The following is a 144,179-nucleotide window of genomic DNA, read 5'->3' as shown; positions in this document are numbered from 1 at the left end:
GCTCTCCGTCTTCTTGGCAGCTTCAGCAACTTTCCTTCCCCATCTCCCTAGCGCTCCTTTCACAGACTCCATCGTATCTGCTCCAATATAAAAAAAAAAAAAGAGATCAAAGTTTAAATCTGACCGTTACGAAACCTAATGTACACTCTTAACCTTTTAACGAAGTCTCTGGGGGAGAACGAGCAATGTACGGATTAGATCCGGCCGGGTAAGACGAATGATCCGGTTCCTGAGACCCGGAAACCAATTCGGGGCTCCAATGGACGTTTTTCTTCGATCCAGTTCGAACCGGCGGTTGCGCCGCTGTTGGGTCGCTCCCTTTCATCTCGATGCTCGCATTGCCGCCTCCCTTCTTCTGTCCTTGATCCGCAGCTTTCGGATCGACGATCGGCTGCGCAATCTTCACTTCGATATCTGACTTAGGCGGCTCCATCGTTCGAAAATGGCTTCTTCAGGGACGGATCGTGGCGCGTCAGGTAATAATCGTTGAGACGGAGTTTGAATTTTTGTGCAAGGCATTGGTGAGAAAATGAATAAAATATTTATTTATTTAATTTGGAGAGCTTTGGAATAGAGAGGACGGGAGGTTACCGGGAAGACAGGTGACGAACCGTAACAAGTGATTGGCATTTTTAAGCGGCTATGAGAGATTATAAACCGGATTTAACCGATGGTGGATTGATTGTCACGTCTTTCTCTACGTTACATGAGACCATAATTATTGATGTGGTACATTGATCATTTTGTAACATAACTAAAATGTAATGCAATATTGTCAACCAGGGAAAAAAGAAGAAATTTAAAGGTTTGAAAGAGATTGTCTGGAGTTTGTTTAAATTTCTAAACAAAAAAAAAACTCCCTCAACCATTTTTTTTTTTTTATTAACCTGGAAGTATCTCGGGTCTATGGAAGAGCCCAGACTAATCCCCAAGTGGATGTGCAGCCCACAGATAGACCTTCTCTCTGGATATGCAAATGGACCCTAAAGCATAGGTTCATATCCGTGCGGGGTGTCCAGAAACATCATGAGGTAGTTCCCTCTAACAGGGTTCGAACTTGCAACCTAGGAGCAGGAAGGAGCCCGTCCTTACCATTCGTCACCCATTCAATCTTTGTTAGCTTTGTAAGCAGGACACTTTCTGAGAGATAATTATAAATATCTATAACTTTAATCTGACCCAAAAAAATTAAAAATATATATAACTTTAATCATGAGTCCATGGCTGGTAGTAAGGCGCGCCATGTTCATTTCTGCATAAGACTAGTATTAAGTTTAGTTCTAGGTTTGGAACAAATGTATATTGTTTTAAAAAAAGGATGGTGCTATGTCAAGTCAGGGTATTTAACAGTCCAAAATATTAATGTAGCAACCAAAATTTTAAGACAATAAACGGAACCTTAACACGTTTAAGAATTATACTTCATGTACTCTAGAGTTGTACCAGTGAGTGAGATTAGTGCATATAGACATCTTGAGGCAGATCGTTTTTGCCTCTAAATGTACCTTTTTAATTGCTTATCCGCATATAACAGGCGTTCTCAGCCAATACATCGGTTTCATACGTTGTTTATTCAACTGCATTTTTATTTTTTTTGTAGTCAATTTCCCTATAAAATCTTAAACAAGTTATGTGCAGGTTAAAGAGATTAAAAAAAAAACATTTTGGGCTTGACAAAAAAAAAAACAAAAATTGTTAGCTTAAGCCACCGTCCACCAAAAGCCAAGGGCTTGTAACTAGTTCTATGAATTAAATTAATTATATAATACTACTTTGGTTAATTAGAAAATATGACAAGGTCAAGGTTTCCAGGAAATAAAGATTCAAATTATACATTTCTCACGAAGATACAATTAATATAAGGTCAAACAATTTTGTAACTTAAGTGAAATACTTTGTTAGGTAGATTTCAAATTCTAATTAAGTACTACTCCATCCGTTTCATTTTAATTGTCGTTCTAGATTTATGCACACAGATTAATAAAACATATGATTTTGTATATTTCCAAAAGAAAAACACAATTATCTATACACCTAACCATATTTCAACCAATAGAAAATAAAATAGAGAATCTTAATAATAAATTTTGCATTGAAACAATAAAACGACACTTATTTTGAAACGAATTTTTTTCCTCAGAAAGACAATTAAATCGAAACGGAAGGAGTGGTAACTAAGGATTTCAAACTGTAATACTCTCTCCGTTTCAGTTTAGTTGTCATTGCACAGTAATTTTTTTTGTTTCAAAATAAATGTCAATGTATAATTTTAGTGTCAAATTTATTATTTTATATCTCAATCTATTTTTCTATTAGTTGAAATGTGGTTATGTTTATTATAATAATATTTTTATATAATAAATATACAAAACTAAATATTTTTCTAATTTGTGTGCATACATTTAAAGTGATAACTAAAATGAAACGGGGGATACCAATTAGAAGCACTAGAAAACGGGAATGTGTGTTAAGCGGTTTCCATATGTATAATTAGAAGCATTTTCTTAAAAGACGTGAAACACTAAATTTTTATCTTTATGAAACAAAGAAAGTATATCAGTATATATGGTATCTAAAATGATAACTTTTAAACAATAATAATTTAATAAAATCAATTAATTTTGTGGAAGTTTACATTTTTTTCATAAAAATACAAAAATAAAAATTTTCTTCTAAAACATCTATTTTTGTGAAACGAAGGGAATATATATTAACTCTCCTAAATATTAATTAAATTAACATTAAGTTCATTAACTAACATATGACAGCTTCGTCCACCCTCTGCCCGCGTGTATACAGTCGAGATGTACCACAACTTTTCAACATAAACAATTATAATACTTTTATAAGAAAAGGTTAAATCCATGAGACAAGACATACTAATTATGAATCTTGTGAATATAGCTCGGGCTTCGGCAATACTGATGGGCCGGAAGCAATGTTATTATGACTTGGACCAAGAACACGCAGGCCCACTCCAGCTAAAGCACCTGATCACATATAAATATATTGTTAGTATGGTCATCAGGTTAAGCCGTAGAAGCACAAGCAGATTGTTACAGAGCATACATCAACAAGTATTCATATCAAGGGGAAATGCAAGGGGAAGGAGACAACAATACAAGATCAATAGCTTAGGCTTAAGTCTAGTTGATCTAAGGGTTTTGTTGTATTCTCTTGTGAAGAGTATTTGATACTTGTGTAACAAACTATCTAGAACACTAATTTGGTGTCTCTAGAGTCTCTTTTGATCTAGTGGATTTTGGAAGTAGGAGTTCTCCCACGAGACATACTGCGCCGAGGGCCGGGAACTCGTTAAATTGACTGTGTCGTTACTTTCAGTTTAAACCTAGATCTAAGACAAACTTGAAACCTAAGTAACCTAAGCTAAATTCTTCTACTAGTGGTATCAGAGCTTCCGGATTATTAAGGCTACTTAGGAGAGAGAGAGACAAAGTCATATCCATTACCTATTCGATTAGGCATGGGCGTTCGGGTACCCGTTGGCGTTCGAGTCGGATTTTTCGGGTTTTAGGATTTTCGGGTTTACGCTCCTAGGTCCCATACTAAAATTTTATTAGTACGGGTCGGTTTCGGATAATAACACTTCGGGTTTGGTTCAAAATTGTATTGCGTCCTAAAACCCATAAAGTAATCATATATCGTACGGATTCAGGTTATATCGGTTCGGTTCGGATATAACCGAAGTAAAAACAAAACTTTTGAAACAAGACATAAAGAAAAACATCTAAATTAAATAAAAATTAATCTATGACACATAAAATTGATAAAATAACAATAAAATGTTAAATCAAACGTGAAAACAAACATCATTTGTAAACAATATGTATTGTTTTATAGAGAGTAGCCTTTTTATTTCAATGATCAAATGATAAAATACTTATTTATAACTAATTGTGTACTTAAAGCATTTATTAAGATTTTAATATTTATTATTATATATCATATTGCCACAAATATTTAATTTAATAATTGAAATACTTATATATATTTCAAAATATTTATATTGACTATTAATTTCGGATTTTTCGGGTTACCCGTTCGGGTTCGGTTAATAACACTTCGGGTTCGGATATTTTTTATACCACCCTACAAGACCCGTTCGGGTATTTTTACATTTCGGGTCGGATAACGGATCGGGTTTTTCGGTTCGGGTTCGGTTCAGATTTCGGGTTCCGGATTTTATGCCCAGGCCTATGTTCGATGGTGACTTCGAAGGAACGTGTGGATATTGATCGGTTCGAGGGTGATGGTAATTTCGCCCTATGGAAGGTGAGGATGCTTGCTCACTTTGGAGTGCTTGGACTTAAATCCATTATCACTGACGAGAAGCTTCTAAAGGAGGGACCATACGCAAAGGATGAACCCGAGTCTGCCATGAAGGACTCGGGAAAGGGACTTGCTGGAATTGTTGACCCTGCACCTGCGATAATCAGAGAAAGCCAAATACCTGATTGTGCTGAATGTTGGGAACAAGGTACTAAGAAAAATTCAACATTGTGAGACTGCTGCTGCAATGTGGAGTACACTGAACAATCTCTACACAGAGACTTCCCTACCCAACAAGATTTATCTACAGCTCAGGTTCTACACTTTCAAGATGGTTGACTCAAAATCTATTGATAAGAATGTTGATGACTTCTTAAAGCTTGTAGTAGACTTAAAAAATCTGCAAGTTGAAGTATCAGAGGAGGTTCAAGCTATTTTACTGTTGAGTTCTCTACCTGTTAAGTATGATCAACTCAAGGAGACTCTCAAGTATGGGAGAGACACATTGAGCCTAGCTGAGGTAACTGGTGCTGCAAAGTCTAAAGAAAGAGAGTTGATCGAGAGTGGTAAGTTCACTAGATCAGGTGGAGAAGGTCTGCTTGTAGACAGAGGCAGATCAGAACAAAGATCCGGAAAGGGCAATGGAAAATCATACAAAGGAAGATCTCAGAGCCGACATGGAAGATCTAAGTCACATTCCAGGAACAACAAAAACACTAAGGGGTGTTTCGTATGTGGAAAAGAGGGTCATTGGAAGCGTGATTGCCCTGAGAGAAGATCAACCAAGTCGCAAGACTCAGCAAATGTAGCAGAAGAGGCAAAGCAACCTCTAATACTCAGTCAGCACTCAATACACGAAGGACGAGTGGGTGATGGACTCAGGATGCTCGTTTCATATCACACCTGATAAGAGCTTCTAATTTGAATTGGAAGAATTCAAGGGAGGCAAAGTGTTGATGGCAAACAACACTCACAGCAACATTCAGGGAATTGGGAAAATTAAAATTCTAAATCCAGACGGTTCTATGGTTATCTTAACAGGAGTTAGATACATACCAGATATGAGCAGGAATTTAATTTCTTTTGGAAACCGCAGGTTGTCGATATGAAGGAAGAGATCTTACAGTTAATTTCTACAAGGATGATAAAAGGGTTCTTTCTGGAAGATATCATTTGGGACTGTATTATCTTCAAGGGACAGTCTTAAGAGGAGAGGCTAATCTATCTAGAGCAGAGAAGAATATGACTAATGTTTGGCATTCACGCCTCGGTCATATGAGTCTTAACAACATGACTGAACTTGTCAAAAGGGGATTTATCATTGACAAGGATGTTAAGACATTGGATTTCTGTGAACATTGTATTATTGGAAAGTCACACAAGCAAAGCTTTCCTAAAGCTAAACATGTGACTAATGGGATTCTGGAGTATGTTCATTCTGATTTATGGGGTTCTCCTTCTATACCAGACAGCCTTGCTGGGACTAAGTACTTTGTTACTTTTATTGATGACTTTTCAAAAAAGGTCTAGATTTGTTTTCTGAATACTAAAGATGAGGTATTTTCTAAGTTCAGAGAATGGAAGGTTGAAGTTGAAACTAAGACAAAGAAGAAAATCAAGTGTTTAAGAACATAAAATGGTTTGGAGTTCTGTAATAAATAGTTTGATGATTACTGCAAGAAGGCTGGGATTAAGAGGCCCAGAACCTACACTTATACCCCGCAGCAGAATGGAGTTTCAGAAAGAATGAACAAAACAATTATGGATAAGGTGAGATGCATGTTAGCCGAATCTGGCTTGGACCAAAGCTTCTGGGCAGAAGCTGCATCTACTGCGATCTATTTAATTAACAGGTCTCCTAACTCTACGCTGAAATTCAGAATGCCTGAAGAAGTGTGGTCAGGTTCTAAACCTGATTTGGGACATCTCAGAACGTTTGGATGCACTGCTTATGTGCACGTAACTGAGGAGAAAACGGGACCTAGAGCCATCAAGGGAGTGTTCGTGGGATACCCTATGGGCACTAAAGGTTACAGAGTTTGGATAGAAGATGAAGGCAGATGCAGAACAAGCAGAAACGTTGTCTTCAACGAGGAGGAGCTGTACAAGCACACTGTTGCTAAAGGAAAAGAAAGCACAAAGGTGACCAAGAAAGCGGAAAAATGAGCTAAGAAGAAGGTTTCATTCAGTGATGATTTGATCAGAGGACTTTCTCCTCCTGTCGAATCCGAAGGCACATCTAATCAAGATGGAGAAGAATCATCATCTTCTAGCTCTAACAGCTCAAGTGGCCAAGAACAAGATCACGAAGTTGACAGTGAAAGTGATCACGAGGTTGAGAGTGAGAGTGGTGACACTGAAACTCTAGACACCTATGTTGAGGATTTGGAAGTTCAGGAATCAAAATCCTATGCAGAAGCTATGAGAAGTCATGAAAAGAAGCTATGGAAGCATGCTGCAGAAGAAAAAATGGAGTCTCACAGAAAGAACAGAACCTGGGATCTCATTGATAGGCATGCGAAGGCAAAGCTTGTTGGATGCAGATGGCTATTTAAAATAAAGCCAGGAATCCCAGGTGTTGAGGATACACGATACAAGGGCAGATTAGTTGTAAAAGGATACTCTCATAGAGAAGGAGTTGACTATAATGAGATCTTCTCACCAGTTGTAAAACATGTCTCCATCAGGCTTATGCTAAGCATTGTGGTGAATCTAGACCTAGAACTAGACCAGATGGATGTGAAAACAGTTTTTCTACATGGAAGCTTGGAGGAAAGAATTTTAATGGAATAGCCTGAGGGTTTTGTAAAACCAGGAACATAGAACAAAGTGTGTCTGCTGAGAAAGTCTCTGTATGGTTTGAAACAGTCTCCAAGGAGATGGAACCACCGGTTCAACAACTTCATGAAGGATCAGTTATTTGAGCGGTGTAGCAAAGACTTATGTGTATACATGAGAGATGTTAAAACCGACAAAGCCGTCTATTTGCTCCTCTATATCGACGACATGCTGATTGCTTCAGGAAATAAGAAAGCGATCAAGGATCTTAAAGAGAAGCTGAGTGGAGAATTTGAGATGAAAGACATGGGAAAAGCATCCAGAATATTGGGAATGGACATCATCAGAGATAGAAAGAAAGGAACATTGATTCTGTCTCAAAGAAAGTACATTGAAAAAGTGCTAAAGACATTTGAAATGCAGGACGCCAAGGCTGTAGTCACTCCCACCTCGTCTCAGTTTAAGCTTCAGAGTCTAACAGAAAAAGAATGGAAATAAGAAGCAGCGCATATGGAAAGGATTCCTTATGCCAGTGCTGTAGGAAGCCTAATGAATGCAATGGTCGGGTCGAGGCCCGACCTAGGATTTGCAGTAGGCTATGTTTGTCGCTTCATGAGTAAACCAGGAAGGGACCACTGGTCAGCAGTTAAGTGGGTCCTAAGATACTTACATGGAGCGTTGAATTCAGATTTAACATTCAAAAAGCATTCTACACTACAAGTAGAAGGTTATTCAGACTCAGACTATGCAACAGACATTGACAGGAAACAGTCAGTAACAGGCTATGCATTCAAGTTTGCAGGCAATACAGTTTCATGGAAATCATGTCTACAATTAGTGGTTGCACTATCTACTACAGAAGCCGAATACATGGCTATGAATGAAGCAGCTAAAGAAGCAATGTGGCTAAAGGAAATATGCGATGAACTAGGTTTCAAGCAACAGGGGATCAAACTCTACTGCGATTCTCAAAGTGCCCTAGCTCTAGCAAGAAATCCAGTCAATCACGAGAAGACTAAGCACATAGCTACCAAGTTCAATTTCATTCGAGACCTAGTGGAAGCAGGAGACATTGTTCTAAACAAGATTCATACAAATGTTAATCCTGCAGATTTCCTAACTAAGACGGTACATGGTCAGAAGTTCCAGCTTTGCTGTGAACTTTTGAATGTCCACTGATGAGATAGGAAGACACTCCAGGTGACTCTGGTTGTCTAAACTCCACCCTCGCAGATCACAAGCAACAAACTCATGTTAGTGACTACGAATGAGGAGTCAATTGATGGCTAAAAGTATCGTGACAGAAGAGAGGAGATGTTACCTGGAGCAGAAGCAGAATCGAGAAGTGTTCTCGGTTCAGGTGGAGAAGTTCACCAAACATCACCAAACATCACCAAACAGTCACGGGTTTGGCATTATGGAAGTCGTCACCAACCATTTTTTCAGTACAATCAAGCCTGCAACAAGCTACCCAAAACATATGTCAGTGACTAACTCGAGTATGTTACAAGACAAAAGGATTTGTTGAGAAGTTCAGTTGAAGGGAAGCAAAGCGTGTTGAGAGCTCACTGAGCTAAGGCAGATTACTCAGATCAAGCTACAGGATCATCAGGATCGTACTGTGAGAGACAAGGTTTCACTTCTTAGATTTAGGTTAGGTCAAGAGAGATGAATGAGAATCGTGGGCTGAATCCCGTAAATAAACTTGAAGAATGAATATGATTTTATTGATGAGTTGAAAGATGATGAATACAAAGGAATGTATCTTGTGATGATCAAAAAATACGTAATGCTTTTAATCTAGTACAAAAGTTGATCCATGAAAAAAAAGAGCCCCTTGTCTTTTATCTTCTCCATCTTTATATAGTCTAGGTTTCGTTGGCAACCCTTCAACTGTTCTCCTAGATATTTGGCTTCAATTACGGAGCTCGCTTTAGGCTCCTCTTGACCGAGTCTCTTAAGGTGTTAGCTCACTTTCTGTCGTGACCTCTGCTATGATGTCTCCCAGGTCCAGTCGTCAGCTCGGCTTTCAGCTCCCTTTGTTATGATGGGCTTATCGCAACCCACATGCTAGCTCACGCTTATCGGTACCTCACCTGAGGGTCATATTCGGGTCCAACAGTTGCCCCCAGCTTCCGAATAAAATCCTTTGTCTCGGAAGCTAGAATCTAGCTATCGATCTTATCTTTTCGTTAAGATAATGATTAGTTCTTATCCTATTTAGATTCAGCTTACTCGATCTAACGGTCTTTATTACGTTTGGCAGAATCTATGGTTCAGATGGAGAGGGTTTGAAATGACTTTTCCGAATCTCGAGAGGTGATGGGATATAAAGCGGTGAACATTAACTGCTAGCCTTCCACTTTCTCCACGCCTCCGTTCGGTTTTCAAGGTAACTTCTCTCTCTTTATTTTACTGCGATTTTTTTTATCTTCCTCGTTACTTTTCTCTGCAAATTCTCTCCCAAACCTTGCAATCGATTTTCTCCTTAACCTTCCCATACTATGGATCATCCGAAAGAAGGTTCCGGGGAATCCGGGATGCCTCCCTCTGCTTCTGGAGCTAAACTACTGAAAGTTAAGCAAGAAATCGGAGCCAAGATGAGGAAGGGGAAAAAGACAGCCAGGGAGGCAATCGCGACCAGAGTTTCTAAACGGAAGAAGAAAGACGATTCTAGTGGGAGCAGTCCTCACTCGCCTTCGTTGCTGAAAAATCAAGACGTGGTTAACCTCATGGTTCAAGCTCTCGCCCAAAAGGAGCTTGGCCGTGCCTGTAATTCTGACGAAACCCCCGAGACCGCTCCGGAGGGTTGGTTCTGTTGCCATGAGAAGTACATCTCCAAGTCTCACTTGAGATTTCCTCTTCCGACCCTACTGCTTGATCTACTAGATCATTATCAGTTAGCCCTTTCCCAACTCTGTCCCTCGGTTATCCGGGTGATAAACGGCTTTATCACTAGGTCCAAAGAGGAGGGGGTTAGCGTCGGTCTTACCGAACTTATGAGCCTCTTTTCCCTGAAGGAAAGCGCCTCTAAGGAGGGTGGTACCGGGACCTACTACCTCCCTAGTCGTCCCAATCATGTTATCTTCAGATTCTCTAGTAGTGATGATGACTGGAGGAAGAAGTATTTTTACGTTAAAGTTGATCCTTCGACGGTTCCTGTGGGTCGGAACCTTAGGGTCACTTGGACTAATCCATCTGGTTAGGAATTCTAGGGATATGCTTTTTTCGTTTTATTCATTTATGGCCGAGTAACCTTTTGCTCTGATTTACTTGCAGAAATCGAAGATCCCCCGAAGCTCTCTACCAAGCTCACCAGGGCTCTATACCGCAAGTTGCAACAGAGTCCCTGTACCTGGGTGGCCTACACCACTTCTCGAATAAGTGCAGCCAGATTCCCAGATACCTACAACGCCTCTTTCCAAGATCCCATTCCTGCTGAGAACCTTGAGAGTGAGTTCTTGTCCGAACCTTTTCAATGATTTTATCGCTTTGAAGTTTTTAAACTTAAGGATTTCCATTGTTCCAGTTTCGGCAGGCGATTCGGTTGTATCGATCTCAACTGGTGCTAGTGCTTCGGGAACTGAAAAGTCTCAGCCAGGTGACATGACTCTGCGACCGTCATTCCGTTCTAGGGGTAACCCCTCTAAAGCTGCCAGTGCTTCTCGTGGAAGCGACAGGAACCAAGGAGGATCGTTCCTTATCTCAATGAAGGAAGTTTTGGACGACGGAGGATCCAAACCTGTTGTCGAGACTACTCCAACTGAGGTTGTAGCTCAGGATGCTGCTCCTCTCCCTGAGGTCCAGGTGCCGGAGGCTGACTACCAGGCTCCGAAGGGTACCTCTGAGATCGAGCCGTCGAGACACAAGAGGCCCAGGATCGATCAGGGCGGAGCTTCCATCCGTTCTTCTTCCTCGTCCTCTAGAGGAGGGACTGTTGGGTGGAGCTTTACCCATTCGAAGCCTGGGTCGATCCTGGATGACTCTTGGGGCCTAGCTGCGATAATGAGGCACCTGAAGAGCGTGGGATGTCCCCTTCCAGCGCTCAAGGACCTGACTAACCGAGATGAGTATCTCGATATTGCCCACTGTATGGGTCAGGTACGTGATCTCTATCTGTTATTTGTTTACATTCTTTGGAGACGATGATATATATATATATTTTCTTTGGATTTATTGCAGTTGGCTGGGGCTGTTAACAGGGCCCAGCTCAGGTTTGAGAATGCTCTGTGTGCTGCCCCCAATGCTGGTGAACTTGCTGAGGTTACCGAGATGGTTAAGGCAGCCAAAACCGATCTTGACCAAGCCCGGGTTCGAATTTCTGAACTCGAAGCCGAAGTGACGAGGCTAGGCTCGAAGGCCGATGCTCAGCAAGGAGAGATCGAGAGTCAAAAGCTCGATATCCAGGTGAAGAGCAGGAGGATCAATGATTTAGAGGCTGCTCGAAAGATAGCTGAGCATCAAGTACGTGAGCTCATTGCCTCATCCCGGGATAGCCAGAAGAACAAGGAAGCTGAAGTCAAGCTGGCTGTCAGGGAAGGGAAGAAAGAAGTCGCCGAAGCTTACGGCAAGATCCTGGTCTGTGTTAAGGAGAAGTTTGCTAGGAAGAAAGATGAGGTCGACGCTTTGGTGTACGCTCAGGAGCTCCAAGCTAATGCCGACCTCTTGAAGGATATGCTGAACAACAAGATCCAAAGCGTTGAAGAGGAGTACAACCAATTGGTGGCCTTATTACCAGAAGCGACAACTGCGTATGAGAAGGCTCAAGTCTCTGACTTCTCGGTCAGCAAGCTTCCTCTTCCCCAGATCTCGGAGAGTTCAGGTACTTTCGAGATTAACATGTTTAATCCATCCTTTTCTGGGGAGTATGGCTCTAATTTGGGTTTGATGGCTCCTGACTTAGCTCCAGTCGAGGCAGCAATAGGAGGTGACGGCAATGTGGTCGATGAGGGAGTTCCTGCCGGTGCTGGTGATCCGATTCAGGAAGAGAAGGAAGATTGAGAGCTACGGCTCTTTTAACTTTATGTTTTGTGTTTTTAAGACTTCGGCCTAAGGGCTTTGTTTCGTTATGTTTTGTGACTTAGTGCCTGAGGAGGCCTTTAAACCTTAACGCTTGCTGGATTTCAATAGCCTGGGGAGGTTTTTAAACCCTTTCTTATGTTTAAATCGTGGCTATTATTTCTGTTTTAAGTTTTTGAACTTAACCTCGTTTCATTTAATCATAGTGATTGCGAATCTCAGATGAGTTGTGTGCCGTCATCGTTGAGTCGGATTAGGACCTTTAGTCTTTATTTATGATAAGCATTTAGCTTAATGGATATTCGGTCGTGATAACCTTAAAGAGGAGTTCTTGATTTTAGCTCGGGGACCTGAGTCCGATTCGTAAGGTTCTGGGACCTGGTTGTTCAGGTTCGTAGGAACCTTTATTTAGATTCATAGGGACCTGAGTTAATTCGAAGGACTTCGAGGCCTTTGAAGTTTAACGGATGGAATTGAGGAATTTCGGGATTTTCCTGATTCTTTAGGATTTTAAGACTTTTCGATTTTGATAAGGGTTTCAAGACCTTCTGGTTTTGATTAGGATTTTAGGACCTGGTTGATTGTTAAGGATTTTAAGACCTTGCTGATTGTTAAGGATTTTAAGACCTTAGTTTATGTTAAGGATTTTAAGACCTTGCTGATTGTTAAGGATTTTAAGACCTTGCTGATTGTTAAGGATTTTAAGACCTTAGTTTATGTTAAGGATTTTAAGACCTCTGGGTGTATTAAGGATTTTAAGACCTTAGGTTCAGGTTTTCAGGGACCTGAATGTATTCGAGATTGTTGAGCTTAGGTCCCGATTTAGGGGGACCTAAATTTTCTTGGAGGGTTTTAAGACCTTTGATGTTTATGAAACTGAATCAATCGTTTTATTAATATCAGATATCAGAGAATACATGATTCAGATTATTTACACAGTAACTATTTTTAGGCTAAGTGTTCTTGGTAACACCTGCCCCTTTGGCTTAGGTGAGGAGGTTGGTGAGAAGAGGTTGGGGCTGCACTCATGACGGAGTTGCCTACGTACCCAGTCAAGGGATCAAGCCAAACGTAGTTCAGGGGTTTTAGGTACCTAATGATAGTATCTTTTGAGGTTCGTGGCATTCCACGATCGGATTTCAGGTACCCCGGTTCGTACCTTCTGGAGTTTGTAAACTCCGGGTCGTACTATGTGGATAATTCGGTAGGGTCCTTCCCAGTTGGTTCCTAACTTTCCAGCTCCCGGTTCCTTTGTTCCTTCGAACACTTTCCTAAGCACTAGGTCCCCTACGGCGAACTGTCGGGGCCTTACTTTGGAATTGTAGTGTCGTGCCATTGCTTGCTGATAATTTTGAATGCGAAGCAAGGCTTGGTCTCGTCTTTCCTCGATCAAGTCGAGGCTATCCATCAGGAGCTGGTTATTAGCTGCGGGATTTGAGGTGCAGAGCTCCCGTCTGAGGCTACCTGCGGTGGTTTCTGCTGGGACGACAGCCTCCATCCCATAAGCTAAGGAGAAGGGAGTTTCCTCTGTAGCTTTTCGTGGGGTGGTTCGGCAGGCCCATAGTACTTCGGGTAGTTTTTCCGACCAAAGCTCCTTTTGGGCTCCTAGGCGTTTCTTGAGGTTTGCTAAAACTGATTTGTTGGCAGCCTCCGCCTGTCCGTTCCCTTGAGGTCGCCGAGGTGATGAGAAGGTGAGGCGGATGTTCCATTTATCGCAGAAACTTTTGAAGTCGTGGGATATGAACTGTCCTCCATTGTCGGTTACGATTTCGTATGGGACGCCATGCCTGCATACGATGTTTTTCCAAACAAATCCTTCGACCTCGAATCTGTTTATTTGTTGGAAAGCTTCAGCTTCAATCCATTTCGTGAAGTAGTCGGTTAGGACCAGGAGGTTTAGTAACTTCTTTCCTTTCCCTGAAGGTACTAATGGACCTATAATGTCCATAGACCACCTCATGAATGGGTAGGGAGCTGATATGTTAGACAGCTTTTCCGCTGGTTGGTGTATGATCGGTGCATGCCTTTGGCATTTGTCGCACGATGAGGAGTAGACCTCACAATCTGCGATAATGGTAGGCCAGAAGTAGCCTTGCCTTTTTATTCGGATGGCTAAGGCTCTGCCTCCGGAATGGTTTCCACAGGAACCGTCGTGCATTTCCTTCATGAGTTTCATAGCTACTAGGCCGTGAACGCATTTTAGGTAAGGTCCGGAGACACTTCGTTTGTGGAGGGCTGACTCGATTATACAGTATCTTGCTGCTAAAGCTTTGAGTTTTCGAGCCTCCCACTTGTTGGGTGGAATTTTTCCCTCTAGGATGTAATCCATGATCGGTATTCTCCAGTCTTCTCTTCCTACAACTTTGTTGTGAAGAGAGGAGGGAGATTCCTGTTCGGGACCTGGTGCCGTGGTGCCCCCGGAGATATTTGTTGGAGTAGGTTCTGGGTTCTGAGGAATATCTCCAATTTCCTCGTTATCCCCTGTGGTTTGTGTAGCGTTCCTAGATGCGTTTTTAAGAGCGGTGCGGCTTCTTGTTTGGACTTTATAGACAAGTGGCTCCGAGGTCTGGATGGTGCCCCCGGAGGTACTCGTAGAGTTAGGCTCTAGGGAGTCTGAACTTCGGTGAGTACCTTCACTTTTGTCGTTGTTTTCCGGGTTCTGGGTTGCTTTCCTGGAGGTGTGCTTTCTGAAGCTGCGTGTTCTAGTTTTCGGGAACCAGAATGTCGTGAAAACTTGGGTAGCTACCGTCGGGAGGCTGTTATCCTCTATTTTTTCCTTTGGTTTGCTATCCATCTCAGCCTTGGTAGCTATGTCGATACTTGGCTTCTCGATTCCTTCCACGGGTATAATTCGTTTTACGAGAGGGTCGGATGTGGAAGCTAATGCGGCGAGCGCGTCTGCTGAGGAGTTCTCCCCTCGTGGGATCCTCGTTAGCTCGAACTTGTCAAACTGCTTTGTGAGGTTTAGGACGACCTCGAGGTATGCCCCCATTCTTTCGTCCCTTGTTTCGTATTCCCCGTGAAACTGGCTAGCTACCAGCTGCGAGTCGCTGTAGGCGTTTAGCTCCCGAATTCCGAGGCTCAGGGCGAGCTTTAATCCAGCGATTAGTGCTTCGTACTCGGCCTCGTTGTTGGAAGCGTTAAATCCAAGTCTATAGGATTGTTCGATGGTTTCTCCGGCTGAGGAGGTTAGTCTTAAACCGACACCGGAGCCTTGCCTTGACGAGGCTCCGTCCACGTATAGGCTCCATTTCGGAACCTCTGTTTCCTGGTCTAGATGTTCGGATGCTAGCTCAATAACGAAATCGGCGAGGACCTGAGCTTTTGCTGCTGCTCGGGGTCTGTACTCGATGTCGTACTCGCTGAGCTCTATAGCCCATTTTGCTAATCGTCCGGATTGGCTAGGGCTATGCAGAATCGTCCGTAATGGTTGTGAGGTCATTACGATGATCGAGTGCGATTGGAAATAAGGTCGCAGCTTCCTGGCAGCTGTCACGACTGCTAGGGCTAGTTTTTCCATGGTGGGATATCTCGTCTCGGCGTCTATTAAGCTTTTGCTAGTATAATAGACAGGTCTCTGTTCGTTTTGTTCCTCTCGTACTAGCACTCCGCTGACTGCAGCTGCCGACACGGCGAGGTACAGGTACAGTGGTTCTCCTACTACAGGTTTGGATAGTATCGGAGGTTCCGAGAGGTAAGCCTTCAGCTGTTTGAAGGCTTCTTCGCACTTTTCATCCCATAAGAACTTCTTATTATTTTTCAGAAGTTTATAGAATGGAAGGCATTTATCGGTGGACCTGGAGATGAATCGATTTAGTGCTGCGATCCGTCCGGTCAATCTTTGTACCTCTCTGGTCGTTTTAGGTGATGGCATTTCCAGGAATGTCGCTATTTGTTTCGGGTTGGCTTCGATGCCTCTTTCGGTTACGAGGTAACCTAGGAATTCGCCGGAAGGTACTCCGAAGGTACACTTAGCTGGGTTTAGCTTCATGTCGTATTTGTTGAGGATTTCGAAACATTCTCTTAGATGGGAGATGTGGTCCTCCCCCTTTGAGGATTTGACTAACATGTCGTCGATGTAGACTTCCATGGTTTTTCCGAGTTGTCCAGCGAACATTTTATTTACTAACCTTTGATAGGTAGCTCCCGCGTTTTTCAAACCAAACGGCATGACCTTGTAACAATAGGTTCCTCGTTCAGTTATGAATGCGGTTTTCTCTTGATCCTCAGGATCCATCATAATCTGGTTATATCCTGAAAAGGCATCCATAAAGGACAAGAGCTGGTGTCCAGCCGTTGCTTCGACCAAACGATCGATATGAGGTAACGGGAAGCTGTCCTTAGGACAGGCTTTGTTTAAATCGGTGAAGTCTACACAGATTCTCCATTTCCCATTCTTCTTTTTTACTACCACTGGGTTAGCTAGCCAATCGGGGTATTGTACCTCTCGGATGGACCCGGCCTTTGTTAGTCGATCGACCTCGTCGTTGACAGCTTGGGCTTTTTCTAGACCTAGCTTACGACGTTTCTGTTTGATCGGTTTAAAAGTAGGGTCTACATTGAGCTTATGAGTGGTGACATTTGCATCTATGCCTTTCATGTCGCTGGTGGTCCATGCAAAGTTTTGATATTCTGTTTTAGGAATTCGACGAGCTCCTTTTTGGTTTCGAGAGGTAGCTCGGATCCGATGCTCACCTGTTTCTCAGGGTTTGAGTCGTCGATGCTAACTTTTTCGGTGAGGTTCTTAGGGGGACCTCGGATATTTCGTTGCATTTCGCGACTCTCCTGGATCTGTAATTGCTATTGGGGGGATTCTTTTATGATTTCGAATCCTCCCAGGTAACAGATCCTTGAAATCTTTTGGCTACCGTGTATGGTAGCTATTCCGTTGGTTGTTGGAAATTTCACGCATTGGTGATAAGTTGAAGCTACTGCTTTCATCTTATGAATCCAAGGCCTTCCGAGGATTGCGTGGAAAGGGGATGGTTTGTCGACAATTATGAAGTTGGTCATTTTCATGACTCCGCCAGCTATAATTGGGAGCTTAATTGTTCCCAATGAGGTGGCTGTTTCACCTGAGAAACCTACGAGGTTGGATTTCTGGTCGACAATTTCGTAGTCGTCTATTTCCATTCCCTTTAGTGCGTTGTAGAAAATAAGATCGACGGAGCTTCCGGTGTCGATCATGAGCTTAGGTACCTCGTACCCTGCTATATTTAATGTTATGACAAGGGCATCGTCGTGAGGTCTATCGAGGTCTAATGTCTCGCTCTCCCAGAAAGAGATCTTAGTGTTAGACTCAGGCTTGGTCGGTTTGGACTGAGTGTTTGACACAGCTTTCCGTACGTGACTTTTAATAGAGTTAACGGAGTCTTGACACACACCGGACCCTCCAAGGATGTAATCGATCCTTGAGCCAGGGCTCGATTGGGGAGGTGGTTTACTCAAGAGGGCCTCGATTTGTAGGCTTTTTCCTTGTGGAAACTTTCCAAGGATCATCTCGACTCTCTTTTTGGGAGCTGGGGGTGGTGAGTCTGTTTCTTTTTCAGGTGACCTCTCGCGTTTCGGAGAGCTATCTCTGGGACCTCTCTTCTGATAAGGTTGTGGCTTTTTGAGGTCCACATCTTTTATTTCTCCGGCTGCGAATTTAGCAGCCAGTTGTCGTTGGAGGTCCCAACATTCTTCGGTTGAATGTCCCTTTCGATCGTGGTAAGAGCAATGTTTGCTCTCGTCATAACCTTTGGACCAGGGGGCTTTAGCTGTCGCGGCGACAGGTTTTTCTTCCTTGTCTTCCTCGACTACGTAAGAATGTTCTCCCTGGGTCTGATTATTTCGGGAGCTACCTCTTTTGTGAGGTCCCTTTCCATCGGAGGCTTCGCCTTTCGGGTGACTCTGGGGTTTTCTGTGGAGCTTATCTAATGCTGCCATTTCCTCCTCCAAGGTAATGTATCTAGAGGCCTTATGGAGGGCGTCATCGATGGTTGGAGGGGGATTTAGCGTTAGCTCCGAGAAGAAACCTGATTTATACCAGAGACCTCTCCTAAGAGCCTCAATGGCTACCTGATCGTTGGGATTCGAGAGTTTAGTTCTTACTGCTCTGAACTTTTCGATGTAGACTCGCAGTGAGTCTTCCAGTCCTTGTCTGATCTTCCAGAGGTCAGCCTCAGACGCTTGTTTCAGGATGTGAGTTGAATATTGCTTCATAAAGGCGTTAGCCAATTGATCGAAACTGTCTATAGAGTTCGGCTCGAGGCTGGAGAACCATTCGAGGGCTGTTCCGATCAGGTTTTCGGCAAATGTTCTGCAATATCCTGCATCACACTCTTCCTTTGTGAAGTGAGCTTTAACGATAGCTAATCGGAAGGCTCTTAAATAGGCCTTTGGGTCTGCGTTCCCATCGTATTCAGGAATTTTAATTTTTCGAGTATCTCTTATGTAAGAGTTGGCAATTCTATCGGTGAACGGAGTTCCACGAGTCTCCTCAATTAAGCTCTCGATTTCGGGAGCTGAGCTCGTTACCTTGTGAACTTGAGCTCCCAATTTCTGGAGAGCTGCGTGGGTTCGCTCCATGTACCTGCGAATTGCGTCAGGTCCCTCGAAGGGAAGGACATTTGGGTCATTATCAGATACTCGGCGAGCAGGTTCCTGGTGAGACCGAGCTCGGTCGTCTTCCCAGCTAGCTGGCGAAATAGGTCGCTCATTGGTCCTTAGGCTCCGAGCGAGGTTAGTGCGGAGAGCTGCAGGATCAGCATCCGTTCTTTGGTATTCGTCTGTGCTTGGGGTTGAAACCCTAGCTTGAAACACTGAAGCTGATGTTCTGGCCCCGGACGGTATGTTGGTTCCTGCTCCAGACCCGGAAGGAGGTGGCGGTGGAGGCAAACGGGTGCTCCCACCGGTGTTTCGATCAGGCATGGAGCTAGTTGTAGCTACATTGCTCCCCATGGTGCTGGTGATAGGAGGGGTAAACGCAGGAGCTGTCCTAGCGCGAGGCGTTCGGAAAGCAGGTTCCTGCCCTTCTGCACCTGGGCTATCAGGGGAGAAGTTCAGGCGCTCTCTAGGGAAGGAAGGGTCGGCTAACCGTTCATGGAAAGTGACTCCTCTTCCCTGGTGGACGGACGGTTGGGTCGTTGCGGATTGAGATCTGGTTATCTCTTCGAACTGTTGCTGCCGTTCGGCTAACTGTTGCACCGTTCGCTCGGTCTCTTGAGCTTTGTCCACTAACTGGAGCATCATCCGACGGATCTCAGAAAGCTGATCTTCCGTTTGGTTCGGAGCGGATTGATGCGATGGGTTATTGAGGGCTGAGGACCCAAAGTTGGTCCCTCCGGAGGCTCTCGGGTTATTTGCCCCCGGAGCAGTGCGGTTCGGTGAGCTATTGCTCTGGTTCGATTGATCGGGGTTAGATGGATTCGTTCCATCTAATGGATTCATCCTTTAAGCTTTAGAGAAAGGGATTCGATTATTTGTCCCCACAGACGGCGCCAATTGTGAGAGACAAGGTTTCACTTCTTAGATTTAGGTTAGGTCAAGAGAGATGAATGAGAATCGTGGGCTGAATCCCGTAAATAAACTTGAAGAATGAATATGATTTTATTGATGAGTTGAAAGATGATGAATACAAAGGAATGTATCTTGTGATGATCAAAGAATACATAATGCTTTTAATCTAGTACAAAAGTTCATCCATGAAAAAAAAAGAGCCCCTTTGTCTTTTATCTTCTCCATCTTTATATAGTCTAGGTTTCGTTGGCAACCCTTCAACTGTTCTCCTAGATATTTGGCTTCAATTACGGAGCTCGCTTTAGGCTCCTCTTGACCGAGTCTCTTAAGGTGTTAGCTCACTTTCTGTCGTGACCTCTGCTATGATGTCTCCCAGGTCCAGTCGTCAGCTCGGCTTTCAGCTCCCTTTGTTATGATGGGCTTATCGCAACTCACATGCTAGCTCACGCTTATCGGTACCTCACCTGAGGGTCATATTCGGGTCCAACACGTACTAGGGTTTCATATTTGAAATTGCCCTGAAACGTCAGAATGGTCAGATAAGAGTAGATCGGAAACACGCAAAGAGGGATGAGGATTTATCAGTTCATACCTCGGTTCACAGAAGAGGTGGAGCGTGATGGTGGAGCTCAAGTAAGAGCCGTAATCATGTCGGAGAAGACATGCAAGGAACAAGGAAGTGAAGGATCAGTTAAATACTCAAGAAAGCTCTCGACTTTCTTTACAGAAGACCCTAATCTCAGAACTAAAGAGGAGATTAGATGTACCTGGAGATAACGGAGAAGCAGAGGGACGTCGGTACGACGGATATGATCGAGATCTCTCAAGAAACGGAGCCGAGACCATTTCTTCAGTGGAGGTTTGCGAGAAGAGAGACGGTGAGGGAGAGGGAGTCGAGACTGATGTTTTTCTTTCGCAAAGACAAAGAGACAAAGACTTGAGGCTGTCGGCACATGGGTTTTGCCGAGATGGGCCAGGATCAGGCCTTAACCAAGCTGGTGGAGATTTGTGAATATAGCTTGGGCTTCGGCAATACTGATGGGCCAGAGGCAATGCTATTATGACTTGGGCCAAGAACACACAGGCCCACTCTAGCTAAAGCACCTGATCACATTTAAACATATTGTTAGTATGGTGATTAGGTTAAGCCGTAGAAACACAAGCAGATTGTTACAGAGCATACATCAACAAGTATTCAGATCAAGGTGAAGTGCAAGGGGAAGGAGACAACAATACAAGATCAATAGCTTAGGCTTAAGTCTAGTTGATCTAAGGGCTTTATTGTATTCTCTTGTGAAGAGTATTTGATACTTGTGTAACAAACTATCTAGAACACTAATTTGGTGTCTCTAGAGTCTCTTTTGATCTAGTGGATTTTGGGAGCAGGAGTTCTCCCACGAGACGTACCGCGCCGAGGGCCGGGAACTCGTTAAATTGAGGGCCGGGAACTCGTTAATTTGTCTGTGTCGTTACTTTCAGTTTAAACCTGGATCTAAGACAAACTTGAAACCTAAGTAACCTAAGCTAAATTCTTCTGCAAATCTGAATCAAAACAATTACCCCATGTGTTAAAATTAGCCTCAAATCTTCAAAATTGCGCTTAGTCGAATGATTTTAAGAATACATTTATTTATGTTTTCCACATACGTTCAAATCCAATGATCAACAAATAAAATAAACTTTCTCTCTTTATTTATATTTATTTAATTTATAAGAATTTTAATGATTTTTGTTATCTCAAACTTTGTTTCCACAAGAAAAAATTGTATTCCTTTTACGATAAAAATCTTTTGTATTTACACTTTTATTTGTCAACTGTACTTACACTTTATAATTAGTTTTTTTTTTCATGTTTAGTTTTGTGAATATTGATGGCTAACATACTAGATTTATATTTTGTTTATAATATACATATGGAAACCGCTGCTTGTTTTAGTTTCTGTTATATAATTGATTTATTTATTTTGATTCTAATAAAAATAATCAGAAAATGCCTTCATGAGTAGATAGATATTCCTTCCGTTTCCTAAAGTAAGATGTTTTAGATTTTTTACTTGTTCCACACATATAGATTTTCTATATGTTTAAGTTATTTTTTTATATATTTTTAATAAACATTAAATGAAAATATTTGAATTGATTAAATTTTATTGGCGAAAAGTTATTGGAAAGTGTATAATAAAGTAAAAGAAAAGTTAAATCATAAACATTTATTGAATTCTTAATAAGCGTGAACACTTTAGAAAATATTAACAGAGAGAGTATAACTTAGAAGCAAAAGAAAAAAAGAAAGAAAAACAAGAATTCATAAGACGTTATCGTGATTGTTTTATACTCCATCTGTTTCAATTTAAATGTCGTTCGGGAGGAAAATTTTTGTTTCAGAATAAATGTCGTTTTATGATTTCAATGCAATATTTATTAATAAGATTCTTTTGTTTATTTTTTCAGTGGTTGAAATATGGTTAGGTATATGGGTAATGATGATTTTATTTTGAGAATGTACAAAATTAAACGTTTTATTAATCCGTGTGCATAATTGTAAAACGACAAATAAAGTGAAACGGAAGGACTATGTTTTTTATTATTACTACTCGTTTTCATTATTTTATAGAGAAATTACCTATAATAACACACATTTCTTGTGTAATGAGTAGAATAACATACAAAAACCAAGAAAGAAAGAAAACATAATATAAAGTCCAAAATACCCCATCGAGGAATTAAATTTAAATTAAAAATACATTAGGAAACATAACTATTAAAAAATATTTTTACACAAAGATGAAAAAAAAATGCCCTTTTTGAAAGCTCCTTCCCCGACTCATGAACCCTAAATCCCTCAATTCCTCTATTCTCGGATCTCTTGCGTTTAGACTCAATTTCGCCGAGAATCGATTTTTTTCTCACCCTTCTCGACCACCAAAAGCTTTGACTGACAAATGAAGAGAATTTAAATCCCAGAAATCCGACGAAGCCTAAATCCCCTTTCTGAAATTATGGGTTCCTTTGAATCTGACAAATTTTATGGAGTGTGATCAGCTGTTAATGGAAAACTAAGTGTTGAAGAAGAGTGTCCTTCTTCCTCTGCCGTTAATGGGTTTGATGGCGGTGAGAAAGTGAAGCAGAGAGGTACGAAAGGGAGTCGATTGAGTAGAAGGGCATCTGCTGACCTCAAGTGTAAATTTGTTCACAAGCGGCATTCAAACGAGACAGTATAAGTGTCCAGAAGTAATCTTTGACCTCAAGTGCTTTTTGATCCTCACAGTGAAGGCAATTATGACAAAGATGAGGTAATGTGGTTTGGCTTCCTGATTCTATCATTTATGTAGCTATAGCCTGTTGTTACTGGTGACATTTATGTCCAAAATTTTGTTTGTATCTAACAGGACAATTTGGCTTTGATGATGGAGCTTCTTGGAATGATGCCACACAAGGTAATAGAATCATTAGCAGGCTGCTGGTACATGCTGGTGAACTACTTTACCATTCTAGGCCTTCTAATCTCCAACTCTTTCTCTGTTGGATGTATTGCAGATAACTTTAGGAGGCCGGTACTCCAGGGATTTATTCAACAGGCATGGTGATCTTCGACACATCAAAAAGAAGAAAGACCAAAAACCCGAAACGTAGCTCTAGAGAGAACGAAGAGTGAGAACGATGAGCAAGAAGCTGTGGTTGTTAAAATGAGAAACCAGAAGGTCCTCTCTCCGGTTTGATATCTGAGTTCTGTTCCGTGATTGAGCGACTGAAAATATGATATAGTCAGAGCTTTGAGCCAACAGAACCTCTCTTACGTCAAATGTGCAGAGTGATATATTGTTTGTGTACTTACAAGAAACATTAGCTCTTTATTATTACATACCAAGATTGAAAACATTGACAGAACACAAAGAACAAAAACAAAGTTCAAGGCATATAGTTATAAACAACAGAACTTTTCTTCTTGTTTTGTTTGATTACAGCTTCCCGTTGAACTCAGGAACCATCAGGAACTTTTCATGAAACTGAACCTTCTGACTTAACATATAAGCAAGTAGTTGTGGTCGGTTATACAATAATAACAACAATTTTTGTTTTTGATAAGTATGTGAACTTTATTCTCATGAATGAAAAATTCTTGATGCTTGCACCGAATGCAATAAAAAAATATTTAAATCTGTAACTAGACTCTACTACATAGCGAGTGAATGTCCCAAACTAAGGTATTTGAATAACCACTGGCCAAAAACAACTATAACTTGCTCCATCGGATTTTTTTGGGATTAACCTAAAATAGCCAGTTGACAAAAATATAAAATCGAGGTTTGGAGAAGAAGTTTCACGGCTAAACTAAGTTTTAGTAACTAGTTGTGGTTATTGTTCAAATTTTTGGTCCCTTTAGTAACCCGGGTTTTGTTAATTCTAATTAGTTAACCGATTTTAACGCGAATAAGTTTGCTACAACATATAACCCACGGAAAGTTTGCCATAACTTATATTAAAGTCTGCTATTGCATAAAAGTTAGTTTGGTAATTAATAAGTCTGCAATGAAACATACTTATTCAGAAAGTTTGTTGTTTATGAACAAAGAAAATATAAGTCTGCGATCTCATGAATAGGAAAATCTGCCAAATTATAAAAAGTCTACGAAATGTTATTATGAAATTCTACCACATATTATAAACCTGCCAGAAAAAAAACCTGCCATAAAAGTCTGTCAATTAAAAATAAACCTCCTAACGTAATTAAATCTACTATTACGTGTGGTAAAGTTATTGCTGAAAGTCTCTAACGATTTTAAGTTTGCCATAATAAGTATGCGTAAACAAATAAATCTGTTAGATACTAATAAATCTGTCGTCAAGTATCGCAGATTTTTAATAGCATACTTATTTATATATTTAGAAAATAACTTATTTTTTTTGTGATGTAAAAAAAATTAATGGCATTTGTGTAAATAGTTTTTTTTATTAACAAGGGAAATAAGGGCATTTTCGGCAACAACAATAATCTAGTAATTAAAAAAAATTATATGTTATTCTAGTAATAATAACATGATTTGATGTTATTTTAGTAATCTTCCCTATTTTATATCGTTTAAAAAAAATACAAAATCAGATTTTAATACATGTCTCAAGCCTCCTAGAAAGGCTGGCACGGCACTGTTCAAGTCCATAAACGCGTTTAAGCAAAAACAGCAAATTTAGACAGAGTCAAAGAGACCAAACAACCAATTTTAAACACATGGCAGAACTCAGTGCATCAGTTTGGTGCCTCTATGTAGATGATCCTTCAAGGAAACTTCAGAATCCCAAACACGCCAAGTCAAATGAAAAAAAACAACACAATCATAAATAAATAAAGAAGAAAAAAAAGAAAAAAACACATACAATTATTTTCAAACCGCCATTGTCAAGCTAATCCATGCTGTACTAACGTATGTGGTTTACATGATTAGTGTCACAAATCACAACGATAATTAATTAATTAATCCCAACCATCGAGTATATATAGAACCTCTCTTCTCTCATAATTCCACACGCCATCAAACAAAGAACAAGAGCTTAAAACATTAAACAGAGAGTTTCAAGTTTCAAATAAAATCAATCTAAAGATGAGTCCTAAGGCATTGCAAGTTGTGATCTTTCTCGGTTTCTTGGCCACTTCATGTTTCTCTCAAGCTCCAGCCCCGGCACCAACCACCACCGTTTCTCCACCGACGTCGCTTCCTCCCATGAAAGCAGAAACACCTTCTCCGGTTGCTTCACCACCGGTTCCAGTTAACGAGCCAACTCCAGCTCCAACCACCGCTCCAACTACTTCTCCAACAACAGCTCCGGTTGCTTCTCCTCCTCTAACAGATGCTCCAGCCTCTGGTCCTTCCGCTGGATTAACCCCTACTTTGGCTCCGGCTCCGGGACCAGACACCGGTGCTGAAGCTCCTGTAAGCGCCGCATGGGCTAATCAAGCTTTCCTTGTGGGAACATTTGTTGCCGGAGCTCTATACGCTGTCGCTTTGGTTTAGAGAGCTTTTGTGTTGAGCGGACCTTTGATCCTCTGCTTTTCGATTACTGTTTTATTAATTACTTATTTTCGTTCGCATGTGTAATTTATTATTACTATTTGTATAATTCTTGTTGTGATGAGGATGAACATAGAGACGATATGAATATCCATTTTATATAAATTAAAATTATTCTTTCAAGTTACTATCGATTTGTGTTTCTAATAAAAAAATATAAGAACAAATATTGATATTGTACACTTTCATAAATTAATACTTACTAAATCTGATAAATATAACAATTTAACAAGATAATAAAATATTTTATTTTCTTATTTATTATAATATGTAATTATATTAATATTAAAAATTAATAAATATTGTAAATAAATTTTAAATTATAAGAAATAAAATATGTATTATTTATATATATTTTATAGAAATTGTTTTAAAATACTTATGTTAATCTGTACAAATATATTTAGAACACATATACATTATAAAGTATCTATCTGGTATATTAAAGCATCGAATGATCGAAACAAAAATAAACATATAATATAATGTATACGATTATGAAAATAAATATTTTTCTTATTTTATATAAGTTTTAATTTTAAAATATACAATAGAAATAAAAAATTAATTAAATTAATAATTGATAAATTATATAATATTATAATTTTAATACTACTATGAATATTTTTTTAATAAAAATATAAAAATCGTTGATAAATGTTATATTCTTTTTTAGAAAACTGATCCTTGTGTATTCAGTTAAATATTGAAAATGGGCATCCGACTGATGTTTACTTCGGATATAGACCCATTGGTAATAGACTATTTGCCCATTATCTTCAAGTGGGTTTGAAAAGAATAGTCATACTCTCTCAGTCTCTCACTAAATTGGGTCTTTAAGTTATTTCAAAAACAGTTTGTGGTATATTTTTATAAGAAATTTGGGTCATAATTTAAAGGAAAACTAGACACATCTCATACCGATCTATCTTTAGATCAACGTAAACATCAACAAAGTTTATTATAGACTATAATGTTTGTTGATAAAAAAACTAATTAGTGTGGTTTAAGAAAATTATGTTAAAATCAAGTGCTATATATCTGCAATTTGTGTAGTTTGATGTCTTTTTCTAATTTAATCACCTGCTTTTACCTGCAAACTTGTTAGCTATTTAGCCATGACAAAAAGTCTCCTAACTTCAATCAATGATATCATAAATGATGTATCAATTTCTTAAAGATAATATTGCTTGATTTATGGCTTAAATCTTGATATGTTGTTAAGGGTATGTTTTCGTAACATAGTTGGATAGTCGTGGAAGGTAGGAATCATAATTATATTATAGATTTGTAATAACTTATTGACATATTAATAAAAATAATTATTAGACTAGTACTTGGTTAAATTCGGTTTTCTTTGAAGCTTTAAATTCTTTTTGTTCTTTCTCTCGCGATTATACAATACGATGGTGTTAGTCTTAGTTCAATGATAAAAGTTCCCACAAATATGATTCTTATAATTTATGTAAAAGGGGAATATTATTGTTATTGTAACAAAAGCTTTGATGATTAATGAGTAAAAAGGCGAGGAACAAGAACAGCTAAGTTTGTCCATAGAATTATCGATCGACAAAAAGGTTAAGAAAATGGGATGTCACTATATCTCTTTGGAATTATAGAGAAAAGAAAAAGAAACAACTAATAAAACCAAAATACGAATGTGTATCCAAAGTATCTCTAACGAATTACGATTCTTACTCTCTATAAAAAAATTGAATTAACTTTTAAAATTAATCTCTTTTAGGTTTTGTCTATGATATATACTAAATGTAGACTGAAAAAATTGTTATCATTATTATGATCATCAAGACAACATAAAAATAATTGATGTAGACCTAATGTGTCGGCAAGTGTTTGTGAAAATTGTGTTACAACTTAGAACTTACAAAAGCCCGTTAATGATAAACTTCCCATTTTCAAAGATTTATCAGTTACAATCATGAGTGAAGTTTGGGTGCAAAAGATTAGTATGTCGTTAGTTCTATAATTTTGAGTTTTTCTTCGAAGATTGATAAGTGGAAAACTAAGGTGTGCTTTATATGAGGTGATTTGATTCAATGAAGGTTTTAGCAAAGCGTTCAATCAGAGCTGATCATAGTGTATATTTTAAATGGATAAATACTTAACTAGTCGATAAGTTCTATATATTAAAAAGAAAAAAAGAAATGTCTTTGCGGTTTGAAAAACTGGCAAAAAGTGGAATAACCAGGCTAGACACCACCATAAATTAGTTTTCCCTTTTTGTTAGATTTTGGATCCAAATGCACTTTTCGGTTTTTAATTTTCATATGAAAAGCTCATTGCTTTTCTTTTTGTTAACTTACTATAAATTTATAAACCTAAAAAGAAACCAAGGGGGCCAAAGGAAAAATCTAGGGTCATAGCTCTTGCTTTGTTTTGTTTTTTTCTCTCTTCTTTTTGTTTTAGAATCAACAAACTTCATGATTGACGACCCTCGAGTAATTGAGCCAAGAGTTCTTAAATCAATGATAATGTAGAACAAACCTTTCTTCCCACATAGATTGTTGATATTGACCTTATCATTTGTTTCATTTTTCTTTGTTCGCTATTGTAATTTATGTAATTCAACAAAAGATAAGAGTGAATTCGAGACAAGAAAATCTTCATGACAATCGGAGAGCTTACCTTATTATTTGTTTCATCGACAGTGATGTTTGTATATAAATATGATATCTTATTTTCAAATGCATATATGTAGATATACTTACTATTGTTTCATACTAAACTGATATATGTGTGAAAAATTCTGAAAACATAATAGAAAAAATACAAAAGAGAACTGATGAAAAATACAATTTTTTTTAATAGAATTTTCTATGAAGCCAAACTTAAACTAATGATTTGTAGGATTAGTCGATAATTGATAATGATTGTTATTTTATTAATTAATTTATTATACAAGAGATGGTATCGATTCCTTTGAGTTAAGAATACAAGCTTTGAACATTAAAAAAAAAGATTCGTGAAAGAATGGATAATATTCCAAGATTAAAAACCTATATAAGAGATTTAACTAATACATAAACGTTTGGAGCCCAATGAAAGTGGTAGAAATCTAATAGTCTAATCACTATGCAAATATAAAATTCTTCCTGTCGTACGGATATATATATATATATATATATATATATATTTGTGTGTCTTTTTTTTATTATTGTATATGAAAAAATATTTTAACAAAAATTAGCAGATGAAAAAGCAAAAGGCGGAAATGTTTTTATTTTGATAAATTAAAAGGCAGACATATTGTATTATTATTCGAGAATAATTTCAGCCAATCTGTATTTTTTTGGACTACTCAATTTGTTCTCTTTTCCCTTTTTATTTTTGATATTTAAGTTGATCAAATGTATGCAAATATTAAACTTATTCAACACCATCCATAGTTGGATACATGTGGATGTGGTATGAAATGCAATCTATATTATTAAAACTCAAGTATAAAATTAGAGTTTTTGGAAATTTAAATAGGATTATTAAAAAAATTTGGAGAGTTTGGAAACATGGATTGTAGTCTTTTAAAAAAAATTAATTTTGTTTGGAAACAAGGATAGTAGTATTAAAAAAAAAGTAATGGACTTATGTTATTAAGAAAAATTGAAAGTCCATCATATTATAAAAAACTATCTATTTGGGCCAGTTTTAAAATATATGAAAATGGATCAATTTAATTGTCTAAAACTTTTTTTTTCTAAACTAACCATAAAACAAAATTTAAACTTTATATACATATTTCAAATCAAAATAATAATTCAAAGTTGATTTATATCAAAAATTGATTCAAAAATATACATATAGTCAAAAATGGATTTTTATTAAACTATTTTTCAATAACCATTATAAAAAAATGTTGTCAATATATATAAGAAAAATAAAATACAAAGCCCAATTTGAAATACCAACTCAAATTATGGTTTTTATATTTCATATTAAGTTTTAAAAATATAATATACTAGTATTATCTTCCGTGCTATGCACGGATATTATTATTTTATTAAATAACTATATTTTTAAGATATTGTTTAGTATGGAAATAATGTTATTTTGAGGGTTTTATATTTAATATTTCTTCCAAGACCAGGAAAAAACCATTACATATGAAAAATAAGATTGAAGGATAGCATATCTCTTGCATAAGTACACTTAAAATACTAATCTTAATTTTGTAGATACCTGACCTTAGCATATATTGTAGTATTTCCTTTCCTTTATGTTTTCTTTTATTTTTCGTTGTAATACTTACTTGGAGTTGTTTTGCTTCGATCTATAAATAAAAACAGAAACTAATTAGAAGTATAAATTAATATTTGGATCTGAAATTAAACAAAAATAATATCAAAACATTTCTATAAGATATAAACACACTAAAAGTTGATAAAAAAAATAAACATACAAAAAAGTAAGGAAATCTTAATCTTTTTGTTTTCTCTAGCCCCTGAATTTCTTACTTGATTGTTCAACTTATACTCCATTTGTGCCTTTTATCTCCATGTTTTCCCTTTTTTTTCTTTTCTTCTTGTGGTGGTTTGCATTCTAGAGGTTTTGTACGTGTGTTTTAAGTTCCCAGTAAATTAGCCCTTTTAACTGTCATTATTTTTTTATTTAATATGAATTAACTTTCATTATTTTTTTCTTTAATGAATTAACTTTTATTATTCAATTTTAACTACTGGAAATGTATAGATTTAGATTTATGACAATATTGATTAAAAAGGTCGGAGAATTTAAAACTTTTCTCAGATGAGATTTTTTTTGGGCTATTTCTATTAACTTAATTAATAAAATTATAAATATGTTGTTTAATAAACTTGCCAGAAATACTTTTTCCTTTTGTGCTAAATTTTGATAATTGCAAAAATTAATTTTATTTTGTAACTGCATATATATATTGAAAGTTTGTAACTGCATGTTGATTGGGTTCGTCTTATATGCGTCCAAACGGCCTCTTTTAAAAGATAAATATAAAAATATTAGCTTACATGTTCGGTCGTGTCGATCCCAGAGACTCCTCCAAGAAATGGAAAGCACACCACTGTGAGAAGCGAAGCACTCTTAACAGAGAGAAAAAATGCCACACAAAAAGGAACGTTTTCACTTATAGCGTTAGCATTTGCAGTCACTAAAAATTACTCAAAAAACTTACTTAGCCAGAAGAGAGCGATGGAAGACTTTGCTATTGGCGGTATTGTAGACTTTGCTATGGCGGTAAAGCTTTCTAAGCTGCTCACTTCTCTCAAGACCCAACTGGTCAGCTTTGACTTCCGATGCTTGAACCATCTTCCTCGTCTTATATATCTCCATTGTAGCATCCATCTCACCATTCTAACAGTCTTTTTCTTAACCCGCAACGTACAGATAAACTGACCATGGGCACATTAAAATAAATAAACTGATCATGGGCACATTACTTATAGCTTCCTCCAATCGTGTTCTCTCTTTTTTATCTAAAAGATTATGCAGTTTTTAGGATCGTGGGATCATGGCCACATTGTAAGGAATATTATGAATTTTTATTTTATATTGAAAAGTAGAAAACACAAAACAGTTTATTGCATTTGAATGTTTTTGCAATTTTATTTTTTATTTAATTTGTATAGCATATTTCATGTGTCAAAATATAATTGGTAAAGTGACTTGTGCTTTAGTATATAAGGGATGTAATTATTTATATGATGGTACGTATAAAATACTATTAATTATATGATTACTTATATGATGGTACATATAAAATACGATTAATTATATGATGACAATATACAATATATAATAATGACTAGGGATGGGCTTTCGGGTACCCATACATGTTTGGTTCTGATCGGTTTGCGTTTCGGGTTTTCGGGGTCAAAGATTTCAGCCCTATTAGGATGTTTCTAAATTTTGGTTTGAGTTCGATTCGGATCTTTGCGGGTTTGGTTCGGGTTTGGATAACACATTTAAATTATTTTTAAAGTTTTAAATCATTATATATTTTAAATTTTTCAAAATCTATAAATAAAATAATATATTACCTATAAATTTGAATAACATATGTCAGAATACGTAAGCTTAACATATCAATTGGCTTGATTTAAAATTTTGGCTAGGGAATCAATAATTATTTTAAGTATTTTGGTGATTTGAGTATACTTTAACTATTTCAGATATTTACTTTTGACTATCTATATATATTTTCAAGTATTTAAACTAATTTAAAAGTATCATTCTTGATGTTTTATATACGTTAAATTTAAAAATAATTAATATATATAAATATATAAATCTATTTTTAGATAAATTCGGGTATCCGAATACTTCGGTTCGGATCAGATTCGGTTCTCTAAATAACAAAATTTTGAATAATTCGAATATTTAATCAATTTATGTTCGGGTTTGGTACTATATTTTCGGATCGGTATCGGTTCTGTTCCTCGGATTCATTTTGCCAAACCCTAATAATTACATGAAAAATAAATATCAACATATTTTTCAAAATCTAGTAATTTATTATATTATACACTCTCATACGTGTGTTAGTGTGTGTGTACAAATTATTATCGTTATTTCTCTGAAAACTATATCAGAGAGATAAAGTTAGACTGATTATGCGTGTGCATCATGTTAACAACATTAGTTTATGAATCTTTTATTGTTTTTTAAACATCATGTATACCGTTATTGGTTATCCCCTTAAATTTTACGCGTGTGCGTCATGTTAACAACAATAATCATAAGCCCTTTTAGAAAAGCCAACAATACTCATATGTCTTTAGTTTTTTACATATGATTGTAGGGTGCAATAGTAAATATTACGAGATAATTTTAAAACTATACCATTATTTTAAGACTTATTTTTGGGTTCACCCCCTACGATGAACCTAGAGGTTCACCAACTAATAGAATCTTGTTATTATATATTCCATACCTTTTAAAAAAAGAACAAAATATTGTGAGTTATATTTTGTTTTTAAAATAAAATAAAAAAATAAATAAAAAATAGTAGTAGTTAAAAAAACATTATTTTAAAAAACTATTTTAAACGTCGTCAACAAAACCCTAAACCATAAACCCTAAATTCTAAACCCTAAACCCTTGGGTAAACCCTAAACCCTTGGATAAATCCTAAATTCTAAATCAAAAACATTAAACACTAAAAAATACAAGGGTTTAGTGTATTGTGTTTTAATATTTAGTGTTTTTTATTTAGAGTTTATGATTTATCCAAGGGTTTAGGATTTAGGGTTTAGTGTTTTGCTGGCGGACGTTAAAAAATATTTAATTTTTTTTTTAATAACTACTATTATTTTTATTTATTTATTTTACCTCTTTGTTTTAAAAACATAATATAACTTGATAATATTTTTTTTTTCCTAAAAAATATCAAATATAAAATAACGAAATCCTATTGGTTGGTGAACCTAGAGGTTAACCCTAGGGGGTGAACCGAAGAATAACTCTTATTTTAGTAACAAACTTATGGGGTGAACCTTTAAATTCACCTCTCATTCTAGGACCAATCAAAGTGTTACGTAGATAATTAATTAAAAAATATTAATTTTTTTTTTTTAAAAGAGTAACGCCAATTTTAACGACGATGACGCCGCTAGCTAAACCGTAAATTCACCTCTTATTTTAATAACAAACTTATGGGGTGAACCTTTAAATACACCTCTTATTCTAGAACCAATCAAAGTGTCACGTAGATAATTAATTAAAAAATATTAATTTTTTTTTTTAAAGAATAACCCCAATTTTAACGACGATGACGCCGCTAGCTAAACCGTAAACCCTAAATATTAAATTCTAAACCCTAAACCTTAAATCCTAAACCCAAACCCTTAACCCTATGCCCTAAACCCAGATCCTAGATCCTAGATCCTAAACCCAAACCGTAAACCCTAAACCCAAACTAAAAACCCCAAACCCAAACCATAAACCCTAAACACAAACCATATACCCTAAACCTAAATCCTAGACTCTAAACCCAAACCTTATAACGTCTAAGTTTAGGGTTTGGGTTTAGTGTTTACGGTTTGGATTTTAAGTCTAAGATTTGGTTTTAGGGTATACGGTTTGGGTTTAGGATCTAGGATTTGGTTTAGGGTATAGGGTTTGGATTTAAGGTTTACGGTCTAGGATTTGAGTTTAGAGTATACGGTTTGGGTTTAGAGTCTAGGATTGGGTTTAGGGTATATGGTTTGGGTTTAAAATTTACAGTTTAGGGTTAAGAATTTAAGATTTCGGGTTTACGGTTAGCGTTGTTAAAATTAGCATTATTTTTTTTTAGTTATTTTTAAATAAATTTAATATTTTTTGCTTAATTATCTACGTGGCACTTTGATTGGTCACAGAAGGAGAGATGAATTTAAATGTATTTTAACAGAAATTTGACTAGATTATATATAATGGAAAAGAAAAATATGGAAAAATAATCTACTGCGACTCTAAAAAATCACTAAACCGAAAAGAAACAGATTGAAAACTGAAGCAAATTGTACCTTTCCAACCATGGATTTCCTTACTTTATGATCGACTTCTAGTAAAAAAAAAATATCTTCTTTTGTGTTGGTTTTAGATTTACAAGTTTCATATCCACATTTTGTACGTATGTTAGAATAAGATCTTCATAAATTGAAATTGTAGGTTTTTAATCATGGACTGTTATTATTGTGATTGATTGCTAAAAAGTTTTTGTTTAGGGATTGGAATTATGTTCAATTACGATGGAAGGTCTAAAAAAGTAGCTGGATTTCCCTGTGTTTTTTGGTTCTTTTTTATTGTAGTTACAGTTTTGGAAAAAAACAATAGAATTCTGAAAAAGTCGATAAAGCTCTGGAGATGATGAAAATGCATAAAAGTTTATAATCTTATAAATGAATAAGTATCAAAATCAAAAATGAAATTTCTACTAATTATATATATATATATATATATATTTTATCATCAACTTAAACAGACTCATACTTTTATATATATAGTCTTATAAAATAATTTTTAAAAACATATAAACCAATTTTGAAGAGTTCTTTTAAGATAAATTAATCTTAAGGATGATTCATATATATATATATACTTTTTGTAATTTATTAAGATTTATAAATCATATAAATAGTACATAACACGTTTTATAAAAAAAAAATGCAATTATTTTTAAGAATCTATAACTTATTTATAGGAGTTTTGTAAATGTTTTACAATAATTTCGAAGCATTTATAAATCAATTTACAAACAATTGTTCCATTAGCTTCACCCACATAACAAGTCATAGAAGCGAATATCAAGCTACAACTCCGACTTGTTTCCTGGATATAAGCTTGAGAAATCCAGATCCGATGTCGACGTTTCTTGGATATATGCTCATGATATCTTCATCTAGTGTTGATGTTTCTTGGATTTATGCTCATGAAAAATTCAGATCCGGTGAACTTCTATAGCTTAGTCTATGAGAAAAAAAATGAAACTTACTCCCCTCTAGTGCGAAACTATTAGCTCCATTTGTGGCCACGCAAATGTGAATCCTTGCTTACGGTCCATTTGAATACCCGGAAAAGGATCTATCCGTGGATTGCACCTCCCACCCGGAAGTTAGGTCTGTGTTTTTAATATACCTGGGTTTAACCATTTTAAGTTAAAAAAAAAAAATGAAACTGAATTGTGGCGTTCGTAGAGTTAGGTTGACAATCTACATCCTGGCATGATATCGCTAAGAGTATAAATGTTATTTTCCTATTTAAAAGTGTATTTGTAGAAATTATTTATATAGTTATAGTTTTGCAAAGTAATAGCGAAAATTTGTATTTTTGAAAAATTCTCAAATATTATTTGTATGTACATCATCACTAACTAAATTATATTACCCGATATACGCATATATATATATATATATATATATATATTGTTTACAAACAACTGTTTGTAACTGCATATTCGTAAGGATATTATCATTTAGTTGTAGAGACCAGTTAACAAGATGAGTGGATGTTTATTTGAAGTTTGATTTTGATTGGTTGTGTCAGCTTCTGTTTACCATTGCGTTTGTGAACGATTGTGGTTACACACATCCAACATCAAGTTCGGTGTGTTCGTTTAAAGTGATTTGTACTAAAAACAAATTAACTGTTATTTAATAAAAAAATTAAGTTCCTTTTTACAAAATTAGTATTATTGAATTTGTTATTTGATAAACTGCTTTAAAATTTACTGCCATTAAAAATATTTAAATTATGAATTTTAAAATTATTTTAGAAAGTTTTAGCGGAGTTTTTAGTTAAAAATAAAAAATCTAAATCTCATAGTTTTAGATGAGATTCTATAATAGTTATAATTGTTTTATGACTTTATCATACTTAGATATTATGTTTGTTAAAAAAAATTTAATTATATGTTTATCAAATTTATTTACATTTATATTTTTGGTTTAACAATGTTATATATTTTATGTATTTATTTTATATATAATATTATATTAAAAATTACAACTATTAATTATGAAAAGCACGTATAATATATTTATTTTAATAAAATTTGTATTAGTTAGTAATAAAAGTTTAACTATATTAAAATAAAAAATAAGAATGTTATTTTATTGTTTGGTGAATTTAATAGCATTACATAAAATTTTAATTATTTACTATTAAATCTAACATTATAATAATATTATAATTTTTTATTACTGATTAAATATAATTTGAGTAAATATTATAATCGATATTTTAAAATAAAATATATTAAAAGATAAAGTAGATGATAATAATTATATAGTGATTTTTTATTTGAAAATAAAATAAAATATAAAAGTTCTATGATATTTTATTTTTTACAATATAAAAGAAACTGATAATAATCACTTTGTGATATCTTATTTGAAATAAAAGAAAAAATATTTTAATCATGTAAAATAATTTAAAAATACAAATAATACTATATATATATATATATATGTTTAGTTACAAATTTGAACTAATTAATAATAATAATTGAATTGTATCAATAAATGAAACATAATAAAATATGAATATTTAACATTTGGTGTAACACTATTCACTCTACTGTATCATTTTTGGTGTCCCATTGATTAATCATATCAAATTTGGTGTTTTGGTGTTCTATCGGAGTTGGCCTAAGCTAAACGTACTTAATCATGTCTCATCATTATTGTTGATGTGAGATTCATAAACTCGTGTTGCCACAAAATTGGAAATGCATTAATTAATATATAAATTAATCTTTTAAATACATTTTTTTAAAAAAAATCAATCTTTTATAAGGTTTTCTATAGATATATTAAATTGGTGAAGTTTTATCCTGGAACTCAATTGATAAAGATATGATTACCTCGTTAATACGTGTATACATGATATTTTGAAGAAAAATTCCTCCCAAAAAGTGAATATATAGGAATGATAATAAATCCTGCAAAAAGATGTCAAACAATTATAAAGGTCGACCTAATTATTTGACATCTTTTGTAACTTTATTTGCAATTATCAATATACATAATGGTACGTACTAGATAGTAGTTCCACCTATTCCGAAAGAATCTTTTGGGTGAATGACAAAAACCCAACACGAATAACACTTTACAAACCGAAGCTCAAAAATTGTCTCTCATAATCCAAACATTAGTATACTTTTCAAGAACATAAAACCAAAATAGAATTTTAAAATAATTAAAATATTACTATAATGGAATATCAAAAAGGTCTTCGTACATAAATCTCCCCCTCTGTCTCCCCTATTTAAAACCCAATTCTTCAACACCAAACCCTCAAGCTGCTTCTCATTCTTCAATATTTTTTCCATTTTTTGGATTTTTTTTTTTGCTTTCTCAAAGCATTAAAAATGTCAAAGACCAAATCCATAGCGTCAATGGAGTTTCAATCGCCGGTGGTAACCACGGTAGACTGCCAGAACCAAGTCCAATCATGGCGTCTCCTCCGTTCAATCATTAAGCTTCTCATCCCAACTTGCAACTCCACATTAGTCCAAGAACTAGAAAAAGAAAACCCTAACTTGAGAAGCAAGAATTTCTACAACGACATCAAATCACGCACTTCCTCTTTCCGTTCCTCTTCTTCCCTTTCTTCATCCACGGTCACAGGAACCATCTTCGGATACCGTAAGGGGAAAATCAATTTCTGTATCCAAACACCACGAAAATCGACAAACCCCGAGCTTCTTCTCGAGCTAGCCGTTCCAACAACGGTCTTAGCTCGAGAAATGAGAGGAGGAGAGTTACGTATAGTCTTGGAAAGGAACAACCAAGAAGAAGAGGGTGACTCTGTTTCGTCGAGGCCGTTTTGGAACATGTATTGTAATGGAAAGAGAGTTGGGTACGCAAGAAAACGCAGTCCGTCAAAGGATGACATGGCGGCGTTAACCGCTTTGAGTAAGGTTGTTGTCGGAGCTGGACTTGTGACTGGGAAAGAACTTGGCCGGTTCGATGATGAGTTGATGTATTTGAGAGCTAGTTTCAGAAGAGTTTGTGGTTCGAAGGAATCTGAATCTTTCCATCTGATTGATCCAGCTGGGAATATTGGACAAGAACTCAGTATCTTTTTCGTCCCATCATCGGTTTGATTCAGTTATGCCGGTGATGATGATCGTACAGTACATAACGGTTCTGTTTTTTCTTTAAAAGTCTCTTTCCTTTTTTTGTTCTCTGGTCGAGAGAAATGAACTTGTTTTTGAGTCGAGCTTAAAGTTTTTGTGCTTTAGTTCTGGCTTTGTATGTAATCAACATACCACAGTTCGAATTCTCATATTGTTTACCTTGTTGCAAGATTATTTCTTTATTACATAAATATTGGTCGTTACCTCAAAAATAAATAATTAAAGACAAATGAGAATACGTCGGCAAAAAGATTGATACATCATGACAGATTATTTTATTATAAACTAAATTTCTATAAGAACATATGGCATTTGTTAAAATTCTTAGGAACGATAAATACTTAAAACTATAAGAAATTCTCAACTATTTTTTTTTTGCAAAATCTTATTGAATTCTAGTTCTGACTTTATTGAACAAGTTTTATACCAACTCTTTTGTTGATATAAGATATTTCTGATAAAAACATATTATACTATTTAATATTATTTCATTTTGATGAAAGTTATGGAAGTCCAAAAGAAAAATCGGATCGCATAGTTTAGGGACCAAAAACGTAACTAAAGAACAAACTAATTGCTTAGAGTATGAGACACATGTTGACTCTCATCGGAATCAAATAACGTCTATACTTTTCCACGAGCGAAGCTGTTAGGAGATGCGACTAATGAATGGAACCTTACCAGAGATTGATTAAACCATAGCCATTAAGACCAACATAATTAGTTATTAGTAATCAATTTCATCGTTCTAACTCCAAGATCCCTTAGAATCTGCATCAAGCAACATTTCCAATCTCTGATTTTCAATCTCTGCAGATATAAGGAACTTAAGAACATATTAGTTAGTGCAACTGCACAAAAGATGCATGCTCAACAAGTTTGGTAGTAATATTTTTCTGTTAAGAGTCTTCAAGAATGGTCTAAATCCTACTTATTTTATATCACAACCCTTTTCATGTGTGATTGTTCATAGTGTAATCATCGTCTGAAGTTTGAAAAATTCGTTAGCAAAAGTTAACGGAAAAGCGAGGCAAATTCGATTCTTGAAAATAAAAATTTGTAGAAAATCATATTTTATTTAATCTCGGTTGAACAGAGAGTATCTTTTATTCCGCTTTGCCTTTGGATCTAATCGAGATGAAACATTTGGTTTGAACCAATTCAACTGAACCAAGATTTTTTGGAATCAAATAACATCCATACTTTTCCGTGAGCAAAGCAGTTAGGAGATGCGACTAATGAATGGGCCTTACCAGAGATTGATTAAACCATAGCCATTAAGACCAATGTAATTAGTTATTAGTAATCACCTTCATCGTTCTAACTCCAAGATCCTTTATAGAATCTGCATCAAGCAACATTTCCAATCTTTGATTTTCAATCTTTGCAGAAGAACATATTAGTTAGTGCAACTACACAAAAGATGCATGCTCAACAAGTTTGGCAGTAATATTTTTCTGTTAAGTCTAGAAGAATGGTCTAAATCTTTCTTATTTTATCACAACATTTTTCATGTGTGATTGTTCATAGTGTAGTCATCGTATGAAGTCAGAAAAATTCGTTAGCTTTTGCTCGATACTTGCTTCGACTTCGGAGACGATGGCTGAAGCAGGGAATCAAGAAGGCATGGACTTATCTAATCTACCGGTGGATATGGGTATTGACTCCATTCTTGGCGGCGACAGATCAAATCAAGAAACCACCAAACTCAACTCATTACCCGAAGATGTTATGCAACTATGTATTGCACCAGTCCCCAGATACTTTTACCCTTGGCTGATATCCAGAGAAGTCGGTAATGCTATCTCTTCCCCGGAGCTATTCCACAAGCGGTGTCGCGGAAAACTCACCGAGCAAGTGGTCTACGTGTTGATGGCGAACCCCGTCCACAAAAGTCCCAAGTTTTACATTCTAAACCCAACAAAGACTCCATCACTACACATCGTCTGAAGTCAGAAAAATTCGTTAGCAAAAGTTAACGGTCTAAATCCTTCTTATCTGGATGGCTTATCTGCACAAAAGATGCATGCTCAACAAGTTTGGTAGTATTATTTTTCTGTGAAGAGTTTAGAAGAATGGTCTAAATCCTTCTTATCTTATATATTAAAATAGAAGTCACAACCTTTTTCATGTGTGATTGTTTATAGCGTAGTCATCGACTGAAGTCAGAAAAATTCCTTAGCAAAAGTTAACGAAAAAGCGAGGCAAATTCGATTCTTGAAAATATAAATTTGTAGAAAATCATCTTTTATTTAATTTCGGTTGAACAGAGAGTATCCTTTATTCCTGTTTGCTTTTGGATCTAATCGAGATGAAACATTTAGTTTGAACCAATTCAACCGAACCAAGATTTTTTTGGTTTTTTGGTTCCAATTAGATTTTAAGCTAAAATGATCGGTAATATTTTAACTATTTTGGTAATATATTCCTCCCTCCTTCTCCTTCATCGACTTGAGTCAAATACATAGTCTTCGTCGTCAATCCGCCATCATTGTCGTCAGATCGCCGCTGCAACACATCTAAACTATTAAAACAAGAGTACAAATATTAATTAGCCCTGAATTTTCCTCAAAAGTTACATTCTAATGCCACTGGAATTACCCCCTTACTAAACGTCATTAAACCTACGACATTGCCCCACATAATAACGGCGGCGTTCGTCGCTCTCCTCAACTATAACACCAGTCTATGTAATCTCTCTCTCTCTCTCTCTCTCTCTCTCTCTCTCTCTCTTTGTTTTTGTCTCTGAAGTCGCAAAGTTGATTTATTTGATATGTCATTTGGGGTTTTGAAGATGATCCCTGGTGATCCAAAGCAGCTGGAGATCCTTACTGTACTTTGTTCGTGGGTCGAATCTCCTCTCATCTTACGTCGGAGGAGACTCTCCGTGAGGTAAGTGTATGTGTTTTATACATGGAATTACACTTTTGTTGTAGGAGTGATGATAAAGGTTCTTCTTTACAGGCTATGTGTAAATACGGTAAAGTTAAGAGCTTTCGGTTGGTTAGACACATTGGTAAAGGCTTTGCAATTGCTCTGCTTTATGATCTTACTTCTGTTGGTTTGTACACATATTGTCTTAGCATAACTGTGTTGATTATACATTATGTTGTTACATTTTGTTTAGTGAGGGTGCTTCACGAGGATATGCTTTTGTGGAGTATGAGCCTGAGAAGGATATGCGTCGTGCTTACGAGGTACTAGGTGATGCTAACTTTTTTTTTTGTTCTTTAAAGCTGTTTGAAATGTATATTTTCTGTATCAACAGTGAAGTTTTGTTGTCGGAAAGGAATGTTCTTTTGTGGTGGTTTCTTATAGGATGCTCATCATTCATTTATTGATGGTCGAGAGATTATTGTTGATTATAATAGGCAGCAATTGATGCCTTGATGGATGATTAGGTGAGTGCCATTCTCTTACTATCCCCTAAGAGTTAGGTCTTCATCATCCCTTAGATTAATCTTTCTTCTCCTTCTTCTCTGAAAAAAGGAGGTGGAATTGGTGGTAGGAAAGAATCTGGAAAACTTCGTTTTAGAGGATGAGAAAGACCTTTTTGTGCTCCCTTTGCTGTCCTTATTTTAGCATGTTCCATTCAACTATAACCAGCAAACTATAGTTGTTATGAAGCTTCAAAACCGTGTTTAACTGTGCATTCTGTTTGTTATAATACTAGGCGGCCGAATCTTCATGAAGATTTGAAAAAGCTTGAGATCCAGCTTCCACCAGAGGGAATATATACGTCACGTACTAGGTCTACTACCATTTCTTTGGGAAAACGGTCGTTTCATACCCAACATATACGATATGTTCAATTCATACCCGACTTATATAGCAGTGCCAAAATACACATGTACTTATATGGCCGTACCAAAACATACCCGACTTATAATGTTTTGGCGAAATCATACACCAGTCGCCACATCAGCTGCCACATCATCCACTTTTGTTCGCGTGGATGCAATGTCAGCTAATTTTGCTGACGAGGATGTCATGTGTACAAATTTTTTTTTGAAAAACTAAATAGTGTTTTTATAAAAGTAAATTTATAGAAAATGTAAAATTTTATTATTTAGTAAAATTAACAAAAATTAATTAATTAATTAAATTTTAACCTTAAATAAGAGATAGATCCTATCACAAACCATCTATAAGAGTTATATATGTGTTGTAATGATTCAAATTCAATGTTAGTGTTGCAGTCTTGTTACTCTTTATTAATCATGGGTATGTTATCATAATTTTTTTTAAATGCAAACACAACCATGATTAATCAAGAGTAACACGACTCCAACACTGGTATTTAATTTGAATAATTACAACAAATATATAACTCTTATAAGGACGGTTTGTGATATGATCAAAACATTTACGAATATCTCTCTTATATAAGATTAAAATTTAATTAATTAATTAATTTTTGTTAATTTTACTAAATAATAAAAATTTATAAAATTTTACATTTTCTATAATTTTTTTTATAAAAACACTATTTAGTTTTTTCAAAAAAAAGTTTGTACACATGGCATCCTCGTCAGCAAAATTAGCTGACGTAGCATCCACGCGAACAAAAGTGGATGTTGTGGCAGCTGATGTGGCGACTGGTGTATGATTTCGTCAAAAAATTATAAGTTGAGTATGTTTTGGCAAAACCATATAAGTTCAGGCATGTTTTTGCACGGTCATATAAGTAGGGTATGAATTGAACGTATGGCGATATGTTGGGTATGAAATTGCCGTTTTCCCCCATTTCTTTATCTTGGTTAATACTTTATCTCTGTTTTGTTCTGATACATATCTGGTATTTAGTTCATGTTTCGTGGGCTAGAAGTGACATGATTGACGTGTTGTTCAATGTGTGTAGATAAATAACTTATTGGTCAATCCTGAAAACTTATCTACGTTGTTTTAGTTTCCAATTGTAAATCGTCCTCTACCTTGGTAAGAAATTTTTGGGTGACGGGTTTGTTCTAAAGCTTGCTCCTTTATATGATCTTGACCAAGCTCTAAGCCTGGCTCAAGTAGCCGTATGTGATCTTCAAAGTTCTAGAGCAGACGGTAATTTTATTGCTTGTGGACTGTGGTACAAGTTAAAAAAAACACATGATGGACTGTGAGTCATTTTTTTTCCAAATATCCGCTGTGTTTTTGTTCTTTACAAAATTATACTGAAGTTCTTTTTCTCAAAAATGTGGTAAAATTGTTTTTTTTTCCGTTACTTGCTTTCATTATTTTTTATGTTTCTGTCTAGATAATGTATTTGTTTTTAAAAATCAATATAAAATTTGAACTTATATTTAACTATAAATCCCAATATTATTAGTATAATTTCATAAAACTATTAAAATAAGAAACTTTAATATCTTACAATTTAATTTTTATTTACCAAAATCGACACAATCTCATAGTTCGTAAATAGATGCAAAACACATTGAACAGAACACATCATTGACAAAACTTATGAATTTATAACAAGAAAATAAAAATAATTGTTTATGACATTGTTAAAAGTTAAAAACATAAATAAATCCGTGCGGACGCACGGATTAAAGCCTAGTATTTATTCTTTTAAACAACACAAAGCGTAATTGAAGTTGGGTTATTGGGTTTTGTTTTGTTTAAATGATACATTTATTATATTTTATGAATTGAGCTTTTTAATTTAGGTTGGTCCAACTTATCAAACTTGAACAATTTAATTTTAGTTGGCCCGACAAATAAAATTGATCCATTAAACCAAACTTAAAAACTAGAGCGTTGATTAGTTTTCAAAAAATAGGAAAACACAATTTTCAAAGTGTTTTGCCAGTCAACAAAATTTATGGAATAGAGGGAAAACGTAAAAAAGATTCGACTTTGTATACGACTTGTGCTCCAATACCGTATTCTCTTGAAGTGGCATGAATTGATAAAGATCCAATAAGTGGCATGAAGTGGAAATGAAACAGCCTCGGTTTGATCTGAAGTGATGTTGTATGTACGAGGCTTGTGGGTTAAGTTAATGTCTTTAGCCTCAGGACCACGTAAGTAGACAAACACACCTCTCCTAGTTTCTTCATGTTGTTGAAACTATGTTCAAGTTGTTCTCTTGAGCAAATAATCTAGCTATGGAAACCATGAAGGTGATAGGTTTATAACTTTGATCTCTCCTTATAAACCCAACCCACTTAAAGTGGGACACTTTTGATATGGACATAATATGATAAGAAAGATCCAACAAATAGAATAGTAATCTTCGATAACAATTACGTATCAACCAAAATTAGAAAAGAATGCTAAATAAGTAACGATCTCATAACGATTGCATTAGACGTTGGCGACAGAGCTAGATTTCAACAAATTTCAACATGAAGAGTGAAAATGGAGAGACGATCCTATTTAACGAAGACGACTCCGAACTACGAAGCCTCTAACGACGTTAGAATCTCTGACTTGCTTTGCCACCTCTGCTTAACAGGAGTGTTAACAATTATTTCTTCTATTAATTATTTCTTCTATATATATTACCTCTATTTTATAATAAACTAGTGGATTCTGGCGCTACGCGCCAGGTTCATGTGTTTTATTCCTTTGTTTAATCCATTTGATAATGGTTAGTGACTGTATTACTTTGTTTTGAAGTTGTTTAGGTAAAAAAAAAATAGCATAAATGGTTTCACAGATTGATTCAATAAAAATAGAATAAATATCTGATAGTTGCACCAAAGTAAATATAGTTGAATTTAAAACATAAAGTAAAATTGATGTTCAAAAAAAAAACATGTAAATGCATGTGTTTGTTTTGTGATTATCTTGTGTGGTTGTTTGATATTTGTGTTATTCATCTGTGTATTTCGTTTTGCTGATATTATGGTTTTTATGAAGTGTGTTTGTTGTTATTTTGTTCCGATTATACAAGTAAGGAATAGTAACTATTCTGGGGGATATGTGTTTTGGTTCATAGTTGAACTATTATGTTTATCAAAGTATTATATAAATGTGATGTTAATGGATTATATATGTTTGAGTCCGAGGAGATTTGCGTCTAGATTTCGTGAAGGAAAAGTTAAATTCCGCATGTAAGAGACTGGCTCTAATGTACTATACCAGTCTTGATCCGGACTTAACGGGCGTTTACCATTTGTGTAATTTCATTCTGAATACAGTCAAACCTTTATAAATTAATAATGTTGGGACTCTGAAATTTTATTAATTTATAGAGATATTAATTTACCAAAATTTTCTTTTCAGATTTTTTTCTATTTTTTCTATTTTTATTTATAAAATAAGAAAATATTTGATTTTACCATATATACATTATTAAATTTTAGAAATCTTACTTTCATATTGTTTTATTATCTTATTTATTGTATATTTTTATGTTTCATAAAATTGTTATGTTGCTTTCGATATAATTTTACTAAATATTATCAAATTATATTGAAATGTTAAGAAACATAGAGTATTTTCATTGTAAATATAAAACAACAATATAATGTTTAGTTTGTACTTATATAATATATAGATAGATTATTAATTTATGATTTTAACCGGACTATATATTTACATGGGAATTTTAAAAATATTATTATCTTATTATTTTATCAATTTGTGTCATATTTTATACCGGTCCAAGTTGAGATCGACAAAATTTATTAATTTATAAAAATTATTAATTTATCGAGTATTAATTTATAGAGGTTCTACTGTATTTGTTATTAAATATCATTGTTTGTATTGTAAATAAACTCGTGGAGATGTTAACTGTGTCAACCCCTTTGTTTTATCAAATGCTAGTTCTCGAGAGTGGAGTATTGTTTAATAATGTGTAGTTGTATTGTGAGTATTGGGAAATGTAATTTGGTTGAAAAAGTGGATTATTTGAAAAAAAATTGGAACTATAGGGACAAAAATGGACTTTACTTTTAATTAAGGTAAGAGTATTGGATAATATGAGTGTGGTTAATAGATCTTACATGTGAAGTCTCCGCCCACCAATGAATCATTAAAAACAAAATCAAAAGTTCAATGGTGTATGTTGCCATGTTGGAGACAGCCATCTAGACTGATGAGGTAGAACCACAGATTAGGAATGCATTTTTGGATGATTAAGATGGTGTGTAAAAGAAGGCCCTAAGAGTTGGTTCTTTCATAAAGCGTGTAAAACATATGCTTTAAGCCACATGTTAGTAACATACACATTTGGGTCACATACTATAATTTTTTGTCTACTAAATCTCCTTTATGTGGTAGTTCGATTATACATTTTTGTGTGAAAAGTTCGATTCTACGTTTCTCGAAACAATGCCATCAAATACTGTGTTTTCATATAGTTTTCTTCTCTTTCTTTTACAGTTCATATTCTATCTGTTGTTGTTCATTATACATATATTTATACTTCTATTTTTAACAGTGTTTATCAAAAGAAAATAACAATAAGTATATACTAAATGAAACAGTAGGTATTAGTTACATTTAATTAATTTTCATATCATTATCTTATGAAATTCAAGGCCACAATTTTTTTAAGTTAGCTTTAGGTCACTTAAATAGTCGGACCCGGCACTAAGTTACTGCGTAAGCGTGAACTTGTGTTTAGATGCCTGAAAAACTGAACACACCTTAAATCTGAAATAAAGTTGATGCAGCTTAAGATATCGTTGGCATAGTTTATGATCTTCTCGAGACAGCAGTGCAATTTTAATATCTTATTAGAAACTTAGCATACTTTGCTATATTTTTGTTTTGTTGTTGTTTGATACTTAAGTCAATTCTACAATCAACTTGCAAGAGATAAAATAATGAGATGGTCTGGTAAATAAGGTTGTGTTTCGTAATTAGTTCCATATTTTTTTTTTCAACAATTAGCTTTTATTATTTATCAAAGTAATCAAGGGTCATTACATTATGAGTTACACGGGGGTTATAACTATGAAAATAAAAAGAATCTTTATTTGGTATCGCTTGTTTGGCAAGTATATTTGTGCAAGAATATTATGCTAGACTTTTAACCTTTAAATAGAATTGTTGTTCTGGTGGTCAGACACCTCAGTATCAGGAAACTCTTATGCACAGTTTCTTAACAATTATGACCCAGTAAAATTATGAATACCAAATATGCATATACTGAAAGACTAAACACAGACATGACATGATGAGAAATTATTAATTTTGAAAGGGGTGATAAAGCATTATTTACGAAGCAAAATTTGTGATCAAATAAGGCATCTTCCTGGGATTAAACTATTCGTACTTTCTTAGGTGCATTCTCACTTTTTGGTGGCAGAGTGTTGGTGGGAGAGAAGCCACCTACATTTGGAACACTTTATATTGATCTGCACCACCGACATCGTGAAAAGTGGAGTCATTTAGGTTTAATCTCAAAGATCCACTCCCGTACAATACCAAAGCACACAACACATCAGAGCCAGAGACAACGACTGTGTTACAAAAAACATGTGAAAAAGTTAACGATAGCATCACATTTATAAAATATTGGGAATAATAAAGACAGACACCAAATCATTGTGTCAATTATCATCCCAAAACAGTGGCTATGAAAGGAAGAATAACACACCAATGGTTCTCATTTTACTTTACAAACAGAAAAAAAAATAACTTTTGGTTATAATGTTTAGTAGGAAATTACAGCCTCAATACATTATATAAAACATTAAACGCCCAAAATAATTTGTAATAACCATAGCGTAAAGTCAGTGAGCATTTAGTTTACTTGAATCGTACCGTAACGAGAACTTGACGTTCATAAAGTAACAATGAGCTAAATCTGTGTCGGATGCTCTTGACAGCATGATCAGTAAAGTATTGTACTGAATCATCTCGTGGAACTTCCCTCCTTCTAGATTTATGATCATCTGTCCACGAAACCAAATTTTCATGATCATAATGTTCCTTAAGATTAATCTATGTCTTGCACACATATATGTAACGTTTGTAGTCATACCTTATTTGCAGCCAAGATAGGACGGAATAATGGCAGGGGCATCATCACCAGCATAACTCCTTGAAGTTCAACCTTGGCTTAACCCACACTGTTGCTTCATAAATTTTCTTCTTTGTGGCCCCAGTGATCTCCATGGTCAGATGTTTCAACATTCCTGCTACAAATTTTTATTTCGCGTTCACCATCCACACAAACTCAACCACTGCATTCTATGATTTTCAAAAAAAAGCATCACTCAATAATCAAATCACTTCCAAAAGGTAACCAGAGAAATATATATAAAAGTACTCAACATCCCCCGTAAAACAATTCCTAACCACTTTCTTGTTATGATCAGATTAAATGTAGATGAAGTGAGAGAGAAAACTACGATGAATAAGCATATGGTCCAAACATCTACATTAACACCAAAATCTACAAAAGAGGTAACAACGATGACATTTATATAAGTCAGAGAAAAAAAATGAAGCATCCAATCACATAAGCACTTTCCCGTTACCTTTAAGATGGAAGCTTTTAGTGTCTTGGTTATTTCAGCAATAGTATCATGAATGTCACACTTGCCAACAACTGTGCAAGTTCTCCAAATAATAGTAAGAAGCGTAACGGTAGAGCCAGCTAGCAAACCCATTCCCACAGAGACTGAAACAAACACTAACAAACATATATGATTCAATACTCATCGAGAAAGAAAGAGAAAATATCAAAACTTTACATGAAATAGAAGTATATATTTCTTAATACTTATATTTTGTCTTCTTCTTTAACACCATAACAATCTTGGTTGTGTGCTTCGTCTTTCTGATTCGAGAAGTGTGAACAACATCATAAACGGATCCAACTTTGGATTGAAATACATAAGTAAGTTAAACAAAAATGCTATACCTCAGGATGATTTATAAAAGGCTCGAACTTGTTCGTTAGTATATAAATTATTATTCCTCTTCTCAAGTTCTGTTTGTGGGTTAAGCAGATCTGTATCCTTTTCGTGAGCCTGTTTCATAGAAAGAAACAAAGACATTACATTCAAGTAGAAAAAAAAACCTGGCTTATTATATCAATGAAAACACAAAATTAACACTATTTCGCTTAAGTGAATGTGATTTAAACCTTAGAATCAGGTGTTCGAATCAGCTTTAGGCTATGACATAAGAAATCAAATCAGAATATACAAAATGAAAAATCATAAAACTTTGTGAGACTCAAAATTGAGCAAAGAGATTCATATATCAATAGCCAAAAGAATCAGGAAATGGAAATGAAAGATCAGCAAGTGATAGAACTAACCATCTTTGGAGTAATCTCAAGAGACGACAATTATAGCAGCGGCAGCAACAATTGAGCGATCTTGCCGGTTGATTTCAACATTTTGTTTTCCATTGAATGATGTGATTATCTGGTTTCGGTGAAAAGATGAACTTGACGAATAGGAGAGTGGAGAGGATGGATGAATATAAAAGTTGTGAAGATTAGGGATTTGAAACCGATGTGTGCCTTTTGATTGCTAAAGTAATGATTTTGGGGTTTATGAGTGATTATTGTAGGCTTTGACTCCTTGAGAGAGAGAGTGAGTCGCGGTGGTTCCCTGCCGGCGAAAACTCCTGACAAGTAGGCTTTGACTCTGGTATACGGTAGTCCCCTTGATGCTGTGTAGCCGGCTTTGGATTCTGGTGGTTCGCGCTTTCTTTGGGGGAACCATTCGGCGTAGTAGTTTGATCTCGGTTGGTGTTGATGTTGTGATGAGAAGATTATGGGGTATGGTCTTTGGATTGGTGTGTTCTGTTTCTTAAGTTTGGTTAGCCGATGGCGCTAAGTGATTGATTACGGGTTTAGGTTTGAGTTTTTGGATGAGATCTCGATTCCAATCGATTGATGCTCTCTAAAACTCAAACTGTGTGGCTTGCTGCTGAATTTTCTAAACCTCCAATACAGTTGTTGGAGGTGGCTTTTCGGTGGTTGTGGGTGAAGTCCCGGTGGAGTCCGGTGTTTAATCGCTCTGTTTGGTTGGTGGTGTCTATTAAGTCGGAGAAGATGATGGAGGATGGTGTTCCTGGTGTGACGCCGGTGTGATTCGGTGGTTCCGGTGCATCGTCGTTCAGTCTCCGGCGTAGAATCTCGAGATGACGATAGCGGTGGAGGTGAAAGGACGTGTGGTCCCTCGTGGTGTGAGTTTCAGACACGTGTTCCGTTTCTTTTTGATCTCTTCACACGTGGTTGTGTTTGCCCTTTGTTTGGGCTTTTGTCTTTGTTTTATGTTTCCTCTGTATCTTCTTTCTTGTATGGGCTTTGTGTTGGGGGCTTCGGTTTCTGCGTATAAACTGGGGGATGCAATAAAAAAAAATATATATGATATGGCTGTTAAAACCCTAGCAAGGTTTTGATCTCACATCGGTTGTTCATCTCACTCCAGCCACTTCAAGTCTCTCTGATCCTGCCCACCATCCTGCGATTCCATTTGTAATTATGAAAGAACCATCACCTTCCAAGCATATTTCAGCGGAAAATCCATGGATGAGACTCAGAGATGTGAACATGGGTTAATTGTGTAAAGGTAAAGCTATGCATCAAAGCTCATGGTGTTTTCATAACACGGAAAGAGGTAGCATATCTGTGGAAGAGCGCTTGTTCGTCTCTCTCTTCATCTTTTAACAATATAGAGCATTAAAAAAAAAAAAGAACAGTTAGATTCCTTCATGGAAGCATCATAAAATAAGTAAATACCTGTGTTTCCACTTCTGCGATTCTCTGTAACGACGCTTGCTCTACGCACACACGGCGTTTGCGTTCTTCATCGACCAAACATGTCATCTTATACCTTAGTTCAGCCATTTCTTGCGTAAGGTCTTCCGCTTCTTCCTTCGCCTTCAGTTTCTCCTCTTTCAGTTCCTCCTGCACATACACCAAAAATATCACATCCGAAACTACTTAGATTAACCCTTTTAGCAAAAGATAGCAAATAGAAATCCTTAGTTTTTCAAATGTACCTTGAGCCGCTTCACAAGATCTTCCTGCAGCTGTATCTGTTTCCCCATACCCTCCATTTTATCAATCAAAGTTACATCCCGGGGAAGTTCTAGTCTCTTGATAATTGCATCAAAACATTCACTGTCAAGACACAAAACCAACCAACATTGTTAGTAACAGGGAGGACACAAAAGTTAGTTAGTCGTAATAAGCTGGAACTCACCGAACTTCACTGGACAATGGAAACACATGGCTCAATTCAGCGAAGAAACACTCTTCATTTAGAGGTGGCTGCTCTTCGTTTTCACTTTCCAACCGTTCTTTAGTACTTTGAAAAAACTCTTTGATACTCTTTTCAGAACCGGCGATTCTTTTCCTCAGCTCTTCGTTTAGCTTCTCAACGGACTTAGCCTTCTCCTGCGCCTCTCGAGACTGAAACTGAACCTCTTCGATTACTCCTCTCAACTGATCTTTCTCTTGGATGCTTTCCTCTTGGATTCTCATCGCATCAACGAGTGCTTGCTCCAAAGCTGATATATCAAGCTTCATGCTTTCTATCTCACACAAGGACTCCAACGTTAAGGACGAGATGGTCTCCTCCAGTTTCTCCACAGAAAGAGACGAACACTGTAGCTCTGTCTCTTTGCTCTCGAGTTCTTGCAACAACAACAAATGCTCGGATTTAGACATACACAACTCCTCTCTCAAGAATTTAACTTCTTCTTCAAAGTCCCCTGATTCAGCCAATTTGGATTCAAGAATTTAACTTCTTCTTCAAATGCTCGCGATTTCTTAATACTTATATTTTGTCTTCTTCTTTAACACCATAACAATCTTGGTTGTGTGCTTCGTCTTTCTGATCCGAGAAGTGTGAACAACATCATAAACGGATCCAACTTTGGATTGAAATACATAAGTAAGTTAAACAAAAATGCTATACCTCAGGATGATTTATAAAAGGCTCGAACTTGTTCGTTAGTATATAAATTATTATTCCTCTTCTCAAGTTCTGTTTGTGGGTTAAGCAGATCTGTATCCTTTTCGTGAGCCTGTTTCATAGAAAGAAACAAAGACATTACATTCAAACAGAAGTAAAAACTTGGCTTATTATATCAATGAAAACACAAAATTAACACTATTTCGCTTAAGTGAATGTGATTTAAACCTTAGAATCAGGTGTTCGAATCAGCTTTAGGCTATGACATAAGAAATCAAATCAGAATATACAAAATGAAAAATCATAAAACTTTGTGAGACTCAAAATTGAGCAAAGAGATTCATATATCAATAGCCAAAAGAATCAGGAAATGGAAATGAAAGATCAGCAAGTGATAGAACTAACCATCTTTGGAGTAATCTCAAGAGACGACAATTATAGCAGCGGCGGCAACAATTGAGCGATCTTGCCGGTTGATTTCAACATTTTGTTTTCCATTGATTGATGTGATTATCTGGTTTCGGTGAAAAGATGAACTTGACGAATAGGAGAGTGGAGAGGATGGATGAATATAAAAGTTGTGAAGATTAGGGATTTGAAACCGATGTGTGCCTTTTGATTGCTAAAGTAATGATTTTGGGGTTTATGAGTGATTATTGTAGGCTTTGACTCCTTGAGAGAGAGAGTGAGTCGCGGTGGTTCCCTGCCGGCGAAAACTCCTGACAAGTAGGCTTTGACTCTGGTATACGGTAGTCCCCTTGATGCTGTGTAGCCGGCTTTGGATTCTGGTGGTTCGCGCTTTCTTTGGGGGAACCATTCGGCGTAGTAGTTTGCTCTCGGTTGGTGTTGATGTTGTGATGAGAAGATCATGGGGTATGGTCTTTGGATTGGTGTGTTCTGTTTCTTAAGTTTGGTTAGCCGATGGCGCTAAGTGATTGATTACGGGTTTAGGTTTGAGTTTTTGGATGAGATCTCGATTCCAATCGATTGATGCTCTCTAAAACTCAGACTGTGTGGCTTGCTGCTGAATTTTCTAAACCTCCAATACAGTTGTTGGAGGTGGCTTTTCGGTGGTTGTGGGTGAAGTCCCGGTGGAGTCCGGTGTTTAATCGCTCTGTTTGGTTGGTGGTGTCTATTAAGTCGGAGAAGATGATGGAGGATATTGTTCCTGGTGTGACGCCGGTGTGATTCGGTGGTTCCGGTGCATCGTCGTTCAGTCTCCGGCGTAGAATCTCGGGATGACGATAGCGGTGGAGGTGAAAGGACGTGTGGTCCCTCGTGGTGTGAGTTTCAGACACGTGTTCCGTGTCTTTTTGATCTCTTCACACGTGGTTGTGTTTGCCCTTTGTTTGGGGTTTTGTCTTTGTTTTATGTTTCTTCTGTATCTTCTTTCTTGTATGGGCTTTGTGTTGGGGCTTCGGCTTCTCAATAAAATCAGATGGCAAAAAAAAAATATATATATATTGTGCGACCTTTTTTCATAAATAGTGCCGCTTCATATTTTAAAATTAGTTTCTCAATGCAACTTTTTAATTATACTTTTCAACTCATTAATTGGATGATGGATATAATAAAATATGATCTATGTTTGAAATATGTTGAATAGTTATGTAGCTCATAGTTATTTTGTCACATTTTTTGTTTGAGAGATGTTGAATAATGCGGTAAGTTCAAATAACTGATAGAGGAAATGTAACTTAAAAATAAATAAATTAGAAATGAACAAATAAATAATATAATTAAAAAAATTAAATTTTATATTAATTATTCCAAATTTCAAAAACAATCCAAAAAAATTAAATTAAAAATTTAAATTTAATTTTTTTACATATCACCTCGTCGGTGACTGTTTCTGACATATGATCATTGACAATAATATTGTCTGACATGTTATTATTGGTGGTGAAAGTTTATCATCAACAATGGTGGTAGAAAACCGACATTAACAATAAAATTTTTAAATTTGTTTTTTTTTTAATTTTTAAATATTTAAATTTTATATAGTAAAATAGATTCGATTTCATGTTGTATATATGAAAAAATAAAATGTTTAAATTTAAAATCAATAACCCACAAATTTTTAGCCCTTTTGGCCCTTGACAGTTGCCACGAATCTTCTTCTGACTGTCATGACAAAAAGAATGCTGTCTTTTGATCAAAATGAAAAAAAGAAAAAAAAAAGGAAAAAGAAAGATAGCTGACTTTTGGCCGTTTACCTTGTTTTCTGCCATGGAAAGACAGAAGTCGAAGCTTGCAAAGAATAATAACATGTCCGATGATGTAAGAACAAGCGGAGTAGGTTCGATTCCGCTTGATCTCATCCCAGAGATACTCAAAGATCTGCCTGTTAAAACCCTAGCAAGGTTTCTTTGCGTATCAAAGCCCTGGGGGATGCATCATTCGCAACCGCGATTTCGTGAAATGGCTGTTAAAACCCTAGCAAGGTTTTGACTCTCACATCGGTTGTTCATCTCACTCCAGCCACTTCAAGTCTCTCTGATCCTGCCCACCATCCTGCGATTCCATTTGTAATTATGAAAGAACCATCACCTTCCAAGTATATTTCAGCGGAAAATCCATGGATGAGACTCAGAGATGTGAACATGGGTTAATTGTGTAAAGGTAAAGCTATGCATCAAAGCTCATGGTGTTTTCATAACACGGAAAGAGGTAGCATATCTGTGGAAGAGCGCTTGTTCGTCTCTCTCTTCATCTTTTAACAATATAGAGCATTAAAAAAAAAGAAAAGAACAGTTAGATTCCTTCATGGAAGCATCATAAAATAAGTAAATACCTGTGTTTCCACTTCTGCGATTCTCTGTAACGACGTTTGCTCTACGCACACACGGCGTTTGCGTTCTTCATCGACCAAACATGTCATCTTATACCTTAGTTAAGCCATTTCTTGCGTAAGGTCTTCCGCTTCTTCCTTCGCCTTCAGTTTCTCCTCTTTCAGTTCCTCCTGCACATACACCAAAAATATCACATCCGAAACTACTTAGATTAACCCTTTTGGCAAAAGATAGCAAATAGAAATCCTTAGTTTTTCAAATGTACCTTGAGCCGCTTCACAAGATCTTCCTGCAGCTGTATCTGTTTCCCCATACCCTCCATTTTATCAATCAAAGTTACATTCCGGGGAAGTTCTAGTCTCTTGATAATTGCATCAAAACATTCACTGTCAAGACACAAAACCAACCAACATTGTTAGTAACAGGGAGGACACAAAAGTTAGTTAGTCGTAATAAGCTGGAACTCACCGAACTTTACTGGACAATGGAAACACATGGCTCAATTCAGCGAAGAAACACTCTCCATTTAGAGGTGGCTGCTCTTCGTTTTCACTTTCCAACCGTTCTTTAGTACTTTGAAAAAACTCTTTGATACTCTTTTCAGAACCGGCGATTCTTTCCTCAGCTCTTCGTTTAGCTTCTCAACGGACTTAGCCTTCTCCTGCGCCTCTCGAGACTGAAACTGAACCTCTTCGATTACTCCTCTCAACTGATCTTTCTCTTGGATGCTTTCCTCTTGGATTCTCATCGCATCAACGAGTGCTTGCTCCAAAGCTGATATATCAAGCTTCATGCTATCTATCTCACACAAGGACTCCAACGTTAAGGACGAGATGGTCTCCTCCAGTTTCTCCACAGAAAGAGACGAACACTGTAGCTCTGTCTCTTTGCTCTCGAGTTCTTGCAACAACAACAAATGCTCGGATTTAGACATACACAACTCCTCTCTCAAGAATTTAACTTCTTCTTCAAAGTCCCCTGATTCAGCCAATTTGGATTCAAGAATTTAACTTCTTCTTCAAATGCTCGCGATTTCTTAATACTTATATTTTGTCTTCTTCTTTAACACCATAACAATCTTGGTTGTGTGCTTCGTCTTTCTGATCCGAGAAGTGTGAACAACATCATAAACGGATCCAACTTTGGATTGAAATACATAAGTAAGTTAAACAAAAATGCTATACCTCAGGATGATTTATAAAAGGCTCGAACTTGTTCGTTAGTATATAAATTATTATTCCTCTTCTCAAGTTCTGTTTGTGGGTTAAGCAGATCTGTATCCTTTTCGTGAGCCTGTTTCATAGAAAGAAACAAAGACATTACATTCAAGCAGAAAAAAAAACTTGGCTTATTATATCAATGAAAACACAAAATTAACACTATTTCGCTTAAGTGAATGTGATTTAAACCTTAGAATCAGGTGTTCGAATCAGCTTTAGGCTATGACATAAGAAATCAAATCAGAATATACAAAATGAAAAATCATAAAACTTTGTGAGACTCAAAATTGAGCAAAGAGATTCATATATCAATAGCCAAAAGAATCAGGAAATGGAAATGAAAGATCAGCAAGTGATAGAACTAACCATCTTTGGAGTAATCTCAAGAGACGACAATTATAGCAGCGGCGGCAACAATTGAGCGATCTTGCCGGTTGATTTCAACATTTTGTTTTCCATTGAATGATGTGATTATCTGGTTTCGGTGAAAAGATGAACTTGACGAATAGGAGAGTGGAGAGGATGGATGAATATAAAAGTTGTGAAGATTAGGGATTTGAAACCGATGTGTGCCTTTTGATTGCTAAAGTAATGATTTTGGGGTTTATGAGTGATTATTGTAGGCTTTGACTCCTTGAGAGAGAGAGTGAGTCGCGGTGGTTCCCTGCCGGCGAAAACTCCTGACAAGTAGGCTTTGACTCTGGTATACGGTAGTCCCCTTGATGCTGTGTAGCCGGCTTTGGATTCTGGTGGTTCGCGCTTTCTTTGGGGGAACCATTCGGCGTAGTAGTTTGCTCTCGGTTGGTGTTGATGTTGTGATGAGAAGATCATGGGGTATGGTCTTTGGATTGGTGTGTTCTGTTTCTTAAGTTTGGTTAGCCGATGGCGCTAAGTGATTGATTACGGGTTTAGGTTTGAGTTTTTGGATGAGATCTCGATTCCAATCGATTGATGCTCTCTAAAACACAGACTGTGTGGCTTGCTGCTGAATTTTCTAAACCTCCAATACAGTTGTTGGAGGTGGCTTTTCGGTGGTTGTGGGTGAAGTCCCGGTGGAGTCCGGTGTTTAATCGCTCTGTTTGGTTGGTGGTGTCTATTAAGTCGGAGAAGATGATGGAGGATGGTGTTCCTGGTGTGACGCCGGTGTGATTCGGTGGTTCCGGTGCATCGTCGTTCAGTCTCCGGCGTAGAATCTCGAGATGACGATAGCGGTGGAGGTGAAAGGACGTGTGGTCCCTCGTTGTGTGAGTTTCAGACACGTGTTCCGTTTCTTTTTGATCTCTTCACACGTGGTTGTGTTTGCCCTTTGTTTGGGTTTTTGTCTTTGTTTTATGTTTCTTCTGTATCTTCTTTCTTGTATGGGCTTTGTGTTGGGGCTTCGGCTTCTCAATAAAATCAGATGGCAAAAAAAAAATATATATATATTGTGCGACCTTTTTTCATAAATAGTGCCGCTTCATATTTTAAAATTAGTTTCTCAATGCAACTTTTTAATTATACTTTTCAACTCATTAATTGGATGATGGATATAATAAAATATGATCTATGTTTGAAATATGTTGAATAGTTATGTAGCTCATAGTTATTTTGTCACATTTTTTGTTTGAGAGATGTTGAATAATGCGGTAAGTTCAAATAACTGATAGAGGAAATGTAACTTAAAAATAAATAAATTAGAAATGAACAAATAAATAATATAATTAAAAAAATTAAATTTTATATTAATTATTCCAAATTTCAAAAACAATCCAAAAAAATTAAATTAAAAATTTAAATTTAATTTTTTTACATATCACCTCGTCGGTGACTGTTTCTGACATATGATCATTGACAATAATATTGTCTGACATGTTATTATTGGCGGTGAAAGTTTATCATCAACAATGGTGGTAGAAAACCGACATTAACAATAAAAATTTTAAATTTGTTTTTTTTTAATTTTTAAATATTAAAATTTTATATAGTAAAATAGATTCGATTTCATGTTGTATATATGAAAAAATAAAATGTTTAAATTTAAAATCAATAACCCACAAATTTTTAGCCCTTTTGGCCCTTGACAGTTGCCACGAATCTTCTTCTGACTGTCATGACAAAAAGAATGCTGACTTTTGATCAAAATGAAAAAAAGAAAAAAAAAGGAAAAAGAAAGAAAGCTGACTTTTGGCCGTTTACCTTGTTTTCTGCCATGGAAAGACAGAAGTCGAAGCTTGCAAAGAATAATAACATGTCCGATGATGTAAGAACAAGCGGAGTAGGTTCGATTCCGCTTGATCTCATCCCAGAGATACTCAAAGATCTGCCTGTTAAAACCCTAGCAAGGTTTCTTTGCGTATCAAAGCCCTGGGGGATGCATCATTCGCAACCGCGATTTCGTGAAATGGCTGTTAAAACCCTAGCAAGGTTTTGACTCTCACATCGGTTGTTCATCTCACTCCAGCCACTTCAAGTCTCTCTGATCCTGCCCACCATCCTGCGATTCCATTTGTAATTATGAAAGAACCATCACCTTCCAAGCATATTTCAGCGGAAAATCCATGGATGAGACTCAGAGATGTGAACATGGGTTAATTGTGTAAAGGTAAAGCTATGCATCAAAGCTCATGGTGTTTTCATAACACGGAAAGAGGTAGCATATCTGTGGAAGAGCGCTTGTTCGTCTCTCTCTTCATCTTTTAACAATATAGAGCATTAAAAAAAAAAAAAAAGAACAGTTAGATTCCTTCATGGAAGCATCATAAAATAAGTAAATACCTGTGTTTCCACTTCTGCGATTCTCTGTAACGACGCTTGCTCTACGCACACACGGCGTTTGCGTTCTTCATCGACCAAACATGTCATCTTATACCTTAGTTCAGCCATTTCTTGCGTAAGGTCTTCCGCTTCTTCCTTCGCCTTCAGTTTCTCCTCTTTCAGTTCCTCCTGCACATACACCAAAAATATCACATCCGAAACTACTTAGATTAACCCTTTTGGCAAAAGATAGCAAATAGAAATCCTTAGTTTTTCAAATGTACCTTGAGCCGCTTCACAAGATCTTCCTGCAGCTGTATCTGTTTCCCCATACCCTCCATTTTATCAATCAAAGTTACATTTCGGGGAAGTTCTAGTCTCTTGATAATTGCATCAAAACATTCACTGTCAAGACACAAAACCAACCAACATTGTTAGTAACAGGGAGGACACAAAAGTTAGTTAGTCGTAATAAGCTGGAACTCACCGAACTTCACTGGACAATGGAAACACATGGCTCAATTCAGCGAAGAAACACTCTCCATTTAGAGGTGGCTGCTCTTCGTTTTCACTTTCCAACCGTTCTTTAGTACTTTGAAAAAACTCTTTGATACTCTTTTCAGAACCGGCGATTCTCTTCCTCAGCTCTTCGTTTAGCTTCTCAACGGACTTAGCCTTCTCCTGCGCCTCTCGAGACTGAAACTGAACCTCTTCGATTACTCCTCTCAACTGATCTTTCTCTTGGATGCTTTCCTCTTGGATTCTCATCGCATCAACGAGTGCTTGCTCCAAAGCTGATATATCAAGCTTCATGCTTTCTATCTCACACAAGGACTCCAACGTTAAGGACGAGATGGTCTCCTCCAGTTTCTCCACAGAAAGAGACGAACACTGTAGCTCTGTCTCTTTGCTCTCGAGTTCTTGCAACAACAACAAATGCTCGGATTTAGACATACACAACTCCTCTCTCAAGAATTTAACTTCTTCTTCAAAGTCCCCTGATTCAGCCAATTTGGATTCAAGAATTTAACTTCTTCTTCAAATGCTCGCGATTTCTTAATACTTATATTTTGTCTTCTTCTTTAACACCATAACAATCTTGGTTGTGTGCTTCGTCTTTCTGATCCGAGAAGTGTGAACAACATCATAAACGGATCCAACTTTGGATTGAAATACATAAGTAAGTTAAACAAAAATGCTATACCTCAGGATGATTTATAAAAGGCTCGAACTTGTTCGTTAGTATATAAATTATTATTCCTCTTCTCAAGTTCTGTTTGTGGGTTAAGCAGATCTGTATCCTTTTCGTGAGCCTGTTTCATAGAAAGAAACAAAGACATTACATTCAAGCAGAAAAAAAAACTTGGCTTATTATATCAATGAAAACACAAAATTAACACTATTTCGCTTAAGTGAATGTGATTTAAACCTTAGAATCAGGTGTTCGAATCAGCTTTAGGCTATGACATAAGAAATCAAATCAGAATATACAAAATGAAAAATCATAAAACTTTGTGAGACTCAAAATTGAGCAAAGAGATTCATATATCAATAGCCAAAAGAATCAGGAAATGGAAATGAAAGATCAGCAAGTGATAGAACTAACCATCTTTGGAGTAATCTCAAGAGACGACAATTATAGCAGCGGCGGCAACAATTGAGCGATCTTGCCGGTTGATTTCAACATTTTGTTTTCCATTGAATGATGTGATTATCTGGTTTCGGTGAAAAGATGAACTTGACGAATAGGAGAGTGGAGAGGATGGATGAATATAAAAGTTGTGAAGATTAGGGATTTGAAACCGATGTGTGCCTTTTGATTGCTAAAGTAATGATTTTGGGGTTTATGAGTGATTATTGTAGGCTTTGACTCCTTGAGAGAGAGAGTGAGTCGCGGTGGTTCCCTGCCGGCGAAAACTCCTGACAAGTAGGCTTTGACTCTGGTATACGGTAGTCCCCTTGATGCTGTGTAGCCGGCTTTGGATTCTGGTGGTTCGCGCTTTCTTTGGGGGAACCATTCGGCGTAGTAGTTTGCTCTCGGTTGGTGTTGATGTTGTGATGAGAAGATCATGGGGTATGGTCTTTGGATTGGTGTGTTCTGTTTCTTAAGTTTGGTTAGCCGATGGCGCTAAGTGATTGATTACAGGTTTAGGTTTGAGTTTTTGGATGAGATCTCGATTCCAATCGATTGATGCTCTCTAAAACTCAGACTGTGTGGCTTGCTGCTGAATTTTCTAAACCTCCAATACAGTTGTTGGAGGTGGCTTTTCGGTGGTTGTGGGTGAAGTCCCGGTGGAGTCAGGTGTTTAATCGCTCTGTTTGGTTGGTGGTGTCTATTAAGTCGGAGAAGATGATGGAGGATGGTGTTCCTGGTGTGACGCCGGTGTGATTCGGTGGTTCCGGTGCATCGTCGTTCAGTCTCCGGCGTAGAATCTCGAGATGACGATAGCGGTGGAGGTGAAAGGACGTGTGGTCCCTCGTGGTGTGAGTTTCAGACACGTGTTCCGTTTCTTTTTGATCTCTTCACACGTGGTTGTGTTTGCCCTTTGTTTGGGCTTTTGTCTTTGTTTTATGTTTCTTCTGTATCTTCTTTCTTGTATGGGCTTTGTGTTGGAGCTTCGGCTTCTCAATAAAATCAGATGGCAAAAAAAAAATATATATATATTGTGCGACCTTTTTTCATAAATAGTGCCGCTTCATATTTTAAAATTAGTTTCTCAATGCAACTTTTTAATTATACTTTTCAACTCATTAATTGGATGATGGATATAATAAAATATGATCTATGTTTGAAATATGTTGAATAGTTATGTAGCTCATAGTTATTTTGTCACATTTTTTGTTTGAGAGATGTTGAATAATGCGGTAAGTTCAAATAACTGATAGAGGAAATGTAACTTAAAAATAAATAAATTAGAAATGAACAAATAAATAATATAAATAAAAAAATTAAATTTTATATTAATTATTCCAAATTTCAAAAACAATCCAAAAAAATTAAATTAAAAATTTAAATTTAATTTTTTTACATATCACCTCGTCGGTGACTGTTTCTGACATATGATCATTGACAATAATATTGTCTGACATGTTATTATTGGCGGTGAAAGTTTATCATCAACAATGGTGGTAGAAAACCGACATTAACAATAAAAATTTTAAATTTGTGTTTTTTTTTTATTTTTAAATATTAAAATTGTATATAGTAAAATAGAGTCGATTTCATGTTGTATATATGAAAAAATAAAATGTTTAAATTTAAAATCAATAACCCACAAATTTTTAGCCCTTTTGGCCCTTGACAGTTGCCACGAATCTTCTTCTAACTGTCATGACAAAAAGAATGCTGACTTTTGATCAAAATGAAAAAAAGAAAAAAAAAAGGAAAAAGAAAGAAAGCTGACTTTTGGCCGTTTACCTTGTTTTCTGCCATGGAAAGACAGAAGTCGAAGCTTGCAAAGAATAATAACATGTCCGATGATGTAAGAACAAGCGGAGTAGGTTCGATTCCGCTTGATCTCATCCCAGAGATACTCAAAGATCTGCCTGTTAAAACCTTAGCAAGGTTTCTTTGCGTATCAAAGCCCTGGGGGATGCATCATTCGCAACCGCGATTTCGTGAAATGGCTGTTAAAACCCTAGCAAGGTTTTGACTCTCACATCGGTTGTTCATCTCACTCCAGCCACTTCAAGTCTCTCTGATCCTGCCCACCATCCTGCGATTCCATTTGTAATTATGAAAGAACCATCACCTTCCAAGCATATTTCAGCGGAAAATCCATGGATGAGACTCAGAGATGTGAACATGGGTTAATTGTGTAAAGGTAAAGCTATGCATCAAAGCTCATGGTGTTTTCATAACACGGAAAGAGGTAGCATATCTGTGGAAGAGCGCTTGTTCGTCTCTCTCTTCATCTTTTAACAATATAGAGCATTAAAAAAAAAAGAAAAGAACAGTTAGATTCCTTCATGGAAGCATCATAAAATAAGTAAATACCTGTGTTTCCACTTCTGCGATTCTCTGTAACGACGCTTGCTCTACGCACACACGGCGTTTGCGTTCTTCATCGACCAAACATGTCATCTTATACCTTAGTTCAGCCATTTCTTGCGTAAGGTCTTCCGCTTCTTCCTTCGCCTTCAGTTTCTCCTCTTTCAGTTCCTCCTGCACATACACCAAAAATATCACATCCGAAACTACTTAGATTAACCCTTTTGGCAAAAGATAGCAAATAGAAATCCTTAGTTTTTCAAATGTACCTTGAGCCGCTTCACAAGATCTTCCTGCAGCTGTATCTGTTTCCCCATACCCTCCATTTTATCAATCAAAGTTACATTCCGGGGAAGTTCTAGTCTCTTGATAATTGCATCAAAACATTCACTGTCAAGACACAAAACCAACCAACATTGTTAGTAACAGGGAGGACACAAAAGTTAGTTAGTCGTAATAAGCTGGAACTCACCGACCTTCACTGGACAATGGAAACACATGGCTCAATTCAGCGAAGAAACACTCTCCATTTAGAGGTGGCTGCTCTTCGTTTTCACTTTCCAACCGTTCTTTAGTACTTTGAAAAAACTCTTTGATACTCTTTTCAGAACCGGCGATTCTCTTCCTCAGCTCTTCGTTTAGCTTCTCAACGGACTTAGCCTTCTCCTGCGCCTCTCGAGACTGAAACTGAACCTCTTCGATTACTCCTCTCAACTGATCTTTCTCTTGGATGCTTTCCTCTTGGATTCTCATCGCATCAACGAGTGCTTGCTCCAAAGCTGATATATCAAGCTTCATGCTTTCTATCTCACACAAGGACTCCAACGTTAAGGACGAGATGGTCTCCTCCAGTTTCTCCACAGAAAGAGACGAACACTGTAGCTCTGTCTCTTTGCTCTCGAGTTCTTGCAACAACAACAAATGCTTGGATTTAGACATACACAACTCCTCTCTCAAGAATTTAACTTCTTCTTCAAAGTCCCCTGATTCAGCCAATTTGGATTCAAGAATTTAACTTCTTCTTCAAATGCTCGCGATTTCTTAATACTTATATTTTGTCTTCTTCTTTAACACCATAACAATCTTGGTTGTGTGCTTCGTCTTTCTGATCCGAGAAGTGTGAACAACATCATAAACGGATCCAACTTTGGATTGAAATACATAAGTAAGTTAAACAAAAATGCTATACCTCAGGATGATTTATAAAAGGCTCGAACTTGTTCGTTAGTATATAAATTATTATTCCTCTTCTCAAGTTCTGTTTGTGGGTTAAGCAGATCTGTATCCTTTTCGTGAGCCTGTTTCATAGAAAGAAACAAAGACATTACATTCAAGCAGAAAAAAAAACTTGGCTTATTATATCAATGAAAACACAAAATTAACACTATTTCGCTTAAGTGAATGTGATTTAAACCTTAGAATCAGGTGTTCGAATCAGCTTTAGGCTATGACATAAGAAATCAAATCAGAATATACAAAATGAAAAATCATAAAACTTTGTGAGACTCAAAATTGAGCAAAGAGATTCATATATCAATAGCCAAAAGAATCAGGAAATGGAAATGAAAGATCAGCAAGTGATAGAACTAACCATCTTTGGAGTAATCTCAAGAGACAACAATTATAGCAGCGGCGGCAACAATTGAGCGATCTTGCCGGTTGATTTCAACATTTTGTTTTCCATTGAATGATGTGATTATCTGGTTTCGGTGAAAAGATGAACTTGACGAATAGGAGAGTGGAGAGGATGGATGAATATAAAAGTTGTGAAGATTAGGGATTTGAAACCGATGTGTGCCTTTTGATTGCTAAAGTAATGATTTTGGGGTTTATGAGTGATTATTGTAGGCTTTGACTCCTTGAGAGAGAGAGTGAGTCGCGGTGGTTCCCTGCCGGCGAAAACTCCTGACAAGTAGGCTTTGACTCTGGTATACGGTAGTCCCCTTGATGCTGTGTAGCCGGCTTTGGATTCTGGTGGTTCGCGCTTTCTTTGGGGGAACCATTCGGCGTAGTAGTTTGATCTCGGTTGGTGTTGATGTTGTGATGAGAAGATCATGGGGTATGGTCTTTGGATTGGTGTATTCTGTTTCTTAAGTTTGGTTAGCCGATGGCGCTAAGTGATTGATTACGGGTTTAGGTTTGAGTTTTTGGATGAGATCTCGATTCCAATCGATTGATGCTATCTAAAACTCAGACTGTGTGGCTTGCTGCTGAATTTTCTAAACCTCCAATACAGTTGTTGGAGGTGGCTTTTCGGTGGTTGTGGGTGAAGTCCCGGTGGAGTCCGGTGTTTAATCGCTCTGTTTGGTTGGTGGTGTCTATTAAGTCGGAGAAGATGATGGAGGATGGTGTTCCTGGTGTGACGCCGGTGTGATTTGGTGGTTCCGGTGCATCGTCGTTCAGTCTCCGGCGTAGAATCTCGAGATGACGATAGCGGTGGAGGTGAAAGGACGTGTGGTCCCTCGTGGTGTGAGTTTCAGACACGTGTTCAGTTTCTTTTTGATCTCTTCACACGTGGTTGTGTTTGCCCTTTGTTTGGGCTTTTGTCTTTGTTTTATGTTTCTTTTGTATCTTCTTTCTTGTATGGGCTTTGTGTTGGGGCTTCGGCTTCTTAATAAAATCAGATGGCAAAAAAAAAAAAAATATTGTGCGACCTTTTTTCATAAATAGTGTCGCTTCATATTTTAAAATTAGTTTCTCAATGTAACTTTTTAATTATACTTTTCAACTCATTAATTGGATGATGGATATAATAAAATATGATCTATGTTTGAAATATGTTGAATAGTTATGTAGCTCATAGTTATTTTGTCACATTTTTTGTTTGAGAGATGTTGAATAATGCGGTAAGTTCAAATAACTGATGGAGGAAATGTAACTTAAAAATAAATAAATTAGAAGTGAACAAATAAATAATATAATTAAAAAAATTAAAATTTAAAATTAATTATTCCAAATTTCAAAAACAATCCAAAAACATTAAATTAAAAATTTAAATTTAATTTTTTTACATATCACCTCGTCGGTGACTGTTTCTGTTTCTGACATATGATCATTGACAATAATATTGTCTGACAAGTTATTATTGGCGGTGAAAGTTTATCATCAACAATGGTGGTAGAAAACCGACATTAACAATAAATTTTTTAAATTTGTTTTTTTTTTTAATTTTTAAATATTAAAATTTTATATAGTAAAATAGATTCGATTTCGTGTTGTATATATGAAAAAATAAAATGTTTAAATTTGAAATCAATAACCCACAAATTTTTAGCCCTTTTGGCCCTTGACAGTAGCCACGAATCTTCTTCTAACTGTCATGACAAAAAGAATGCTGACTTTTGATCAAAATGAAAAAAAGAAAAAAAAAAGGAAAAAGAAAGAAAGCTGACTTTTGGCCGTTTACCCTGTTTTCTGCCATGGAAAGACAGAAGTCGAAGCTTGCAAAAAATAATAACATGTCCGATGATGTAAGAACAAGCGGAGTAGGTTCGATTCCGCTTGATCTCATCCCAGAGATACTCAAAGATCTACCTGTTAAAACCCTAGCATGGTTTCTTTGCGTATCAAAGCCCTGGGGATGCATCATTCGCAACCGCGATTTCGTGAAATTCTACTTGATCAAGTCTTCAACTCATCCACAAAGCCTCATCTTCGCATTCAAGAGCAGGCGTCACAGTAAACATTTCTTCTTCTCATCGAGTCAACACCAAGATAGAGATGAATCATCATTATCTTGTGTAGCAAGTTACCATATGAAATGCCATTCTCAACCTTACACAGCTATTACTCCATCTGTCCACGGTTTGATTTGCTATGGACCTCCTTCTAAGCTCATGGTGTACAACCCTAGCACTAGACGGTCCATTGCTTTGCCCATTATAGATGCTCACAGGCTACGAATGTACCACTACTTGGGTTATGATCCCATCGGTGGTGACTACAAAATGTTGTGTATGAGTAGAGGCATGCACGCTCGTAGGGGACGAGGCTTAGCCCACAAGATTCAAGTTTTGACATTGGGAAACGGGAGTTCGTGGAGGATGATTGAAGATTGTCCTCCTCCTCACTCTCCTGAATCACCTCATATATGTATAGATGGTGTTTTATTCTATGGAGGTTATTTGGACACAAGTACTCGTCTCCTTCGTAAAGATCATGTAGTCATGAGCTTTGATGTTAGGTCTGAAAAATTTGGTATTATCAAAGTACCATCAGAAAGAGCAACAAGGTTTACAAGAATGACAAGATACAATCGGAAGCTTGCTCTCATGTTCACTGGATATGGTGGATTTGGTTGTGGTTACTCTGGCTATATCGAGTTGTGGGTTTTAGAGGATGCTGCAAGACATGAATGGTCCAATAAGAATTTCGTTTTGCCTAGATTAGCTTCCAGGGATACCTTGTTTCAAGTATTCTGTGCCATTGATGATTCAGGCGAGTTTGTTTTGGCACCAGAAACTTTGCGCGCACCAACGTTTTATGTTATGTATTATGATCCTAACAAAAATAGCATGAGAAGAGTCGACATTGAAGGGATCGCAGATAAGAAGCTTCAGTTTTGGGATGATGACTCGGATCGTCGTACAATTTCTATCTTCCCTGGTCATGTTGAGAATCTCTTGTTTCTCTAAGAGTGCTCCTGACAATCATTTGCTTTATCGGTGTTTTTCTTGGTTGAAAAAAGATATTCATCTTCGTTAATGTGATGTGTGTGACATGGATTTCATCTAGTATCTGCTCTGTTTTTTTTAGGTCAGTGTCTTATGCTTCAGGAGACAAATACACCCGTTTGTTTGATTCAAAGATAGTATAAGAGACTTTTGATGAATCGAAAAAACAAAAGGATGAGTTTCAATGTGCTCAACTCCATCAAGCAATGACTTGAAGCAATAAAATATTGGTCCCAACATTGACTGTATAGGCGCCATTGTAGTAAACTCGACCAGCATCTCTATTTTCTTTTGGTACCTACCGAACAAAGTTTAATCGAAATCAAAGAGGAAAACATCAGAAACTTATAATTGAGAGTTGGTTAATCTAAACATTAGTAGCTGACTTTGAAGTGTTGTATTATACCTGATACAAAATTTTGAAAATGTCGCTGTTAAAAAGTTAATTTTGTAAATGTAGTAACAGTGTTCTTTAGTTTTGCCTCGGATACCAGCATCTGCAGACACACATGCTCACCAAGGCCTAAACCTAATGCATCTCATTATAAGACACGACTATATAATATACACAAACTCACACACATCTATTTCAATAGTCTAAAGACTCTAAACAAAGACGGTGAAGCAGCAGAGAAATCTAATAGATTACCGCCCAGGTAAAAGAGACCGAACCACCGACATAGAACTCACTATGCTTGCGACTTACGATCGTCTAAATAAAGAAGAGGTATCCTATTTATCACCCGACTAACACCCAATGTAATTAGCTTAACCTATCTGTGGGGAAACTGTATGTTTCAGCAGTTCTCTTCTCTCTTTTGTGTTTAGCAGAAAACAAAACTAAATAATTCAGAGCAAAATATAAAGTTGGCTAATATAACAAGCTTCTCGTTGTGAAAATATGCGGGTCCAATGGAAACGAAATCTAAATCAGTTTGGTTGGCTATCATGTAATAATTAAGAAAAAAACTCCATTTAGGATTATGATTTATATAGTGTTTTCCTCATTTACATGAGATTTCTTTTTAGTTTTACTTTCTTTTTCTTTTTACGATTATGAATCTCGTTTGTGAGCTTATAAATAGGAAAAGAAACAATGAATCTCGTTTGTGAGCTTATGAATCTCATTATGAATCTCACAAACGAGATTCATAAGCTCATAATAATCTTTTTAGGATTATGAATCTCGTTTGTGAGCTTATATATGCTCCTTCTCAAATTCATACAATCATGAATGGAAAAGAAACTTCCCATTCCATCCCAACCGATCTCAAACTAGAGATACTCTCGAGATTGCCTATAAAGTCAATCGCAAGGTTTCGTTGCGTGTCCAAGCTATGGGGTTCCATGTTTTGCAGTCCATATTTCACTGGGTTGTTCCAGATCAGATCCTCGGCTCGTCCACATCTTTTATTCGCAGTCGAACTAAACAATGGCTTTATCTTATTCTCATCATCCAGTGATCAGCGTAAGAATTCATATGACAAGTCATCTGTTGTAGTAGCCACTATGAGTCTCACTGATAGAAAGCAGCTAGTGTTTTGTGGTTATGCCTCTGGTTTTGATTTGTTTCCGTCAAATACCGCCAATCACGTACTCGGTTAAGGAAACGGTGCATGTAAGATGCTGCCCTAGCACAGGACAGCGTGTGAAGTTACCTATACTGACAATGGGCGAAGAAGACTCGTATAACTTTTTAGGGTTTGATCCGATTGACAAGCAATTCAAGGTATTGTAGATGGATGATGATTATTATTATTGTAAGATTCTGACATTAGGAACTGGAGAACTGACGTGGTGGGAGATCCACGAGCCCTTTGGCCATACACCTAAAACGTCTCGAGGGATATGCATCAATGGGGTTTTGTATTACTTAAGCTTTAATGGGAGGATAGTTAGCTTTGATGTTTGATCTGACAAATTCAAGCTAATCAGTGCAAGATGCTTTGATGGTTGGATTGTTTTTAAATTGATAAACTGTAAGGGTAAATTATGTGGGATCCATAGGCGGCGCCGGCGCCAGTATGCTTCCACTGGTGGAAAGCGTACAATTGAGTTGGGTATGCGTGTTTTAGAGGATACCGAGAAAGAAGAATGGTCTGAACATGTCTACACTTTTCCTGAAGATATAATCGTTGATCCCTTCAGTATTATCATTGTTGGAGTGACTGATGGTGAGATTGTTTTGTCAGGGGACTAAACATCTAAACCTTTTTATGTTTTCTACTTCAATCTTGAAAGGAGCAGTCTTAGATATGTTGAAATCCAAAGTAACCATGAAGCCTTTGAGGTTAATAACAATAGAGTTTACGTCTTCATAGACCACATAGATGATGATAAGTTTAATATTATGATGAAGAAACCATATGATGCTGCAGCATCTATAAGCCCACCAGAACAGAAGCGTAAACCAAACCCACAAGCACACCAACACCATCTGAAGCTCAATTACAACAAGATACGTTTGAGAGCATTAACAAACTAGATGATATGTGTATTTTAGATGTTGATGATGATGAAATTTGGTTGAGCTTTATCACTCCGTTGGCTTAGTTTCTAGTTCTTGTTATCATGTGCTAATTGGAGCAATACTGTTCTTTTCTCGACCTCCTTTATTTTAAACTAGGGGGGTGTCCGCGCTTCGCGCAGAATATTGTTTTATTGTTGTTAAAAGTATGATTTTTTGGATAATGTAATTATGTGATCACTTTTATTTGTTAAGAATGTTATTTGGTGTTTTTATTGTGTTATGTAGTAGTAATAGTGATATGTTAATATATTTTGTCTTTGTTTTTTTAATAATGTGTTTTGTCTGTATAGTATTTGTTAGCAGTGAAGTGAGCCTCTAATATAAAAATATATTGAATTTCAATAACTTTGCATTTATGCATTTATTGATTCTAAGATTTACGGTTTCAGCGTCAAAATTTTCTTTTAATTTTTTTTATATTTTTGAACATTATAACTTTCAAGATGTTTTCGTTTTTTTCCCATATTTTTACATTGAGCCTTCAATATCTATGTATTTTCTTTACGTTTCTGGTATGCGGTGTTTCTCATCATCACCAAAAAAGACTCACCTCATGCTCTTGTTCTTTATCGCCTTCTTCACCTTGAGATTTCTGGTATTTATTGTAGATCGGGTTTAGGAGTTCCCAGTTGTGCGGTTGTTTCTCGCATCATTTTAGGCTACTCCATGCAATATTGGATGCTCCTCTTCTTCCTTAGATTTTAGCTGATGTTAGGAACTGCATCTCTTTGGGTTGGGTCAGAGTTTAGTCGTCTTTGAAGTTGTTTTCCTCGTCGTTGGCTTACCATTGTTACTCCCCCCTCGTCTTGGTTTTCAAGATATGGTTTTTGGTGATCTGACTTCTATAGCTCGAGGACGGCTCCACGATTTGATGATTTCGTTTTGTCTACCCTTCCAGCTATGTTCTTTCATCTCGTTGCAGCTTTCAACCCTGCTTGCGTCTCTGTGACTCTCTCTCTCTTTCGCCATGTTTGCCACTCTAGGTTTGGATAGTGTTCTCCTCCGAGTATGCTCTGTAGATTTGGAAGATTGTTTCTGGTCTCAAGTCTGGACTCATGTTTCTCGGGGGTTGGCTTCATTTCTCCCTCACTCATGTTGTTCTCTTCTTCCCTTAGTATAAATGTGTGATATTAGACTCTTGGAGCTTTGGTCCCTTCTATCCAGAATTTTGTGGTTCTTCCCCGGCATATGCGTCTTGTTTGTGCTTGTTTAGTTTGTGAGATGCTTCTTACCTCTTAGCTGGTGGTTGTGCTTATCGTTTGTTATGTATGTCTCTTCCTGCTTCGTGGTGATTTTGGCCTTCTGTTGATTATTCTTACTCTAATCCGCTTTCTTGGTTCTTTGCATTGGTCCTTGATCACGCTCATTTGTGTTCGAGGGATTGCTTTATCTGAAGATTATATTTCTACATTTTACCTACTTTTGATTGTTCTGGCCAAGATACTCTATGATAAAGTGGGGTAAGTTAGTTTTCGTTCTTGATCGCCTTTGAGCTCTGGACCTTTATTGAGTTAGTGTTTCTTTGGCTTTTTTTTTCTCTGGGATTATGGTGGTTTTATGTTTAAATTATGTGTTCTGCTTTAGTTTGGTTAATATTAAGATAAATAGATAGTTGTAAATGAAATAATAGAAAATAGTAAAAAATAATAAAATAACGAAAGTTTATGTTATTTTTAGCTGCAAATAAATTAAATATTAAAAGTACATTTATATTTTTTACTTATTTCTTTATTCGTTTTGCAATTTTTTGAACAATAAAATAGATTAAAATATATTAGCAAAATTCAAATGATGATGGTTAGTGTGAGAAGGATTAGATAATGTATAATTAGAAAATACCAAATTGCAATAATCTAAAAGAAGAAGGATCTAAAATGTAAAAAGACAAAAAGATGACACGTGGCAGCAAACCCCCCTGCCACTTGTCGGAAGAAGAGAAAAAGTCTACTTTATATATAAAGATACCTAACTTGGACAAATCTCGTAAGAAAAAAAAATTATAGTTCAAAGTCAACAACTGCAATAACTCACATATCAAATTAGAACACTAATTAAGTCACTCTTCTAAACATAAATTTTGCTATTTTGATTGCGTAAAATGTAAAGTACTGCTTACAAGAAATTTGATAAGAAATTTGATGGGTTTAAACAGAACATCCATCAGTGACGACTTAGGCTCCTCAAGCTGCAGTTAGAGCCGGCTTACTACAGAGGAGAACCGGTGCGACCGCACTAGATTCGTCCGTCACCAAATTCAACAATTTTATGGGATCATCCTTTCCATAGTTAATACTTAATAATGTATATTATATTTGTTTAAGATTGAATATTGAATAAATAGTATGGTGTTTTAAGTTATTAGATCATATATTTTACCACAAATATTAGCTAGTATTTTTTTTTTATAAATCACATTTTTATTTTTAATTTTGTTTTTTATAAATCACATTTTTATTTTTAATTTTGTTGAAAAAGATATTCATCTTTCTTAATGTGATGTGTGAGACATGAATTTCATCTAGTATCTGCTCTGTTTTTTTAGGTCAGTGCCTTTCGCTTCAGGACCACGTAAACAAATATACCTCAATTTATCAATGATTTCACCCCGTTTGTTTGATTCAGAGTTAGTATAAGAGACTTTTGATGAATCGAGAAAACAAAAGGATGAGTTTAAATTAGGGTTTTATTTTAATTATTTTGACCATTGCAATGTGCTCAACTCCATCAAGCAATGACTTGAAGCAATAAAATGGTCCCAACATTGTCGCCAGCATCTCTTTTTTCTTTTGGTACCTACCAAACAAAGGTTAATCGAAATCAAAGAGGAAAACATCAGAAACTTATAATTTGGAGTTGTTAATCTAAACATTAGTAGCTGACCTTGAAGTGTTGTATTATACATGTTAAATTTTTTTTGAAAATATCCATGTTAAAAAGTTAAATTTGTAAATGTGATAACGGTGTTTTTAGTTTTGCCTCAGATATATGTTATTTTTAGATCCGCCACTGCCGACAATCAAGGACTAAACCTAATGCATTTCATTATAAGACACGACTATATAATATACACAAACTCAACACATCTATTAACATCGTTTAAACAAAGATGGTGAAACAGCAGATAGATCTATCGACTACCACCAAGGAAAAAGAGTCCGAACCACCGACATAGAAATCATTGTGCTTGCAGGTGATCTTTCTCAGCTGACGTGGCAATTATGCAGATATTTGGTTCTTCTTTTTATGGATAAGCACGAGGATGGTTCTCTTTCTCTCGGTGACGACAGTCTTTTTCTGGAGTTAATACGATGTCGTATTATGTGGAAACACATTCTCTCCATATCAGCATTTGTCGGTTAACGTGCTAAGCTGCCTTGACTCGTTTTTTTTTTCTTTTGCCAAAGTACTCCTCTTCTTGTTTAAGTAAGTTTCATTGTATTGTACACGCCATTTTGATTGGATACTGATTTTAGTTACCCGGACGGATGTAAACATCGGAGAAATTTAGGGTGCCTATCCGTGGATTCAGTATCCAAATTTGGACATGTGGTCTCGGAATATGCGAATTTTGATATTCGTCTATATATTATACTCTCTCCGTTCCTAAAAGATGTATGTTCTGGAAAAAAAAATTGTTTCAAAAAGATACATTTTTTACTTTTTCAATGTATGATTTTATGAAAAATTGTAAGTTTCAAAAAAATTAATGGTGTTTATTGAATTTCTATTGGCTAAAAGTTACAAAAAATTGTTATTCACAAAAAACAATGCATATTTAATGAGTTTTCTTAATATATGTGAAAAATCTAGAATATGCATCTTTTAAAAACAGAGGGAGTATTATCTGCAGATATTTAGATCCGCATTCGGATCCGTAAAAATAATTATTTAAACAAAAATATATTAGAGTTTTAAAATAATACATAAATTAAATACAGATGCAAAATTTATAAATATAAATGTATATAATATTATAAAAATTAAAATATAATATTATAAAATCATTTTATGTATAAATATTGATATATCAAATAAAAATTTTAAAATAATATATTTTAAAAATACAGATCCAGATATATAGACCTAAAAATTAAAATATCCAAATTTGGTTGACGGATCTAAGATTTAACTATTAGGATTCGAGTACCCCAAATATTCTATGATCCTACTGATCCAAAATGGATCTTTGATCAAATCTGGATAATAAGTCTCCGGTCTAACTATACTATCAGATCTTAATTATTTCTTCTATATTATCTCAATTTTATATTTAATATTTTATGACCTTTTTTTCATAAATAGTACCGCCCAAAACGAAAAATTCACTCTTGTTGCTGTCACCTAGGGCTAACAGCTCTCTCCTTTTCTGCATTGCCACGAAAGTCATCATCCTATAACTTAATTTAATAATTTCTAGATGGATTAGCGACAAATATCACAGCTTTTAAAAAAGGATGCTTATATTACTATGCGAATAAAACAAAACGGTACCAATAATTTACAGTATATAAAAGTTCTAAACACATTAGACTCGTCTTCACAGTTTTAGGTATTGTCATACTAGTTTCCCTTATAAATAATCAAACAATTTTTGTCAGTTGGTTTATATACTAAACTAAAAAATGTTGGTACTGTAGAAAATAATTAATAGACGCATATATTGAAATCATACAAAAAGATATGTCGTCTCCTGCTCGCACTCTTTAGCTAAAGTACCAACAGGGATATTTAAATTATTTCCTAAACATAAATTTTAAATTTTAAAAAAAAATTGTAAAAAAAGTTATTGATATACTTAGAATGACGATCAATCCATCTGATTGTCAACTATTTTCAATAAATTTACATAAACTGTCTCATATGTAGCCGAAAATATACTATTTGTATAACTAGATTCTAAAGAAAGTTATCCAACTCAGTTCACATGGACATGGTTGGATGGTACGGCGAATTTGAAACAGCGTATAACTTGAATATTTTACATAGTTTGTTTTATGGCCTTCGGGATTAGTTGGATTTACGGACGAGCTCTTACCCATGGCAACGTGGACATTTGTCATGGATCCATGGATCTATAAATATTTTTGTGTTGTTTTAAAGGTCTATTTTAATTTGTTAAATTATTAAAAAGGTCTATAATTAAGTAAATTTAATTTATTTATTAAAAAATAAAATAAAAAAAAATTTGTAATTTCACCATTAGTTTTGATATATTTTTTTCTATTTATTTAAGGTCTTAGATCATCTCCAATCATATTCTATTTTCTACTCCAAACATCATATTTGAATAAAATATATTCCAACCCCACTCTATTTTCAACTCCAAAATGAGTAATGACTAGGGTTACTCTATTGAAACCTTTTTAATTAGAGAATGATCTTTTAAATCTTGAATTTTTTTATTTCATACTTAAATATTTAAAAATAGTACAATAACATAAAAATATGATTTCCATAAGAGATTAATTAATAATTTTACATAAAGATGCATAAACTAATAAAATATCAAAACTAAACATAAAAAAATTAAAAAAAATCATAAAATAAGTAATTTAATAATCGAGTAAATCATTTTTGGAACCGCTAAGATCACCGAAGTATCGTCCAAACGATGAAAATGATCGATTTTAAAATTTTCTTCTTCAATTTAGGTAAATCAAAGATAAAGAAGCCCATTATTCACTATGAAATTCACCAATTTACCATTTGTGAAAAATATTCCAATGCTCAATATTGAACCAAAATATGATATCTTATATATATTATTGTAGTTTTTAATAATAAATGTTTAATTTAAATGAATTATTTTTTATGTAAGTTCTGTAAATATAGATAGTTAGAGTTAATTGATAATTTTCATAAGTAGAAAGTATTAGTAACAATTATTAATTAAATAAAAATAGGATCATTGATGACAAAAAAAAATAGGATCATTCTAAAATATTCTTTTTGGTGTAAAAAATGGAGTAATACATTGGACTAAAATCTAACTCCGTTTTGGTGTTGTATCATTATAGTGCAAAAAATGGAGTATTGGATTGAAGATGTTCTTAGAGCTCAAGTTATAAGATATGCAGTGAAGAAAAAGTATAGAGAATATTTATAAAATGGTCTATATTCCGTGTTTCGTTCGGAACTATTATATTGGTTAAGACGGCACTGCGGACTAATGACCCAAATTAAAAAAAAAGGTTATCTAACTCCTTATGAAGTAAAAAGAAAAAACTCCCTATGAATAACTTGTATGTTCATATAACATCTTCGTACTACGAATATGGTTTATCATGTTAATTAGTATTTGTATGTTCCTATAACATCTACGTACTACAAATATGTTTTCTCATGTTATTTCTTATACACGATAGAAAAACATAAATTTAGCAAGTTGTGATTAGGTAGAAGATCACGAGGTATCTCATGGAGTCTCTATTTTCTCTTAACATTTATTTTGGTTTCAATTCTTTAATTTTATGTTTTTAAGGAAGCATTTTAGCAAATATTCATCGATGATTTCAATATATATATACTAGGATCGGCCCGTCCTACGTACGGGAAGTTAATAATAAAAACTGTTTTATATAAATTTATATTAATTTTATGAAGCATTTAAAAATCATGGTGGATTGAAAACTATATTATAAGAAACAATAATGAATAGAATTCTGAGATCACATTGTTAAGACATCATTAGTGGTAAAATAGCAAGTAGAGTACCTCACTAATATTTTTATTATTATTTTTGTACATAATTTAGTTATTAATAATTTTAAAAATTAAAATAAAAAAACCTATAAAATGATACCACATGTATTCACCGATTCTTTAGAAATGTATGAAAGCTCTTTCCACAGGTACCACTCTTGCTCTCTCTTTTTTTATCCTTTCTCTTTCTTCTTTTTCAGTTTTTAATATTTTTAAACTTGTTAAAGACTGACGAATTTCAACCGGTGCGAGTGCATTTATTTTTAATACACATTTTTGGTTTGGAATTAAAATGACAATATCCGTCACTATTCTATTTTTTCAGAGAATACAAAATTAGCAAAAAAAAAAATTCAAAATAATATGATAATATATATATATATATATATCTTCTTATTATTCTTAGTTCAATTTGACATAATTAAAGAAAATATTAACTTTAAATAGATAATAGGTGAAATTTCATGTTTACCACATTCATGATACCATTATTGATCTTTACGATCACTAAAGAGACATTTTAAAAAATATATTTTCAATAAGTGGCAGAAGACTCTTATACTCTTGTTCTTGATATATATATATATAACAAATAATTATTTAAATAAAAAACAGATTTTTTTATGTTTTCGAATTATACTTTTTTAAAATTCAAACTTTTTTATAATTTTTTTTTTTTGGAATTGTTTTGGTTTATTTTTTAATTCTACAGATATAAGATATGTTCGGTTATTTATAAAATTTGATTCAATTCTCGTTCAGATATTTTGTTATTTTGTTCAGTTTGGACAACAAAGTGGGGAACCAACTAATATCAAAAACAAAATCGGGTCTCTTTCGGTTACGGACGTTTCAGATTATTTTGGTTAATTTGAGTAAATTTTATTGATAAATTGTTTTTTGCCAGGAAAAAAACAGGTGATTTAAGTTTTTTGGATAAATTATCAGGTAGCTTATATAATTTTAAATAATTTAGGGAAATGGTATTCATATAATTCATTTTGGATAGTTCAGTTTATAAATAATAAGTTTATGATATTTGTTACTGTAAAAATAAGTTTATTTAATATTTTAGATTTGTAAATTATATTTCAAATGAGATACTTAGGGTCTGACTGGTGACCATTCTAGAAACAAGAGGAACGAATAGAAAAGGAACGTAGAGAAACAAAATTGCAGGAATGAAAAGGAATGGTTGTTTCATCCCATATTTAACAAGGAATTAATTTGTTCTTTATTTCTCTAAAAAAAAAGGAATGGTAGGGAATGAAAAGGAAAAATTATTCCTTATGAATGGTGATTTTTTTAAGGAATGTTAGGGAATGCATTTGTTCCTCGTCGTTCCTTGGTCACCATTCATACCCTTATTGATTTTGGTTCGGTTCTCGTTTGTTTTTGATATTTTAGTTTCAGAAAAATATAGAATACATGATATAAAGAAATATACATGATTTATGAAATTTGATTTAGTTTCGATTTAGTTTTTTATTTGGTAAGGTTCGATTCTTCAGTTACAGGTAAACACATGGCTAATTTCATGTGTGCAGAGCTTTGTAGTACTGGTTAACGGCACATCGATTTTAATGTTTGATCTCAAACCTCTCGTCATTCTATTTATTTATAAATTAAAATTGAGATACAATTATTGACCATATATTAACTTAGAAAAATAAATTGGCGGATGAATCAAATCTATTTTTCATTTGCTAGTTGACTATAGTAAGAATAATATTATTGTATATACTCAAATCAAAGTTTAGAGTCATAAATAATAGAGCCTAAAGAGACCGACAAATAATTTAATTGGTAAAGTAGTTTACGATGACGTGGATTTTTTTTGTTATCTATCTATATATAATTGATTACGGCTGCTGGTTCAGAGGCGGACTTTGTGGGTTACCGGACTTGAAAAATTAGAGTAGTATAAGGCCCAAAATTTATAAGTCTGAAGTCCAAATAATGTTGTGACGGACACGTGTCGCCTCTGCAGCGAACGACTTTCCACTTGGCAAAGCAGGAGAGATACCAACATATTTATATATATATATATATATAGATATTTTTTTTGATAAATCCTATCGGCTGATCCGGTCGCCCTCGGAAAGAACGCACTTAGTGCTACAGAGTGGAGTGGCTACCACATTACTTGACCCGAGTTTGGAATACCTTCCGACTAATGCCAAAGGGTGAACCGATCATCTGTTACGATCCACCGTGAAAACCACTTAGACCGAAATCCAAACTCAGACTAGCTAAGTGATGATAATTTAGTTTCCATGGGAAATCGAACCAAGGACTGATGTGGGTACCCATCAAGCCCAAAGAGATTGTCACTAGGGTACAATATATGCATCTATTAATTATTTTCATCTTATTTAGATGTGATATAATCTAACAATACTAAAAGGGGAATATGAAGCTCTCTCAGCCTATCCACCTCAGCAAATTAAAACAACCAATTAGAAGACTCCAATATGCCACATCTCTCACTCCAACCATAGATCGTTCAACGACGCCTCTTGCACTCCCATTGGGAAATTTCATTTCTCTGCAATTTGCTGTTAAGGTGTATTAATGTCGACCCCCACTTTTCATTTAATTAATGTTTTACTCCTCCATTCACGAGAGATCGTTCCAATTCCCTTTGTTTCTCCTCCGATATAAACTCATTTGAGTCTGTAGATCTTTCCAGCTTCTACCACTGGACAAAATACTTGCCTCCGGTTCTCCAACGTTACACTGACGTGACGGAGAAGCTCACACGCTTGGATCCGGTGATGTTGTCTGCCACCAAGGGTACATATCCTTAATCTGAGAGACTTCTGTGTGCTTGCATGTTTGATCCAAGATACTTCGTCAGAGACACGACTCCCTCCGTCGTATCCACTGCTATAGTTTTTTTCGTTTAATGTTGAGATTTTGGCCATAACACCCAATGTTTACGTGCTCGACAGTTTGCGAGTGTTGTCAAGCCAAAGGTATTGCTTATCATTTTAGTAGTGCTTTATATGAAATATGTTTTATGTCTGGTTGTGAATTTTGAATTGTTCAAAACAGATCCACTCTATGCGACTACTGGACCTGAGATATGGAAAGTCACAGGTGCAAGGAAGTATCTCAATGAACAGAACCGAACGTTAATGTGAGAAATAGCCCCATATTTAGTACAATGGTTCTAGTTTGAATATATGCCTATGCAATGTTCTTCTCTCTAACTATTGTTCTAATTAAAATTTATTTTCAGAGAAAGCACTTGCTCTTCTCCTATTAATTGTGATGAGTATAGTTACGTCATTACCAAGTTTAATGTCTACTTAAACGCATAATTTCACGGTAAGTCTTCACATAGTTAAATTTACGCATACCAAATTAGTTGAACAAAAAATTGGGCATGCACAAGATTACATGGCTTAATTTGACTTACATATTTCATTTATTGTGGAGGTTTTGATCCTTTGAGAGTTCAGTAACTAGAACCAGTTTTTTCATTCTTCATTTTCCATTTCATATGCTCAAATGGTTATCATGATCTGAGTTTTGGTCTTGAAAATTCTGTTACTCTGTATTTCCACTCAACCTTTCATCTACTACCGATATTACATACAGTTTAGTTCATTCTTGATTTTTTTTAATTCTTGCAGATTGGTGAATATGGGTGATAAAGATGGTTTTGATTCGTCGATGCCTCATATGAGATAATTTTTAATTCATAGGTACTTTGGAGGTTGAAGGTCCCCAAGAATTATTGTGTTGATTCCGGTGGCAAGTCTTGGATCCCATGTTACAAAAGAAACTTGATCATGGATGTTGAGCCTCTGATTAAATAGGAGCCTCTAAAGATACATATACATGATGTTGGTACAAGAAAGAGTACCGAAAGCAGAATAAAACTTTCCATGCTTTTGCCATGGAAGCTGACAAAGCCTTTCATGAGGAGTATAAGGTCAAGAAGAAGAGGCAGCTATTGCCGTTTGCAGCATGGGTAAGGGAAGAGATATTGTCGTCTGAGATAAATCACGTCCATGAAAGGAAGTGGAGGCTAAAGCAATGGCTAGGGAAATATGAAGAATAGCTTGAGAGGAGAATCTGATTCAAGGGTTTAATATAGTAGACTGGCTGAAGGGGTGTGATAGAGAGAGGGGACTTTGTTGTGATGAAGATGGCTGGTGAAGAAACCGAATTTAATCTTGATCCCGAGGCTGATCAAGACCGGAGCGAATTTTCTTATTGTGAGTTGTTCCATGAATGCCATTATAACAGGTGGCAAAGATGCTGATATAGATGCCAAAAATGAGAGGAAAGTACTATTACTAAGCTGAAAATTTAATTTTGTTTTTATAACTACTCGCGAGATGTTATAAAAGTTGTAACCTCTTTTGCCATTTTATATGAATGATAGATGTTTGTTGAAGAAGTAATGGAGTTAGTGGAGCTTAAACCTCTTAAAAACTCTATACTTGGCCTTCCTCGAGTTAATGGTCATTTGCCAGAACAGAGGAAAAGGCTTACTATTTCAGTTGAATTAGTAGTCATTTCTTTAATCTTCATGGACAAGCCTACATCTGGTATGCAAGGGCTGCCACCATTGTTATTCTTAGGGCATCACATTTTCAAATCCGTCGATGAGGTTTGCCCATGGAATACTCTACTTTTGAGTCCCGAAACCAGAATACATTTGACAAATCATCTTTGGATTAATGCAAGTATGCAACTTCTGTTGATGAAACGAGGAGGTTAAGTTATATATGCTGGAAGTCTATGGCATCACTCAAAAAAACTCATCAAATATTTTGAGGTAGCCTCATGGCCCTCATCCGTCTTTATATATTGGGATTCTCCATTTTCTGGCCTTATTAATTTTTAATACATATTCCATATTTCTTGCAGGCTACTGAAGGGGTTCCAGGCGGACACTATCCTGCCACGTGGAAGCTTGATGTCACCACTTTTTCAAGGAAGTCAAAATTGAGCTTTGGCTTTGCTCAAACATTCGACAACTTAAGGTGCAGAGAACAAGATCAATGAATAAAAGAAACAACTTAATGGGAAACGAAGTCGGCCAAAGGGAGGATTTGATTACTATGCTGTTCATCCTCGGTATCAGTTCGTCTTGAACTTATAGCTCTCTAACTAATAGTTCACTTCGAGTCTCACTCCTCACTCCTCTCTCCTCAGATCCTTTGTTGCCAATGGCCGCTTTTGGACCATCACGTTTGCTTCCATCATCTACCAAAATTATTTCTTGACTTTAATCATAATCGTTGACTAATTCAAGTTAGTGAGAAATATACTATTATTCGTTTGAAATAAAAAATATTTAACTAAATATAATATATAGTTTCAACTACCTCCAATATTAATAATATAATAGAGAAATTTCAGATTATGAATCTGTTTGACTATATGTCAGTATGAAAAAGTAAAATAAAGTATATTTAATACATAAAACTTTGCAAGATCATTTACACATGCGGAAGCTCAAAACCATTGTATCCTATTCTCTCTGCAAATGTGGAAGTTAAAGTATCTGACTTCTAACTGTTACATCTACCTAATGGTCATTTCTGTTAAAAATTATATACAAGAAAAAGCAAGATATATTATTGTTTTTAAAAACTATGATATATTATAATTTATTTAGTTAAATGGTTTAATTTGACATCATAATATGCATTTTAATTAAATTTTCTTCAAATATATAAAGAAAAAATATTTTTTAATATATATATATATATATATATATGTGTGTGTGTATATATCATAATCCAACCCAACAAATACTTATGATGATATACTATTAAACGTTGGAAAACTATTTTCACTTAGGTTCAAATTTTTTTCATAAGTAAAGGTAAATTAATATTTATGTTGATATATTGACTAAGAAAGTTATCGCATATCAAACCTACTGAAGTTTTGTTTATTTTTTTCTTCACTTTTTAAAATACTTTGTAATATTTTATAACACTGGATGATAATTTAGAGAGGAAATTTTTTAAAAAAGTTTTGACATATTATACTTGGAGAGTAAATAAAATAATATAATAAAATAGTTTACTGATCAAAAATATATATAGCATAGAAATATAAGCAGACAATAATAAGTTCTAGTTATTATAACAGTACTTCTTTTTATGTAATTGGACTTATATAGTGAATACTGAACGCTAAAACGAAACTGTATTTTATTTATTAAATATATTCGATTATCCAAAAAGAACATTTTTTAGGGAGGTAAATAGTCCCCAGTGGTGGTGGGTGGACTGGAAATTCCTTTCCACGTAAAGCTTAAGCCGAGCCAAGTCGATTAGAGTAAGGCGAGCCATCAATCTCCATTGTTTTTTTTTCTCAAGAAAGTTTTTTAATTATTTTTTCTCGCACGAGTTCCAGTGATACCGGAAGAAGCCTTGAGGTAACTGGGTACAGCCGGTGGTCCCCTCAAATCGAAATCAAGGATATTGAATATTTTTGGTTTAACATTTTATTTACCAAAAAATACCCAACAATATCTACTGACTTAATCATGGTTAAACTCTAACCCAAGCTGAGTTTATTTAAACAGAGAGAGTGTGAAAGCAAGCTTGTTCATAAGAAAAAGAACTCAATCTCTCTCTAAATAGAATCTCTCCATTGGCTTGATTTATGTGCATTCGTCTCTTCCATCAAAGCTTGCACTTTTGTTAGTGGGTTTCAAGAGAGACAATATTATCAAGTAGTAATCTTGAAAGTAAACAAAGATTTTTGAGAGACCTTTCATTAAGTGTTATCTGATGATGAAGAGATTAAGAAGTTCAGATTCAGTGGGTGGTCTGATCTCTTTATGTCACACATCTTCTACAGGTTGTTAATCTTAACCTTTTTATTTAGCTAATTTTCTAGCAAGCCCTTAATTTCATAATTTTTACCTTAAAATTACCTCAATTCGTCAAACAGATGAGCAGAGTCCAAGAAGATACGGGTCGATGCTTGAAGGTTACGATGAGGATGAAGAAGAAGCGATAGCTGAGGAGAGAGGACAAACTGAGAAGAAGAGACGGTTAAGCATTAACCAAGTCAAAGCCCTGGAGAAGAACTTCGAGTTAGAGAACAAGCTTGAGCCTGAGAGGAAAGTGAAGTTAGCTCAAGAACTTGGTCTTCAAACTCGTCAAGTAGCTGTTTGGTTCCAGAACCGCCGTGCACGGTGGAAGACAAAACAGCTTGAGAAAGATTACGGTGTTCTTAAAACCCAGTACGATTCTCTCCGCCATAACTTTGATTCCCTCCGCAGTGACAATGAATCTCTTCTTCAAGAGGTAACAAAAATTCAAACTTTTTCTGCTTAAAGATTGAAACTTTATGTTGAAAGATTGAAACTTTTTCATGCAGATTAGTAAACTGAAGTCTAAGCTTAACGGAGGAGAAGAAGAAGAGGAAGAGAACAACGCCGTGGCGATGGAGAGTGATTTTTCCGTCAAGGAGGAAGAAGTTTCGCTGCCGGAAAATATCACAGAAGAACCGCCGTCGTCTCCTCCAGAGCTTCTAGAACATTCGGATAGTTTCAATTACCGGAGTTTTACCGATCTCCGGGATCTTCTTCCATTAAAGGCTGCGGCTTCTTCCTTCGCCGCTGCTGGATCGTCGGACAGCGGCGACTCGAGCGCCGTGTTGAACGAGGAGAGTAGCTCCAACGTCACGGTAACTCCGACGGCGGTTCCCGGCGGTAGTTTCTTCCAGTTTGTGAAAATGGAGCAGACGGAGGATCACGACGACTTTCTGAGTGGAGAAGAAGCTTGCGGTTTTTTCTCCGATGAACAGCCGCCGTCTCTACACTGGTACTCCGCCGTTGATCACTGGACTTGAAGCTTTAAACGCCGGAAGAGATTTTGGATTGGATCAAAAGTCACTGTTTTTTTTTTCTGTCGATTCGGAGGATAAGATGGATAAAGGAGAGGGCACAATGGGAATAATGAAAAAAAAGAAGGTTAAATCTGGGCGGGAAATAATTGATTAGGGTGAATTTGTGATTATGTTTTCTCTGGCGTTTCGTGCACTTCTTGTAATTAAGGATTATGAGGATTGAGAAAGGGGAAAAGTCAACGGAGTAACATTGAACATGGAATCTTTTAATCGAAATTGACCAGCTAAATCCAAATTATACAAGTTTTAGCCTATCATGAAGCATAAACTAGATGTGTTGATTTCATTTTTAGTTTGATTCGTTTCGTCTGATATATAGTATAAACTTTATAAATTAGTATTAGATCTCGATCCGCGTGGTTAAATTAGTATTAGATCTCGATCCGGTCAACCGCGCAGATTTTTGTTTTCATTTATTTTTATTTAAATATTTTGTTTTTAATTTTAAATTGTTATATATTATAATATATATATGTGTCTATCAATTTTTAAAACATAATAAGTTTACGGTATTTTTTTTTTCATTGAATAGATTGTTTCAAACTTTCACATGTATTTGTATCTTCTTCTATATATAAATTTTCGAATTATTATTTCATTATTAAAATCGTAACTCTATATATAAAGATTAGTAAAATATTGTTTTATTGTCATATTCAAAAATATTATAACATTTCACAAATTTAGAAAGTTTTTAAAAAATTAAACTTTTCGCTTTATAGATTTATATTATCGAGTAAATAATTAAACATTTAGTTTTTGTTTAATTTTTAAAATAAACTATATAATTTAAAATTTGTTTTCATTGGTTTAAGGTAGTAAAGATTAATCATTGTTAGATAATATGACTTTTGTTATTTTTTTAAAAAAAATCTTTATAATTAAAAAGTTAACATCGATAAATATTTAAATAATTAATATATAGAGCTATAGTATTACAACATTAAATTATATCTATTTAATTTATACTATCTATAAATCCAATGGATCATCTATTGTTTAAATCCAATTATTGATAACCCAATAAAAATTTTCGATAGGTCCAAAATTTAAATGATAAGATTAGAGATTAAATGTAACATGACCTTTTAAGAATAGGTCCATTAGGTCATTTTTTTAAAAAATATCACACATAAATCAAGGTTGTGACTTTTGTTTTAATATATAAGATTTGATAAAGTAATTAACGAAATATTTAGTTTAAAATTAGTTGAACTACAATGACATAAATCATTAGATGGCATGGAAATACCCTTAACTAAATATATGGTCACATTGAGGAGTATAAAATAATAATTACATATGTTTTCGGCCTACTAGTTATATATATAAAACTTGCAAAAATAAAATATACTTTTATTAAATTCATCATTGTGTTTTACTCATGTAGTATTTTGAACTTATTTTATCGTATTACAAATAAAATTCATCTATATTCTCGGATACATATTTCTAAGATAGTAATAATATCAAATAATTTAATAAAATATTTAAAATAAATGTATAAACTTTTATGGTTAAACTGACAATTTTATAAATTAATAAAATATTATGATTTTAATATTATTAGTTCATAGAATTTTTACCGTATATAATTTTTTAATTCACATGATTGTACACAAATAACATCATCCTAAACTAATAAACTATATTTTACAATTATATTTAAAGTATTAAAAATGTACTTAGCTTAATTTTCTTTTTAAATCATTAATTGGATTATTATTTTATTGCAGAATAACTCCAATACAACTTTTATGTTTTCAAAAAACAATCCACGATAAAACAGAATATTCCACAATTTCTTTTTGTGCAACAATATTCCACCATATTAGTGATAGATATTTGTGTCTTTAACATATATAATTACAAATGTCTATACTTACACTGATCTGCAAATTTTACGGGTTTTATGATGCAATTTAGGCCTGGGTGTTCGAGTTCGGATCGGGTTTTTTGGATTTTCGGGTTTATGTTCATTGGTCCCATACTAAAATTTTATTAGTACGGGTCGGATTTGGATAATAACACTTCGGGTTCGGTTCAAAATTGTATTCCATCCTAAAACCCGTAAAATAATCATATATCGTTCGAGTTACCCGTTCGGATTCGGTTAATAACACTTCAGGTTCGGATATTTTTTATACCATCTTATAAGATCCATTTGGGTATTTTTACATTTCAGATCGGATAACAGATCGGGTTTTCGGTTCGGATTCGGTTCGGATTTCGGATTCCTAACTACAGAACAACTGCGGTGCGGTTCTAATAGTAACAAAAACTTTTATACATATATATATTTTATTTTATTTTTGTTACGATTAACGACGGTACGAGGCGATGCGGTCCATCACCATTCGGAGCCATATGTGTTTTGTTTCTAATCAGCGTTGTTCTGGTTTGTGTTCGTATTATTCCTATAGTTGGGTCTTCTAACTTTTTTGAGGCGATCAACTTTTTGTTTTTTTCTAGGGTCGAGACTTTTGGTTCAGTTTCACGTTTTTGGGTTTAGTGGTTGGAACATCTCGGTGATGTGGTTTAGTTGTACTGCTTTTAATTCATTTGTGTTTTTCATCGATCTTCAGGTTCATTTTCTCTTGGATCTATTATAGGTATTGTTGCTTGAGTTTGTTGGCTTTGTGTCTTTGAATCATTTTTCTAATATGTAGTTTTTTGTTTTGTTTTGTTTTGGTTTTGCTTATAGAAAACGAAATCAAGCTAGATATGTGTATCGAAACATATTTAAATAGTATACATTTTTGGTTTTTAATAAAATTCAGAAACAGAAAAATTGTTTGATCATTTATTTTATTAAATAATAGAAAATGTTAACGAAAAAAATTAAACTAATAAAACAATATAACATAAAACAAATGTAATATTCCTTCCGTTTCGTTTTAGTTTTCATTTTAGATTTATGCACACATATAAAGTATTTAATTTGCATATTTCCAAAATAAAAACATTATTGCCTATACATCTGATCATATTTCAACCGGTAGAAAAATTAATTAGAGAATATTGTTATTAAATTTTATACTAAAATTTTAAAACGACACTTATTTTGAAACAAAAAAATTAATTTACAACAATAATTAAACTGAAATGGAAGGAGTATATCATTACATGGTTGCCTCAAAGTGACGATGATACCATTTTTGTATGTACTGCCAAATTTGTGTTCTAGCATGCTAAATAGCAACTCAAATATCATTATCATATAATTTGTACTGCTAAATTATACTTTTGATGCTAAATATATATCATCATATGATTTATACTTGCGTGATTAAATGAAAAACACAATTAATCTACAATAGTAATAACATATAAAGAAAAAAATACATCATTGTCTTCTCCTTCTCCTTCTCCTTCTCATCATTGTCTTCGTTTAATAGTTTTTTGTTGTTGTAAAAGTCTTCATTTAATAGTTAATGCTTAATACCCATCTTAACATGTTATACAGTGTCGAGCTTAAGGGTCGCAAGATTGTATGATTATTAGTTAAACACTATCATTAGGTTCGCCGTTCAAAATTGATATTTATTCGAATTCGAGTTGTCTCAGCTTGCGAAACCAACAGTGTATTATGATAATTAGAGTAATAAAGTATGCTTAAAGGTAAACTGGCAAAGCTCTGGACCACGTACACCTTTAATCACTCATCATAATAAGATAATTATAATAATCACAGAAGATTCTGCTAATTAATTAGATTTCTAAATGCATTTATCATGTATTCATGTTTACTGTTGGAGTAACTGAAACATATTGAATTTCACATCTTACTACACAATTTCTTATATGTTGTGTAATAGCTGGTCAATTTTTCTCTATTTTCACTATAATACTCAAAACTTTAGCACAAGGTCAATTTTTTGCTTACTGCATGTTCAGTTTAGTTTACAGAGTCGGTTTAGTCGTCACCACCATGTATGCCGTATGGCTAATATCTTGATATTGGGTAAAGGATAAATTATGTTGTAGCATCGATTCCTCTTGCACTATTTTAGCATAAAGTTTAATATTTCTTATTTTGATGGACGTATTATTAAGTACAAAATAAAATAAAATAATTAGAAGACATTTCATATGGTCTTGTATTTTTTAGTTTAATATTATTTTCATATATAATTAAAAAAATCCTATTTTTTAAATTATTTATATTTTAGATTATAGATTATTAATGATAAACTATAGAGTCTTAAGTTTAAACAATAGTTATCATTAATAGGAAAGAGAGGAAGGGACTAACTTAATATGGAGCAACTACTCCGGAAATAGTAAGTACCTAACTGTTGATATTAAAAATATTTCTTTATCAAATTAAACTTGCATTCACAATTTCACATCACTAATTATAAATTTATAACTAAATACCAGACTAAAAACGAAGTAGAAAAAAAAAGAAAATTTAATTTCAAAACTGAAACGTCTTAACGAGTACATGAACTGAATCTCGAATCTATTATATTTTAAATTCACTTCCCTTTTTATTACCAATCAAAATGCCACATAGATTAATAATAAAATATATTATTTTTTAAAAAAAAATCTAAAATAATTGAAAAAAAATAATGACGCTCATTTTAATGACGCTAACACCACTAACTAAACTCTAAATTTTAAATTCTAAACCCTAAACCTTAAATCTAAACCTTAAACCCTAAATTATAAACCCAAACTCTAAACCCTAAACCTAAACCCTATATCTTAAACCCAAATCCTAAACCCAAACCGTAAACTCTAAACCCAAATCCTAGACCTTAAACTCAAACTCTAGATCCTAAACCCAAACCTAGATTCTAAACTCAAATCTTAAACCCTAAAGAAACAACATCAACATTAACCCAAACCTTTATGATATAGGATTTGGGTTCAGGGTTTATGATTTGAGTTTAGGGTGTAGGGATTAGGTTTGCATATATGGTTTGAGTTTATAATCTATGATTTAGGTTTAGGATATAGATTTTGAGTTTAGGGTTTACAGTTTGGGTTTATGATATATGGTTTGGGTTTATAGTTTACGGTTTGGGTTTAGGGTTTAGGATTTGGGTTTAGGGTTTAGATTTAAAGTTTAGGATTTAGTTAGTGGCGTTAGCATCAATAAAATTGGTGTTATTATTTTTTTCAATTATTTCAGATTTTTTTAAATAAAACTAATCTATTTTATTATTAATCTATGTGACATTTTGATTAGTAATAAGAAGAGATGTGAATTTGAAGGTTCAACCTAAGTCTTTTTCATTGTATTAATGGGTGATCTAAAGAAAAACTCATAATAATATAAATAATCTTTTGTTGTAGATTTTTTTTTTATCTCTCTCGGAGATATCTTGAATGCTTTTTTTTTTGGTTTTTTTAAACATTTTGATTAGTAACAAAAAGAGAGGTGAATTTAAAGGTTCAGCCTAAGTTTTGTTCATTATATTAATGGGTGATCTAAAGAAAAACTCATAATAATAATGCTTTCATCGTCAATAAGTTGTCAATCCAAAGCGATGAAAACCTATATTTAAGTAATTGAACTATTTTAAAGTTAACTGCTTAGATATTTTGAGTTAGGTACTTCACTATTCATACAGTACTAAAGACGTGATTTGGATATCTTACATGTTCCAAAATATTTATCATTTAACACAACTCACGAATCTACATTCGAGTCTACAAGTGTCGATGTAAGTAGCATGCGATGAAAATAAAAATCTTAAGTAATCGGACTTTATTCTCGATTGCCCTAGTAACTCCCATGCTTATTCTATTTTATCCCACCAATTAAAAACAATATACTTTTTAATATATTTTAATCAAAAATATGGTGAAAATCGAAATTGCCCTTAATAAAACCAAATATTTACAGGATCCAACCTAAACTATTTAACTCGACCCACTATAACCCGGATCCTTAACCAGACCCGCGCGTTCCTTTCTCTTTTCTCTTCCTTTGTCGTCTCTCCCTCTTTTCTAAAACTGAAAATTGAAAGAAAACCCTAGAACCGACAAACACGATGAAGCCCACCGCATTCACTGCTTCCTTCACTACTTCTTCTCTGGTCTTCCCTTAGTCCCCCATGCCCTTCCTTGTTACTCTGATTTCATCATTTCCCCAAATCAGTCCATAACCCTAGATCTGACGAAATCAACCGAAAAATTGATCGAATCAACTGCTCATGCTCTCCTACGGCGTATTCCATTCTCCTGCTCCTTCCGTCGGCGACGAAATCGACGGAACCCTAGACTTCATCTTCCATCTCCTGTTTTTGTTCTCGTCTCTTCCGTGTAAAAGGTAAGTTCTCTCTCCAATTTTTGATTGATTTTGTTGTGGGTTTGAGAGTATTGTGGTTGAAAATCGGTTAGGTTCAGATTTTTTTTAGATTTTACTGAAACTTGGACACGTTTGGTTTTGAGGTTATAGAGATTGAAAGTTTGGTTTCAGATTTGAGATAAGTCTAGTGATTATTGAAGACTAACTGTTTTGCTGATAGAATGTTTGATATGTGAAACCGAGTTGAGTGATTGAATGTTTGTGATGTAGTGATCGAATTGATTGCTTGGAGTTTTATTATTGAATGAATGGTTTTGGGTTTTGAGATCAGACAGCTCATAAAATTGGAAGAATAAATGAATGATCTGTTTTGTTGTCAATGATTTGGAGTCACTGTTTTCGGGATTGAATGTTTGAAAGTTTGAAGATGTAATACTTGAAGGAATGACTTGAGATTAGGCAGATCGTGATACTATAAGAATCAATGATTTATTTTGTAGATATTTCATTGAATGAGTTTGTTAGCTTTGGTGGTTATTGAACGTTTATTGTGTATGTATATATTCAGGGGATCAAGATATTGAGAGGCTATAGATAATGGCAGGCCGAGGTCGAGGGAAAAAAAAATCTCAGCAGAGAAAGTCCACAAAAAGAAACAATGCTCATGTAGAAGAGCATCATGTAGAAGAGCTTTCAACAGGGAATGATAATGATGATCTGTCAGCACGCGGAAATGAGTCTGATCATCAGTTTGCATCATCTCAGGTAAATTATTCCCAAAAAATTGTTATTGGTATACTACTATTGTGACCAGTACTACTAATAAATAAATGTTAATATAATTTTTATTTGGTTTACAGGAGTGCCAACCACTGCCACCTGATGAGCTATGTTTCAAGAACACCGAGTTCACCCAGACGTGTAAGATACAGAGCAAGTGCTATGTGACCGCGACGGTGAAGATCCTGAAGAAGGCTAGGTTTAAGCCTGAGCTGGAGTGGTTTGAAAACCACCTTCAGTTTTGCCATTTTTTTCACATGCCCGATGAACCAAACTTGAAGCTGCAGGGTATGTGGATGCTTCTACTGCGCATTGTTCCTTTACACGAGTCAGAGGACACAGCTTGGTTTGCTGTTAATGGAGTGCCCATTCGGTATTCAATGAGAGAGCATGCTCTCATCTCGGGATTGGACTGCCATGACTACCCGGCTAAGTATAAGAAGATTGGAAGCTTTGCGTTTGTAGACAGGCATTTCAAATCACATAAGGAGATCACGATGATATTTGTGAGAGAGAAGTTGTTGAGTATGAGTGTGTGTGGGGATCGACTCAGGATGGCAGTGCTTTACTTCTTAGGCACGATTATCAGAGGGAAGGGAAGGTATAATGCCCCTTTTGACCCTTTCATATTAAGAGTCGTTAACGATGTGGAGGTTTGTAAAACCTTTCCTTGGGGTCGCTTGACGTTTGAAGATGCTCTCCGGTCCATCACTCGCGTGATGAAGCATCTGAAAGGGAAACCTAAGAGTAATGTCAACTTTCCCGGGTTCATAATTCCTTTTGAAGTAAATTTTACTTCTTCTTATGATTTCTTTTTTCTTTCGAGAATCAGCTCTGAGTGTTTTGTTTTGACAATCAGATCCTGGCATTTGAGTGTATTCCAGCTCTGAAAGCACGATTTAGAGAAGGTGTAGATAGCTGTATGAGTAAGTGTCCGAGGATGTGTAAAAAGCGGTTCCAAAGTAACAGCATGAAGGGTTATCCTCTTGAGGATTTGTACGACACACTTCGAGAAATTAAGGTATGTGTTGAGTTTTGTTTTGTTTTTATTAAGTGAGTGAGATACAATATGTGTTTGATATTGTTGTGGTATAAATTTTCAGGTTATTGATAGTGTTCTTGTTCCTACTGTTGATAAGGAACCTCTCATGGCACGCATAATGGCTGGGGAGCCAGACTATGAAAATGAAGAAGGCGTGAGTAATTTGTGGAGCACATGGTTGACTGTTAAGGAGAAGTCTATCTTTTGGCAAGAACTCTATGAGTTAGATGTGGCTGCAAGGGAGTTTCCTCAGAAGAAAGACAAAAGAAAAGTGCATGAAGAAGCATCCTCCTCTAATACAAGTTTGGAGGACGTTTTGAAAGGGTTTGAAGAGAGGTTGATGACATGTTTGAGTGAAGTGAATGGGAAGGTGGAGAAAATGAACAAGAGGCTTGGGAAATTTGAAACTTGCCAAGTTGTTTTAAAAAAGAGGTGTAAGAGGATGAAGGCAATGGAGAAGAAGCTTGAGAAGATTGAAGATTGCCAATATTATTTAAAAAAGAAGGCCAAGAAGGTGGAGACATTGGACGAGAGAATTGATGGCATTGAGAAAGAAATGAAGGAAATGAAAGAGAAGGAGGAGGATAACGAGAACAATGAGGGTTTCGACTACCAAGGGATGGATTATGACTGGGGTGGGCAGCGGAATGACCGCAATGGAGTGGACGCAACAACTAAAGAACCTGAAGATGCAGATATGGTTGAAAATACAGAGGTGGTAGAAGAGAAAAAAAGTGAAGAAGAGGCTCAGAAGGACGATAGAGGTTTTGAGGAAGAGACAGAACCTGAACCTGAACCTGAAGCAGAAGCTGAAGAAGACAAAGAAAAAGAGGATGAGGAAGAGAGTGAAGAAGAGGCTCAGAAGGACGTTAGAGGTTCTGAGGAAGAGAGAGAACCTGGACCTGAAGCAGTTGCTGAAGAAGACAAAGAAAAAGAGGATGAAAAAGTTGAGAATGAAAAAATATCTGAGAAAGAACCTGATGAGGTTCAAGATGAGGTTGAGATGAATGAAGCCAATGAGATTGAAGAAGAGGTTGAAACAAAGGCTCGGGTTGAAGTTGAAACCGAGAAAACTCCTACACCACCACGTGGTAGGACTAAGGCAGCAGCCGCGAGGAGAAAAGTCCTTACAACACCAGAGAAGTTGTTCGAAAAGGATGAAAAAATGGTGGAGGAAGAGGTGGAAGAACCTGAGGAAGAGGCTGAAGAAATGGTGGAGGAAGAGGTGGAAGAACCTGAGGAAGAGGCTGAAGAAATGGTGGAGGATGAGGTGGAAGAACCCGAGAAAGAGACTGAAAAATATACTGAGGAAGAAAAGCAAGAGTGGTACATGGTTGTCTACGAAGGCAGTATTTGTGAAACGAAGGAAGCTGACAAGGGAGCAGCCAAGCCTTTTGGAACTGGGGTCAAGCATAGGACAAAGCAAATGGCGTTGAGGAAGCAGGCTCCTAAGCCGAGGGGTAGACCGAGAAAGTTTACTCAACCAAAGAAGTTCACAACGCCATAACAGACAAAAAGGATACGTTCACGTTCACAGTGGGTTTCCCCTCCTTTCACTGAAGCTAACACTGATGAGATTGAAGGGCGCAAGAAAAAGCCTAGAACAAAGGCTTAGAAGACAAGAAGCTTAAAATATTTTGGGTGTTTAGTATTTATCTCGGCTTTGTTGTGAACTTAGGTAAGATGTTATGTTTTGTTGTTTGCTGGTCTGTAAAATTTGAATGTTATCTCTTATGTAAGATGCTTTGTGTTGTGTGATTGTCTTGCAGCACGTTTGGCCCAATTGAGGACAAGAGAATCTAAGTCTTAAGAAAACACATTTGTAATACTAGGTTTATTATGTATTACTAAGACAAAAACATTATCATCACTTTAAGAAAAAAAAAATATAACATGATATATAATATTAAATGGCACATGTCTAAAACGTGTAAAATATAAGAAAAAATAAAAAATGGCACATGTCTAAAACGTGTAAAATATAATATTAATCAAACATGTTTGAATATTAAAGTAATATTTATCTTACTCTTAGTAGTACTCAAGGAAGTAGTAATATTTCATTCTTCATAGTAATAATTTTGTAAATGAGAACATTTTTTAATAATACAACCTCAAGAAATTAAATTTATTAGTAATACAAATGTATTTAGACAATTTTAGATTATATATAACACATTGGCAAAAAAAAAATTCAGAAAATGTGTATTTTCTGAATTTCATCTCATTATGGCATTCTCATCAGAACATTAGTACAGAAATAGAAGGATCTTTTCTATAGAAATGGGAAGTTTTCAACTAATTTCAGAATTTAAGAGTATTTTATGTCTAATTTGGCAAATAAACACAAATATGACCATATAATCTCGTAATATATGAGATATGTTTTCTAAAATAAATAATAAGACGAAAACAAAGGTTCATAGAAACATGCATACTACATAGTAATTCAAGGTAGTTCAAGGTAGTCCTAGGTAGTCCATAGTAGTACCTAGTAGTCCATATTACACATAGTAGTTCATAGTAGTACCTAATAGTTCATATTTCACATAGTAGTCCATAGTAGTACCTAGTAGTCCATATTACACATAGTAGTTCCGATAGTACCGAGTAGTGCAGCATTACCTAGTACAAGAGTTCCATGTTACTCAGTGGTGGCAGAAGTACTTCCACATTCAAAATACTCATACAAACGTTCGCCTCTCCTTCCCCTGCCCCTGCCTCTTCCCCTTCCGTGTCCTCTTCTTCGTCCACGAGGTTCTCCGGCTGATGGAAACCTTTGCTTTTGAGTGGGTCCTTTCTTTTTTTCATATACCGGGGGAAGAACTTTAAGTGCTCGAAACTCATCTGGTATGACTCATTCAGACATATGAGGAACATGATAAATCGTCCTACAGTATGCCAATGCCCACAACTCCACCAAATAGTATTTCGAACAAAACTCTTGTAGATGAAGATCTCTTCCTACGCTCAAGAACTTGGCAGCAGCAGCAGCATGAACACATGGGATTTTGTCTATATCAAAACACCTGCAGGTGCACATTTTTCTTGCCAGATCAACCGTATAAATCTTTCCGTCACTACCATTGACATTGTTGGCACAAGTTTCTTTGTGACAGGTATTTCAGCTGCCTTCTTCCTATGTTTGTTAAACCATTCAGTCATTTTCTTGATGATAACATCAATCATCGGTAGCAAAAAGAATTTCCTCGCTTCCCGAAGAACACCATTAATGGATTCTGATGCATTAGTTGTGTTAACATTGTATTTGTCTCCTTCAAAGTAACATCTTGCCCATTTTCTCACTTCAACACTTTTCTCCAGATACGCCGCAGCAGAAGGATACCTTCTGGAAAAGGCATCATAGAGATCATCGAACTCAACCACTGTATAAGCATGTGCACACTCTGTAAACTTGCTTGCGCAAGCGTCTCTATTGTTGAAAACATGTCTTTTGACATTTTGAGAAAAATGCCATATACAATACCCATGTGCAGCCATTGGGAACACCTCATGTATTGACTTGATCAAGCTTCCATTTCTATCCGAAAGAAATACCAATTCGCCTTCATCTGATATCACTGACCTCAACTTATTCATAAACCACGTCCAGCTTTCGTCTTTCTCACCATCAACTACACCAAATGCGATAGGGTAGTGGTGACGATCAGGATCTTGAGCCATCGCAACAAGCAGAACTCCACCATAAACATGATTAAGATGTGTTCCATCCACAATGATAACTTTCCTCATCGCAGCGAACCCTTCTATGGAAGCTTCAAATGCGAAAAATAGATACTTCAATCTTTTCGCCGCATCCACTTCAATATAACTTACTGAGTCAGGATTCTTCAACTTAAGCATGTACATATAGGAGTGTATCATAGAAAAACTCTCTTCCGGAGTACCTCATTCTTCATTAGCAGCCATCCTTTTTCCCCTCCATGCTGTGGCATATGACACATCAACACCAACCTTGTGGGTAACCATACTGATCAGATCATTTGGTGTTGGTGTGTCATATCTACCGGGATATTCTTCACTCAAAATAGATGCGACAACCTGTGGTGTGCCTCTCCTTCTATTTCTAAGGGTATTTGTAGTTACTACTGAGCATGTATGAGACTTGTTGTAAGTTCTAACCGTCCAAAGATCTGAATTCTTAAGCTTTGCTACACACAAATACCACTTGCAACCTTCTTTGGCTCCTCGACATTTTGCCACAAATCTCACAGTATCGGACTTAAATGTTTCATACTCAAAACCATTCTTATGTGCACCCCTCTGAACTAGAACTTGCATGGCTACCTTAGTTCTGAATTCTTGACCCTTAACCAAATCGAGACCATCATCCAATTCTTCTTCTACTGCTGTCGTGGCTTCAACTACTGCTCTTGCAGCTTCAACTCCTGCTCTTGCAGCTTCAACTCCTGCTCTTGCAGCTTCAACTTCCGCTCTTGCAGCTTCTTCTTCCACTCTTACTTCTTTTCCTTCATACCCATGCTCTAAATTCTCATGCACCTCAATGTCTTCATGTTGTTCGGCTGTGTAAAGCGCGACCACGCCATCCATCTCATGATCCTGATCAGTTCCATCTTGCTCAGTTCCATCTTCCTCGGTCCCATCAGAAAGACCAACATAGCTATCATCAGTTTCATCATCATCTCCATCAGAAAGACCAACATAGCTATCATCAGTTTCATCATCATCTCCTGAAAGTGACATACCACCATATGTATCATCCATGTCGCTGCTGATCTCCACATGTTAAATACTTGTACATTTATCATGATTTACTTGCATGAGATAACCCAAAACGTCTTCATCACACCAAATATATGATGGCTTGTTCGAATACAATACCATTGGAAAGTAACTAATCTTCACCATCCCATCTCTATTTGCCTTAATCTTTCTGCATATACTCTCAACCAATTCAAAATACGTAATCTCTTCCACAGCTGTCTTCATCACTAGAGTGTGAATTTCATCTTCTCCTGAGATCCATCTTCTCTCACCCCCATCTTTGATGTAACTTCCTCCGTAATCAAAACATATGATTGTAATAGGAGAGGCCATAAATTACCTGAAACAAAAATTATGATTAGTTAACCGTTTAAAGAATCTAAGTTGTCCAAGATCTTTGGTACATACTCGATTTAGTAATACAAGTAATACACGCTTTAGCTTAGTAGTACTAGTAATTCCAGTAGTTTCTATAAATTTTCATTTTTGTATTATACAACCCACAATATCGTCTACCAATATTGTAATGTATTATTTTGCTTTAAAACAGTGAAAAATTAGCAGAAATATACAAAATAGTCCTCAAACATCATTTTCATACCAATATATCTAAAACTTTAATCTTTCATCGGTTTAAGTCTGTTTAATCAACAAATAACATGTTACAAAACCCACATTATCGTCTAACACCATTTTTATGTTTTTTTCCTATCAAAATCGTGTTAAAAAAGAGAACCTTCTTCAAATTTTATTTTCATTTTTCTTTGAAAACTTTCACGATTTTTACAACTAATTTTTATTTTTTTCGTTACTCATAACACATAGAACATATAGTATATTAGTATGAAAATTTCATGAAAAAATCGTACCAATTTTCGTCAAAAGAACCTTCAAAAACGCCAATGGAGCTTGAAGGGGAAGAAGCATTCGCAGGCGGTTGAAAAAAAAGGAACAAGATCTGAGAAAAGAGAACAAGATGGACAGGTGTGGGAAGGAGAGAGGTTGATGGGGTGTGGGGTCGCCTGTTAGGTGTCCAATTTATTATGGACTTTATGTGGGATGAGTTCCGCTTTTTATTTTTTAAATTAAAAATAAGGTGTGAGATCCGCGAGAAATAGATAATAATATAATAGTTGAGGGTAATAAAGAAAGAAGAAATATGATAGGATAGTTAGAAAAAAAGTAGGGTAATAAGAATACAAAATTTTCAAATAGGTCAATATAGATTACTTTCCTGAGTAATCTAAAGTACGATTCATGTTATCGACCTAATCTTTGCTTGTAACCAAGAAGATAGCAGTAACATACCGTACCACAGTCACGGTGATGAGATACGCAATCACGTATACTAATATAAGCGATGTTCATTTTTTGGAGAAAATTCCGTTGGACTACAGACGCTCTTGTTGCGATGTTCATTTTGTTTAGAAAACATTGGGGATGCAGGATGCTAGTAACATGACAAACAAATGAAGAAGCGAAAGGGTCAACGAGAACACGTGACTGGACATCAAAGACAACTTTTATTTCCTAGTTCCACGACCACGACATATATCTCTTCTAATTTTCTCAGTTTTAGAAAGCATCAAAAGTAAATTTTCCTATTTTTAGTACATATATGAAGAAGTCAAAAGATAAATAATGAAGGACAGCAACTAACTATATATTCAAGACTCGCTCTAATATTATTTGTAGATAGAATATCTTATCATAAAGGTCATATAGAAACATGAATATATGTAAATAGTAACATATCGATATAACAAGATTGATAGAAAGACTTTTTTACAAAAAAAATATTGATAAGATTTTGTAAGTGACTCCAGTCACTGTTAGTTAGGTTTTAAATTATTATTATTTTTTAAAAATATTACGACATCACTAATCAAAAATAATATACTGAAGCCAAGAATGCATTTTGTTGATGATAAAAGACACAAACACAGATGATTTCAACACGTGAGCTGAAATCCTTAAATTTCAAATTCAAAACATATAATTAATAATCAATAAAATGCAACATGGTTGAAGAAGCTCTTATATATATAAGGTCGCATATGTGTTAAAACTTAAAAAGATATATTCTGAAATAAATATTTAATTTGTCAAAAGAAAAACTACAAAAAAAAAAAAATATGTCAAAAAGAACTCCAAGAAAAAAGGTCATGCGTTTTTCATTTTTTTTCTTTTTTGAACACGTTGTTTTTATTTGTAAAATAAATAATGAGTCATTTATGTGAATATACATAGAGAGATAAGTAATTAGGTAGAAGGTATAAATTCAAAAGTATTTGCATCGATGTGCATGCAAAATGTGCAAAATGACTAAACTCTCCTTAACGCTTTAAACCATTAAATAGCTGTAAGAAAAAATGTATCGATAGCATGATTTGGTAAATATAATCTTGTCAGATTATACTATTTTCTTTTTTATTCTAAGCAGATTTTTTCTACCTATTTTACCAAACTTTTCTCCTACCTCCAATTTGAGATCACATAATGAATATCCTCATTTTTCTCCTATCAATCGCTCTGATCTATTTCTCAATCTACATCACCATGTTCTCATATCAATCGCTCTGAGCTTTCATGCACCATATCTTCTTCTTTGAAGACCCAAAGAAAATTAAATTGGGTATGCTTTTGTTTTGAATCGTCAACTCTCAACTGGAAGATGACCTGAACCAAAATGGGGATGATGAAAAAGGTACAGAGAAAATAAATTAAAGAAAATGTGTATTAAAAAAAAAAGTTTGCGAATTAGATTAGATTGTTTTTCAGTTTCATATCTAAAAGTCTGACCTACGTTATAGTGCATCTATAGGGGTATCTGCGGGATTATGAAAAATGTACAGTACACTTTCCATATCTTTAATTAAACTTTTTTTCTGCGTTATCTACTGCAATTTCTCATAAATAATTATCGATGGATAAAATCAGGGAATAAAAATATAACTGGATGGGAAGGATAAATCATGAAGTTGCTTTATAGGGAAAAAAAGTTGTCAGTTGTGATTGTGCGCGTACGCTAAGTGGAAGCATGAAGCATCATTTTTAGTGAATCTATCGAAAAAAACAATAATAATAAAAGACGATGAAGAACTTCTGACACGTTCAGAAACTTTACTCACGTCATGAATAGCATCTGAAATTGAGGCAATCAGATCTTAACAAATCACAGTGTAGTTTTATTACTTGGATATTTTCTTCTATATCAACTTTTTATTTTAAAAAAAATTATTACGGGGATATTTTTTTGGCTCAACATTATTTAGATATTTTTTTTTCACTCAAATTCTTCTTTAATTAAAACTAGATTTTGAACCCGCGCGGTTGCGCGGATATTGCCTTCATTTATATATACAAAATTTTATTTAATCTCATTAGTGATATATATGTATAACATTAACAATATAGCTAAACGTTTATATGACTTTTCAAACATAATAATTTTATATTTTGTACGATGTAAATTAATTGTTTCAAATCGTCACATGTATTTGTCGTTTTATTATATATTTATTTCATTAGATTTACATTTTACTATTAGACAAATTGATCTATAACAAATTGATTTATCTATCTTAGGGGATGCAAAAAAGTTTTAAAATACTAAAAATAATTTATTATTTAGTAATTTATTTGTATTATGACATTCTTTAAAATAATAGTTAAACATTTGGTTTATTTATTTATATATATATGATAAAATGAACTACTAAATATTAAATGAAACATTATGTGTAATCTTATTTATAGATGGGTTAGTGATTATTAAGGTATTTATCATGTTTAAGATATTAAAAAATGCGGAACAACATATCTTATATATTAACATAGAAGTCACAACCTTGATTCATGTGTGATTTTTTAAAAAATGGATCTAATGGACTTATTCCTACAAAGTCATGTTACATTTAATATCTAATCTTATTATTTAAATTTTGGGCCTACCAGAAATTTTTATTGGGCTATCAATAATTAGATTTAAACAATAGATGATCCATTGGAATTATAGATAGTATAAATTAAATAGATATAATTTAATGTTATACTATACCTCTATATGCTAAATATTTAAATGTTTGTCGATGTTAACTTTTAAAATTATAAAGATTTTTTTTTAAATAACAAAAATCATATTATGTAATAATGATTAATTTTTACTACCTTAAACCAATGAAAACAAATTTTAAACTATTTAGTTTATTTTAAAAATTAAACAAAAACTAAATGTTTAATTATTTACTCGATAATATAAATCTATGAAACGAAAAGTTTAATTTTTTAAAAACTTTATAAATTTGTGAAATATTACAATATCTTTGAATATGACAATAAAACAACATTTTACTAATTTTTATATATATAGTTACGATTTTAATAATGAAATAATAATCCGAAAATATATATATAGAAGAAGATACAAATACATGTGAAAGTTTTAAACAATCTATTCAATGAAATAAATATACAGTAAACTTATTATGTTTTAAAAATTGATAGACACATATATATTATAATATAAACCAATTTAGAATTGAAAACAAAATATTTATATAAAAATAAATGAAAACAAAAACTCGCACGATTGCGGGGATCGAGATCTAGTTATGATTTAAATGCAATTTAGAAAATATAATATGTCAGATATTACACAATATTAATAGTAGAAGATTTTGGAAACTTTTTTAGAAAGAATAGTATATTAGTGATTTTATTAAAATATGAATAAATTATTACATGATTATGTTCAATATTCATATTCCATTATAATGAATATTAGATTTTAATCTATACATTAAAAAACATGATTATTTTTATTAACAAAAAATATATTTGTTTATATAACTTGTTTCACATTGTTTATTGTCTTATTTCTAATAATTTATCGATCAAAATTTGTTTTAATATTGGCTAATGGAAATGAGTTAATATAATTATTTATCATCTCTTATTTATTTGATGTATAACCTGTAGATAATTGTAATATATTTTTCATATTCTGAAATCTATTTGTTTCAAAAAATATAGATTTTATTGTACTTTTTACATGTATATAGTAGATAATAAAAATAGTCAGGTAGATTCTCAACATTGTTAGATTTCAAACAGATATAGATTTAAAAAATATTGATTTGTTATATAATTAATTTTTTTTTATAATCGTGGTGTGATTCAAAAGTTTTCTACACCCAATGACTAATCACTATGAAACCAATAAAAATTCAGGTTTTCTTGCCACTTAATTAAGGCGTCTGCGAGTGGTCGGGCTTGAACCAAGGTGGCGGAACTCACAGTTGTGAGCCCTTTACCACCAGAGCTGGAGGTCCCGGTTATATAATTGAGTATTATATAAATTCTATTTTGGTAATTATATATCGGTCAAAATAAATATAGAAAAATATATTGTGAAATAATAAGTAAAGTATAACATAATATATGAAAAGTATGACATTTTATGTGATGGTAAATATATGCTTTGAAAATTATTTTATAAATCAAGCTTTAGATTCGTGTAGTTTTAGAACTGAGCAAAAAGAAACCAAGCTTTAGACTTCATCAAAAAAATTGAACAAAAAAGAAAAGTTAAAGTTGGTACAATTTTGCGTACCAAAATATTTTTCTGATGAAGTCCTAACTTTATTAATCATTTACCTTATTCTACGTATAAGTCCTTGACAATTGTTTTTTGTAAAAAAATCGTGGCTATTTTTAATGAAGAGAAAATTATAGAGCAGCTAGATTATAGGTAAATATTGTTTTAATATTTTTCATTAATAGGTCAAATATATAGAAAATGATAAAACCATTAAATGCTATGATTTTCTAAGAGATGGTCCAAAATGAAATATCACACATGAAAGAAGTCATGACTTCTAGTTTAATAGGTAAGATATTACTATGATAGAGGAATTATCGGACAAGCCACGATGAACCATACAAACTACTAACACAAGCATTAAACCAACACAGCGATAGATGGATAGAGACACAAGCTTGACAGAGCTTGATATAACGTTGAAAGGGTTAACGAAAGTGCCACAAGCGAATACTATCATGAAAAAATTACTTCGCCCTTCTAATCTTCGAAACTTGAGAATAGCCACAGTAACTCGTGACTTTGACACATGTTCCAGAACCTCGACTATCATCGTAATGCTAGTCGTTGTATCTACCGGCCCCAAATGGACCATCCTATAAGATAACAAACGGTTGGGAAAAGAATAACTTTTACCGGTTTTGCTTACCGGGAAAGGATCATCTCTAGAATAGAGGGAATTTGGCCGAAGTGGTGATCTCTCCTTTGATGAGGAGGATGTATGAAAGGATCTCTCTCGGCCCTCTCGAGAGGAAGTTTGAATAAACCTATCCACAAGAGATAGTTTTACAGGGTTGTTAACTTCAAGCTGTACAAATCTCAGTTTTGAAGGTAAAACTGAGCATTGTCTTGAGATTTGGATAGCTGACTTTGGTGGAGTGATGCTTAGACTGTGTTGTGAAGCCTCCGAAAGGTGCCCTCTAAGGCAAAGAATGGAAAGTATCGAAGGTGGAGGGAACATGTTCTGTGAGTAAGCCAACAAAGTTTTCATTGCCTCGAGAGATTGTACATCATGGGCAGAGCATCTAAAATGCTCGAGTCTGGCAAGATCTGAACGAAATTTTCCGGATATGTTGCCTTGGTCACACCATAACAAAGGTGAGCAAATCTTCCCCTTAGGGAGAGTGGTCATCAGACAACTAGTCGATGATGGTGGTAAATGCCGGTGTAGATCTAGATCTGTCCAAAGGGAAGACCGTGAACATGAGAAGCAAGCATTGACAACCAGCGGATTTATAGGAGTAGAGAGAATCATGGGTGAAATAAGCAAGCTCCTCATAGGAGAAACAACCTCAAACCCTGTCAACAACAGCAAAGAAAAGGCTTCTAGATTAATTTATTTGGGGCTTTCACCCGAGAAGATGTTAATAAACATAGTTGGAGAGTAGATCGGAGCCTGCGAACAGAGAAGAATCAGCCAAAAGAATAGCATCCCAGTGAGTGATGCTTTCATCCGGCTCTGCTTCCGACTCTGTCTCGTGCTCTGCTAAGATCTCCAACCACCAAAAAACGAAAGATTTAAAAACGGACAGTATAGAGACAAGAGACTTGAAAGGAGCAGAGAGACGAAAAGGCATAAACAAAGAGCAGGGAAGGCCTGGCGCCGAGAAGATCTCGCTTCACCGGCGCCAAAGAAGGTGAAAACAAAGCGTGCCTCGATTATCGTGTCTGGGAGCGGCTAGGTTTTTTTTTTTTAACTAGATTCAACCACTTGGATATTTTCTTTTCCATACTTTTAGAGTAATACAAGAATCAGTGTATCTTTTAGTGGCTATAATAACATTATCACTAGGAATGGCAAATGGACCGCAGCCCGCGGGCCTGGCCCGTACAAGACCCATGCGGGGCAGGTTTGAGCAGAGATACTGTAGGCACATTTGTGAGCGGGTCTCGCGGGTTAAGTCTCATGCGGGTTGGGCCTTTGCGGTTTGGGTCATTGCGGGTCTTGCGGGGCAGACTGAACCCGCACCACTTCCTCTTTTGTTGTGTCTACACCTGAAAAAAAAAAAGAGAGACGAAAATGGTGATTCATGTTCTCTGTAGCCGCGACTCCATTGACGAACACCAGAGGAGCATCACCACCAACCTGTTCTTCTTCTCCTCGACTAAGGCCACCATCGGAGCTTCTCTCCGTCTTCTTTCCACCACCATAACTTCTCTTCCTGGAGATCCTGCCACCGGAACTTCTCTCCTTCCTCGAGCCTCCACCAGAGCTTCTCTCCTTCCTCGAGCCTCCACCGGAGCTTCTCTCCATCTTCTTACCACCACCATAACTTTTCTTCTTGGAGATCCCACCACCGAAACTTCACTCCTTCCTCGAGCCTCCAACGGAGCTTCTGTTTTTCCTCGATCTACAAAAGATCCCACCATAGCTTCTCTTCTTCCTCGATCTACCACCATATGCGGTAGCTTCTTGTTCCTGGACTACAAAGGTATTTGATTAGGCTCTGAAGTAGTTTGTTTCTGATATGTTTGTTGATGAACGTAGACTCATGCTGGTCCCTAGTTTAGACTCGGGGTGGTTTTTGTTCGCAAGCACATCATTGGTCGTATCACTGAGCATTGGTTTAGATTCAACTAAGCTACAAAGTCAAATGATTTATAGGTTCATCATGAGTTGTTCTGATATGAGTTTTGTCTCTCTTTGTGTTTGATCTTATCTGCATGAATAGACATTCATTGATAATGTCATGCTGATACTTATTGTTGTTCTGTTTTTATTGATTAATTTACGAGGTTTGGGAAGAAAAGAAGCCAAGATTCTAATGAAAGCAGAGGAGATAAAAGGCATAAGCGATGATCAAAAACAGAGAATCTACTGCTCATTCTAGGTCTAGGAAACAGGTAGGTCTCTCTCTCTCTCTATATCTCTCCCTCTATGTACTCTTCTTGTTATGATTGTTTGATGAGGAACTGTAAGACTGTGTAGCTGAGTATATTGCTCTTGATAGACTGTGAGAACTTAACAATTGTGTTGATATTACAGTAGACTGTGTAGCTGAGTATATTGCTCTTGATAGACTGTGAGAACTTATCAATTTTGTTGGTCTTACCATAGACTGTGTAGCTGAATATATTGCTTCTTGTCTGCATGAAACATGAGTCTGTCAAAGTATAGCTTGTCCCACTTTGATGTTTGATCTTGTTCTGTTTTATGACTTCGTCGTTTCACGTTTGTTATTGAAATTTAGAAATATTAATTTTTAAAAATAAAATTATAATACTAAGTAAATTAAAAAACCCTAACAAAACAAACCTAAACACACGGAAACAACTCTCTCACGACTTATTGACTGTTGTGAGGAAAACAAAAATACTAAGAAAGAAACTTGAGAGCGGCTACAAAGGAGATGGATCCCAATTTCAAGTTCTTGGATACTTGTGACTTCGACACTCAACGCCTGATAGGAGCCCTTGCCGCTGCTGATGAGAGTCGTGAGACTGAGATGGGTTGTTCTGATGGAGAGAAGCAACAAGGAAAACGAGTGATTGAGGTAGCTGATGATGAGGTCGATAGTGATGTTGAGGAGACTCCTCCTCCAATTAAACCCACTCCGCCTTGCAAACAATTTTCTCTCGAATCAGGGAGTGCTCTCGGATCAGGGAGTTTCTCAACTGTATCCGGATCGTCTTCAAAGGCGATGGAAGGAAAAAAAAAACGGTTGCTGCTACAATACGTGGAGGGAGAAGGTGTTCCAAGCCGGCTCCAAAAAATGGAAAGAAGCAAAGGTCAGACTCGCTGGAGCCGCAAAAGAAGAAGAAAATACATGAAGAGGAGATTAATGTGGATGACGATGTTGATGAGGACGATGAGGATGCTGCTATGAAGAGTAGGCAAAGGTCAGATGTTTGGGTGGATTTTTGTGTGATTCGAAAACCCAATGACGAGGAGAAAGCCAAATGCAATCATTGCAAGAATAAGTATGCTTGGAGCTCTCACGGGCATGGAACTACGTCCTTGAAAAGTTATCGTGGTATATGCAAAATGTATACAAGGTTGAATGAGAAGATGAATGTCAATGCTGAAGGGAAATTAGTACCTCACAAATATGACCATCTTGTGTTTAGGCAGCTGGTCGCTAACACAATAGTCCAGCATGACCTCCCATTTTCGTATGTGGAGTATGAAAAAGTGAGAGACACTTGGAGGTATTTGAATGCTGATGTCCAAACCATTTGTCGAAACACTGCGAAAGCAGATGTGTATCGGTTGTATGAAAACGAGAGAGATGCACTGAAGAGGGAATTAGCGAGTCTTCCTGGAAGAGTTTCCTTGACGTCTGATTTGTGGTCATCGCTAAAACGTGAGGGTTATATGTGTGTGACGGCTCATTACATTGATCGAAATTGGAAGTTGAACAGCAAGATCTTGACGTTTTGTGCTTTATCACCACCACATACATGTATGAATGTTGCGGTGCAGCTCCTTGAATCACTGAAAGAGTGGGGAGTAGAAAAAAAGGTGTTCTCTATCACATTAGATAATGCTACAAGCAACGACTCGATGCAAGATATTGTGAAATCACAGCTGATGTTGAACGATGACTTGTTGTGTGGCGGAGAGTTTTTCCATGTCAGATGTGCAGCTCACATACTTAACCTCATAGTGCAAGATGGTTTGAAGGTTATTGGAGGTTCTTTGCACAAAGTAAGAGTGAGTATTAAGTATGTATTAGCATCGGAAGCGCGTGAAGTGTTGTTCGATAAATGTGTGGTTGCTGCTGGTATAAAGGAAAATGCGGGTCTGATACTGGATGTGCAGACAAGATGAAATTCAACTTTATATATGCTTGAAAGAGCCATCAAGTTTCGCAAAGCGTTTGTTAAGTTGGAGACATTTGATAGGAGAGGTTATAAAATGGCGCCTACAGCGGAGGAGTGGACAAGATCTGAGAATATCTGCCGTTTTTTGAGACCTTTCGCTGTGATTACAAGTTTGATGTCTGGTTCCAATTACCCGACTTCGAACTTGTATTTCTATCAGGTTTGGTTGATCAATGATTGGCTTCGAATTAATGAAGAAAGCGAAGATGAGGTTGTCAGAGAGATGGTGCCACCGATGAAAGAGAAGTTTGATAAATATTGGGAAGAAGTCAGTTGTGTTTTCGCGATGGCAGTCGTCTTTGATCCACGTTTTAACCTTTCTATTGTGGATTGTTGTTTAGGGAAGCTTGACATGAGTACACGTGATGCAAAGTTGAGAAACTTGCGTGATAAGCTCAGTACTCTGTTTGAGTCTTACGACAAAAAATCCAAGACTAACTCACCTTCTACAGAGCCACGTGAGACGGTTCCACAAAATTTTTGTGCTGAAGGGTCAATGGGTATGTTTGAGAACTACAATGTGAGTGTTTCGATTTTTTTTAACATTCTGTTTATTTATTTATTTTAAATAGTTTTTGATCCTTTTTTTAAACCTTCATAGGATTTCTTTGCGTTTCGCAAAGACAGCGGCGTTGTGAGTGGAAAAACACCTCTAGAAGCTTATCTTGATGAACCACCCTTGGACTTTAATAGTTTCCGGAGCATGGACATTCTCAAGTGGTGGAAAGATAATACTCATAGGTATGGCGATTTGTCAGCAATGGCTTGTGATTTACTGAGTATTCCTATTACAACAGTGGCTTCATAGTCTTCCTTTAGCATTGGATCGCGAGTCCTTAATAAATACAGGAGCCGTCTACTCCCGAAGAATGTGCAAGCTCTGATATGTACTAGGAACTGGCTAAAGGGATATGAAACTTATGAACATGGTAAAATATTCACATTATCATATAATTTTGAGAACCATGACTATTAATATTTTAAATATTATATTTACTAACTTCAACTATTGATATTTTCTAAAGATGAAATTCATGATGAAGAAGAGAAGCTACCATCATTTGAATCCATTGTCAATGGTGAAGATGAAGATGAAGAAGAAGAAGTTTGATTTTTTTATTTTGATTTGGTATTTTGCTTTTATCTACATTTACAATGACTGTTTAGATTTGGTTTTTTATTACCTTTGGGATCTGGTGTTTTGTTTAATTTAAATTTGGTGAAGACTTGAAAAATTTGCGGTGTTTGTCTGTGCTTTTGGTAATGTACTTTTGCAGACAATATTCGGTATTGGTATCATATGATACGAGTAAAACACTTGTTGAAAATTTTAAGGCTGAACTGAAAAAAGAAGAAGAATGTTTGGTATTGGTATCAGTCCCACATACGAGTCATATCACGTAAATGATGCATTGGTATCAGTCCCACATATGAGTCATATGATACGAGTAAAACACTTGGTATTGACTTGATATAATATGTATACGATGAAATCTAATGATTGACTGATTGTATAGTGCACATGTAACGAACTTGTAGAATGTTCAACTAGGTTTTAAATGCCTGATGGCTAAAGACTATAACGTCTAATGCTGTTTTTTCTTCTGTGCTTTTGGTGAAGTTTATATTTAACTATGTTGGACTAATCTTGATTTTTATTTACTATCAGCAGACAGCAGTGCCGCAAAGGACCACCGGAGAAAGAGACTTGGACTACCGGCGGGGCGAGCCACGGCGGGGCGGGTGGTACCGTTTGCCACTAATATTTGACTACCGGCGGGCTGCCCGCAAAGGCTAAAGATGTTAGTGGGGCGGGTTTGGGCTTAAGGATTGAGACCGCGGGTTGTGGCGGACCAACCCGCAAAGAACCGCCGGAGAGAGAGACCGCGGCGGGGCGGGTGGTACCAATTACCATTCCTAATTAACACTATGTTATAATTACTTCATCCTTTTTGAAACTCACAAATGTGCCGGTTTGTTTGTACTTTGTAGTAATATTATTACTTACATTTTGTGGTTTATAACTATTAAGATAAACGATATACTGTTGTTTATAATCCCTACAATACAGAAAACTATCAAATGATGAGTATATCAAATTAACTTATCCAGTTTTGTTTGATATTGGTTGATTAAAATTATTTGTAAGTACGCATTTGACTTCGCTTGTGGTTATTAATAAAAAAGATTTTGAGATGTTCAGCGTCTAACTAAACGAATGTAACACATATTAATGTGTTTTGCGAATTTGAAAATCTCCAACATCCATTCAAAAGCTTACTTATATACGCATTTATGTAATGTTAGTTATATCATCTTATAGCTATATATGATACCATTCTCTCTATTTCATATTAGTTGTCGTTTTGGAGTTAAAATTTTGTTTTATTTTAAGTGTCGTTCTATGTTTTCATTGAAAAATTTATAACAATATTTTTCATTTTATTTTTCTATTGTTTGAAATATGTTTAGGTGCATAGGTAATGATGTTTTTATTTTGAAAATATGCAAAAATAAATATTTTTTTAATATATGTGTATAAATCTAAAACGACAACTAAAGTGAAACGGATGGAATATTTGGATTTATCGGTATTATCATGGTAGCTGCAATATTAACAGGGGAGCTTGAATTACATCTAAACTATATTAATGATAAGCCTCGGTCCAAAGAAAAAAACTACTATATAAATGATATCTAAGTTTTCTTTCAATCAAATACTTAGTACTTATCTTGAAACTATATGATAAAAACAAATTTAGATGAAATGCTTGTATGGTAGTATGATACGTGATAATCTATATTACTAAAACATAAGCATAAAGTTAGACCCAACTTGTTTCTAGGGAGATTTAAAAAAAAAAACTATAGTATATAATTAATACAATTACTACATTATTATTAAGCTTAACACATCTATATTATTAAAAGAGAAGTACCCATTTGAAAATGTTCTTACTTTATTAATTAAACTCTCTATTTTTTTCCTTGTTTTTTTCAGTTACATTTATGAAATATCCTAAAACGAATAAAACTGCCTAATTTATTACTTGTCCTTTCAGTTACATTAATGAAATATGCTTAAATGAATTTAAACTTCCTATTTTATCTATCCATATTATTAAAAGAGAAGTACCTATTTGAAAATGTTCTTACTTCATTAATTAAACTCCTTATTTTTTTGCTTGTCTTTTTCAGTTTTATTTATGAAATATCCTAAAACGAATAAAACTGTTTAATTTATTACTTGTCTTTTCAGTTACATTAATGAAATATGCTTAAATGAATTTAAACTTCCTATTTTATTGTTTGTTTTTTCAGTTACCTTAATGAAATATCCTTAAATAAATTTGGACATAATGTCATTTAATCAACAAAAAAAACTCATGAGTTATCCTTACGTGCATAATTTTAATAATAGAGATTTTAAAAAACGTGCATCATTAAAATGTTACCTAAAACATACAGCACTAATATATAACATGTATCAATAAAACTAGAATTTGACTCACACAATTGTACGAATATTATTTTCAGTTGATTAAATTAAAAAATATTTATTTATTCAAAAAATATTTAAGAATGGCTATGTTTTTAAAAATTATATGGTATTATTTGCTCATAACTCATTTGTCATTTGCTAAATTATTAGAAATAAAATTTTAGCATAATATAACTCAGTTGTAATTTGCTAAATTTATGGTTTTTATTTATATTTTTTATTATTTAATTATAATATTTTCATTTTATATTTGAAGGAGAAATGAATTTTCTTTCAAACAATATTTTTGTAAATGTATTTTTTTTAAAATAATCAATTTAAATTGTTATTATCATTGAATATAATTATTTTGACATAATTTGAGTTTTCGTTTACATCAAAACTTATCATATTTTAGGATAATTTTAATTTAAAATGTAATTTTCATATTTTTCAAAACAATTCTAAAAATATTTTTTAAATATTTTGTTATAATTTTTAAAAAAATATTAGGTTGCATTTCAAATAAAAAGGTAAAGATATTAAAAATATTCTAATTAAAATATGTAAAATTTAATATAGTTTTAAGGAAATGGTCAAAAAAAAAATTACACATAAAAAAAATCATGATTTTTGTTAACTGGGCAGATCATTATTTATATGATATCGCAAACGAAAGAAAAATTTATGTTTTTACAATTATCTAATTAAGTATATATATTCATTTTTTTTATATATTTTTATATGATATCACACATTCGTAAAAAAAATAGATAGTTTAAGATGCAAAAACAAAATATTTACTTAATAAATATAATATGAATGAATTTTACAAATACATCATTTAATATAATAAATAATTAAAAACTGAAAATTCATATCCGCGCTGGAGGATCTAGTATATATTTATAGCAGCAACACCGTACAATCTCGTCTTCTTATTTATGGCAAGAGTTTTAATGAGACCATTATTAATGATTGTTTTTATAAGGTAACATTTGTAATGGTAAGAATTTAAAACATCATAATCATATATATTTATATGTCGATAACACTATTTTTTTCCTATTTTACTTCATAGTATTGATATTGGTCGGTTAGGATTTTGTTTCAATCATGATACTTTATATTTTATAGTTTTCGAATAATATTAATGTTTCTGATCCACATTATAAATATCAGTACAACTTTAATACCAATACTACATTACTATTTAGCACAATTTTGGATTCAACTTGTTTCTGCATAGTATATTTTTTTAAAAAATATCTAAATTTCAAAAAAATATTAACATTGATCGCTACCCACATATCCTAACAAGTCTAAGTTCACGATTCACCATTTATACATGTATCGAACAATATCTACCAAATTTCCACAACAACATTAATAACAATATTCCTCCATATGTTAACCTCCCAATTTTTTAGATATTAATTCCCATATATCAACTGAAATTATAAGAAACAAATTTACACAATTTCTCTTTATTTTTTTCACTTCGCATAAAATATAAAAAAAGATAATTTTAAAAAAAATTGTAACAAGTTGAAGTTACGACGTATTATAAAAAGTATAATAAAACTAGAATTGGATTATATATTGGTCACTCGTTGCTTCGACGGGCTAACTTCGGATTTTAGGAATTTTAAGAATTTTATCAGATATTTAAATAATGGATATTTAATTTATTAAAACTAAAGTACAATTAGTAATTAACCCTGAGTTTCCTTAATAATTACCAACTTGTGCCACTCAATCTTAATTATTAGATAAATTAAATAAAATCTCAGCCGAACTTTCTTTACTTCGTTTTGCCGAAGCCCATTAAAAATGTGATGATCAATAAATGTGATGATCAATCTATAATTATATGGGCTGATATTATGATTATACAATATAATTTATACTTCTTGCAAAGCTTCATATTTTGAATAGTTTTTGATGTTTTACACTATCAAAAACGTGTATACTACAACAATACACGATTTATTAGTATTTAGTCCATATCCACATATTGTAAATATTTATAACATTTTGGTTGTAATGCATTAGATAACCTGTTCTGTTTTAGTGATTTTATATTTAAATCATACAAAGTAATTAATCCAAAGCTGTTATGTTTTTGTTATCACTTTTTTGCTTACGTACACGAAAAATTAGAAATATGAGAAAATATTAACTATTAAGACCAAAGCTGTAAATATGTAAACAATATATTTAATCTATTAAATTAGAGTCCTATGATTTTTTTATGCATGATTTTTTATTTGGACCATTCATTAGAAAATTTATCAAATTACACACAATTTAATTACAATATCTTTTAATATATTAATATTTTATTTGAAATACAAATAAAAAAGTATAGTGTCATTTTAGTAATTTTACTTATAGAACTAACCTTACTTTCAACAGATTTATTACATCTTCTATTTCCTTTTTTTCATTCATCCTAACTATTTTATTAATTAAATTATTATAACAATATATCACATAATTAATTATATTACCAGAATAATAATATTGCAGATTTTTATTTATTAGTTAATCAACATTAACTTTGTACCATTTATAAAATCGAAATGTAAAATAATCGGGTTTGCATATGGTTAAAAGTTTGGTTTAGTCTATTTTGTTATTTTTATCTTAATTTCAATTGGTGAAAAATTATGTAGCCAAACACATAATTCAAAAACATAGTCTATATCAACAAAATAATAACTTAAATTAAAAATTATGTAACCAAACACATAACTTAAATAACATATTATATATATTGTCACTTTATTTTTCACACCATATAACTATTTTACTAAATAAAAAACTTTTTTTCTATTTCACTTAATTTAGCCAAATACATAGAAATAGTTTTAAATTTTTTTTTTAATAAAATAAGTTAGGCATAGACACTCAGGTACCCATTCACGTATGGATTGTTTCTTTCGGGTATCAGATTTTTTGGGTTTGAAATTAGGCCCCGCTTGGATATTATAAATTTATGTATGAGTTTCGAGTTGGGTTCTTTCGATGTGTTCGGTTCTGGTGTATAGAAAACTAAAAATATCAAAATAACTAATATATCTGAAACGGGTTCAAAATATTTGTACCAAAAATAACTATACTATCCGATTCAATCTGATCTTTTGAATAAAATTAATTATATAGCAACACATCTAAAATATATAACACTAATCTTAAAAAATAAATATTAATTTATAAAAATAAAATAACTCATATTTGCGTGGACGCGCATGTCAAGCTCTTGTTCTTATTTAAAACTCAGATCAAATTACATATTGAATCACCGGTTTACCGTTTTGACAGCGAATCCGGGTCAGGTTTAGTGCTGATTTTAATAGACAATTTTCGATCAAATCGACTTTTTTATTAAACTGGGATTAGTTGTTACTGTTTATGTTAAAATTGGAAAATAGAGAGAAGAGATGTGATTTCACATTTTCTGTTTTTTTTGTGAACCAAAATACATATTTATTTCCATTTTCTTGGCTACACAATGGGATTCCACACTGTTGCTTCTTTCATGAGAAAACTATGGGCTCACCTGCCCATGTGACGCGGATCCATAAACGTATCAATAAAATGTCGTTTTCTTCGTAGCCCTTTGTCACAGTCACTTTGTAGATTTAACAAAAACAATTAAATAAAAGAAATTAAATAAACCTCGCAGGAAGGCTAGAGGAGGATGATAGGCACGTGTACGGTCCCCTCTTGTTACCTCTCCGATCACTGACAGCTCAATAAATCCAACTATTAAAGGCCGTCGATTTCACCACTTTATGTATCCATTCAAGGCTCGACACGTCAAACACAGGGAGGGGGAGGGGAGATGGAAGAAACATGCTACTACTGTTGACGTAGATATACATTACTATCGATACTTTAATTTGTATGTACACTACTGGTAGTTTTTCCCCACTGAAAAGATGATTCTATCAAAGGGAAATTGCCAAAAAAAAAGAAAAGGAAATTGCCCATTATATACTTAAAAAAAATATGTAAATTTGCTATTTAATCAAAAACATCCATTCTCTTTTTTTTTTTTAATATCTCTCTTGCCTCTCACTAAAAATCTAATTATGTAGCAAATAAACCTTTATATTGAAAAAAAAACCTTTATATTGATTTAAAACTGATATATGAACCAACAATTATAATCTCAGAGATCAATAACTGGCGGAGAAATAAAAGAGATCAATAACTGGTGGAGAAAATAAAAGTTCCCAAAAACATAAGTCCACAAATGAAAAACAAGATGAATACATGAAACAAACATCTAACCTAGTAAACACCATACTTATAATTAGTACCATCAAATATAAATGATTGAAGCTCATAACTTCAAGGAACAAATTTTCATGAAAACATCAGCAAGGTTTCTTTAAGAGAGACAAATCGAGGAAACAAAACAAAGGGAATCCACTAACTTACGAAACCTCTTATAGCGAATAGTTCATGCAATTAAGAGACCAAATCTTCTACCACCAGCAAGACAAAATTTTTAAATTCCTAAGCCTTCAGCCGGAAATGGTGATGGTGGAGTAAGACCGATTTGAAACGCCTGAATGAAGCATGACGAAGAGATGCATCTCGATAAGATCTTAAGGTAAATGAAAAAGAACGTATCAAATCAACCACTGATTCAACCACTCTGGAGAAACCGAGAAGGAAAAAATTCAAAATCAGAGCGGTACGGAGACGGGACTGAGACGCTAACACGTTTCAGGTTCGATCCACCTGTCTGCGCGAAACTAAGTCACAATTATCCTGATCACCTAACACGGATATGAGTCTATGCTTTAGGGTTCATTTGAATACCCGGAGAGAGGATCTCTCCGTGGACTGCACTTTTCTTTGGAGGATTAGTCTGGGCTTCTCCATGGGCCTGGGATACACCAGGTTAATCAAAAGAAAAAAAATCTAGAAAGTAGTCAAACCGTTGAGCAGAAATAGAGAAAAAATGAAGATCCGATCCGAAGAAAAACATAGTAACAAGCTAACCCGACTCCGGCTCAAGGGAGCAGCCGGAATTGCGGAACCGACGATATCAATTTGAATAAAAACTAGAGAGAAGTCAGAGATTTTGAAGAGAGAGAGAGAAGTGAGGACATTTCAACTGTGCATTCATCATCAACTAACTAGTTGAATCCGACAAAAGTTTAAGATGATATCCTAATCCAAAAGGGGAAGAGGCTGAGCGGTGAGGTTTCTCCTTGTTTGCGTCGTATTGATGTAAGATATGAGGACGCTCGAGTTTTGTCTTGGTTACTGCTTCTAGTCAGAGGATTCATATATCTACCCAGGATTAAGGTTTGTTTGATCGTTTTGTTTTCAGTCTCGGCAGAGGTGATTTTTAACCGGTTCTTTCTCCACCTCGTAGTCTTTGCCACCGTTGGTTCCTCTCCTTTCCTTCTTCCAAGAGATGAATAGAGGGCGTCTCTAGTTTGTGGTCGTCCTGGCAGCCTCGGTGGCCCAGTCAATCATGGCAATATAAAGAGGTCTCCTTGGGTGGCTCTCGGTTATATCATCTCTGGGGCTCTAATTTTTAGAGCAGTACAAAGAGGTCAAATTCTTCCAATTCATGTTGTGTTGTGTTAAGGAGGATTTTTCTTATTTTTCCGTTGTGTGATACTTGTAGTCTCAAGTTCTGGTCTTGCTCAGATCTAATACTTGTGTAGTTCTTGTTGGTCTTTAGGTTATGTTTTTGGTTAATGAATATCAGGTTTGTCTCTACGGATTTGGAGCTTGTGACTTTGAAGATTTATAATTTTTTTTATCAATGTATTTGAACAATGTATCACATTTAAAAGCCAAATGATGTATATTTTTCTATTATCATGCATAATTTTTTACCTTTTATCTTTTTTAATATTTATTCAACTATTTTATCAGTATCTCTATTATAAAACACTTCAGCTAACCAAAATGTAAGTTAAAAAAAAGCTTACCAAAATGAAAATACAGAACAATGCTTTTTCGTATTTAAAATATTGATGATTTATGATTTTCACATATATTGATAAAAATTAAATACATATCTTTATTTATTAGCTTTGTTTAGCTTTATTTTATTCTCTGTAAAATTCTATCACTCATATTTCAAAAAAATTATTTATATTTTTTAAAAATGCATTAATGAAAGTTCAAGACATCAATTTTCAAATACAAAACTAAAAACTAAAATATTATTCTTTTAGATACAAATTTATGAATTGCTAAGTTGGATGCCATTGTATTTTTGCTTTTGATATATTAGAATGCTAAAATTAGAAGAAAAAAAAAACTTCTTACACCATTTAAATTCATGGAAAGATCATCAACTGATAATTTGACTCTTATAATAACAAACTGAAGATTATTTAAAGCTTATTTATTTTATTTTAATCTGTTATACATTTTTGTGTTAATACAGACATAAATATAGTTAATGCTCACTGTCACACAAAAAAAATGAGATTTGACAAATCATATAGTATATAAGAATCAGCACTTTATATATTACACTATACTTAGGGACCCTTATACTTAAATATTTCATGGCACCAGTATAAAGCTTAATTAAACCGTAGGGCGAACTTTTTACCCAAGAAAAGAAACCGTATGTAGGACGAACTCAAATATCAAAATGAACTTATGTGTTCGTAAACTCCAGCTAGCTATACAAAATGATCATCATCATCTAAGCATTTTGCATGTTATAAAGAACTAGTGAGATCTAGAAGGTTTTACATGTTATTGTTAATATTATATAGTTTGATATAGAGAACTTATATGTATATATATTTAGATTATGAAATATCTCTAGTATAAATATGTGTAATTTTTAAACGCAATTTCTATATGTCACATTGTGAATTGATTATTGTTGATATATATGGTTTTTCTTTCTTTTTTTTTTTTTTTTGATAATCCAGGGTTCCCCGCTTCGCGGATCATTGTCTGGGCCCAGTCAGGCAGCAGACCGGCTTCACTCGGGAGGGTATGTCCTGAGCCCGAATGCCCAGTACCCGCTTTTGGTGACATGGAAGAGCAGTTCGTCTCCGGCTGGCGTCAAACTCTGAAGCATGACAATTGGCCCCCAAGGCTCTAACCAGCAGAGCTGACTCATCCCGTCAATTTTTCTTTCTTTTTATAGTCTAGGTTGTTCTTTCGCGAAAATTGTGTTCATGCCATTAAAAAAAAAATTGAATCTGTTACCAAAAAAAAAATTGAATCGTCAACAAAACAAATATTAAATCGAATCAAACGAGAAAATAAAATCGAAAACCAAGTTGAAATTTTTCAACACGAATCTAGTCTTTGTAGCCTTCGAGAGATCGTCGAGTTTAACTAATCTTCTTCTTAGGTAAGCTTTTGAATATCGTCTTTTCTCTAGATTGAACCAAAATCAAGTTGCAAACCAGATTATTTTGACTGCATCTTTTTTTTAATATCAAAAGGTTCAGAATCAAAGTCCATAATCTCTCACACCCAAAACTAAATGATGTAATATTACTTCGTCCCTGAAATCATTCCAACCGAAAGTCTCTAACACAATGACCATAATATTTTCAATTGAACTAAAAACCTCTCCTAGAAGGAATTAAGTTGAAGAAAGAAGGCTTATTTTCTCGACATGCATAACACAAATGTCATTGCTATATGCGTTAATTTCTTGATTTTGTCTTGGTTTTTGATATGCTTTAGGCTTTACTAATCTTTTATTGATATACTAGGTAATAATCCGCGCCTTGCGCGGAATGTGATTATTAGTTTCATTTTTTTAATAAAGAGACATTAATCTGTTTAATCTGGATATCGGTTCGGTTTTAGGTTTTTTTTGTTTTGTTTTTAATCTCATAAAATATAACTATCATTTTAAATCAATATTTATTTAGTTTGTTCGGTTAAAATGTTTGATGTTTTTGGTTTTTTTCCTGCGATAATCAAAAATTACTATTATTTGTTTGTTTTCATGTTATGAATCTTAGATAGTCGTGATGTCGAACCAATGGTTTGATACTACGGGGGTGATTGGTTGAGGCTGTAGGAGCTGTGCACAGCCTTTTTAATTTCTACATCCATTTTTTAAAGCAGTCATGCTTTTATTTTAAAAACTGAATCTAAAGCCAAAACATTATAAAAGAAAATATGTTAGCTTTAGAAAGCACTTTTTCTAGAGATCTTATACAGTGCTCTGAAAAATTTCTACAGCAAAATAAATTAAAGCTAAAGCTAAAATTCTAGAACCTAAATCTTAGAGCAAAAAAACAGAAAGCCACAGCCTCTACCAATCATAGTTTCTAAACGGATAATAGTTCAAAAAAAAATTATTAAGACAAATCATTTTACTACAATTTGGTCGATAATGAAAGAAGCATTAAAAATAATAATATTTTAACTTCCAAAAAAATTAGATATTTCATTTGTGGTAAATACTTAATTATAAGGTGTTCACGTCAATGTGCACATGTATGTGTATGTAAAAGTATATAAAGATGGTTGATAAATATATAAAGATACTGTTAATTAATATTAAATGACATTTTTTCAAAATAATACATGAAAAACAAAATTCTTAAAATGAAATTATTTAAAAACAAAATATTGTAAATTTTATATATAACTTATATATAATTCTTTAAATATATGTATATATATATGCATATAACAGATCAAACCTATAAATATTGATATTTGTGATTTGCTTCTTTTTTTTATAGATATTGAGTTTTAGTATTTGATTTGCTTCGTAAAGTAACGGATATCCGAATTTTTCGATTCGAATCAAAACGGATAACGAATCGAATCAATATTTATGAATAATTTGTCCAATTCTATTCGTAAACAGTAAAAATAACGTAAAGAAGAACAATGCATGTGAGTTTTATATTAAAAAAACGTAAAGTACATAGTGTGAACATATTTCTGTAGAGTTTAGCTGAAAAACTCTTTAAATGTGATATGTGTCAATTTTAGTGTGAACGCATTTATTACAATGCTTCTACACGTGATATATATCTAGTTTAGTATAAATGCATTTATTACGATGGTTTTCCTTTAATATATACTCTCTCTGTTCCTAAAAGATGTATGTTCTGGAAAAAAAATTTGTTTCAAAAAGATACATTTTTTACTTTTTCAATGTATGATTTTATGAAAAATTGTAAGTTTCAAAAAAATTAATGGTGTTTATTGAATTTCTATTGGCTAAAAATTATGAAAAATTGTTATTCACAAAAAACAATACATATTTAATGAGTTTTTTTAATATGTGAAAAATATAGAATATGTATCTTTTAAAACAGAGGGAGTAAGTTATTTTATCGCTTTTAATTGTTTGGTAGCCGACACTTGCGTTCTGTGTTTCACTTTCTCTTGGCAATTAACACCGAAGATCGTAGGATCTCTGTGATCTTGTTTCTTTTTATTTAAATAATAAAGCATCTTCCATATGATTATTTAACTAAAAGCTATGATAATCACATAATGTAGGTTTTAATAAAATAAAACGATATAGTCAATTAAGAAGTCTACCGAAAAGAACCAATAAAGTGTACATAGTGCATTCGTTAAGAAAAAAAGTGTTTTTGCATTTAGAATTTAGATGCACCGCACAGCTACGGTTTCGACGTGATTCATGCTTTTGCATGATTTTTAAATACTCTTTCCATATATCATGTGGAAGTTTTTAGTCTAATTGTTGGTTGTCATTAATACTTTTACGCTAGGTGATAATCCGCGCACATGCGCGTGGTGAGTTTTTATAATAATGTTTATTTATTAAATAATTTTAACATTTTGCAATACTACATTTTTTATTGATTATATAATGACGAATACAAATGTTAGTCTTTTAAATATATCATCGTTATTGAATAGTTAATGTATTACATCTCATTTTAATTATTTTTAAGACTTCATATGCACGAAAAAAATTAAGTTTTGCGGCTGACACAAATCACCAAAACCAAATAGGCAACATCAATTATATAATGACGAAAGGGGATTAGGTTTCTGCTCTCGATTTGTTTACTATTGACTCTCCATAAGTGATTTCATTTTCTACCTCTATAAAATTTTTCTTTCGTTCCCGCCTTTGTTTCATTGAATTCGGTGAATTATATAAGTGTCAATTTAAAAAAAAATAGACATCTGAAAAAATTAGTTTCACTCCAGATACATATCTAAGAATCAAAATTTTGAAAAAAAATCACCAGAAAACTATATTAACAGATTAGTGTTCAAATCTAATATCTCAAGCTGTTATAGAATATAAGTGCATACTCGAAATATAAATGTCTGTCAAGTATATATTCACCAGCTCGGTCTAAAAGTCATCTAATTCAAGAACAACAAAACAAATTACTTATTTGACCAGTTCAGGTAATATCTGAATCCGAACGGGTAATATCTGAACCTGAATGGATATCCGAAGATAACCAAACATAAGTATACCTAACCCTATATTTCTAGTTTACTTCTCTCATTTTATTCAAAATATTTATATTACTAATGATTATTGCTCAAGATTAGACAATATACATATAATTATGGACAAAATCATTTGCTACTCACATAAAATACATATCAAGCTTTTGTTTCTTGCATTAACAAAAGTTGCATCTAAAATTTCAAAACAACAACTAAATTTGTGTCTTTCTAAACTATTAATAGTTTAGTCTTTTAAAAATTAGAAAACCAGTTAAGTTAAAATATAATTTAAATACAAAAAAACTTAAACAATGAATAGTTTATTTGTTTTTTCTTCAACATTTCAATATCCGAACCCAACCCAAGATATCCGAATCCGAACATAAAGTATCCGAACCCGACTCGAAATATAAAAATACCCGAATGGGTTCTATAACTTTATACTGAAATACCGGATACGAACCCAAACGTGTATCCGAACGCCTACCCCTACGATATATGATCATTTGTATTTTGTTTGAACAAAAAAAGTTAAGCCATTGATCACAAATTTTTCAATGTGGGACCTTTACCATTTTTAGTAATTTATAGTTGTTTTAAAAAATTCAAAATATAACATATAAGAAAAATCAATTTTCTTATAATATGATTAATGTGATTGTTTAATTTTTTTTAATAGTATAAAATTAAACAAAAAGAGAAATGTTAGTCGTCTCGAGTTTTTTTTAACAAACAAAGATGGATGACTTCCATGTAAGTCGTCTAGGTTAAAAATCAATTGCAAAACTAACCTAAATGGACGACTTCCTAGAAGTCTACCAGACGACCTCCGTGGAAGTTGTATGCGTCAATGTTTAATAAACTTTCATTTTCTTTAAAACTATAAAGACTTTTTAATTTTTTTTGTTAATTCATGTATATTAGTCAATATTAGGGCTACTGAATGAAATTTATAACTTAATTGGTGATATTTATGAGGTTACCAACGTTCAAGCTTAGTAAAGTTTCTAGATAATTGAGAAGACTTCTGTGGAAGTCTTCTACGTTAGTTTTTGTAAATTTGTTAAGTAACTTTAAGATATGCTTATTTAATTTTCAAAAGTGTTAAGTAACTTCAAGAATATCAAGTAACATGGTTTAATGTGTCTTCTTAGGTCATAAAATATACTTTTTACTTATGTATCTAATGAAAGTGTTCTAGCTTTGAACTTATGTAATGTTTTATCTTTTGTGAATTTGACTAAGTTTTCTTGAGAATTCTTCTCCCTTAGTTGTAATAAATTTGATTAATTTTTTGTGTTATTGGGTTTTGCTATTGAAGTTGTATCAATAACTTCAATTTTGTCAAGTAATTTTTGCAAGATAATATTGTGAAAAATGAACATATTTGCCATACTTTTTCATTAATATCTTTTCAAATTTACAAAAAAAGTCACAACTAAAGGAGTACACATGCAAATCACAAAACATACCACAAATAAAACTATTATAGATCATTCATCTACAAAGACAAGCTTAGACTCCACTTGATATGGAAGAAGACCCCGTCAGAAGACTTCATGTAAGTCGTCTGGATGACTTCTTTGAAGTCGTCTGGAAAACTTCTTTGAAGTCGTCTGGAAGACTTCCTGGAAGTCAGGAAGTCTTCTAGTGCATTATATTTTAGAAGACTTCCGAGAAGATTTCCCATAGGTCTTTCAAAATATGATCCAGATCTGAAAAACATGTATATCAAACATAGATCTGAAAAACATGCATATCATATCAACATAAGTGGAAAATTAGATAGACATATTTTTATAGAACACATAAAGTACATATCCAAGTGGAAGATGAGAACCATCTGATTGAAAACTTGCAACCAAAAATATAGATTAGTGAGAAAGACATGAGACAAAAATGAAAAATTCATATAAAGTTTAGTGTTTTCAAGTCAAAGAGATTAGAGTGGGTTTGGAGATTTTTAGTTTGGGAAAAAGTTATGAACTTTATGCAACATGAGGTTACCAAATGAAAAAAAAAATCGGACATAAAAACTTACCACAACGCTCAGATCTATTATGAAATGGAGACATGGGAGAAGACTCCGTCAGAAGACTTCCTGGAAGTCGTCTGGAAGACTTCCTGGAAGTCGTCTGGAAGTCTTCCTGGAAGTCGTCTGGAAGTCTTCTAGCCCAGAAGTCTTCCATGTCTGAAAAACCTGCATATCCAAATCCGGATCCGAAAAATCTGCATCTACAAAAACGTTCAAATGACTTAAAAACAGAGAAAATGAGTAGAAGATTAGATATATCTACCTTTATAGAACACACAAAAATACATATCTAAAATTAATAAATCTACCTTTAAATGAGTGGAAGATGAGAACCATGTGATGAAAAAACTGCAAAACAAGATAAACTAATGAGAAAGACATGAGACAAAAACAATAAAGTTTGGTGTTTATAAGTTCAAAGAGATTAGAGAGAGGTTGGAGAGTTTTAGAATGAGGAACATACCATTTTTGTTGCAGCCATTTGAGAGGAGGAAAGAGAATGTGTAAATTTTTCTTTATATATGGAGACAAAAATTCCAATAAGGTTAAATATTTTCGATCAGAAGACTTACTAGACGACTTACTTGTAAGTCGTCCAGAAGACTTCAATATTTTTAGCGGAAAACTAAAATATTTTTAGCGGGAAACTAAAATATTTTTAGCGAGAGTTAGAAGACTTTCAGAGAAGTCTTCTAATCGCCAGACGATTTACATGTTAGTCGTCTAGACCCTAAACATAACCCCTAAACTAAATTAACTAACTAAACACTTTTTAAAATAAAATTAAACTTAAAAAGTGTTTACTATACACGGAAATAATCACATGTAGGTAAAATTTTATTTTTTCAAAAAAAATATTTAAGCTTTCCAAAATCTAACCCTAAGAATACATACAATACTACAACATATGTTGCCAGACCCTAAACCAAAGAATATCATGATTCACTACTTTCACTCATCTGTGTTGAAAACAATTCATTTTTATTATATCTTAATTTATATCACTTAAAACTGTTTATAATTACATGATTTTGATTTTTCGCTTATCAAAATATTTTTTACAAAATTTATAAATTATTTTTAAGATCAACTATACCAGACGACTTCCGTGGACGTCATCCAGAAGACTTAACAGAATTTCAAAAGACTTATCGGGGCTATATTTGTAAAAATAAGTTCTGTTTTTTGTTTGGTCACAAGGGGCTGACTGTAATTTCACAAGACTTTTGAGTTACTCTTGCATTTGATTCAAGTTTGGGTATACTTTTGCAATTAAATCAAGTTTTGAGTCATATTTGGTAAATTCCCCTATTTTTAATATGACTATGTATTAAATGAGGCTTGTTACTCATATGGTTTTATGATCATTTGTTGTTTTCATAACATTTTTAAAAACATTATTGATAACAAAATTCTTAATGTGTAACTTTTAATGGTTTTAATAATTTATAATTGTTTTTAATAAAAATCAATGAAAATTGTGAAATTAAAATATCAAGTTCTCAATAATTGTTCAATGCAAATTTTGAAATTAAAATATTTATGTATTTTATATGATATATTTTCTAATGTAAATGATATTATATATATATCAATTAAAGTGGATATCTATTAAATGAGACTTCTTTTTCATATAGTTTTATGATCATTTGTATCTTGCTATAACAAAAAATTTAAATTATTGATCACAAAATTTTCTCTTTATGACTTTTAACATTTTTAGTAATTTATAGTCATTTTTAAAAATTCAAAATATAACATATACAAAATATTTAAATTTTTATTATGTAACTAATATGATTGTTTATTTATTTTAGTAATATAAAATTAAATAAAAAACGATAGAGGATATATAAACTGTTATCAAATCATTATCATTAAAAAATAAAAATTATTATGTGTATTTTTAATTACATTAGGTAATTTTGTATATTTTGTTTAAGGAAAGAATCAAAATATATTTTCTATATTAATAATATATTTACGGTTAGTTTAATAAAAAGTATAGTATATGTTTTGATGGATTAACCTATTTTTTTACAGAAATCTAAGAACTCTAAAAATTAATAAAAATGATATACATGACATAACTTAAATGATAATGTTTCTCAAATAATATATCAGAGATATGCAAGAGATTGGAAATGATATGGTGTTTCGTTCTTAGCTCGGTTTCAAAGTGAAATATAATCTTAACATTTAGATCCCGAAGAAAGAAATAAAAATAGAAAAAGCTACTGACCAAAAAAGTAAACAATCATGGAAAATTGCATCCAATGACACAAAAAAATTATACTCCTTCCGTTTTTAATATAAGTCGTTTTAGAGAAATTTTTATGTTCCAAATTATATGACGGTTTCGGTTTTCTATGTAAAATTTATTAACACTTAATGTTATATGACCAATGATAATATACCTTCTATTTTATTATTGTTTGATTTGTGGTTAAATAAATAATTAATGATGTTTTTGTTTAGAAAATATAAAAAATTAATGATTTATTAATCTATGTGCTCAATTCTAAAACGATTTATAATAAAAAAAACGGAGGGAGTAATTAACTTTTTCTTTTTTGAACAAATTATAATTAACTACGTAACTATAAGGTTCTAGGCGCTAGAGTATAAGACCATCATTAGCGGAAGTACTAGTTAGGTCTCGCTGTCAAAAAAAAAAGAAAACTGTCAAAAAAAAAAAAAAAAAAAAACTAGTTAGGTCTCTCATCAATAAAATAATTCAAAAATAGAGAAAAGCAGGATAGAGAGGAGAAAATCGTTCTTCCCACAGAGACTATGCTAAAATATTGAAGGACTCAGACTTCCACTTGGCAATAAATTGATAGTTCAATTGATTTTTACTTTTTTAAATATACTTACACAGCCAAAATATTATTATTGTTATTTTTAAAGAGATTTGCGTGGTTTTTACCCACGGTGATACCCTAATACATATATTGACTAAAGTGACGAAAACATCATTTCCTATAAGACACAACTCGTACGCGTCTTTGATGTAACTTTATGAAATAAGGAAAGAATATGTGATGCGTGAAGAACATGAAAATATTTGATAAAAGCAAAGGGAAAAATTGATGAGTTAAAGGAAAAAAATTTATAGCGATTCTCTAAGTACGGTTGAGTTAATGTTTATGGGTAAAGTCATAATAGATTTTCGAGAGGTGGAGTATTTTGATCGTTAGTGTCTTGAAAATGGAAACTATGATGAACAGTGACTATTTAAATACTCTCTAATAGTTGATGTTTAGGTTCAATGCCCAAGAATTAAGACATACATTTTTTTATCTAAAAAATAGCATTTAAAATATAAACTAAAACAAATTCAACCAATCATGAAAAAAACTATAAAACACCATTGGCTACACAGTTTTTAATAAAGTTAAAACTAATATAAAATATCAAAACATTAAGTATTTTGAAACATCTAAAACTCTCCAAAACGGAGAGAGTATACTATTCTATTTATTAGGAAAATATAAAATAGAAATAAAATTTTATTGTAAAATATATGAGTTATCTAATTATTATGTACTATTCTATAGCCAAAAGTCATTATTATCTCTATTTTGATAATGATATGAATCAATTTTCTATATTATTTATTTGCTAAATCTATAATAATAAAGGGGAGTTTTCTCTCACCTCCTGCAGCCGCTTCTTTTTTTAGGGGTGGGCATATGTCGCCACGTGTCGGCGCTTAATTGGTTACGTTTTTTTGTTTTTTTTTTCCTTATTCGGTTTGGACTCCGACTAATGTGTTGTTTTTTTTTATTTGTATTGTCGCGGCCCATCTTGAACCCTGCTCTTATGAACTGATCGTGCCCAGGGTTTTCACGTCTCGTCTTCGTCTTTGTCTTCTACCTTCTCATCATCGACCGCGAGACGCAGAGAATCGAGCCTGTTCAGTATCCCTAACGCCTCCGATTTCAATAACTCTGCAACTAAACTCCGCTGAGCGGTAGAGAAGGCGAGAGCCACCACTGGATCTCTCTCTCTCTCTCTCCCGTGCCGGATCTCTCTCTCTCTCTCCCGTGCCTCGCTCTGTCACGTTTACATCTCTCTCTCTCTCTCTCTGTGAGTTTTTATTTCGATTTGAAAGCTGGCTACTGTCACGAACACCGTCAAAGTCCGATTGTTGAGGTTTTGGAAAGCTCATGGGGTAGACATGTCCTCTTCGACCAGAAGGTAATTTCGGCCATCCATGTCCTCTCCTGATACATGAGATGCAGGGGGAGTGCCTAATATAGTTTACAAGGAGATATATAAGAATCTACGAAAGTTTTAGATGCACCACTATGTGGGTTTTAATTTCACTTCTATAAGAAATTTTTTAATTATACTCACTCATTTGTGGATCTTACAGGTCTTCAAAACGAATTGCAGTATACTAGGAAAATCTATGTCACCGGCACGGAAGAGCACACAAAACCACCATGAACGTGCTTACAATAGCTGGGTCAGTACCTTCATATGTCTGGACAATTAAAAACAGACATGTTAGTATAATGCAGATAGATAATTACTCAGTGCAAGCAAAAAAAGTTTGTTCTGTTCATAAATATAGTTAATGGAACAGACATCTTACATTGTTCTAACAGTGGGGTTAAAAAAGTTGTCTTCAATATGCAACTAATCTGATGATTAGAGTTTGCATTGATCTGAAAAATTAATTAATTCAACTGTTGAATGGGTTATTCAGAATCATAGGAAAAGAAGGCATCGAGTGAAAAAGATGAATTTTAATTGAGCAAGAGATTCACATGTTGCGAGAAAAAAGATTTGCTCAATGGAAAGAGAGGTAAGGATGATAATTTCAGACCTAAGTTCAATACCAGAAAGACCTGGCAGCTTACACGTGGAATACACCAACTAAGCTTTGGTATAAGGGGGTATGGTTCTTGCACGCAACCCCTAAATTCTCTCTTCTTTCTTGGATTGCAATCCATGACAGGTTTTCCACAGGAGATCATATAAGGAAGTGGAACTCTGGAGCATCCACCACTTATATCCTTTAGAGACCCTGACCATCTTTATTTTCACTAAGTTTTTGGAGAAGGTATGGGAAAATCTTACTTTAAAGCTTTTTGGTTCAAGTACACAACAGTAGAAACGGATATTAGATATTCTGGTTGAAATTATTGGGATCAAGTCAATAAGTTTATCATTCAGTATGTATTCCAAGCAACAATTCACTTAGTATGACGGAAGAGGAACGTAATGACTTCAATTCCTGCATCTTGTGTAATACAAAACATTGACAAAATGGTCTGGTAAAAAATTTCATCTCTGCTAGGATAAGAGGCAATCAATATGTAGAAGCTATGGAAATTTGGTTTGCTTCAAGGTGACAAATCTGATCTTCAAATAACTTTGGGAAATTTGTTAACTAATCATTTGTCTCAACACACCTTTTCTATTATTTACCCTTTTTGTTCATTTTACCCTTTACTAAATTATAAAATATTATAAATAAATACATTTCTGAACTTTTACAATAAAATAAAAAACAAAACATTAATATTTGATTGGTTAGAATTTATTTTCGAAGAATTAATTTTTTTTTATAAATTTTCTAAAACTAACTCTGCTTAATCTAGAAGTCTCTGATTTCTATAGGAGATGAAAAGACTTCCAACAAAGTCCCATAGAAAATAAAACTCTTATCTATTTTTGTTATACAGGCCTGTAAGAGTGTATTAGACAAGTATTTGGGGGTAAACATTACTTCGCCAACAACAAACATATGAAGGATGTCTCAGGTGGTGTGTACTGCTCAAATGTAATAGGTAGGACAAGAGAGAGCATGTTGCTAACGAAATGGGAAAGGATGAGAAAAGAGAATTATTTAATTAGATCTTTGTTTTGTTCGGCTGTGGATAAGATTCTCCTACTTTTGGATTATAGATATTGAGTGCAGGTTTTGAAATTTTGATAGCGAGTCTGGAGCGAAAGGTTTTGTTTCCTTTACTGAGATCTCTACTTCATCAAAGATATGCATGCAGTCACTGTTTTGTCACACTGAGTTCTCACATGTTGACAATTCATGCTGGTTCAGATGATATGTTTCTGTACAGATATACAAAAAGTGTAAAAGAAACTGAGATCAAATGCCTGGAGCAAGGGCTGTATTGGACTTTGAGTGTCTCGCAACGACTGATTCAATAAGTGGGTTCACCATTTCTGGCTTCTCATCCTGCAAAATTTACAGAAATGCAATAAGAAGAAGAATAGAGGGTTACTTCATTGGAGAGAGGAGAGACCTGAGGAGCTGCATCAAAATTACCATAAGCTCGTCCAAGCTTGATTGGATCCCATGGATCTTTTTCTCCCCATGCAACTAGAACCGGGCACTGCAAATAGTTAAATGACATGGTCATGGTAAAGTAAAAACTTTAAAGGTTTAGTTTTAACTACGGCTAAGGATTAAGATCAGAGTAAAGAACCTTGAACTGTGGGAGTAAATCCTCTGGAAGCGGTCCACCATAGTAACAGATGAATTCAAGGACGACATCAACTGCACCAGGCTCAAGACCTGGCCTTATAATTGCCTCAGTTATTGAGAGCTATTATAGTAGCACTAAATTGCAAAAAATTTCCTTAAGCTCACTTACAAGATATAAAAATCATGGAACTTACAACAGTCATCAAGTACCTGGCTAAGAATGCTTCTTTAGTCACGTTTATCTTACAAAAGTTGTAACCTCAGAAATCCCATTTAGTCATCAGCTTCCAAATCTTTCTTTGTCCATGATCTGAAATATGCTCTGTTAACTTTCCTGCAACAAGCAAACCATCTCCTCCCAAGTACACATGGACATGCTAAAACGTATACTTTCACGCACGGACGCACCAGACTATCCACATTTTTCCATTCTTTAAAAAAGACTACCAATAACTCCAATAGACATGTTTCTTAGAAAATAAAAAAAAACTACACTTCACCTCCAATACAAATGTGATTGTTACATTAGTCATACGAATAATATTATAGCACCAACAAACCATTTTAATTGAAAACTAGAATTAGAATTATAAAATAACTAAGACGAGGTAGCAACTGCTAGAGTCCAAGCCTACGGATTAGCACTTCAAGAGCTCCCTGACCCGTAATGAGCACAAAAAGCAGTATACATGGAAATAAGAGCATTTCTAATTTATATTCCACTTTGTGTTTGAAAATTTTCTGTAATTCCACTTTATAACTCTATAATAAAGTTAAAAATAGAATTACACTACTTTTGTATTCGTTATTATACTTTGTAAAGTATGAAAGTAAAACTCAGGTTATCAATAAATACCAAGAATTTTATCAAAAGAAAACCCAAGAATAATCATGTTTCACACTTTCTCCCAATACAGCTTCCAATATTTTCCATACCTTTTACCAAAAAAGAAGTAACAAAAATCGAGAGTAAGAACACAGAGGACATGTGTAAATAAATATCATATGAGAACAATCATTCAGATTCGAAGACTTACTTTGATTAGCATCGGTCATTGTCTCTATAGGCCTGGCTGGATCAAAGAGAAGAATGGTGAGGAATATGAGAGAAGAATGGTGGGGAATATGACGTCGACGTATGGCAACAAATGGTTCAAATTAAACAACAGTTTTAAATGTGTCTCTTTCAACAGACGCTTATAAAACAAACCAAAGAGTGGAAAATAAATTACGCCATTAAAGAAAGCTGGTACGGTACAAGAAAGAACTTAAGATCTAATGAGCATAACGGAAATGTGGAGTCAAAACACACAACTTCAAACCCAATTGCAAACTAAAAATTGTATACAACAATTGTGTGAACATCGTTTTTGACAGTTCGTGGCAGATATATGCTCAGAATAATCTTTCAAAGCATACGAGAATGATGCTTTAAAATTTTTGACTTTTAGGAAGAGTCAAAATTTGTATTTTTACATTTAAGATGCCAGATGCGAGTGTCAAAAGAATAGAGAATAAATAATGCAAAAAACAGCTAACCAACTACATGTCATACAAAAATATTTTTTAATGATTCAAGAAGTAAATATGGAAGAAGTAAACTTTTGGAAGGTCAACAGGGTGAGAGGCCAATAGGAGTGTAAGTATCAGTGCGAGGAGATAAATACTACTAAACCAAAAAAAAATCTCTGATAAAAAATACAGTACCTCAGTCTTCGCATCTATTCCAGCAACAATTCACACGGTACCGTAAACATGTCAAAAACATGAGATAAATACTACTAAACCAAAAAAAATCTCACCGCCATTCTAGAGCCACAAAATCAAAGTTTAAAAATACCATTATCAACAAAAAAAACAAATTCAAACACATATCACTTATTGTGATATACAATCAACTATGTCTAGAGGGATCTAGCCGAGGAAGGATTTTTCTTCGACCTAAAAAACTTCAAAACAAAGTACTACCGTCACTAACCACTCTCGCTATCAAATTGATCGAAAAAGCAATTTTGAACTCTAATGAGAATAAAACATACGAACCCGGCGCGTAGCACCGGAATACTACTAGTATAATATAATATAGGGATTATAATATAACATGTTAATTATGCATAACATGTTAACTACAAGGTTAGCATGAGAGAGAGACTCTTATCCCACTTCATGTCTAATTGACATGTTTCCCATGTCTAAATGACATGTTTCCCCATAAAAAATTTACATGGCTACTTTATTTTATTTTTTACCAAAGATTTTATTTATTTATATTTTTTTTTGAAAAGAAGATTTTCTTTATTTTTCATCTCATTATTTGTATATCACAAATTAATCCAGTAATCAACCCAATTATAGAAAGTATTTTTTGTCCAAACCATTACAAAACAAATCTGTGTTCTATTGGAACTTCCAATTGGCATTTTTTTTACAATAATTGGCAGTTTTTCTAGTGTAATTATTTAGGGAAATAATATTTTTAAAATATTCCAAATCATTTTAAACGCCCGTGTTTTCGGGGGCCGCTTGTAGAAAATCGTTTTGATACTTCAAAAATATAATATTGTTGTAAAAAAATGGAGAAACTTTTCCCTTTATATAGGGATTACAAGGAAAAATAAATGGAAAGAGTACAAAACCTAATCCAAAAGGAAATAAGAAAACTACTAAAGATAACAAAAAGGAAAACATCCTAATCCTAAGTCGGCAAAGACTAGCCGACTCTCTCTCACTTGGTCGCGGCCGCGGCTGGGCCTGGTCGTGGCTGATGGGCCTTTGTTGGGGTCAAAAACGGTTACGACGAAGTTAACGTCCAAATGCCCGAAGAAGAAAAGCGTAGAAAACTTCTTCGACAAATACTTTTTCGAAATAGATTCTTCTTTACGAAAAGCTTTGCGGAAGAAACGCGAATCATCGGACAAGAGCTCGAGAAGGATCGTTACGCAGCGACCAAACACGTGCTCCGCTCGGTCGCTACGTAGCAACCGAGTTTGAGCCAAAGCTCAGTCGCTACGTAGCGACCAAACGTCCATTCCGCTCGGTCGCTACGTAGCGACAAAGCTTTTCCGAAACGTGGATACGACATCAGTCCATGCATTCTCGTCTACCCTTCGATGCTATCTCCCGAATACCGTAGCGAACCCATCTCACATTCCCCGCCATTTCTAAGTTATCAATCAAACTTTACCGTAAAAACCGCGGAAAGTTCATTTGTTATCGAAAGAAGCCGTAATAAACGCTTCGAGTCGAAAGACGGCCCAAAGGGACCTAAGACACGACTCGAGGCCCAACTTACGATTTCTTGACCAACAGCCCGTAAACCGCATGTCGGTTTACGCTTGGTTCGCAAGGGAAGAAAAATGTCAAGTTTCCGCGGATAAATACGAAATTTTGAAGATAATTACGCAGATCGAAAAAAATGGAATATCTCCATTTTTATGCTATGGCGGCTTAAGGGCAGAAGAGGAAAGGCGTAAACCGACCTTGGAACCAGTATATAAGGGGTCCTAGGTGAGAGGCATGTGGAGGAACTTTTTAGAGAGAAAACTTAGCACTTAGAGCAATTAGGCAACTTTCCGTTTTTGTTATTTCGAGCTGCGACTCAATTAGGTTTAGCCGTCTTAGGGTTGCTAGAACTAGGAATCTCGCCGACAGCTCTCGAGCCCAGGCTTATACCTTGTTGTATACGCTCATAGGCAAATTCGGAATAAGACTTCTCTTTGCTCTTTTCTTACGATTTTTACACTTCTTCGTTGTCATTATTGTGTTCTGATTTGCTTGACGTGTGGTATTAGCAGATATCCGAGACCTCTGGGAAATTAGGGTTTTCCTAGTTTCCTTATTTAAACGGAAATCGACAGTGCGAATTTCGGTTCCCACAGTTTGGCGCTAGAAGGAGGGGATACGGATCAATCTAACTCTCAACCACATCACGCTCAACCAGACATGTCAACTGACGACACGGATAACGTGCAGCCTCCTCTTAACGGAGGCAGCGGCACTGATCTCCATACTCCCGCAGCGGACGTATCCGCGGCCAACACACTAGTCAACGCCGCGGCGCTCGAGGAGTTTAAAAAGATGTTCGCCACCTACGAAAAAAGGTCGGAAGAACAAGATAAGCTCGTGAGCACCTTGACCAAACAAGTTGAAACTTTATCGGCAAGGACTCGAGCAATTCGCCCCCGTGGAACCACTAAAGTGCGCGGAAAAAGCCTCGACTTTGCAACCCCACTCAACAGGCCTGGAGCCGCCCAGGAACGACCTTCGGGTCAAAACCCTAGCGAGAAATCTCCCGTCGAAAAGGGAAACACCGAAAGCCCTCCGCCTCCCGCGAAGGTTTCGGAGGACAACGGAGTCGAGCAAGTCGACCTGGATCCTAGCGATGTCTCCAACAATACAGATGAGGACGCCGACAGACATCCAGGAAGGACCAGAAGCCGATTCACTCGGAAAAGCTCTCCATTCGACAAACCAATGACAGAAGAGAAGGAAATCCTTTATTGGAACGAACAGGAAGAGCTGGCTGAAAAACAAACCGAGCTCACTCACAGTTAACCCCGACAAGCGCGGAAGCCTGCTGACGAGACGTCGGATATACGCGATCTTCGCGACTATATCACCAAGACTGCAGCAGAAGTAAGAGCCGTAAAATCTCAAATCCATCACGCTACGAGAGCGGCCCCTGAGATCGACAGACTGCTGGAAGGGGCTCAGAAGACCCCTTTCACCGCTCGCATCTCAGATACGAGGGTATCCGATCCAGGAAAAATCAAAGTACCGAAGTATGATGGTACGACCGATCCGAGAGCGCACCTTCAGGCTTTCCACATCACGACGGGAAGAGCGAGGCTGAAGGACGGCGAGAGAGACGCCGGATACTGCCGCATGTTCGTCGAGAATCTAGAAGGAGCAGCCCTCGAATGGTTCGCGCGCCTTAAACGAAACTCTATTGGGAGTTTCCGACAGCTCGCATCGGAATTTCTCAAGCAATACTCTATGTTCATAGATAGAGAAACTTCCGATGTCGATCTCTGGAGTCTGTCCCAGAGGGAAGTCTGTCCCAGAGGGAAGATCATCAGCCGGTTCAAGTTGGTAATGTCCAGGGACAGCGGGATAAGCGACAAGGTGGCCATCGATGCGCTCAGAAAGGCGCTCTGGTAAAGTCAAAATTCAGAAAATGGATATCCTTCGAAAAACCGCAGACGATCCAATACGCCCTCCACAAGGCGACGGACTACATCATGATCGAGGAAGAAACGAAAATCTTATCGCAGAAGTATAAGTCGGCGAGATCGTCCTCGAAAGATGTAGACCCGAAAACAAGGAAGAAGAACCCTCGTAACGACAAGTATGTCCATCACGAGGGGGAAGAAATCCAAGGAGCGCATAATTACGCAATCGGCTCAGACTAGGGCCAAACCATGGGTAATACGTGGACTCGCAACCAAGGATATGATGAAAACACCTTCTGCAAGTTCCACCAATCCCGAGGACACTCCACGACTAACTGCAAGGTTTTGGGAGCGAGGCTGGCCGCGAAGCTACTAGCCGGAGAACTCTCGGAAGTAACCAGCGTGAAAGATCTTATCCTCGAGACCGATCGTCCCCCGAAGCCGGACAAAAATATTTCCACGGAGAGATCTCCCCAAAGAAACCAATCTGGAGATAAACGCGGCAGGAGGCCAGACGACAAAGGGAACGAAAAAAATCGTCGTTGAGTCAACATGATCATCGGAGGATCGTAATTCTGCAACGATACGGTTTCGGCCATCAAAGCTTACCAGCGGAAGGCGGAGTCAAGCGCGAACTTGCCTACATGGTCTCCTACCCGAGACGATCAGAATTGCTCAATCACCTTCATAAAGGAGGAAGCCGGCGGGATCGATCAGCCTCACTGCGTCATAGACCTCGTCATACGAGATCTGGAAGTTGGAAGAGTACTCATTGACACGGGAAGCATGGTGAATGTAATCTTCCGCGACACTCTCAATCGGATGAGCATTGAACTCGGAGAAGTAACTCCAACTCCGAAACCGTTCACAGGCTTTTCTGGCGAAGTATCAATGACCCTCACATCGATTCAGCTACCTGTCATGGCCAAGGAGGTCACAAAAGTCGTAGATTCGCGGTAGTCGATCATCCTGCCATCTACAACGTGATCATGGGAACCCGGTGGCTCAACGCTATGCAAGCCGTTCCATCGACGTACCACCTGGGCGTCAAATTCCCGATCCCAAACGGAGTCGCAGCTATCTGGGGATGTCAGAGATAGTCGCGACTGTGCTTCCTCGCATAACACAAGTTAAGACAGATGACAACCTCTGCAACGGTAAATCGCAAACGCACGAAGATCGATAAATCTTCAACCAACAACGTTTCGAGAAAAGACGATTTCACATCGCATGCCGACGCAGACGCTTCTGGTATCGAAACTCAACATGAGTCCGAAGCCGACACTACAACTCAACCGGAACATCCGAAAGAAAACACTGACCCTGCCACGATCATCTTGATCAAGGCGGTCAGCATGGCGACAACTGCCGAGTGAAAACGCTCCCGGAGCCAAACAGAACTACGAGATGGCTTGATCCTCGAAAGGGGTACGTAGGCAGCTCGTCGAAGGACGAGTTCAGCTATCCCCCTCTCCAAAAATAGGGGGGGGGGAGTGGGTGCGTATACTCGTTTACTCCCACATAGGAAAAGATGCGTTATTGTAATCGAATTCCATAGAGATTTCGATAATTTTTACGAAATATGCGTTGCTCTTTTTAAAAGACAAAATTGCAAAACAATCTCACTTCAGCACCAAAAATATACGTATAGTCTTCGAAATAACTGCGAGACGTCGCCAAGTTAAAAATCGAGATGATGCAAACAAATTGTCTAAACGCGACCACTACAAATCTTACACTCCGTTCGTCGATTGGCCCCGACGAACACATCAGCCGTCTTTAACAAACGCAACATGATCACTCTTTTGATCTCCAAACGTCCAACACAAGGACGAAAGCGCGCTACAAAAAAAATCTGAAATTTTGGTCTAGCACTTCCAGTTGGCTTAAAAATTGTCTCTGGAAAGATGCTCGATTCGTACCACACAAGTCATATAAGCCGAGAACCTATCGCGGACTTTAAATCGGTACGAATCAGGTAGAAATTGCAACAGGAAAACCGATAGTCGGCTAGTCACCGCACAAACCTTAAAACCGAGAGTAAACCTAGGTCTTGCCCTAAACCTATCGCACTGGTCTCAAACATCTCAAAGACATGATATCTAAACGATACGAGATTCCTAAAACATGTCTCTACGTTCATATCTCAACGTTCCTGAAAAATCGTAAATAATTTTTACGAAAACTCACGTCTCGAACGAACTAACAAATTGAACGCCTCAACGAAGATAAATATGAGACGATAACTCATGTTTACTTCAAACCCACTCTAAACAAAGTAACTCAAACAAATATGCATTACATAAACCGCATAGCGGTAGGGGTTCAAAGCCACCAACGACCAATCCCGACGAAAACGGCCAAAATAGGCTCGTACAAAGTTCGAAAGCCGTACTCGGCTAGACATACATGAACAAAGGCCACACTCAGCCACTAAATACTAGATAAAGGGAAAAACTCCTTCCCGTCAAAATGTTTACAGGTCAAAGTTAAAACTCCCAGGCAAGGAAGCTCCGAATGCGTCCGAGGGAAAGTTCACTTCCTCATCGTCACCGGAAAAATCAGTCGTAGTTTCTACGGTATCAGGGAAAATCGGGATGGGATCCCAGAATCCCTGGATCTTCCCGTCGATTGGAGAAATGGTCGCCTCAGCGTGAGCATGATCCTCCATGCCACCCTTCATTAACTCCATCTCCCTCTCGAAAACGTAGTCATCTTCCTGCGTATTCCAAAGGCTCCCGACGGAGCCGCGAGACTCACGGAAGTCGCCCAGCGAGTTGAAAGCACCCTTAAGATTCTCGTACTCATCCTGGAATCGAGAAGCACGAGTCTTCATGACCTCGACAATTTCCCTCTTGCCCTTCCGTTCCGCCCTACGAACAGCCATGGCATGATCACGAGCGAGTTGAGCGTCTCGCGCCAACATCTCGTCTCGCATGCGAGCAAGATCCTTTTCCGCCTTCTCCGCTTTAAAGAGATAGATCATGGCCTCTCTATGGCTCGCCTCAATGGCCGATCCAAGCAAGTTCAAACCCTGTAAAACCGATTGACACGTTATAAGCAAAAAATAATAATAACGATCGTCAGAATTCTTAAAATTTATACCCCGTTAATGATGCGAGATCCTTCCGCAACAACTTTCGGCCTCCCCGATTTGCTCATGGCCTGAGGAGCGTCAAAGCCCGATGGAAGACCAGCGAAGAAATCAACAAAGTCCGGGATTGGGACCTCGCTCGAAATCGTCCACCGAAAACTCCAGGTCGCCGAGATCAATATCTTTCCCCTTCGAAGAATTTGGCCCCGTCACAATAGTGGGAGCGGCGTTGGGACCAGCGTTGGGACCTTGGTCTTCAGGCTCGGATTCACTCCTTGTTTCTCCGTCCAAAGCAGGACCGGGATGCACAAACCTCAACGCCTTACGAACTCTCTTCGGCGTAAAATAAGTCTAGAAAAAAGAACCATTCCTGAGCAGATCCCTCATCGCAATAATGTCCTTAGGAACAGAGCTAGAGGATTGATAAAGGGACGATCGTTCGGCAACCTCCGAAACAGTGGGATACAACTCTCTTCAACGGACGCTGCGTCTACACGAACGAAGAAGAAAAACTTCCTCCACGAGTTGAAGTTAGAAGTGAACTCCATTACCACTGACATGAAGTTTCGAGGAACTAGCCTGTACGTGTCCGTGTCCCGGATGATCTGTAATCGAATAAGCGCTTCGAAATGATCAACGGTGAGAGAGAGACCATGCTCATAGCTCAGGACCAGGATCCCTATGAGGTGCTGGATGCTAAGAGGATTCAGTTGGCTTATTGCCACCCCGAAACGACCCAACACACGGACGATGATCTCGGGGATCGGGAACCACAAACGGCAACGCACTACGAATGCCTCATAACAAGTAAAGAAGCCCTCCGGGGGACTACTAGCACATTCTCCTTGACGAGGAACCCTGAATTCCACCGCGTCCGAAATATGGTAGAACGACCTCAAGGAATTCACTAGTACTCCTACTCGGCGCACCTGCCTCCACTGGGCGATGGTTCATGACCGGGAACAATTTTTCTTTGGGAGGCGTGATCGAACCATAACACGCCACCCACCATGCCTCGTTCTCGGCTGGGTCCACCGAATGAGGAACGAATTCCATCTTCGGCACTCGAAGCTCTTCAGAAACATTCGCGGGCAAGGATCCTTTCTTCGAACTCCTCTTCTTACTCGACATCTCGTGTTTTTCTTTTAAAATCAGGAAGGAAATGATAAAGAGAAAGAGAAAGAACTTTTCAAGAAAAACCTCTCTATGAGAATATGTAAGTGTGAAGATTATGAAGAAGTTACCTCCCTTCTTATAGGCATGAGAAATTACTATTTACTTACGGATTTTTGGACACGAACTTTGCCCAAATACACCAATCTCGTCCAAACTCGCCATACCACGCATTGGGACCTCGCTAGAAATCCACGTTCCCAACGAGCTGGGGAGCAAACTGTTGGGGTCAAAAACGGTTACGACAAAATTAACGTCCAAATCCCCGAAGAAGAAAAGCGTAGAAAACTTCTTCTACAAATTCTTTTTCGAAATAGATTCTTCTTTACGAAAAGCTTTGCGGAAGAAAGGCGAATCATCGGACAAGAGCTCGAGAAGGATCGTTACGCAGCGACCAAACACGTGCTCCGCTCGGTCGCTACGTAGCAACCGAGTTCGAGCCAAAGCTCAGTCGCTACATAGCGACCAAACGTCCATTCCGCTCGGTCGCTACGTAGCGACCGAGCTCGAGCCGGAGCTCGGTCGCTACGTAGCGACCAAGCTTTTCCGAAATGTGGATACGACATCAGTCCATGCATTCTCGTCTACCCTTCGATGCTATCTCCCGAATACCGTAGCGAACCCATCTCACGTTCCCCGCCATTTCTAAGTTATCAATCAAACTTTACCGTAAAAACCGCGGAAAGTTCGTTTGTTATCGAAAGAAGCTGTAATAAACGCTTCGAGTCGAAAGACGGGCCAAAGGGACCTAAGACACGACTCGAGGCCCAACTTACGATTTCTTGACCAATAGCCCGTAAACCGCATGTCGGTTTATGCTTGGTTCGCAAGAGAAGATAAATGTCAAGTTTCCGCGGATAAATACGAAATTTTGAAGATAATTACGAAGATCGATAAAAATAGAATATCTCCATTTTTATGCTATGGCGGCTTAAGGGCAGAAGAGAAAAGGCGTAAATCGACCTTGAAGCCAGTATATAAGGGGTCCTAGGCGAGAGGCATGTGGAGGAACTTTTAAGAGAGAAAACTTAGCACTTAGAGCAATTAGGCAACTTTCCGTTTTTGTTATTTCGAGCTGCGATTCAATTAGGTTTAGCAGTCTTAGGGTTGCTAGAACTAAGAATCTCGCCGACAGCTCTTGAGCCCAGGCTTATACCTTGTTGTAAACGCTCATACGCAAATTCGGAATAAGACTTCTCTTTGCTCTTTTCTTATGATTTTTACACTTCTTCGTTGTCATTATTGTGTTCTGATTTGCTTGGCGTGTGGTATTAGCAGATATCCGGGACCTTTGGGAAATTAGAGTTTTCCTAGTTTCCTTATTTAAACGGAAATCGACAGTGCGAAATTTCGGTTCCCACAGCCTTCTTCTCCGGTCTTGGTTAATAGCAATCCACTCCATGATTTATAACACTCCCCCTTGGATGCTATAGCCGTACGGGTTTGTATCATGGACGAGGTTGCCTCATTAAAACCTCTCTAGGAAAACCAAAAACCCAAGGTGGGAAAAATGGAAACCGTAGACAGGAAAAAGAGTACAACACATGACACTCCCCCTGATGAAGGCATCACTGAAGATCCTTCTGCTGGGGCATTCCTATCTGATGAACCAGCTTCTTGAACGTTGAGGTTGGCAGAGACTTGGTGAAAAGATCGGCTGAATTGTCACTGGACCGAACTTGAACCACTTGAACTTCTTTAGCCTTCTGCAGGTCGTGGGTGAAGAAGAATTTGGGCAATATGTGCTTTGTTCTATCTCCCTTAATGTATCCATCTTTGAGCTGAGCTATACAAGCTGCATTGTCCTCATAGATGATCATTGGCTCTTCTTTTTCCTTTCCCACGGCCTGACCACTCTCTTATAGGATATGGCCGGTCATGTTCCTCAACCATACAAGCTCTCGGCTTGCTTCAAACATGGCTATGATCTCGGCATGATGAGAGGATGTGGCCACTAAGGATTGTTTTGTGGACCGCCAACATACTGCAGCCCCACTGTGTATAAACACATCTTGTTTGAGATCTAGCATTGTGTGGGTCAGATAAGTACCCAGCATCTGCATATCTGGCCAAGCTCTCTCCTGGTCGGCTGATATAGAACAACCCGAGGTCATTTGTTCCTTGCAGATATCTGAACAGATGTTTTATTCCGTTTCAGTGCCTAATAGTCGGACATGAACTGAATCTAGATAGTAAACTCACGGCAAAACTAATGTCCGGTCTAATATGACTAGCCAAATATATTAAGGCTCCAATGGCACTTAGGTAAGGCACTTCCGGTCCGAGTGTCTCCTCGTCCGGCTTCCTTGGTCCGAATGGGTCCTTCTCTAGGTCCAAGGACCTTACAACCATAGGACTTGACAAGGAATGAGCTTTGTCCGTATTAAACTGCTTGAGTATCTTTTATGTATATATCTTTTGATGCACAAGGATTCCTTTGTCTACATACTCAAATTGCAGTCCCAAACAGAACTTAGTTTTCCCTAAGTCTTTGATTTCGAATTCTTTCTTTAGACATTCGACTGTTTGGGAAATCTCTCCAGGGGTTCCTATTATATTCAGGTCGTCCACATAAACCGACATAACCACGAAGCCCTTGCTGTCGAATCTCTTTATAAAAATACATGGACTTATTGGATCGTTCTTATAACCCTCTTTCATTAGGTACTCTGATAATCTGTTGTACCACATTCGACCTGATTGTTTCAAACCATATAAGGCTTTATTCAGCTTAATACAATGCTGTTCTCGAGAACCTTTCTTATCTTTGAGCTCAATACCCTCTGGAACTCTCATATGAATTTCATTATCCAGTGGACCGTACAGGTATGCAGTTACTACATCCATTAGGCGTAAATTAAGTTTTTCTTTTACGGCCAGACTGATTAAATATCGCAATGTTGTTGCATCCACCACAGGGGAGTAAGTCTCCTCATAGTCTATTCCTAGTCTTTGTGAGAATCCTTGTGCTACAAGCCGTGCTTTGTATCTCACTACTTCTCTTTTCTCATTTCTTTTCCTCACAAAGACCCATTTGTATCCCACTGGTTTGACATCTCTTGGTGTCACGGTTATAGGGCCAAAAACGCCTCTTTTCTTTAATGATTCTAACTCCACGTTTATAGCTTCTTTCCATTTGATCCAATCTGATCTTTGCATGCATTCATATATGGACGTGGGTTCTAGATCCTCATCTATTTCCATGATCTCAAGTGCTACTTTATATGCAAATATATCATCGACGTCGATATCTTTTCTGTTCCATTTCGTTTCAGACATTATATAATTTATAGAGATCTCTTGATTGTCCGGCCCTGGTGTCCCATGAAGTTCTGCGTCCCGAACCCCATCATTTGGAACGGTCGGATCAGTTGGTGTGGCCGGCTCACTTGGCTCGACCGTTCTGGTCGGCTCGGCCGGTCCATCAATGTTCTGGACTGTTTCCTTGATGCTCTCGGATCCAGCACCTCTCTTGGACTTCCGAGGCTGTTTATCTTTGGAACCAATAGGTCTACCATGTTTGAGACGTTGTTTAGACTCTGTGGCCACTTGACCTTGTCCCTTCTGGGCGTCTATTCTTATAGGTGCATTACAAGCCGGTATGTATAGCTTTGTCACTCTATTTGGGTCAGCAAATGAATCTGGCAATTGATTAGCTAGCTTTTGAAGATGTATTATCTTTTGGACTTCCATATCACATTCTTTAGTACAAGGATCTTGCCAAGATATTGATGGTCGAGACCATTCTATTTCTTTGCTCAACCGACTGTTATCTCCCCCTTAGGTCGGATATGTGGACTCATCAAACTGTGAGTCTGTGTATCTGGCCTTAAACAAATCACCGGTTGTTGGCTCAAGATACTTTATAATGGTTGGGGAGTCATATCCAACATATATTCCCATCCTTCTCTGTGGTCCCATTTTAGTTCTTTGTGGTGGAGCAATTGGAACGTAAACGGCACATCCAAATATTTTGATGTGGGACACGTCTGGCTCATGACCCGTGATTAACTAGGATGGTGAAAATCTATGCTCACTAGATGGCCTGATGCGAATCAGTTCTACTGCATGTAATACTGCATGTCCCCATGCTGATACCGGGAGTTGAGACCTCATTAGTAATGGTCGGGCTGTAAGCTGGATACGTTTAATGAAGGATTCGGCCAAGCCGTTCTGAGTATGTACATGTGGCACGGAGTGTTCTACACTTACCCCCATGGACATACAATACTCATTAAACGCCTGAGACGTAAACTCACCAGCATTGTCTAGACGTATAGTCTTTAGAGGGAAATCTGGAAAGTGTGCCCTCAGTCTTATTATCTGCGCAAACAGGCGCGCAAATGCCAAGTTTCATGTGGATAGTAGACAAACATGTGACCATCTGATCGATGCATCAATCAGGACCATAAAGTATCTAAACGTCCCACTA

General features: G+C 35.2%; 11 protein-coding genes, 2 long non-coding RNA genes and 2 pseudogenes across 17 annotated transcripts in view; 9 read left to right on the top strand and 6 right to left on the bottom strand.

Annotated features, from left to right (window-relative positions):
• Nucleotides 1-589, bottom strand: part of LOC125586318 (GLABRA2 expression modulator-like) — a 1,824-nt gene extending 1,235 nt beyond the window's left edge. Inside the window, exons 1-2 of one of the 2 annotated variants that reach the window (XM_048756315.1) lie at nt 154-589; nt 1-77 (exon numbers count right to left, since the gene is read on the bottom strand). The exon at nt 1-77 is cut by the window's left edge and continues 25 nt beyond it. In XM_048756315.1, coding sequence (XP_048612272.1) covers nt 1-77; nt 154-433 — 357 coding nt within the window. In that variant the 5' untranslated portion in view covers nt 434-589. The remainder of the gene's footprint in view (nt 78-153) is intronic. The other variant, XM_048756316.1, reaches the window with a different exon arrangement.
• Nucleotides 590-7,578: 6,989 nt separating this feature from the next.
• LOC125586133 (secreted RxLR effector protein 161-like) lies at nt 7,579-8,339 on the top strand. The gene is made up of 2 exons (XM_048755951.1): nt 7,579-8,196; nt 8,256-8,339. Exons 1-2 carry the CDS (start codon nt 7,579-7,581, stop codon nt 8,337-8,339), a joined length of 702 nt encoding a protein of 233 aa, XP_048611908.1.
• A 1,233-nt stretch (nt 8,340-9,572) lies between these two features.
• On the top strand, nt 9,573-12,308 carry LOC106429383 (uncharacterized protein At3g60930, chloroplastic-like). The gene is made up of 4 exons (XM_048755950.1): nt 9,573-10,229; nt 10,284-10,521; nt 10,598-11,169; nt 11,251-12,308. Exons 1-4 carry the CDS (start codon nt 9,573-9,575, stop codon nt 12,067-12,069), a joined length of 2,286 nt encoding a protein of 761 aa, XP_048611907.1. The 3' UTR covers nt 12,070-12,308.
• A 12,653-nt stretch (nt 12,309-24,961) lies between these two features.
• Nucleotides 24,962-25,782, top strand: LOC106429379 (classical arabinogalactan protein 2). The gene has a single exon (XM_013870130.3). The coding sequence runs from the start codon at nt 25,185-25,187 to the stop codon at nt 25,593-25,595; it is 411 nt and encodes a 136-aa protein (XP_013725584.1). The 5' UTR covers nt 24,962-25,184; the 3' UTR covers nt 25,596-25,782.
• A 10,774-nt stretch (nt 25,783-36,556) lies between these two features.
• Nucleotides 36,557-39,125, top strand: LOC106449796 (protein MIZU-KUSSEI 1-like). The gene has a single exon (XM_013891492.3). The coding sequence runs from the start codon at nt 37,492-37,494 to the stop codon at nt 38,227-38,229; it is 738 nt and encodes a 245-aa protein (XP_013746946.2). The 5' UTR covers nt 36,557-37,491; the 3' UTR covers nt 38,230-39,125.
• An 11,448-nt stretch (nt 39,126-50,573) lies between these two features.
• LOC106350695 (protein Daple-like) lies at nt 50,574-51,928 on the bottom strand (the record flags this gene model as incomplete). The annotated part of the gene is made up of 4 exons (XM_013790544.3): nt 50,574-50,844; nt 50,924-51,091; nt 51,187-51,307; nt 51,390-51,928. Coding segments are annotated over 4 exons (888 nt in total), but the record flags the coding sequence as incomplete, so codon positions are not given.
• Nucleotides 51,929-54,124: 2,196 nt separating this feature from the next.
• LOC125586132 lies at nt 54,125-55,901 on the bottom strand (annotated as a pseudogene).
• A 1,185-nt stretch (nt 55,902-57,086) lies between these two features.
• LOC125586131 (protein Daple-like) lies at nt 57,087-59,874 on the bottom strand (the record flags this gene model as incomplete). Its single annotated transcript, XM_048755949.1, has 4 exons — nt 57,087-58,787; nt 58,870-59,037; nt 59,133-59,253; nt 59,336-59,874. Coding segments are annotated over 4 exons (888 nt in total), but the record flags the coding sequence as incomplete, so codon positions are not given.
• A 2,598-nt stretch (nt 59,875-62,472) lies between these two features.
• Nucleotides 62,473-63,850, bottom strand: LOC125586316 (golgin subfamily B member 1-like; the record flags this gene model as incomplete). Its single annotated transcript, XM_048756314.1, has 4 exons — nt 62,473-62,763; nt 62,846-63,013; nt 63,109-63,229; nt 63,312-63,850. Coding segments are annotated over 4 exons (888 nt in total), but the record flags the coding sequence as incomplete, so codon positions are not given.
• A 1,764-nt stretch (nt 63,851-65,614) lies between these two features.
• On the top strand, nt 65,615-67,624 carry LOC106429386 (F-box protein At2g21930-like). The gene has a single exon (XM_013870137.3). It carries the CDS (start codon nt 66,190-66,192, stop codon nt 67,471-67,473), a length of 1,284 nt encoding a protein of 427 aa, XP_013725591.2. The 5' UTR covers nt 65,615-66,189; the 3' UTR covers nt 67,474-67,624.
• Nucleotides 67,625-68,742: 1,118 nt separating this feature from the next.
• Nucleotides 68,743-70,826, top strand: LOC106429373 (annotated as a pseudogene).
• Nucleotides 70,827-83,295: 12,469 nt separating this feature from the next.
• On the top strand, nt 83,296-84,856 carry LOC106429400 (homeobox-leucine zipper protein ATHB-6). The gene is made up of 3 exons (XM_013870149.3): nt 83,296-83,584; nt 83,678-84,036; nt 84,110-84,856. Exons 1-3 carry the CDS (start codon nt 83,515-83,517, stop codon nt 84,581-84,583), a joined length of 903 nt encoding a protein of 300 aa, XP_013725603.1. The 5' UTR covers nt 83,296-83,514; the 3' UTR covers nt 84,584-84,856.
• Nucleotides 84,857-95,584: 10,728 nt separating this feature from the next.
• Nucleotides 95,585-96,597, bottom strand: LOC106429371 (protein FAR1-RELATED SEQUENCE 5-like). The gene is made up of 2 exons (XM_013870125.1): nt 95,819-96,597; nt 95,585-95,756 (listed from the first exon to the last, which is right to left on the bottom strand). The coding sequence occupies exons 1-2, from the start codon at nt 96,595-96,597 to the stop codon at nt 95,585-95,587; spliced, it is 951 nt and encodes a 316-aa protein (XP_013725579.1).
• A 17,236-nt stretch (nt 96,598-113,833) lies between these two features.
• On the top strand, nt 113,834-117,239 carry LOC106429382. The gene is made up of 2 exons (XR_001285782.3): nt 113,834-116,711; nt 116,782-117,239. It is a non-coding gene; the product is annotated as an uncharacterized LOC106429382 (long non-coding RNA).
• A 10,422-nt stretch (nt 117,240-127,661) lies between these two features.
• Nucleotides 127,662-131,162, top strand: LOC106429394. 4 transcript variants are annotated; one of them, XR_001285789.3, is made up of 5 exons: nt 127,663-128,052; nt 128,231-128,323; nt 128,567-128,665; nt 128,819-128,923; nt 129,549-131,162. It is a non-coding gene; the product is annotated as an uncharacterized LOC106429394 (long non-coding RNA). The 4 variants fall into 4 exon arrangements; XR_001285787.3 differs by having other exon boundaries at nt 128,567-128,756; nt 128,830-128,923; XR_001285786.3 differs by having other exon boundaries at nt 127,662-128,052; nt 128,567-128,923.
• Nucleotides 131,163-144,179: the final 13,017 nt, after the last annotated feature.

This window comes from Brassica napus, chromosome C4 (assembly GCF_020379485.1).
Source record: "Brassica napus cultivar Da-Ae chromosome C4, Da-Ae, whole genome shotgun sequence".
Taxonomy (NCBI): domain Eukaryota; kingdom Viridiplantae; phylum Streptophyta; class Magnoliopsida; order Brassicales; family Brassicaceae; genus Brassica; species Brassica napus.
The sequence above is the reverse complement of the archived record's forward strand: the minus strand, read 5'-3'. Positions and strand labels throughout refer to the sequence as shown.

Bases quoted from the DNA above. Each gene is read 5' to 3' on its own strand.
- LOC125586133 (XM_048755951.1), top strand. From the start codon at position 7,579: ATGGAAAGGATTCCTTATGCCAGTGCTGTAGGAAGCCTAATGAATGCA. The intron at 8,197-8,255 runs GTACATGGTCAG...CTGATGAGATAG, and splicing joins CAGATTTCCTAACTAAGACG to GAAGACACTCCAGGTGACTC.
- LOC106429383 (XM_048755950.1), top strand. From the start codon at position 9,573: ATGGATCATCCGAAAGAAGGTTCCGGGGAATCCGGGATGCCTCCCTCT. The intron at 10,522-10,597 runs GTGAGTTCTTGT...CCATTGTTCCAG, and splicing joins TCCTGCTGAGAACCTTGAGA to TTTCGGCAGGCGATTCGGTT. The intron at 11,170-11,250 runs GTACGTGATCTC...GATTTATTGCAG, and splicing joins TTGCCCACTGTATGGGTCAG to TTGGCTGGGGCTGTTAACAG.
- LOC106429379 (XM_013870130.3), top strand. From the start codon at position 25,185: ATGAGTCCTAAGGCATTGCAAGTTGTGATCTTTCTCGGTTTCTTGGCC.
- LOC106449796 (XM_013891492.3), top strand. From the start codon at position 37,492: ATGTCAAAGACCAAATCCATAGCGTCAATGGAGTTTCAATCGCCGGTG.
- LOC106429386 (XM_013870137.3), top strand. From the start codon at position 66,190: ATGAAAAAAAGAAAAAAAAAAGGAAAAAGAAAGAAAGCTGACTTTTGG.
- LOC106429400 (XM_013870149.3), top strand. From the start codon at position 83,515: ATGATGAAGAGATTAAGAAGTTCAGATTCAGTGGGTGGTCTGATCTCT. The intron at 83,585-83,677 runs GTTGTTAATCTT...TTCGTCAAACAG, and splicing joins ATGTCACACATCTTCTACAG to ATGAGCAGAGTCCAAGAAGA. The intron at 84,037-84,109 runs GTAACAAAAATT...TTTTTCATGCAG, and splicing joins ATGAATCTCTTCTTCAAGAG to ATTAGTAAACTGAAGTCTAA.
- LOC106429371 (XM_013870125.1), bottom strand. From the start codon at position 96,597: ATGTACATGCTTAAGTTGAAGAATCCTGACTCAGTAAGTTATATTGAA. The intron at 95,757-95,818 runs GTCAATGGTAGT...GTGCACCTGCAG, and splicing joins AAGAAACTTGTGCCAACAAT to GTGTTTTGATATAGACAAAA.